This window comes from Megalops cyprinoides, chromosome 13 (assembly GCF_013368585.1).
Source record: "Megalops cyprinoides isolate fMegCyp1 chromosome 13, fMegCyp1.pri, whole genome shotgun sequence".
In the NCBI taxonomy this organism is placed as follows: Eukaryota; Metazoa; Chordata; class Actinopteri; order Elopiformes; family Megalopidae; genus Megalops; species Megalops cyprinoides.
This window is the reverse complement of record NC_050595.1, coordinates 9813490-9919294: the sequence shown is the minus strand read 5'-3', so window position 1 is coordinate 9919294 and position 105805 is coordinate 9813490. Positions and strand designations below refer to the sequence as shown.

The 105805-nt window shown below is 44.8% G+C and overlaps 2 protein-coding genes across 2 annotated transcripts; one reads left to right on the top strand and one right to left on the bottom strand.

Moving 5' to 3' along the window:
- Nucleotides 1-24088: 24088 nt before the first annotated feature.
- Nucleotides 24089-93965, bottom strand: zfpm1 (zinc finger protein, FOG family member 1). Its single transcript, XM_036543673.1, has 9 exons — nt 93566-93965; nt 60110-60253; nt 54338-54451; nt 40176-40309; nt 30975-31071; nt 30564-30785; nt 29080-29307; nt 28023-28265; nt 24089-27281 (listed from the first exon to the last, which is right to left on the bottom strand). Exons 1-9 carry the CDS (start codon nt 93603-93605, stop codon nt 24913-24915), a joined length of 3591 nt encoding a protein of 1196 aa, XP_036399566.1. The 5' UTR covers nt 93606-93965; the 3' UTR covers nt 24089-24912.
- A 2346-nt stretch (nt 93966-96311) lies between these two features.
- On the top strand, nt 96312-105456 carry ces3 (carboxylesterase 3). The gene is made up of 13 exons (XM_036543674.1): nt 96312-96419; nt 97242-97434; nt 97535-97673; nt 99076-99209; nt 99836-99989; nt 100441-100545; nt 100859-100960; nt 101766-101906; nt 102059-102139; nt 102501-102642; nt 103584-103730; nt 104368-104440; nt 104648-105456. The coding sequence occupies exons 1-13, from the start codon at nt 96350-96352 to the stop codon at nt 104811-104813; spliced, it is 1647 nt and encodes a 548-aa protein (XP_036399567.1). The 5' UTR covers nt 96312-96349; the 3' UTR covers nt 104814-105456.
- Nucleotides 105457-105805: the final 349 nt, after the last annotated feature.

Genomic DNA, 105805 nt, shown 5'->3' with positions numbered 1-105805 from the left:
GTACGCAACACCGTAAACAGCCTACACTTAATTCAAAGGCTGCCGTGAGTCGAGAGGAGAAATTTGAGAATGAAGGATTAAAATGGGCTCTGAAATCACATTGCATGGACAATTTCCTAAAGGATGAGTGGTTACCATGACGACTGCCCGTGTTGCCACGAGGGAGGGCAGAGGGCAGAATCATCCAGACACAGCCCCGATTTGTCCAATTTGAAGCCTACGGTCTTACCTGGTGGGGTGAAAAAAGACACACTCCCCACCAGGAGAGCTGGAGTTCAACACATCCCCCATCCATAATGTATCACACAGAGCAGCTGAGAGAATAATGTAGTAACAGTCACACCAACAGCGCGGGCCACTCTGTGTCATAACTGTGCACCATTTGGAGGCTGTCAATGGAGCAAGCGTGCATGTGTCTGTGTATGGCACTGAATTGGAATGTGTGTGTGTCCATCTGTGGTGTTGGAAGTTTGAGATTTCACGTGTACGTGTGAGTCAGGGTTGGGGAGGGGGTGGGTATACTGAATTGGAGGGTGCGTTTTTGGACCTTGTCAGACTGTGGACTGCAATGACACACGGAATAGTGCTTGAAAGGCACGGTGAGAGATTCAGCTGTGCTTGTGTGATTCTGACCTGCCATTAACCAGGCGCTCCTCTTTTTTTTCAAATCCACATGAAACAGTAGCATAAATACTGTAAGCAGTTTCACACTGACCGCACATTGGACTGGGGATGGTAAAAGTGCAAAAGGGGATGAAATGACAGATTAATTGCTCTTTGGAAAAAGGAAAAGGGCCTCCTTTGTGCTCTGTACATTAACAATCTTAAAGTGTGAAATGCATTTTCTGTTGCTTTTCACTCCATTGTATGTCATTTTCCACCTCATGAAGAAAAGGAATGCATTTTCATTTCAAGTGCAGATACTTTTTAGATACAAGGCTGTTTCACTTCTTGTGGTATCAGGCACTTAAATGGCAAAAACACATCAAGACACACTCACACACACATTCATGTATACAGTACACACACACACACACACACACACACACACAAATGTGCTCATCCCTCCCTTTCAAGTCACATAACACACACAAACACGAACACACAATTCTGTACATTTAGGATCCTCTGATAAATCTTTTGCAAAAAAGGATGCATCTGGGGAGCTTTCCACCAATTGGAGGCTTTACTGTTTAAATATCTAAAAAGTTGTTTAAAAATAGGTAATGCAAGTGTAATTACTTTGCTAATGCAATGTGAATTACTTGTTACGCTGTTCATCAATTAATAAAAAGCCTCAAAGGTGTTTGAAGACCTTATTTCAAACCAATGAACTAGTTCACTACCCCAGAGACACTTACCACTGGCTGCTCAGGCTTGTAACAGGGCTTAGCAAAATTTCACTGGCCCACACACCCACATACTCAAAGGGTTCACGCTCAAAGCATGATCTGGCTGCGATCCAGCTACTTTAGGGTTTTTGTGTTCGTACTTCTCATTAAGACCCGCAAGCTGATCACCCATAGGAATTTTGGAATTTGGAAATATATCCATGGTTTTTTGTGCATCAAAATGGCTTTTCTATTTTTCGACGGCTGCTATTCTGTTAAAATGGTGCCTGCCAACCAAGTAAGTTATTCCAAAAACACCCCTTTTTTGACTCGGGGAAACTAAAAGGCTGAGATTGTGTTTTCGGGGTGATATATTCTCCAGGCAGAAGTGCCTGAATGAATAAAACCACCACTAGCAGTTGATCGATACTACATGGGTCAGCAGGATAGGAAGGTAAATGTGTTAAGTTACCACTGATCGTGAATCAAGAGCTTCCCCAACATGCATGTGAAACATGCACCCTGTCACTCCCTAGGTGCCAATGTTTCATGCCCCATAAACATTACAGGGAGTTTAAAGGCCTGAATCCAATTCAAATGCCCTGATAACAGGCACAGTGGGAAACACAATTAGCATAAATCTGAAGCCAGAAGACATTGGTCCACTCAAATAGGTGGATTCAAGTGTGTCTACTCAAAAGTGGGTTCAACAAAAGAATCCGATGGTCAAAGATTGTGGCATACAGGATTTTGGTACTGGGGCAGCAGTGTAGCATAATGGTTAAGGAGCAGGACTTGTAACCAAAAGTTTGCTGGTTCATTTCCCCAAGGGGGCACTGCTGCTGGACCCATGGACAAGGTATTTAACCCCCAATTGCCTCAGTAAATATCCAGGTGCATGAATGGATAACACTGTAAAAATCTGTAATTGATGTAAAATTGTCTGCTAAATACCAATAATGTAGTGTAACGTACTATGACACATGGTAGCAAGAACTAGCTTTATTCTAGGTGTCCGGTTGATAGATGCTGTACATGTTTGACTATTCATTTGTGAAAATTCTATAGTTGACCATTGTCTTAAATTTCAAACATTTTTTTCTTTTCCTGTATTATAATTGGAACAGAAGGGGACGAGACAGACTGTGAATAAACTGTTGAGAACTTGGGATCAGGCTCTCACTGTGTTAATTTATTCGATTTGGTCATCAGGTGTTTTGATCTATATTTCCTTTGTTCAGCTTCCAGAGGTGACACGTCATGCCAGGCCAGAACTCTCTCAAGGTCGCCTGTAACTCGGGCTGCAGGAGTAGCTGTAAACGCTTGCAAATCCATTGTTTTGCGACCACGTTTGCGGCAGGTTTCACTGCAATCAGTTTGAACCTGTTTCAAGTGGCTCTAGAGTGAAGAGTGTCAGATACCCCATCTCATTACCACAACACAATGGCCTTCAACCCACAGAGATTCAATATTCCCTTTTATGAAGGGGAGGCAGAAGTGGATATTGACAAATGGGGTGGTTCCGGAAGTGATGTCATTGTGATGACATTTCCTTGATGACACTTCCTCATCAACTAGGCCCAAGAGGAACATGACATCCCCATACCTGCTGCTCCCCCTTACAGACACGTACAGGCACCTATACACTGATGAAGCCATACACATACAAAGGCCTCTCATGCTTGCACATATACAAACTCATCCACATGCAAACAGGCGCTAATGGCATCCTACAGGAGCACTATAACGGCTCTCACTCTGCAACACAACAGACCAACAAGAGGTCACCTGGATGGCAAGACTCAATAATTATTTTTTTAATTGACTCTGATTAAAGACCTCTACATCTCAGAAGATTACTTGAGTCAGGTTAAAAGAGAAAAAAAAAATCCTTCTCGCAGCAAATAACAAGGGTGCACTCCAACCTGAATAAACATGCTAACTGCTCCTCTCAAGTGCGGCAGGTCCCATTTTCCCTATCCGCGTGGAGTGGAGAAGGGTACACACAGCCAAATGAAATGGTGACGAGAGAAGCAGAGATGTCTCAAAGGATGGGCAGAACAGGAAGAGAGGAAGAGATGGAGAGAGGGAGACAGGAAAGACAGTGACAAAGAGGCTGTGGTTACTGTAATCATAGCCTTTCCGAGCATTAGGCCCAGACTGAATGCAAATGGGGCGTGTCAGGATATTGACCATTTTTAGAAGCCAGTCATCTTTGATACCAGTGTGCTGGCAGTATCTGCTCTGTATGGAAAGGGCATGTGTGTGTCTGTGTGTGTGTGTGTATGCGTGTGTGTGACTCTTGACATGCACTGAATGTAATATGAAAATCGCAGCTACCAAAAACAGACTTTCAGGAGGTTTGAGAGCCCAGTAAGTGCTGCTCTGACTCTAACAGAACACTCAAAATTTTGACTCAGCCCGGTGACTTTGGCATTTCGTTCGCCGCCTCGCGTCCCAAGCGACACGCTATTGGTGAAGGCACTTCTGACCACCTCTCTCAAACTATGCGGCAGTCCCAGCAGGTTGGGAGAGGAGACGAGCGCAAGCATTGATCGAGCTATCGAGCGGCGCGAACAGAAAAGAAAGGGGTGAAAGAGAAAAGAACATCCGGCATCCTAAATGCGAGCCGACCCCCGCGGGATCGATGCCGTCTGAGCCTGTGAGCTCCCCACGTCAAGGGACTGAGGGGGCGAGTGAGTGAGAGGGGACCACCTGGGACACCAGCTCTGTCGGCCAGAGCAAAAAGAGAAGCTGTGGGGGATCCCCCAGAAACAGGGCCATTGAAGAGAATTGGAAAATAAGACCACATTCCCCCTAAAACACACACACACAACATAAAGACACACTTTAGATCTCTAACTCTGGGGGTACATAAAGACATACCGCTGGTTCACTGACTTTGTAGCATCAGTCTTTTTGCAAAGAGAAAAGTGCATCCTTTTTGTTTCTCTTCTCATCTTTAACTGCGTGTTGCATATCTGTTGTGTACTGTGGGCCGTGTTGGTCATGGAACCCTGGCGCAAGTCCAGCTCTGATCATTCTGGTTGCAGTGAGCGCTTCTCTTTGTTGAAATAGTTGTGTTTACGAACATCTCTTTGGGTGAGAGATCCAGTGAAATACTACAACTGGATAAGTGATGAAAATATCTTTGGCATGATGGTTCTAGACAGGAGCACAAAGACCGAGATGATTACAGAGGCGGGGCTAGAGGTGGAGTCCACCTGCCCCCATCTCCACCTACAGTAACGGCCGCTGGAAGTTATGAAAGCCAAACTGTTGCTATGACGAGGGCTATGACTGACAGTTGCCAGGAGTAACTGCGAGATGATCACTCCAGCCAGAACAACACCTCCATCTGGTCTGAGATTACTGCTATACCAGACAAACGCCTCAATGGAGTGTGGGAGGGGGGCTCCAGGTGTTCCCGCCAGCTGTTCAGCCACTTCTTCCCTCTCATTAAAAGAGCTTTTGGAAGCAGTGGACACATTCTCACTTGAATCTCATCAGCCTGCCCTGAGCAGGGACCTAAAAGTGGGGGGGGGGGGTAGGGGGCTGATTATGTTAGAAGTGTCTGGCTTTCCCAAAAATGAGCCACATGGGTTGGGTCCTGAAGAAGTTTCTGTCACACTCCCCTCTTGGGCTGAAATGAGCCAGTCAATCATTATCACAGGCTGCTTGTAGAATAGAACTCTTCTCGCTTCTCGCTTACGGTAGCAAATTTCAGGAGGGACACATTAAAAAGAATCAATGACGGTGGGTACAACAAGATCGGCTCTTCACCTTATATCACCGGCCCCCTTTTTTCTGCTTTACAGATGTCGAGCTAACAGCAGTCAGGTCATCACACTCTTTACACAACATTTATAAGGTTTATAAGCCTCTCAAGGGAACCTACACTCCTGCTGCATCATCCTGTCTTTACAAAGCAACATGCTCAGTGATGTGCTTTCAAAATCCATTAAGATTCCATAATTCCTTAATTACCTAATTGCCTTTTAAATCATTACGGCTGACTCTTACTCCAAATTAGCTGCAGTGTTTGTTCTATCTGAGTCACAGTTGTGTCTTCACAGCATGCCTCCTAACATTCTGATATTAGCAAGGAAATGTGCTGATATTAGCAAGAAAGCTTCTTGACATTAGCAGGAAACCCCAATATTAGAATAAAAAAATTTTGATGTTTGTATGAAAAACAGTTATTACCAAGAAAACATTCAGGTCACAGATGACATTCTGAAAATGCTGAAAATGCTTAACAACAATGCGGATTGTTGTTAAAAAAAAATGCCTATCTTTGCATCATTACAGTAACACTATAGCCACCACAACAACACAATTATTGTAACCACACTGCACACAGCATGGCTGTATCTACAGTCGTACCTCCTCAATGGGAAAATGCAATGCAGTCTGCACTGCAATAATTGCACTTTGAGGGCAGGTTTCACTCAGAGAGCCTATTTGGAAAAAAAAAATCAAGAGTCACTTTTTTCTTGAATGCCTTTTATCTTTCAACAAGGCCATTTTAAATGAAATTCTCAATGAAATTCCTCTGCATATTTGAATAACCAGTGAAGGGAAAAACATAACTGAAAGACTGCTGCTAAGGTTTCTTTGTCTTTTTTCCCCTCTCTTTTCTGGGCTCTGCCGGTTTTGAAGGTCATTGTCTGAAGTGTGCTCTTCTCCCCCACTTCTGCTTCAAAAGCATATACAAATCAGGCCTCGCTTATTTTTCCACCACATTGTTTACGTACGGTTATGTAATGCAATCATTCACAAAATGGGCTGATCAATTCATTTGAAGGAGGGTACAAGAGCACCCTTAAGCAGTACAAACTTGTTGTGCTGATGTGCAACGGTGAGCAAAACATCCAAAAATATACCATACATACAATTAAAACCACAATCACGGGAGGACTGACATCTCTAGAGGGAACATTAAAATCAAATAATGCTTTTCAGATATAAAGAATGCTTTTTAAGAGGCTGTCTACTGGACAGTTAAATCTTATTACTTTCAGAAGCTACTGTTGTCAGGGTAACAATTATTGTATAAATGTTTTTTGGAGACACCAAAACAGAAAGTTGTGTTGTAATCAAATTGTCCTCTGACTAGAGCCTCAGTCTGTCTGCAAACACTTGGTTTTCCACTGATTATTTTCTCTGGGGGTCTTGGCTTAGTGTGAAGTAGTCTTTCAGGTCATGGACTCAAGACCTGAGGGTTGTGAGAGGAAGTTTGGAGTAGTAATTACAGTGTCAGACTACCTGAGTGTCATGGGTCAGTATGGAGTATTTGGTTAGAGAACTGGACTCTGGACCTGAGGTCATGAGGTGGGTGTGGAAGAGTGCTCAGAGTGAGTAATTACCAGGTAATGAGAATTAAACAAAGAGACGTGGCAGAACTGGGCTCCCCTACCTCTGTGTCACTCGGTCTAATCTGTACCTGGGGAATCAGAGCAGAAATGGCAATGACAGCCCAGGAGTCTGGCCAATGACAGATGCTGGAAGAGTATCTGAACTGCGACAAGCGTGAAGCTCGACCAATGGCAGGTGGAGAGTGATGTGGTGAGGTGTGACGAACATGGATGGCAGAACCCTTGGCAACGCAGCCCACTGGCTGTAGGAGCGAGGGTGGCACCCGATTCTGTGGAATGTGAACCGAAATGGAGAGATGACATTTATCATCTCCATTCTAGGAAAATCTTCTGTGTCACTGCCTTGTACTGTGAATGCCCTGCCAACTGAGGTATACAGTACCAGTCAAAAGTTTGGACACCTATATAATGGGAAACATGCATTCAAAGTGATTTTGATCTTTTGCATACACGCTTAAAATTAGTTTCTTAGGCAAACATAAATAGTGAAGCTGATGCCTACGTATGAATTTCTTTATAAAAAAATTTTAATTTAAAAAAATATTTTCGGATGCTTTGAAGAACCTAAAACATAAGAGTTTTGTCTGTGGCAAGTTTTAATTTGTTTAACACTTTTTGGTCACTGCATAATTCCATTTGTGTTATTTCATAGTTCTGATGTCTTTACTAATATTCTAAAATGTGGAAAATAGCGAATATAAAGAAAAACCCTTATACGAGTAGGTGTGTCCAAACTTTTGACCGGTATTGTACAACAACGTGAGGTTTAGTAGTGCCCTCTGTATTTTGGCTTCCAGAGAGATACACAGAGCTGCCTATAAACATACTATCCCTGTGACAAGCTGACAGACTGGCAAGCTGAACATGAAAACCGAAAAGAAGTAAAAATTTACGATAAAACAGAATGAGGTCTCATGCCCTGTGGTGGAAGAGCAGAGGTTCTGTCTGTGCAACTAAACAGTAGCACACAGAAATGAAACTGAAAAGGACGGTAAAATGAGTTTTTCCACTTCAACGAGCAGAATCCTTCACCGCGTAGCCGCACTGTTTAAAAATGGAGGGGAAAATAATTGCAGATTTCAGAAGGCTGTTCCTCAGTACATTCGTCTTTTGAAGGCACTATTTTTAACCTTGCTCTGAATGGCGGTGTTTGAACTCCGTGACCGTGGGGACAAACCAGCACAACACGGGCAGGCTGAACCTTCCCTCATCATTAACCACAATGGGGCTCTTTCTAGCCTTCATGGGATCAGCACAGACTTTGCCACCTTCATTGTAAATTTGCTGTACGTCTAAAAAAAGTCAGTGATGCACATGAAACACAATTTTCATTTCAAGATTAAGAAGAGGGGAGGAACGATCCGAGACATACAGTACAGTGCAGTGCACACCAAATCCATGTCCTGATGAATGTCTCTTTAGGGGTGGCAGTATAGCATAGTGGTAAGGAGCAGGGCCTGTAACCAAAAAGTTGCTGGTTCAGTTCACCACTGGGACACTGCTTCTGTACCCTTAGGCAAGGTACTTAATCCACAATTGCTTCAGTAAATATCCAGCTGTATAAATGGATAACATGTAAAAATCATAACCTGTGTAAGTCACTCTGGATAAGTGTCTGCTAAATGCCAATAATGTAATGTAATGATAAAGGCATAGACTCCTAAATCCCAGCCTCGCAATCTCTCTCCAGTCTACATCATAAGATCTTCAGTCATAGGGAGGGCAAGAACCTATGAGGAGACAGAGACCAGTCCCAACCGTTTGCCTATTTGAAGACAGACAGTTTTTCTAAACCACCATAAAAACACAGAGAAAACCAATAGAGCCTGAGCCGGAGAAATGGATTGACAACCGCAAGATGCACATTCTCTTAAAAATGCTAAAGAATTTAGTCATTTTAATGCTTCTGCTATTTTCTGAGTGTCGTTTTGAATGCTTTCCCCCTTTTTCACCCTGTTTGTTATTGCTAAATGTACATTAAACTCGTCTTACCATGGAAACCTCTGACCAGAGGCGCAGGGTGTAGCGAGCGTAATCCTCGGATACACACTCTGCATCTAGGGCACCCTGGCTGACCTGCCCAGCTCTATCCACTGATAGAGAACAAAGCCAATTTGTTCTACCGCTGTGGGCTCCCGGTCACTGTTGGCACAGGACATGCCTGGTTTTGAACTGGAGCTGCAGGTCTCAGCCTGGTCTCTGAGCAAACACTTTAACTGGGTCCTTGTGACTGGCTTTAATATTCTGCTAGTTTTAATAGTTGATGAATGTGACCCACTATGGGTGATTATTGTAAAATGCAGAATCAGCCTGTGCCATTAACCTGATTGCATTCACATTACGATACTCATTAAAACACATTAATCTCATCTGTCCACTGCCATCTATACTGTACATAATTTAAAGGACGGAAATTGGGACCAGTTCATTGATTTAATGAGCTTCAGCATTCTCAAGTGAGTGGTCAGGGAGTCAGGAGGTGACTAGCCAGCTGATTTTCTTTTTCTGTGCATAAGAGTCGCCCTGGGAAATCACACTGCCCACCGCCAGCAGTTAGATGTCAGTTAACAGAGAGATATATCAATTATCCAAATATCAAAATGTCACATGCCCTCACAAGAAACAAAATTGTGTCATAATTGCACAATCTTTTCAATCATTCTTTTTTTAAATTAATTTTAGAATGAGTCACACTTCTGTTCTTTTGTGCTGGAAGTCACTCTGGATAAGAGGGTCTGCTAAATGAATGTAACATAATGTAATGCAATGTAATGTAATGTATTTTTTCCCTTAATGGCATTCTGAACTCCCAAATCTCCTAGACTAGAAATGGTGACAGAGCAGAGATAAGTTTCTACTGGGAAGTCTCTACTGTACATTTGGAACATACACTTTCTACTTTTGGAACATAAAGCTTTTGGAATATACAGGTAAGAGTACTGCGTGAGACCTCCTCAGGAATAAGTTTAATATTAATGTGTCACTAGAGACACGGTTCTCTTACTTCAAAATGCAATGAAATCATAGCACCCAGTAAAAAACTGAATGCAGTGAAATGAGGCAGAGCCTCTCAGAGTATGTTGGCATGGTACATAAGGGAACTCAACATACACAGTACATCACTTTAACAACAAAACATACATGCCTGAAATTGGGTAAAATTGAATCTGATTGGAGATAATGAAATATATGCAGCTTGCACCCATTCCCTCACCCAATAAGGAATCCCTACTCTTTGTGAAGGCCTTTTCCCAACAAACAGAAATTAGTCATTTCCAAGCAAGCCATGCTAAACAGAAGCTCTTGCTTGGAACATTGGCACGATGAAACTAAAGCACAGAGCAAATTAGATCGCATTGATTAAAACATTAACCACAACCCACCCAAGTACCTCTTCAAAGATACAAAGCTGAGACAGATAGGACAACCGCAAGATGCATGTTCTCTTAAACTGTGGAAATATCTAAAACAAAAATTCAAAATTCAAAAACAAGAAATGGTTTAGCAAGAAAAACAGTCAGTGTTATTAGCACAGGGACACATGCAGATATTTAATGCCTGATATTAAATATCTGTATTGGTATCACTGTGTTGGGTGACAGCAAGTCAAAAACCTGAATATCATATTGTCCCTAAAATGAATAGTTATTACTATAGATGCCATTAGTGTTAATCTTATTCTTATTTATATAATGTGTTATGTATGTAGTATATATAATGATAGAGCAATTCTTTTCATTTTTATTATTTAAATTTGAGAGAGAAAAACAAAGACAGAGGGAGGGAGGGAGGGGTTAGAGACAGAGAGAGAGTAAGTGAGAGAAAGCACAGGGAGGGGGTTGTAATTAGTAAAACATTCCCAAGATTAAGACTCTTCAATACAAAGATGAATCAGAGAGACTGCGATGTCATGTAATTACGAGCGGCAAAATAATCTTTTATTTTTCGGGCCGCAGCTCTTTTAATTACGTCTCCAAGGAATACACCTGCTGGCTTAAAAACAGAAAGAGTGCGGGAGGAGGTTCTGTGAGTTCAGCTCAGAGGATCAGTCAGCCTTCACACTTTATCTCTCCGTTGTCTCTCCCCGGCAGCCCACTCGCTCCTCCTCCACCAGGAAATCAGAACAGGAGATTCACAGTGAATGAAAACCAGTTTTTATCTGGCGTGCGGCTCGCTGTTTTCTACACCCTTAATTAGGCATTCCGCGGCTAGGCAGGGGAGATGTCATTCTTAATGTTCTGCGTAAACGCAGGCGAGATATTACCCACGATTGAGAACTAATTAATACATCCCCACCGAAAGCCTTGGAATGGAACGAGAAAAATCCTCGTTCACTGTGTGATGGAAGGCAGGATATTTGAGAAATTAGACTGAAAAAAAAAATCCAAAGAATGGCTGACAACCATTTTTATTGGTCATTACTGACGGAAGAATCAGATGGTGGGGAAAAATATGCCATATTCTGTGCAGAAAGATCAGAAGGTGGTGCTTCTCTGAGCTGCTTGAATATGCTTTCCACCACAGGCAAATTCACAGTCCTTAACAAATCAAACAAAATATATGCAGTTTTAATCCAGCAGAGACTTGAAATAAAATGGTTACTTTGTAGACATTTTGCACAAAGGTATGAAAAGTCTGTACCTTCACCTAGCACAGAATCAACGGAATTTTTCCTTCAATCAATAGAGTTTTTACTTCAGTCAGCACAGTGTTACATGAAATTCAGTCAGCACAAGGACTTTACTTCAGACAGCACAGTCTCTTTACTTCATTCAGCACAGGCTTTTTACTTCAGTCAGCACAGGGTTTTTACATCAGTCCACGCAGAGTCTTTCCTTCGATCGGCACAGAGCCTTTACCTCAGTCCACACGGTCTTTACTTTAGTCAGCACAGGATTTTTACATCAGTCAGCTCAGAGTGTTTAGCTAAGATTCTGACAAATAAAAATATGTCAGCACAATGTCTTCTGGCAGCACAGAGTCTGTACTTCAGTTAGCACAGTCTTAACTTCAGTTAGTACTAAGTTTAAGCTTCCGTCAGCACTGTCTCTGCTTCCACTCTGGTGCTGAAACTGTTCTCAATAACCAAAAGTGGCAGAATGCTGAGCAAACGTCTGTGGCATGCTCTCATTTTGAAATATGGATTTTTTCAAAAATGAGCGTTCAAGGATTTTCTGCCAGAGCACAATAGTGCTGATGATCAGCTTTTAGTGCCTCGATCCATTTTTCAGCAATCCATTACTCCCCCGCGGGGCGGCGGGGGCCTAGCCCCGTCGCGGGGGTTGTAAGCTCAGGGGAAATATAATGACCAGCTGACCCTCTCGCTGGCATAATGATAGCCACACTGTCACATCCGCAGCCAAACCACAGACAGAGGGCGAGCAATATACGCCCACGTCGCTCACCGCACTGTTGATGTCACCTCGCCGCATCTGACATACACAAGGACAGAACGCACGCAATAAATAAAAGATATATAAAAACAGAGACCTATCCACACCGAGCTTCCAGAGAGGAGAGGAAGAATGAGGAGTTTCACAGTCTTCATCTGTCAGCCCTTGGACAGGAGCCCAGCTGGGGAGCAGCAGGTCACAGGCCTCATGTTACCCCAGAAAGCTGCTGAGGTTTATTACACCAGATGAACTGCATTTATGTCTGAAGAATGAATGCAAGAGTATATTTGATTTTACAACAGAATGAAACAGACAAATACTTTATTGCTGTTATGTGGAAATTGATTTGCCATATATTGCACAGTAACATGCAAACTTTGCAGGAGCACTGTGAGCAGTATAACACGTCAAGAAAACACTAAAAGTATAACGCATTTGCCTATTCCTTTTGGTTGGACTGCTAGTGTACTTTAATTTTAATATTAATTTAGTTTTAACATGCCCTGGGATATGAAGAGTCTTTTCTATAATATTACTTTATTGCATTGTGCTGCATCTACATAAATGTGCAATTGCATTTTCAGTATGGCCATCTGTTCTACAGTGACTAATATTACCATCATTATGTTATGAATACTAGCTTCTCTTATGGGGAATATTGTGATTATTTCTATCCATTATTGAAACAAACAGGAGAAAGAGAGAAAGCGTAAATGATTATATCACATATTCAAAACCCCTACACTCTTAATTCTTAAAAACACACAGTTCTTTTAATGTATATGGTAGATCTGATCCAGAGACAGTGGTTGGGAGCATATTGTACTGTACAGAGTCTACAGCACACCTAATCTACACAAATGCACATGGTATGTATGTATGTATGTTATAGTCTTACAAAAACTCTGTAAAGCCCTTATCACTTAGTATTGTACAGGATTGGGCCGATTTATCATTGTCTTTAGTTTAATAGGACACTAAGTGGCATAATTGCAATAGATGCAGTTAGATTTTAGGAAATACATCAAGGGAGAACTCCTTTCCTCAAGAGCTTGTTACACTCAAACCTCTTAAAGTTACAGTGTCTGGGCAAGAGTGCTTTCGCTCTTAACACCACATGATACATTTATGACCCGTAAGGAACCGTCTGTTTGAAACACATTTAACCTACAGAGAACACTCCAGAGCTTAAAACCATGTACAACTCGCAGAGAGCCAATTCATCATACCATCATCTACCACCAGTGTCATCTCTAACATCACCAAGTTCCTCTCTCCACCCACCCCAGGTTTAAAAATAGCCCCTCCTCCTCGTCCCCTCTGTGACCCCGTGTATCACCATACCTGTCATTCCTGTGCCTGGATCTTGTAAGCAAAGCTGAGAGAGTCACACTGTGAGTGGGTGCTATGGTAACAACAGCATCGGCGGCACGATGACCCGAGCCCACAGTGAAAAATGCACAATTCACATTAGCACAATAAATTTGTTCCTCTGCTTAAACTTTATTTTGCCATTCTGCTTATTGAACAGCTCTGTGTAATACAAGATTCATCTGTCACATACAATGTATGCTCACTAGGTGCTCAAGGTTTTTTCATTGTGCAAATTGGCTCTATACACAAGCCAAAATCAGCTAATTCTGAAACTTAATTAAAAATTCTCTCTGGAGGATTGGGAAAATGGGGGGAAAAGCTCTTGCAACTGCAATGAAGCCATAAAAAGCGACTAAACGTCTTTGCTGTTACATTGAAACAGGAGGCAGACCCTGACCAAGTACAGGTGCAGTGTTTACAACTACAACAGGCCACAAATGCCTTTTTTTCTGTTATGTTTGTCAAAATAATTTGAAATTATTGTTGTAAATTCAATTTTTTATTCATAATAATGGAAATGTCTTTCTAGCTTTGTTCAGAACTGCAGTGTAGACTGGTGGTCAGGGCAACCCTGTGAAGCTGTGGTCAGCGTAGCAGTTTAGAGCAGCGCTCAGAGTAGTACAGTGTATAATAAAACAAACAAAAGCTTAAACTCAATTTTCAAGGAGAGAATTATGCAGAAGAGCAAATAAATGACACACGGAACCAAACTGCCGAGGACAAAAGGTGGACCATAGGACAATAAGGCCAGAATTAGGTATCAGGAAAAACAAAATCAACCCCACACACGTAAGCGACCATTAAGTCGTTACCTCCTTGCTGCTTGAAATAAGAAAACTCCATTTAAAAATCTGAATTCTGCAGCTGTACACAGCCATGTGTAATAAAAGGGTCTACATTAATAATAATCACCATAATGTCAGCAATAAACAATAAGAGCAGATACCAGGTGGGCCAGAACCAGTGGTCGACAGTTTCAGATTGAGTTGACCTGTGACTGACTTCCTGACACACTGTTCTGGGAACAGCTCTTTGAGCCAGTCTTTTAGACCACAGAGCTTTTGAGAACACAAGTGGTCTGAGTAAAGTATGGTGAGTAATTTCACTAAAAAGGGACTTACTCACTTTTCACAGTACCCAGGGAACATGGGACTTCATGTTCCACAGTGATAACTTCCCAGTCAGAAAGCTGAAACAAAGCCATCAACCGTAAAGTAGCTCCCGGTTCCCTTAGCACAAGATGCTGACATCTTTGAGGGAAATAACGAAGGCTTTCAATACTTGTCTTACATGTTGAAAGTCACATTAAAAATAAGAAAATAAAAACAACAATTTGGCTATGGAAAAACCGCATACATACTAACAACAGTCCAGAAAGAGTGGAAAAGTCAGTTTTATCAATTCTTGCCTACTTTTTGTTTTGGGGCATGTAATGAAAATTGCCAGAGCCACTCACAGAACTTAATGAAGCATTAAAATGATAAATTACATTTTCCATTAGTTTTAGAAACTCATAATTTCACCACCTTGTGATGTAATTTTTTCCTGCGAGTTTTCAGTTTTAATTCAGGCTGCACCATGGTAAAACTGTATATTTATAACTCTCTTCTCCATTAAGGATGGAGAAACAGATCGTAATGGCAAATACAAATGAATCTGCTCTACATCAACTCTAATTCTGAATTTTTTGATCAAGTGAGATAAAATTACTTGCTTGATAGATGATGAATAAAGACCATTTCTTTGTGATCTGGAGAAAAAAAGATGGGCAATGATTTGAAACCTTTGTCCGTTTCAGGGAGTGGGGTTCAGCGTTTATTTTAATTTATGTTTGCAGTCTCCAAAACATGCATGGGTGTAGGCGTTCACTGTTCCTGCTGTTCCTAGGTTGGATAAGGTGATCCTGGATCAGGTACTAAGGAGCAGAAAGTACCCAGAGCCCTATACATTCTGCATATATCAGTTCATATGAAACATATGGCTGGTATATTAGTGTAAAAGTTGGACAGATTGCTCTGAGGAACATCGTGCTGCAGAACCACTCAACTCTGACAAGTCCCTCCCCAGTGCCACCACACTGACGCATATAGCTTAATAAACAACCTCATCTACGCTTACTATTTCTGGTTTGTTTCAGATTTTCTAATTAGATGGAATCGATTCTTTTCACTTTCTTGTTTTCTTTGCCCATGATACTTAACAAGGAAGGTCACAATCACGCAATGTCTCTGGTTTGATCTTTCTTTAAACAAGCGTTTACACCGAAAAACAGCAGAGATGTTCCGTTGCTGTGATTAACGGAACTGTGATCCCCCCCCCCCCCCCACCCCAAACGGCATGGCAGGTGACACCCTAGATTTGCTGTGGGAGTCTGTAAGAGGTGTCTTTGCGTTCTCTCTCATTTTCAGGCATATTGCTGCTTGGTGAGTCACATCCTGAACACAGACTGCGCTAGTGTGTGAAGCAGCCTTGATGCATCTCCCTGGTTCCTAAGCAGCTCTCTCCCATTTCCCCCCTGCATTCTGCTGGAAACCTTCCTCAGTTCTAATGGCTTTCACGTTTCAAAACATCTCTGCAGGGGGGCTTCACTCATGTCATGCCAGCACATGTTGATCTAACCCCATAGACTGCTTGTTCCCGTGCCCATCAAATGACTTTCCTCTAAGTTCCCCCCCCCCCTCTCGTAATGTCATGTTTCGGAAGCAAGGGGAAGGGGGAGAGATAATCACGGAGGGGAGGGGGACTCATTTGGAAGGCACGCCGATCATGATCCATCTCTGCGGCGCCTGCGTCTGTGTTTACTGTCTGCCACTCTCTGTGTGCAACCTCTAATTGCTCCGTCATCTGAGAGGTGCGCCCTGCGATCTTAACGAGGCCGCACTTTAACGAGGTTCCCGTTTTTTTTTTCCCAGAGACCTCGGCGGCCTTCTGATCATCCCGAGCGCCGCTCCAGAGATCCTCTCACCTCCTCGGTCCCCACGCAGCCCAATTAAATGCTTCTTTAACCCCTTCCCTCCCTTTGAACTTGCCACCACTCCTGATAACTGATGTGGACAGGCTGAGCTAAAGTTTCATGCGCACATACACACGCGCGCACACACACACACACACACACACACACACACACACACACACACACACACACACACACACACACACACACACACACACACACACACACACCAATCCTCTGTACCTTTAGTTTCCTCTAGCTGTGTCCACCTGTGTGCTTCAGGCATAATTCATTATTTTCTGAGCACCTTACAAAGGGCTATAATTGTATCTACTCTATATACCTGTAAATACCGCCTCATGTCCTGCCAGCCAATTACAGGTCGGATATTGAAGCTGTCCAACACTAACACATTAAGTTCCAAAACAGCCCATGGAATCTGATGACATCATTCTGATCAGCAGGATCAGATCACCAGTGTCAGTGGAATATGAACTCGCAGCCCTACTATATCCATCTCCCGCTTGTTAGTATAATTTGGGACCAGCACAAGGGGCAGAGAGGGAGGGTAGGCTTCAGCCAGGGTTCCATTTCTGTTCTATTCCACCCTGAATTCTACTCAGGATGAACAAGCAAAGCCAACAAACAGCGAAGTTTGTTGCTCAGAAGTTAAGGACAAGACTGTAGTTAAAGTCAGCATGCGCTTGATCCCCTACAACAGTCAAGTAACATCACCATGGGAACAGGAGCTATTTATAGGTAACATACAGATACTTTTTTTGTTGATTCTGTGGATAACTGGATTCATGCATGTCAGACGTGTGAAGCACATACTCATCACATGTTAATCACACACAATAACAGCAGGTTAAGACCGCGTGTGCACGCGTGCATTAGACAGCACAGGAGGCTGATCTTGTACGCGAGACCTGGCAGATTAAAGTCTCAGGTGCCATAATGCAGTGGCATGCACACACGCACACACGCACACACACACACACACTGACATACACGTGTGTGCGAACACACGCCTGAACCTTGACCCCCCGTATGGCTTTCTACCTCTTCATTCCCCCCATCTGTCTGGTCTAATTCAGTCTTCAATTCTGTTGTAATAATTGCCAGGCTCGCCTCGCAGGCACCATGAAATCGTTCATTTGGAGTGCGTTATTGGGAGCAAGGGGGCCTAGAGAGAACGATCCCCACCGACACGCCGCACGTCTCCGCGCGGGCAAGAAAGAAAACAGGTTAGAGAGGAAAGAGCGGGCTCAGTGCATTAGGGCCGTGAGATTTTTCACACAAGCAGGTGGGTCTCACACATAAAGCCGTCGTGGGGGGGGCAGGTTTGTGTGTGTGTCTGTTTGTGTTTCTTATCTTTAACCTCTGAACTCTGTTCAACCTGCCACCACTAATGGTGCATGCTGTGATCACACCGCTGTGCCCCGAAAATTCCGTGACTTGCCCGCCGTAGTCTGTGATGTGAACTGTGCATGACTGTGATAAAAAGTGACAGTACACGCTGGCGTATTGATAAAAAGCCCCGACCACCACTACCTTTGCTCCCCACCCCCATCCGCCCACCCGTCACCCCCTCCCCCCTTCACTCCTCCTGCAGGATCTGGTTATGACAACAGTCCACTGAACACCAAATCATGCCACACTGACCCTGACACACACCCTAGTTTCTCAAGTGCAGCCCTCCATCAGGAAACCAGATAGCAGTTTATGCTTATAATGAAGGAAGCTTTTTTTCCCCCATTGATGAAGCCCACTGGGTCAAAGGGACGCTTTTATTTTGGAACTGATCAAGAGACTACGTGTGCTGCAGCTGCTGTCCGGACGTGCCACACCACCTTGCCTTCCCAGGATTCCATGAGAGCAGCGACCCCATTCCTGCAAGCCCAGCGGTGTCACAGAAATGTTAACAGAGATCAGACACAAGCGCCCGCGTTTATGACTTTCTGATTTGAGTGAATGAGAGACCTAGGTAGTAGATTGAAAGGCACTTTAGCTCATCTGAATCTTACAGCTGTGGCTCAAAAAAAGCCATATGTGCTACGCTTTCAGACTGGGGGAATGTTCTACATTTCATATGGAATTGAATGAAAGTACCCACGCATTTTTGCACCTTATAAGAATTTTAATAAAAAGGGACCACATAATAATAAAAAATCCATTTTACTTAACGGGATTACTGTAGCTGTGGAGGTTTTTTTCTCTCAGGACAGCTGGGATCGTAAAACATTTCAACTCTAACTCTAACTGGCTTTGCATTCAATCTGGTGAATATACAGTACCAGTCAAAAGTTTGGATACACCTGATTAAGATAATGGGAAACATGCATTCAAAGACTGTGCTTAAATGCTTGAAATTTGTTTCTGATACAAATATAAATAGTGAATTTGATGCCTATGTATGAATTTCTTTCCCAAAAAAAATTAATTAAAAAAATTTTGAAGAATCTATAGAATAAAATATTTTTTAATTGTTTAACACTTTTTTGGTCACTGCATAATTTCATTTGTATTAATTCATAATTTTAATGTTTTTACTATTATTCTAAAATGTGGAAAATAGTAAAAATAAAGAAAAAACATGAGTCAGTGCGTCCAAACTTTTGATTGGTACTGTATGCATACACATATTGCTCAGCTGTGTACTTGTTTCAGCAGCCAATATAACATATAAAATGTGAGGTTCAGCATTTGACTTATTTGTCTTTTTTGCCTTGAGACAAGTCCCTCAGTTCATCCGATGGTGATCGTCTAGTCTGAAGAGAGAAAACATCCTTACCCAGCCAGCAGATGCACAAACTGTAAATGTTTACCAGCATGCATCGTTCACCTTCACCTCTGTCTACCCTACAAACCGGTCCAGTGACCTTATCAACATTCAACATACACACATCGCTGGCCACAACATTCATTGTGCTGACAGACTGGCCAGCCAACGAGCCACGATAAAGAAGTAAGACTGCACAGGAAGCGACCATGCGCTGTTTCAGGGTCATTGTGAGAAACATTTTCCAAACTGATGAATTTCCCGAATTGTAAGACTTAATACGTCACATAAAACTTTTGACCTAAAGTCTTTTGTTTTTTTATTTGAGAGGACATTTGGAACACAAAACAAAGAAAATAAAGTGGTGGGTTTGTAACGATAGGTTACCTGAAAGTATGTGGAAGTCCATGAAAAAGGACTGCTGACATCCAGATGTCTCACGTCCTTTCTACTTTGATGCCCTGTCTAAACAGAAAGAAGACTGAATGAGCTCAAGGTACAAGGAAGCAGGAAATTACGTGAAATGTGTTTCAAGGCTAACCCACACTGCACTCTTACTCCCACAGAACAAAAAAGAAATTGCACAGAAAACGCTACACTTGTAAAGGGGCACAGATGCGTCTCCTTGAATGTCAACAGCGCTGCCTGGACACAAAGCTTTCACTATAATGCAAATAAACCTGGGAATGTAGGCAAGCAGCAATACAGTACTAATGAACCAAATGGACTGCTGGTTTCAGATAAACACAAATACAATACAGGAAGCTAGGCAATCAGAAAAAATAAAAATGCATTTCTTCCATGTTCCATTTCCATTTCACATCGCAAATATTAATTAGTGGCAGAAATGGACGTTAATACATCAATAATATGTATTGGTCCATTATTGATCAGTGTCTCCTAAAGTTGCATGCCACTCGTCACATTCTCTGGTTAGCTTTATAAGACTAGGCACTCATGGAATTTCTGTGCCGTTTTTTTTTTTTTTTTTAAATATACCTGTCTAATGCACCAGTACAGCTGCATTTCACGCAACTGTTTAAATGGCAAACGGTGACATCTAGTGGTCAGTTGCAATATGCAGTTATTGTTGTGCGTATAATAATATGCCTTACAGAGCTCTTCGCAGTACTGAGCTACTGCAGCTTTTCAGGATCTAATTAGTAGAATCCAAGTACCCTAACATCTCTGTCCCTTTTATCATGTATTATGATATGATGATATGATATGATATGATTATGATAAGATTAGTATCATGATGATGATGATGATTATTATTATTATTATTATTATTATTATATTACATGAGATATGAATGAGAATATGAAGCTATAACTACCTATAACCTATATCACCATTAAACCTGGCCTCCCAGCTGACCTTGTGAAGATCAGAGAGATGACACTGACAGCACCGTTGGTATCCCAGGATTGACAGTGCTGTTGCTGTCTCAGACAGGGGGATTGATCTGGCTGCCCTTTGCCCTCTTGACTGGGATGAGCTCTTCACAGGTTTCACTTCATCACAAATCGCCTTTGGCAGGCAGTCACATACACAAAGCAAACAGGTATGCTTCACCCAGCTGCTGTCTGTCACCCTAGTCAGGAGTTTGGGAAAGGGGACTGCTCAGATTAGTTTGCGTCTTCTCCTGTGGCTTCGAGGGCATTTCGTCCACCACCACGTCACTGGTGAGGTTGTGAGGTTATAAGCATTTTGCCCTGTCCAGTCTATGAGGACTCACACACCATTTCAAATGCCGACCATCTTTTTACATTAAACACAGGGAAGAGGCATCAGGTCACACTGTGTAAACTATGCTTACCTCACTGGACTGAGAAGACAGTTTCATTGGCTTATAGCAGTTCAGGAAAGTACCCTCCTTCAGGGGTGTGGCCCACTCCACTAACAGAGTTGTGGCTAATGCCGCATCCACTTTATATTGGAGTAATCGTAAATACGAGTGCCCGGCTTGAAAAAACTGTCCCGTTTGTAATCAGGTCGGACATACAAGCTGGAAATTTGAGAATGATCTCTGAACCCCGACTTCTCTCACTTCGTAACCTCTGACATCATGTACCACGGAAATGGCAAGAAATAGCATGAAGCTGGCCACGATGACGGCTGTTATGGCTAACAACAAAACCATTATATACATACTTATTTGGCACTACATTATTTGCAAACGTCATATCTACTAGTACACTGATACTGTGCGATGTACGTTGCTATATGCACAGAATAACTGAACTGGATTTTGAAAACTCTTATGATTACTGCCATGAGCATCAACAGCAATTTATAAACTCTAATAATGGCTTTCAAAGTACTTCCTAAATTAAAATCACGTGAACCTTGGGGTGGCTGCTCGAAGTTGTCAAATCGCTTCGCAGATTACTACCATGAACGCAGCGTAATTCCTAGGTGCTGTGCTGGGATGCCCTGCTAGAGATCTTTTCTGTCTCAACAACCTAATGATATTCTACCACACATTCTATGTAGGGCGTCGATTTTATTGGTCACCTCTGTCATGGGAAGCCTTAATGTGGTCTATGCTCCTGCATCTGGTGCTTTACCTTAAGGTAGGTAATAGGCTTGATAGACTGCGATCTGCTTGTCCGAGCCTTGTCTGTTAATGGCCTCTCTCCCTCGGAGCCTTCAGTAGTGTTCAGCCGTGCCTCCATAATTAAATACCGATCACTTGGTATGGTGGCACACGTCACCCACAGTCGAACGGTTGTACATTTAATTACCGTTCGATGCCGTGATTTGCCGCGCTGTGTCCTTTTTTTTTTACCGTGTCAAGCTTCTCATTATTGGTTATTGACAAAACGATGCGGAGACACGATGGCATTGCAACAGCTGCTCACACCATGGACCCTTGACTGCATTCCTCCGTGGCAGGAGAGAGCACGCCGAGTCGGATTGTGCTCCGACGGAGAATGAGGGTCGTTCACGCCGCTGGACTATCGACTCTGGCAAGACAATCATCTGAGACGTCCATTGATCGTGGGTCCCACTCCCTGGCGGGTCATGACTCATTTGCTACACTGTTGATTTGCTACACACCTTGTGGGTGTGGCACGCTGACGAGCGAAGCGGTGCAAATGGTTGCCTGGGTAAGAGCAGCAGATGTAGCCCTTAAATTTCTCGCTCACCCAATGGAAATCCAAGTTGATGCTGCTAATCTCTTATTTTCTCAGCAATAAAGAACCCATTTGGCTACATCCCAGGACATGTTAATTGACTTTTCATCATCTCCAATCTGCTGTTGCCAGCCTGCTGAGCGAGACGAGGGAGAGAGAGCCCGCCATTATTTATGCTTCGAATAAAATATTACATTTTTTCCATTTCTTAATTTAAATTGAAACATTTGTCTGAGGTATATAGTGTGAATAAAGCCCTGCGAGAAGCATTGGTCAGGGCAGCAGGGGTAAGGCCTTTCACAACAAAAATTCATGTAACTGCTTATTCTAGACTTCCACATCAAACAGCAAAGGAAATGCAGCGGTAAGAAAATGAGACAGACTCTTGCACTTTAAAATGTCCCTTGGGACGTTTTATTTCCCCATGCATAGTTTGGACAAGTGTGTAGTGGAACTTCGTAGCAAATTAAAAAAAAAAAACAAGCCTTGCATTCACGGTTTTCTCCATTATCAACATTTTGAATTATTCACAAAAACATGTCTAGCTGATGTTCAACGTTTTAATTAATCATTAGTCCTTCATGGGGGTAAGTTCGGACAGGGGAAAGTGCTGTTCAAACATAAATACGCTACAAAAAGAGCTTCTAAAACTAAAACGTTCAGCAAAATTCTACAACACAGTGCAAAGGGGGGATTTAAAGATAGTTTCTCAGCTTTCGTTCCACCATTGTGATGCCCATGTTGAAACGTATCCGTCAAAAATAAAAAATAATAAAAAACAGCTACTGTAAACACTCCCATCTAAAATGTAAGTTCACGCAGAACTGTTAAAGAGAATGCAAGGATGCGAAAAAAAATCTAAAATTCTGGTTCTAGGAGATTAAACATTTTTAATGTTAATCGTGTTTCCAGTTTTAAACAGCAGATAACCTCTGCTTACACCTCTCATATCAGAATGAGAAACCTACAGTACCACTCAGCGGGGTAAAGCTTTGTCGAATTTATCGGATTCTGTGAAGATTGCATCACGCGGTTTCATCTATAAAAAAGAGCGTAATAATAAACGGTGAAGAAAATGCGCGATGCAAACTGTGGAATGTATTTTAAGGATTCCTTTAGATAGCATTCATATTTTACGTTCTGTGTTGGAGTTACATTGCCCTGTGTAAACCAAAATCGTGGAAATAGACCACGGAATCAAACTGGATATATTCATCAACGAATTCAACCAATATTTTGCCTGCTTTGGTTGTTTCTTTGAATTTCATTACATTTAATAGTGCCTTGATCTTTCTCTGACACTTCAAAAATAAACTAATGCAAGTGAATTTGTATCTCAGCTGAACCAACTCAAAACGCCAGAAGTTTCTGCTAAAAGTTACATCTCTCCTATCTCAGTCACGTAACGCAGTAGGTACTGAGCGATCTGCGGTAACGAGGGAGTGAAATGGGGTGGCACGAATGCCAGTCAAGTTACGGGATGGTGCGGCATAACCCATAGCGATATAAGACTGTGGTCAAACCCATTGTGCCGAGGCTGCTGTGAGCTTTTAATACTAGTGATTCTAATTCATTCTAAAACCATCAATCGGACTAAGCATGATAGAACATGTGACCGAACAGGTGAAAAAGAAACATTTCTATGTAACGTACTAAAAAACACGGAGCACAAGAAACGATAGAGATAACAACAAAAATAATTAATTACAGGGTTAATTAATTACAGGGATCAGTGTTGACAGTGTGGGTAGAAGTTGCTCGGCGTTGGTGGATACGCATTTAGCGTGCATGGTGGGAGGAAAGCAGGTAAACAATAAAATAAAAATACTACAAACAGCATCTTTTGATAGAAACTAGGTAGTTTATGTTCACATGAAATCAGTGAGGATTCAAAGATAAATATTTCACATTTTTTCCAACCCCCGCAAAAAAGTTTCATATTTTGCATGGATTTCAGCTATAAATGGTCTACTTATAACTGTTTCAGCATCATTACAGCAGTTCCACCGTTTCTCATTTCAGCGGAAGAGCCAGTGTTTGAACAACAATCATACAGTATATTTTCTTTTTAAACATCATTCAAATACACCTAAATCAACGCTGGCGTCCGATTTCTCCACTAGAGGGCAGAGTTTCATCACCAGTGACTAACTGTCAATGCTTAAGAAATTAATTTTTTTTAAAAACAAGGGCACATAATGCTCGAATGAATCATAATCTGCATTAATAAAACTTTAAAGAATACACCCAAAGCTAACCAAGCTAAATTAAAAGGATAAATGCAGGGTCCAAACTTTAATACATGACACGTCGGACATCGGAGTTCACACTAAGTGTGCAGGTATCAGATTTCATCTCTTAGTGTAATAACGACTTGACCCATGATGAATAATAAGTTACCATAGTAACAATACCCTGGAACATCGGGTGAGTTGCGGTGACCCCGATGCCTGGTGAGTAACAGTCTCTCGAGTCTCTCACGCGCCTTCAAGTCTAGGCTGGGCCAGTTCGCTTCTCGTAGAAAGTAGAGTCTGAGGGAGGTGGGGGAGGGAGGGGGTTCACTTGACGTGCTCGGCACTGTGGGAGGAGCAGTAGTACTTTTTGTGGGCTATAAAGGTGGAGAGGCTGCTGAACTTGATGTTGCAGAGCCGGCAGTAGCGACTGTTTCCGTTCTGGAGCGGGGAGACGAGGGTGCCTTTCGGGGCCGTGTGGAGTGGAGGCTTGTCCTGCAAGTTTAGCCCCACCTCCTTAAGGGTCTCAGGCACATGTGAGACAGGCAGGGGGGCGGCCCCCGGGGAGGTGGCGGAGGGCGAAATGGGCGGGGCCACGTAGGGGCTTCCGTTCAGCAGGTGGGGGGAGGGGAAGGCGCCGTCCCCCTTCACCCGGCCGTTCATGCTGTCTCTGCGGGGTTTGGAGCCTGGCTTGGGGGGCGTGGTGGGGGGCGCGTCCCTGGGGCTCAGGCTGGGGCTGACCCCCGCGGGCAGGACCTCCGGAGATGCGGCGCCGGGCTGGAGGGACAGGACCAACCCGTGAGCGGTTCTGAAATGCTCCATAAGGTCGCCAGCCACGGCCCCGCTCAGAGGGCAGTAGGGGCAGACCACAGGCACAGCGCCGGGGGAGACCGCCTGGACCTTCAGGGGCGTGACCAGGTGCGAAGAGGCCGCCTCGGGCCCCAGGGCCGGCGGGCTGGGGAGCGCGGGGGACTGCGTGCAGGCGGGACGGAGCGGCCCCAGAGGGGTCGCCATGGCAACTGATTCCGCCTTGACCCCCTTGGCCGCCGGCCGCTCAGGGTGGGGGTCGGCCCGCTCGGGGAGGCCGGGCCTGGGGGAGGTGGAGGCGGACCTCCTCAGCCTGGAGAGCTGCTCCAGGGGCCGCTGCTGGAGCGGGGTGGCAGGGCAGTAGTAGGCCTTGTGCGCCAGGTAGTTCTCTATGCTGTTGAAGCTGATGCTGCAGGCTGTGCACTTGTGGTAGTCAGTGAGGGGCAGCGCGGGGATGCCTGCCCTCTGGGGCTCGCGCAGGCGGGGTCTCTTGCTCAGGTCGATGGGGCCATCGCCCTCGGGACGCGGGCCGGGCGAGGGGGCGGACAGCAGCCCCAGGGGCGGGGTGGGCCTGGCGGGGGCCCCGATCTCCTGCTTGACGGCCAGCACGGGGGCGGGGGCGGAGCCAGCCAGGGCCTGGCTGCGGGCCATGTGGATCTCGTACATCTTCTTGCGCTTGCGCGTGCGGATGGGCTGGGGCAGGAAGGCTGCCTTGCCCGCGTGCGGCCGCTGGTTGTTGGGGTCGTGCCGCGAGGCGCAGTAGAAGCGCTTGTGCACCATGTAGTTGTCGTGCCGGCTGAAGCGGATGTTGCAGGCCTGGCAGAAGGTGGCGGTGGGGTCGTCGTCGGCGTCCTCGCCCGAGCCGCCGGGGCTCTGGCTGCCCTCGCTCGCCCGGCTGCCGCTCTCGCCCTCTGAGCATGAGGCCTCCCTCAGCCCCGCCTCCTCGCTCTTCACCTCCACCGGCTTGACGTCCGCCCCGGCGCCTCCCGGCTGCGGCTCCGAGTCACTGCGTATGGCAGCGGGTGCGTGGCTCCCCTCGGCCCCGGGGGAGGAGCTGAACGCCACGGGGGGCGTCGCCTCCTCCGCCCCGTCCTTCGCCTGCGGTGTGGCGGCAGGTGTGTCCGCATGCTGTCGCCGGCTGGAGCAGTACAGCCTCTTGTGGACGTAGAAGTTGTTGACGTTGTTGAAGGTGATGTCACACTCGAAGCAGGTCGCCCCCTTCTGGACGGGTGAGCCGGCCGCGTAGAAGGCCGACGGCCCTCCCGGGGTCTGGCCCTGCTTCAGCCGGCTGTGCACCATCTCGGACATCTTGGCCAGGATCTCGGAGGCCTGCGGCATGATGGTCTCAGGCCCGAACATGTACTGGGGCAAGATGACCGCGCCCCCCGGCAGCCCCGACCCCCCAGCGCCCAGGTGCACGGGGCTGGAGCCGGGCGTGGGGCTGGGAGGCTCCGCCTTCACCTGCGCTGGGGGTGGGACCCTCGGGGACGGGGTTCGGGAGGTGGCAGTCTTCCCCTGGCTCTCCCGGGCTGCCCCGCCCCCGACGCGGTCCTCTTCATCCTCATTCTCAGACTCGGACCGCGGCTCCTCTTTAATCTGCACAGCGGCGGGGGGCTGGCCCAGCGGGCTGCCCTCACGGGGGGTGGCGGAGCCCCCGTTGGCCCCCGGGGTGACGGAGTCTGGCGGGCGCACACACGCCGGCTCGGGGCTGTCGGACGAGGAGGAGGAGGAGGAAGAAGCCGGGCTGCGTCGGTGAGCGGGGCTCCTCTCCGCCGCGACCCGCACCTCCAGGTGGGTCCGCACATGCTGCTGCAGGTGTGCAGGTGAGTCTGCCGCGAAACCGCACACCTGGCACTTCAGCACAACCCCAGACTCCGCTGCACTTACACCTGCCAAGGCAGAGGGGAGAAGAACAGAGAGCAGCTCTGTTAGACACTACAGCCCTTTCAATGAGCCAGCAAATCAGAACATTTTCTCATTTTCACTTTCAACAAGGACAGAACTTTAAGTGTGAACGACGCCAACCTGACTGATCAATATATAGAAATTCTGTGCTGCTAAGGACACAATTACAGTACCCTGCGTGCTCTGGGCTCTGCAAAGACTGTTACCTAGTATGGTCTGGTCTCACAGAGGTCTGTTACCCAATGTGCTCTGGTGCGTTAAGACAGAACTGTCCTCTCAGACAAGAACCCTGTCTGTACAGGTCCCTCAGTAGTGGAGTGAACTCCCCATGGGGATCAGGATCACTGGCCATCTTCTGACACAGACTGAAGGCCCACCTTTTCAGGCTGCATCTCGTTTCTACCTCAGTCCCAACGCCCTAACACGCCCTAATTAGTAGTAATTGCTGTTTATTTTACATGTAGTACTGCCATGTGTTTTGGATTCTGTGATCTAGGGACTGATGTATGGCAGCATACTCGGCTTCCCTTGCCTACTCAGGTTACACAAGTTAACTCATGGTAGGGCTTGAATAGTGTTATGCTCACACTCACTGGTCTGGCAGTGTTGCTAGCCTGGTCTGACACTGTTGCTCGTTCATCTTAAATGGCTACACTTCTGTTCCTTTGTGCTGGAAGTCACTCAGGATAAGAGTGTCTGCTAAATGAATGTAATGCAACTGTTACCTGTTGCCAGCGTCAGAGGGGGCAGGCCGGGGCCGGGGGAGTACACCTCACTGCGGGACCCTGGCTGGCACGCCATGTGGCTGGTGACCAGGTGGCTGTAGAGGATGTCCCGTGTGGTGGAGATGAAGCCGCAGCCATGACACACGCCACTCAGCGTGTCCGTGTGCACCTTCAGGTGCCGCTCGCAGTTGGCCTTGGTGGTGAACGCCGACAGACAGATCAGGCACACAAAGGGCCGCTCACCTGAAACAGACACACACACAAGGCTCAAACCAGCTATTTTTTACTGTTTCACCATCATCTTACTCACCTGAAACAAACACACACAGGACTCAAACCAGCTGCTTTAAACTTTTCATATCCACTTATGTGACAAGCACATAAACAAGCACACATGGGACTCAAGCCTACTACCATCAGCTGCTTCACACTCATCTTACTCACTGCATGTCCCTCAGACGTTAAATGCACTGTTTTTCAATATGAAATTCTTCAAACGCTTAACCGTTTCATGCGTACGGTCACACCAGTGTGAATAGTGCTTTCGCGCGTACGGTCAAACTGGTGCGATTAGAACACTAGATTGGAAAGATTCCAGCTGACGTTAGCTCTGAGGAAACAGTGATTTAATGTTACAAAGTATAGCAAATGCAGCAGTGAAAATGATGAGAAGCTTAATAACGATAACGAAACCATAACAAACCATGTAACGTAACACAAGCACTACACAGCATAAAAATAAGTCACGTGTGAAAGGGTTAAAAGGGAAATAGAACTACTGAGTATGCAGTCGACCACTTGGTAATGGGCTTGAGTCCCAGGAGAAACACACCTGTCACCTTTGCGCAACAATATGAAAGGTACGAAGATGCAATGATATAATGATATAACAATATAATAATATAATAAATCACATACCATGGTGGCCTATTGACGCAATCATGTGATCTACTTATGCAAAGAAGCGCTGATTGTAACAATACAACCATTTGATGACATGACCACACAATTACGTGTTCACACTATGTGAGGATGCAACAGCCAGACGATGTCTCACCGCTGTGCGTGCGCATGTGGATCTCCAGGGAGCTGGCGCTGGGGCAGCTCTTGTTGCAGTGGGGGAAGGGGCAGATGCGCTCGTTGGGGTACGACTCCCTGGGCTTCTCCAGCGGCGGCGAGGCGGGCTCCTGCTTCTGACGGCTGGCGCAGTAGTACATCAGGTGAGCCTGGAGGTTCCGCTCGCTCCGGTACCAGATCCCGCAGTCCTTACACGGGAAGATGTCCTCTGGACCAATCACAGAACAACACCGAGGTGAGGAGACCAATCAAACCAGGGGCCACAAGGTGAGGAAATAAAAAGACCCCTCTCCTCTTTCCAAAACAACGTTCAGAGTATATGTTATCAGAAGCACGTGAGAATGACCATCATTATCATTATCGGCATCTGTTGTGTTCAGCAGTGTATCCTTGTTTTTGCTAAACACTGTCACCTGTATGCCGCTGTGATACTGTACCCATTATCAAGATTAATATCAGCTTTCATTTTACTAGCAATGTTTTTCAAATGGCCAATTTAATTCAAAGTGTATTTTGAGATTATAGCTGTTATTGTAACTACAGTTTCACGTTTCTTTCTGCGAATGTGCAGCACTTAAATTGATGATACCATAATATAATCAGTATTAGGACTGAACTTTCCAGGTCTTTTGACTAACGTGCAGTCTCATCCGCTGCTGCTGGACGTCATCATGCTACATGCTAAGATATGTGTGTTAATTTGATATCGGCAAGACAGCTCCTCTTTCGAAATCGCTCCATCATCTCCACAGTAACGGCAAGCGTGGAGGTTTCCGGGAGCGGGGGAGAGCAGGTAATCGCGCTGATCTGGTGTCAGGACTCATGTTCAGCGACTCTTTTGATAACAAGTTCTCAGGGATGTAATTGCTTGGTTCCACGCTGAGCGGTAATTTCAGCGGGAAGCTGGAACGCGGACGATGGTGTTTTATTCCTCAGGTTAATTTCTGGTGATTAATCATCCTGCCATCGCATCAGGGCCACTTTAATGAAGACTTTTATTCTGACAGGCCCCTGACTCATTGCGGCTGCTCGCTTGGAGTGTCTTTCTCAAGTGAGAACGTGTTTGCCGCCGCTTTAGGTGTTCCAGAGTGTTTCCAGTCATTCAGCACTGCATGAGGCAGCATATCTTTCATAATTCATAAACTTTAAATTCTGCACATTAAAAAATAACAGTGTTGCTGTAATGAAAACTTTTCATTTTCGACACTGACATGGCTGTGCAGTGTTTCTCTCTCTCACACACATACAAACACAAAAACTCACGCATACACACACACAAAATAGTTGCAGATATAGGGCTTGAATGGTGTTATGATCAAACTCACTGGTCTGACACCGTTTCTCTTTCAACTTGAATAGATACACTTCTGTTCTTTTGTGCTGGAAGTCACTCTGGGTAAGAACATCTGCTAAATGAATGTAATTTAATGTAAAATAGGGGCATCAGTGCATGCTGGGACTCACTGTTGACGACGGCCGTGGCCAGGATGGCGGCCATGCCAGCCTGCTGGGGGAGGAGCTGGATCTCGGAGCGTAGGGCAGCTGGGTAGGCGGGCTCCTCCTCCTTTATGGGTGCATTGTGGGTCTCCGTGGGCGTTGCCCGGTCCTCCTTGGGTCCAGAGAGGGCGGCCAGTAAACAGTCCTCCCTGTGGACCTCCTGGGTCACCTTACAGTACAGCTCTTCACCTGAGGAAGGACAGGATACAGTTGCAGTCAGAATTGTGTGTAGATTTAAGTAGTTGAGGTCAGGATGTGTGGCTTTGGAGGGTAATGGCCAATAGGTAAAAAGACATAGATGTAGCACTAAGAATTGTGGGTAAATTGTAGTCAGTGCGGATCACGACCAAGTGCCAGTGCCATGGTCAGTGGGCCTACCTCGGCTGTAGATAGTGCAGTTGGCGGCTGTTTGGCTGGAGGTGACCGGCAGCTTCTTCAGCCATGACTCTGTGCTAACCAGAGTCATACTCAGACCCTACAGACAGAGAGTGAGGGAGAGAAGGAAGGAAACAGGTTAGACATAACTACATAGTGTGTTACACAGACACACACACACACACACACACACACACACACATACATACATACATACAGTATATACCCACTCCCTCATCAGCAACCATGACCTAAGTGCTGTTTGTGTGTGTGTGTGTGTGTGTGTGTGTGTGTGTGTGTGTGTGTGTGTGTGTGTGTGTGTGTGTGTGTGGTGGTGGTGGGGGGGGGGGGGGGCTACAAAGGCATAAGGCAGGGAAGTAAAAGGAAGAGAACAAAGGAGAAATACCCCAGGAGAGGGGAAGACAGGAAAGACAGGGCCCCCTTTTAAACACACCTGCAACACAGTGCACACACTTCCTGTTTCTCAGCAGACAGGGGCTGACATGGACAAACAGTGGCAGAATACAGGAGGGAGAGACTGTGTGAAACCACTGAGCAGCAGTGATGTTGGGGCAGTGTAGGATCTGAGGTGGAGCGAACTGTGATTCCGACCCCCTCAAGTGCTTACGCTGTCATCTATAATACCAACTTAAGCCAGGTGTGAGGGGGTAAAGTCCACCCCCGGTGCACAGAGCACAGTGCTACCTGAAGGAGTAACGCCCACATTTCAATGAGACATAGGCATGTCTGACATTGTCTGGTGCAGTACGGATCACACAGGCTGATCTTCCACCGGGCTGCCATTTAATCAATCGGTCGTTGTTCTGTAATCAATGCACCGGTAATTGAATCAATGATTTTATCAATCACTCAATCAATCAGTAAAACTATATTGAGTTTCGTGCCCTTCACACTGGGACAGTTGCAGAGCACCATCAGTGAGGACACTCCTGACAAAGGAGCTGCTGTTTCATGTAGACATTTTAGGCCACTGCAATCACACCTTCAGTGAAACTATCTGACAAGAAACACCTGGATAAGGCTTTCACATTATTTTTATTTTCTTTCTGTCATTCATTTATATATGTGTATATATAAGATAACGTGGTGAAGGCATGATACACAAAACAGATGTCACCCTCCACATTACAGTTTACAGATGTTGTCTGGCTTGCACCTAACCCCTATCAGGCAAACAATGACGGCGTGAATTAAATGTCTTCTTGGTGCACTCCAAATTAAATTAACAACCACTGTATATGCTGTCTTAACCTGGAGTGTATGTCAGTCCTATGTCTGTGTGGTCTGCGCAACCCAAACTAGGCAACTGCTCCTCCCATCCTGTCCACTAGATGGCACCATTCAGTCACCTGAAACTCTGGTGAGCCCCCATTGGCGAGAACATGCGCGCAGTGCAGAATGCATTGCTGGGGGCAGGGGTTGGAAGGAGGGTAGCCACGATACCGCCGACATGCCGCGAAATTGATTTTACAGGCTCAAAAGAATGAAAGACATAAGTTCAAAACCTAAAACCGAAAAAAGATTAGACTGAGGGTGAGAGAACAGTTGGTCCAGAGAGGAGCCTGGAACGCTGAAAGGTTGATTTCTCATTATGTCTGTTCTTGCCTAAAGACGCTCCGTATTGTATTTCATGGGGGACACGCACTGATGGGGAGATATCTCTTCTTTTGTTTTAATTTGAAACTCAATCTCTCTCCTGTCCATTGCCATGAGCGCTGTGTGCAGACGCTAATCTGCCTCAGACTAATTTAACAAGACTCTGGTTTGTTATTTAGAAAAGGGCAGGTTGGCCTGAGAGGCTTTAGAACTGACACACAATGGGCAAACACACACACACACACACACACACACAAATGCACCTGTGCGCGCGCGCGCACACACACACACACACACACACACACACGTTCTTTAACATTCCTGTGTAAACAGGTAGATAAAGGGCTGTTTTTAGGGAGTTTTTACAGACTGGAATGTAATTTTTTTTTTTTTTGTTCCATATACTTTTTTCATTGACATATCATGAATTTGCTCATCCTAACACTGTCTGCTAATGGCATCTGCGGCAGCCAGAGACTGCAGCACTACCTTATTGTCACAACACATAGACCACATCCCATCCTCACTGTGACCACAAATAGATCAGTAACCTCACTGTGATCACACATAGAGACCGCAGCTCAGAGTGGGAAAGAATCGTAAGTCAGAGTAAAAACATTCTCTCTCTCTTCCTGATTGCATTGCCTGTGAATTTAGCAGGAGGTGCTAAGGGGCTGGAGTAACTATGAGTAACAGCCTGCCTTTCCTGCTCCAAGGGTACAGTGAGGCAAGTGGTGAGCTGTAAGTTTCCCTCATGGCCTCAGTCAAGCCCTGAGCAAAGTTGGTACCACAGCACAAAGGGCAGAGTTATCAGCCTGTGTGACACAAGGTTATCCACATTTTTTAACTAAATTGCCCCCAGTGAGTTAACTAGCTAGCAAGGGTGTGAGAAGTTGCACATACCTCAGGTAGCAAACATGAATGCACAGCTAACTCCAGCTCTGTCATGTTGTTAGAAGGGCAAGCTTCTGTGTTTTTTTTTTTTGAGCAGAAATTGTTCTACCTGGGTTATTGTACAGAGTTGAGCAAGCATGAATGTGGTGTCAGGGGCCAGGGTTCCCATTTTAGAAAGACAATGGAAAAACAGTATGGCTTCCCAGGGCTGCGCTGAGTTTCTACCTATGCTTCCTAGTACTATGGAACAAGGCAGAGAAGCAGGTGGAGTAAACCCAGCCCTGTTATAGTTACTGTGTGTCTGTCCCATGTGTGTGTAAGTGTGCATGTGTGTGCATGTGTGTGTGCGTGTGTGTAAATGCGTAAATGCATGTGTCTCGGCGCAGCTGTCTTCAGTATCAGCCTATCCACTCTATCCCAGAATGCACCATGTCAGACCCTATCTTCCCCCAGTGTCGTTGGCGCCTTTCATGGGAAATGGGGGGCGGGAGGGAGGGAGAGAGGCGAGTGTCTTTCAGCGCCAGCCTCAGTTTCACCTCCTTTCGCTCCTGGGACCAGGGGGCCTTTGAAAGCACTAAGCCCTGCATGTGACAGCGTGTGACAGTCTCTTTGAGCCCCGCGCTAAGCCCTCGCTCGGCCCCTCGTCCCCTCATGAATATTAATCATCAGAGCCGCGCTTTAATCTGCCAGATCCTCACGCTGCTGCCGCCGCGGCGATAGCCAATCTAATTATTGAGTCTGATATTAACCCCCCCCACCACCGTCGCCGCCGACACCGCCACCACCACCTTACGCGCACACCCCCCCACCCCCACCTCCCTCCGCCCCCCCCCCCCCCCCACCTCCCCACCCCCCAGCGCGGCCTGCGACACCCTCTGCCTTATCACTCCCAGAAACACCCTCTTCTCAGCCCGATAAAACCCGAATGCAAATGATGTAGACTGATTTCTCAGTCTTTCCTCTTTCTTCTGGGTAAAAAGACAGCGTACACCCGTTAACTCAGCCCCCCTGCATCCAGGATTCTGCCCAAGTGTGTGGTGTCTGTCCTGATGCACGGTCCACTTCTGTATTTAAAAAAAAAAGGACAGCGGGGTAAGAGAGGCCCTGTCCAACAGAGGGGCAGCTGTAACCCCACAGGCCTCATTCACCCCAGCTTCAGCAGTGGGACAACAGACTGACCTGAGAACAGTCTTTGCTTCTGCATTGCTGCCTCCTGCTGGGCACACAGTGCCCGTCCCTGAAAGCAGTGAGACAGGAGACTGTGCTGGGAACAGTTTCTGCTCCTGAAGCACATGGGACAGACACAGTTAGGGTCGAATCATGTCTGCATTCAAAGTCATCTCACGTCTGTTAGAAATTTCAAAGAAAACAAATGTATCTAAGTACAGTTTGTATGGCTCTGTTTATGGTGAATTCTTAAGATGTGAAATTCAATTCAGGTGTGCATGGGGGGATACACTGGATGTAACACACCCATGGTACTTTTGACTCTAGCAACTACTGGAGGGGTGAGAAACACCCCTGCCAATCTCCACCTGAGCCCCGCCTACCTGTCCATCTCTGAAAAACATGACCCTTGCCCCACCCACTTAACAATCCCTGCCAATCTCCAGCCCGGCTGAACACATCTGCACTCAGTATTACAGATCATAAACTCTTCGGTGCTCACTCACTCTCTAACAGGAAATGGCTCTTTGTGTTCTTGGCCAGTGAGGGGAGAATGTGCACTCTGTCCAGAACAAAGAGGTCAGTGTGTGGACCCTCCAAAAAAAATGGAAGAGAAAAGGAAGGGCGATAACATCACTCTCTCTCATCTCATCCGGCAGAGCAGGAGTTCTCTCAGAGAATGTATATACACACACACACACACACACACACACACACACACATGCAGGACAGCGCACACACACTCTATCTACACTTCTGTTCTCACTGTATGCCACATATACACAGTAGAAAGCGCTCCCTCACACAAACACACTCTCACATTGCCAAGAAAAGCCCATCATCCAGGTTTGATGATCTGCATGCAAATGACATGTAAAAATCTGAAAGATACTTAAAACTGGGAGATAAGAGACTGAAAATGAAGCACTCTTGGAAAGCAGCCTCCTGAACTGGTGCTGATGAGCCCTGGAGATACAGGAAGTCTTTCCCTCTCTTCTCCTCTCCCTTCTCTCCTCACCCTCTCTCCTCTCCTCTCTTCCTCAGTGTCACTCAGGTCACAGAGAGACACTGACTCAGGCCCCGTGTGTGAAGCTCCTCTGTCTGTCTTTCCCTATCTTTTTTCCATCATCCCTTTCCCATCGCTCTCTTTGTCACTCTATCTGCTTCTCCCCCGTTCCTCTGTTTCTCTTTCTCTATTTCTCCCCTTCCTTCTCTGCCTTTTCCTCTCTTTATTTCTTTCCCTCCTTCTCTCTCTTTTCCTGTGTTTCCTTTCCTGTCAGTCACAGGATGCTAAAGTATGCAGTGCAAATCACAGAAGAGCAGGGGGAGGGGTTTATGGGAGTTTTCTGGGGTGGGGGACCTGGTCGCCCAGTTGGCACCTGTCATTTTGGGAGTCTTGAGAAGGTACTGTAAAATGGAGGGCATTCTTTGATCCCAAATTAGAGAGGACAAATACCAGAAGCGTTCCTAATATGTCTCAGTGACTCCAGCCTCTTTATAGTGGTACTTGGAGATGTCAGAACATCAGCCTGCAGGTGACATTTACACCCTCACCACTGCATCTGCTGTCATTTACAATACCGCCTTAAGCCAATTCTGAGGAGCAAGTCCAAGTGCACCAAAGCACAATGCTCGCTGATGTAGTAAACCCCGAGCTGAGACAACACGTATTCTCATCTTCTGGCTGCTTCACTGCCATTACATTTAATTGATTAGAAAGACTATATTTACTACAGCACCTGTCACAGCATTACATTAAATTATTGTCATTTAACAGACGCCCTTATCCAGATTGACTTGCATAGGTTACAGTTCTTGGAAATGTCATTCATTTATATAGCTGGATATTTACTGAGTAAATTGTGGGGTAAGAGCTTTGCCCAAGGGTACAACAGCAGTACACCAGTGGAGAGTCAAACCGGCAAACTTTCAGTTATGAGCCCTGCTCCTTAACCACAATGCTACACAGCAGCAGAGAGTGTTGTTGAACTTGACATTGGGGGGGGGGGGGGGGGGGGGGGGGGGATTAGGGAACATGCATATGTAGGACTGTGTCATTCGACAGTTCTAGATGACACTGAGGAATACATCAGCAAGTAAGCAAACAAAAACAGGTTTCCATGTCACACAAAACTTCACACCTCCATTATGGGAGTTGGGGTGGGGGTGGGGGTGTTGGGGGGGGGGGGGGTAAGTGGCATGGGTGGCATACTGTAACCCTCCCGAGAAGAGCGTTTGAAAGCCGTAGGTGGCACGCCTTATCGAAGGAGTGCTCCTGGACAGATTATTGGGGATTAGCCAGCGCGCTTGTTTCTATAACATGATGAAAAGGCGTTTGGCGCATGATAACGCTTTGAACTCCGCGCTCCCGCTCCTTCTAGGATGTCGCCTCGGGCTTCAGTTCCACGACAGACGCGAGACAAAAAAAAAAAAGAAATTAAAAAAAGGAGTAATTCCTCAATTTGTGTTCAGCAGTCTTGGCAACAGACTTTTGGATCCCGACACAGAATACTTTGCAGAAACATTTTCCAATGAAAAGGTACACACACACATACACTTAAGCCAGTTTAACGTACTGTACCAATGAACTGATTTGAATGCTGAAACAGGTGCAATGATAAGCAGCCATGATCAGCCAAAGGATATAATGCTGTCCTACCCCTCTGGGTCCAAATGTGTCAGGCCAGAAATGGGCTGGTCTAGCTCTTAATCATAAAAAAAACATAACCACGACCCCACCAATATGAACAGCAACTTCCTGGAGAAACTTAAAAACTCTCACTGAGCATCATGGTTCACTTCCTTTTGGTCCAGTTGGGAATGGGTGGTGCCACTGTTTGCTCCAATCAAGCAAACTCAAGGAGGTGTCATTGTCTGATAACAAGCAGAGGGCTATAATGTTATTACCTGATGAAATTAAAGGACCAATCAGCTCCTCTGCATGGCAGTTACATATAGTGCATTTAAGTCCCACTTCCTCTCTTCATTTACACAGATAAGACACTGCAGGCTTCTTGCTGCAGTGATGCAAATATTGAGATTTCCATATGGACCTAACTGGGCCAAGAGCACTGATAATCTAGTGGGTAAGATCTTCTGGGAGGACAAACAAGTTACTGATGTCTACTGATGTTGAGCCACATCCTCTTTTCCTAAAAATAATTCACATAACTGCCTACACACACACACACACACACAAACACACAGGCATACTATATATGTAGACATATATCATACACAAACACTTGCACACAGGCATTTAATTTACATACACACACACACACAAGCACACATTTACACAGGTGTACACACATATACACAAGGACACCATACACATAAACACACACCATACATGCAAAAACACATGCATGCACACACGTGCGCATACGCACACACACACACACACACACACTCTCACATCTTCTTTTGAATATCAGTTAAAATTCTTGGCTTGGGAGAGCCTGTTTGCCGTCATAGGGAGGGTGTCCTGATGAGTTTTAGGGTAGGCCAGTGCTAGACCGATAGCTTATCTGACCAAACGAGGCAAATATGTTCTTTGGAGAACGCTCTGCAGAACTTGCAGGTGGCAAGATTCTGTGGCCTGCAGCAGAGAGGCACATCGCCCCCAAATGATCCCATCGTTAACGGCAACACAAGGCCACCAGGGACAGGGGGAATATGAGGGACAGTTGGGGGGGGGGGGGTATGTGGAAAGCACCCATGACAGTTTGTGAAAGGGGTGTTGTTAGCTATCTATCTAAGAGGGATGATGAGGTCAGTTAACTGTGAGAGAAAGATGTGGTCAACTGTGCTTATTTGGGGAGTGGGTGCGGGGGCATGGGGGGTGCTTGTGGTGATGGGGTCTGCTGTTTCTGTTGGAGGGTGGTATGATGTGATTGTGTGACCTCAGGGGCCTGGGACAGTAACTACATTGTAGATGAAGAATGGCAAACGGGGGGGGGGGGGGGGGGGGGGGGGGCATCACAGTAAAATTATAGAGGGATCATCCCTCTTGGGTTCTGCTTCCTGGTACACCACAATTCAATTCTTACTTTTAGGCTTCGACGGTGGACAACCATTGGCTGTCATGCATCCATCACCACAGTATTTTTGCAACTCATCTACAAGAAGAATATGCAGCTTTCCCATCCCACAGAGAAAAGGGAGGTGCCAGTGAAAGACCTGGATATATCAGAGACTATGTTCAAGGAAGACTACAGCAGCCTTGACCCCAGCTGACCCCAGGAAGAGGGAACTCTGGGAAGGCGGGTGGGGCTGACAGGATAGATGTGGCGGGTGGGGCTGACAGGAATGCAAGATTATACACACTATCCAACACAGGTACTGAGGGTCCATCTCTCTTCCATCAGTAAAGAGAAAGGGAGAGAGAGAGCAGGAAAGAAAGAGATAGAGAAGGAAAGTGGTAAAGAAGAAAAGAGGGAGAGAGAGAAAAGAAAGGGCAGGAGAGTTGGAGGAAGAGTGGGGCAGACAGAGGGAGAGGGAAAGGAGGGAGAGGGAGGGAGAGATGTAGTCCAGGCTGAAAATCATCAACAAAGCCAACTCTCGATAAGAACGTTTGAATGAACACGCGCACTGGAGGGAGTGGGGGTGGGGGTGGGGGGGGGGGGGGGGGGGACTTAGAAATTGTAATAAAAAAAAATGAAATCTTAGAAATGAGAGACTATCAACCAGAAATCAATCATTCCAGGCTTGTTGTCCAGGAGCACGGCGCCACAGGGAGATAAAAGAAAAAACGGACGTCTGGAGGGAGGGGGTGGGGGGGGGTGCAGGGGGATGCTGGGAAGGGGGGCAGATAAGGGTTAATCAGGCAGATAGATTAGTTTTTTAGCAGAATAGATGAGGTGGTGGAAGCAGAGGCAGTGAAGAACGCACCGATGGGGATTTGCATATTGTAATCTCTTGTGAAGGATTTCTTAATGGTGTAATATAACCTCGGATATAACCCCATTCATAGCGCTCTTTAAGAGGGACAGCAAAGCAGGCAGCATGGTTCCTTCTCCTGTCTGCAGCCCTCATCAGTCCTCTCTTACCACATCTATAGTGGTGACCCTCTCAGTCACACCTGACCTGAGCCTAAAGCACTGATCCTCTCAGGCACACCTGACCTGAGCCTAAAGCACTGATCACCCCTTTGTCTACACCACTGATCCTCTCAGGCACACCTGACCTGTGTCTACAGCACTGATCGTCATTGTCACACCTGACCTGAGCCTAAACCACTGATCCTTTCAGTAACACCTGACCTGAGTCTACTGCACTGATCAGCTCAGTAACAGCTGTCCTGACATCCACACATTTGGGTCACATTTTGTGTGTGTGTGTGTGTGTTTATTTGGTTTATCCCTGTGACGTTCTGTTCCGAGGAAGTCTCAGCATAGCACCACGTGATCAGAATGGCTTTCAGACCACAGCAAAGGCAAGCAATTGGATATAGGGGTGCGCACACACACCTCACTCACTGAGAACACGTCTCTCTCTCGAGCACACACACAGACACATCCTCACCTCTCCCTCCTGCCCCTCGCTCTGCTCCTCGGCCTGGACACGCCCACTGTAGGGTCCCCACACGGTGTCGGGCATCAGGTCCCTGCAGGCGCTGATCCTCATGACTTCACCCACATGGATCAGACGGAGATCATCTACAGAGAGAGACAGGGAAGAGACCGTGTGAGAGAGGGACACCATTAAGAACATCCACGTCCTGTCCCAGGTTTGTCTGTGCTCCCTCCTTCCACCACCACCCCTCCCACTAGCTGTGAGACAAACCATCACTCCCCCCAATACTTTCTGCAGAAAGCAGAGCACTACCCCATCTCCACCACTAGAGGGTGTTTGGTCTTTGCTGAGCGTGGACTGTAGACAGAGGATGAGCAGGCCAAAGCACATGGATAGTTTGCCCTTTCTCACACAGAGACCTCAGGAAAAGGGCAGGGAGTATGGGATATGCTCTGGCAGTGTGACAGGAAGCCAGCCGCCCGAGGAAGGAAGGGGCGGGGAGCCAGGTGGGATCCAAAACGTCACGTTCTCGCTGCCAACCATCTGTCCGGCATTTGCTGACATGATGCCTAGGGGGCAGGGACACTCACAGGCCATTCCCACCAGTACAGTTGCAGTAGCCAATCCTAAGGTAATTGGAAGTGCCTTTGGACTCTGTGTCCTACAGGCTGACCACATATTATAAAACCTCCTGGTAAAATATCACACTATTATATTTTTAGTATTTTAATACAATTTATCTTACATTGTACATGTTATCCACCTGCAGTATTTTACTAAAGTAATTCAGGCTAAGCACCTTGCTCAAGGGTACACCTACAGTGTCTTACCCAAGTTTTGAACCCATGTCCTTCTGGTTAAACTTCCCACTTCCCAAGCCAGTATTTCTCCCTGTCACCCATACTGTCACAGTGACGATCTGCCGCCCTGCTGGACTGTAATCGTGTAGTCGTGGTCCAAAGGGGTGTGGGTGGACAGGTGAAAGGTGTCTATGATTAAATCACTGCTGGGGAGACTTGAGACAGCTCTTGAGTGGGTTTGATTAATAGCAGTGTTCACCTCCCACACCCCCACCACTGTACAGTCTCTACACACAAACACACCCCCCCCCCACCACACCCCCCTTCGTCCTCCCCCATGGTTGAGCTCCTCTTTTGGGGGCCGGCTGAAGTGTCACGCTGATAACACTGTTTGTCCAACACTCTCCATGTCAAAACACTCATCTATCTTCTGTGTATCTATCCCCACCAGAGACCAACTCACAGCCTGAGATAACTGGATTTCCCACAGCCAAGGGTGAGGGAGAAGGGGAGGGGAGAGAGAGAGAGAGAGAGAGAGAAAGAGAGGTAGAGAGAGGAAGAGGGATTGAGGGGGGAGAGACAGAGGGAGGACAAGAGAGAGAGAGGGCAACGAGAGAGAAAGGAAGACCAAGGGGGGGGGGACAGAGAGGCAGAAGGGGAAGAGCAAGGGAGAGAAAAAGAAAGAAGGCAGGGAGGGAGGAACAGATGGCAGAGGACAGATAGGACAGGGCTTTAGAGGCAGAGAAGCTGAATTCACTGCACGTATGCCACTGCACACTGCATTAGGCTATAACGCGTTATATCAGGTTGTACGTCATCATATCGTGTTATAACATGTTGCCACAGACCAAACACCTCCAGGCCCCAGGGGAGCACATGGATGCAGCTCCTCGCACTACCAGCAGGCACATCTGCACTGTAATATGATGAACAGTGCTAGTCCGGCACCTGAGACAGGGGATGATACTGGTCTGTATTGAGCTATGGAATTGTACCGGCCTGTGCCAATACGAAGAACCATGCCAGTCTCCACTGAGATCGGAGCAAGTGCCAGTCACAGTGAGATGGGCATTAATGCCTGTCTGTAGTGAGATGAGTATTAGTGCCAGTCTGTACTGAGATGGGTATTAGTGCCAGTCTGTACTGAGATGGGTATTAGTGCCAGTCACAGTGAGATGGGTTTTAGTGCCAGTCATGGTGTGATGGGTATTGGTGCCAGTCTGTACTGAGATGGGAAGACAGTGCTGGTCTACAGGTACTTACGATGCCCCAGAGGGCTTATCAATACCACTCCACTACCAGCCACTGAGGTTTCTGCTATCGCTGTCCATTTTACAGCCTAAGACAATAAAACAATCATTCTATCATTAATGAAATGACTAATGTAATTACCAGTCAGGGAGATTAATGAGGGGAAAAAAAAAAATTATATATATATATATATATATATATATATATATATATATATATATATATACATACATAGACAGACAGAGAAAATGAAGTAGAGAGATATAGTGAGTGTGGGAGAGGGATTTGCAGTTTGAGTGTGTTGGATCCTGAACGTGCAATAAATTTAAAGCGTTTAATGGTCTTTGCCTCAGCCATTCTATTCTGCAAAACAGGCAGACATACAGTGAGGCACTTTGCACAGATCCAACACATGTCAGAGAGAACTGTCAAAGTGTAACCATCCACTTAACCCTTCACCCTGTGTGTGGAGATATCACATACCAAACACACCCCTCTGCACATTACTATAGGAAATGTCAGACAGTGAATACACCCGTCTATACTTCTCATCACACAGCAAACAGACAGCATTTACTGGTGCTGTTCAACTCTGTGCAGTTAGCTAACAGAGACAGAGGTCTTTGGCAAGGACGGTAAGGAATTCCAGCTGCTACAAGCCCCTATCAGAAAAAAAAACTGGCCTTTACTGCAACAAGCCGCCTCGATATGACACAAGGACACACTGAAATGAACTCATGACCGACGGGTTATGCCATAAAAAAAAAAAAAAAGTTCAACCATGTCGTGAAGTGTGAGTTCTGGTGTTAACCACAAGGTGTCATTATAAACAAAAAGCCCTCACTAACACATGCATGAACACACACAATCACTTTCACGCACACACACACTCACACACAGACACAACAACTCTGCACTGAATCACTGTCAGGACGCTGTGTGAAGTCTGCTCCGTTGGCAGATGTGTTTTACATACAGATGAGATGCTGTATAAACATTGTATTATCCGCTGTGAACCAGTCAACACTGAGACAGGACCATTGATCAGCACGCGAGACGCTACCCCGATTGACTGGAGACCTTCTGTATGCAAATGAGGGATACGAACACCAGCAGAGCCTCATGGGAAGAGGAAGGAGTCCTGTCCCCTGTTGTGCACCAGGAGTCACCGGATTGGCTCCTGACAGAACTTTCTTGTTACACAACGCCTCCCTTCCTCTCCGATCTCCACCTCCTCCTTCTCCTCCTCTCCCGTTTCCCGGCTCTGCCGCCTCCTCTATCTGGACTAATTGATTTTTAAGAAGACTATTGTTGATATCAGATGAGCAGATCACTGCGAGGGTATTGATTTTCAGACACAGTACAACAGGAAATCTTTATCAGAGCTGCACCCTGACCCTGCGCTAATAGGTGGGGTTTAACCTCGGCTGAATGACAAATCCTGCCATTTCTCCGCTTCGCCGTTCAGGCTCCACCGTTTCGCTTTAATTATCGCGCCCGCAACACGGTTCCAGCCGAGCTGGGAGGGAGACGCACTCGGGGCCCGCAGTTCCGCCAACACCTCGGCACGACCGGGATCACCTGGGCGCACCTGAGTGAGTGAGGTGGGGGCGGTCTGCGGCCCGCTCCTCTGACCGCTGCAATATGCGACAGTCTCGTCACCGCCTCACGTAACTCACCTGAAACACACCTGGAAATGTGAAGTGCAAGCAGCGTCATTCAGGCATGCGGACATTAAGGGTATCAGAGTGTGAAGCGAGTTGGTAGTGCGGCTGTGTTGCGGTTCGGCTGCAGCCACTGGGACAGCACATACTGCCGCTTCCTGAGTTTCTATCACTCAGAATGGGAGTTCGAAACCCAGTGAGCGCCGACCCATCCTACTGGGCAGATATTGACTCCACTCCTGCCAACACTACACTCTAATAAACATTAATTGCTCACCATAAAAAAAAACAATCAATCATTATAAAACGTCCACAGACAGCCACCACCAAGGCGCCTGTGACTATCAAGAGTTTCCACCATTATACGTGAGCGTGCACACGTGTGATTATGTGCGTTTGTGTGCGTGAGCATGAAATTGTGTATGTGTGTGTTTATGTGTGTGTGTTTATGTGTGTGTGTGTGTGTGTGTGTGTGTGTGTGTGTGAGAGAGAGAGAGAGAAAAAGAGTATGAAAATGTATGTGTGTGTGTACGCATGAGTGTGTAATCTCTCTCAGCTTCCCCTCACTCTGCTGTTTCTCTCTCACAAATTGAAAATGGGGACCTTCAAGAACCTCTCCCTGATAATCACAGAAATTAATTAGAAAATGTTTCTTGACATTCTCTCGGCATAGATGGGGAAAAGAGACTCCGGCGAAGCTGCAGAATTAATTGTACGGTATGTGACTTAGATAATTAATTCAATCATTATTTCTTTTCTACATTAGCTATCCCCTTCTGGCTCTATAAGGGGTATTTCAGTCACAGCTGCATGTGCTGGTGGACTGCCAGTGACCTGTGCTTTGTGTGGTTGTGAGGAAAGTGAAAGTTTTTATGGAGTTGCGCCACAGAGACTTTAATCCACGCAGCGGGACATCACAGGACCGTGACATCCAAGCTGGCGATATCACAGGACGGTGACATCACTGAATGGTGACATGAAATCATAGGTAGGGGATACCAGGCAGGATGGCGATATTGCAGGATAGGTGGGCCAAGCAAGTTTGCAACACATGCGGAAGTGCATTTTATTTTTCCTTTCACTAGTCCTGGTGATTATATTTGAAAGCCATCTCAGGGAGTGGCTAACTGGGCACATCAATGGTAGCAGTTCACCACTGACGCCGTGAACATAAACTGCGGCGTGTGTGCGTGCGTGTGTGTGCCTCAGCACTGAATACAAGAGCATTCAGAGAGAGAGCAGATAACAAGAAGTCCTGCGACATGGCATAAAGATCAACTAAACCGAGTTCTCTCCAGGACAAGAGACAGAGAAACGTGTGACCTTGATGTAACTTTCTTACTATGTAGGGCACATTCTCTTCTTAGAGAGGTCAGAAACTCCAGTTTTTGCCCTGCACACAATGCTGAAATACACCACCAAAGACACAGCAGAGATGCACCCATGAGAGTATCCCTGTCCTTCCTGCTGCATTTCCTCAAGTCACACTCCCCTTACCCGGCCCCCATTCAGTGCTGTCTGGATTTAATTCCCTCTTCAGAGATCTCTCTCTCTTTAGAGATCTCTCCCTGTTCTGAATGCTTTTCCTGTTTAGAAAAATCTTATCCCTCTTTACATACCTGTCCTTACTCAGAGATCTCTATGTGTTTAAAGATCTCTCCTTGTTTAGAGATCTCTTCCTCTTCTGAGATCTGTCCCTCTTCGGAAGAAAGCTCTACTCCACACTTGGCAAGACGCAGCAGACACCAAAGAGGGCACAAGTGCTGGCACTGCTGATTAGAATGCTAATTACATTAACGAGGCCGAACACACAGATCAAAACACCTGTTGCTTGCCTTTCATTTAGCCCTTCTTTAAATCCCAAAAGGAAAAGCTGTATGCTCTAGAGTCAGAAAGAAAGAGAGAGGGAACGCAAGAGAAGGAAAGAGAGAGATCCAGCGATACAGAACGACGCAGCAAAGAGAGACAATCATATTCTTTTGGATTGCCTTTCTTTCTTGAGTTTTTTGTTTTTTGAATTATTCTTTAATGGCTTTTGTTGTTCTGGAGCTCAATTTGTTCTGCCCTGCACTTTGTTCTGTATGGCAGTATGTGAATTATTGCCACCATTACTGTTATCGGTGTATAGCGTTGTATCATACGTTTCAGATTTGTAGCCCAGTTTCAGGAAAACTGTCTGTACTGTGAAGCCATGCCAGTAAAATGCAATTGTATTTGAATTTGAAACTGAAACTGAATTTGAAATTGAAGGGGACAGGTACATCCACAACAAAGACAGCTGATCAGAGTGCAAACAGGTCCAGTGTCATGAGGTCATGTTCTCTGTCACCCGATACCATGACAGTGCATGTGTTCTCACTGACCAGCTTTGCTGCAGCCGTGTCCGGCTGGCCGTTTCAGCCTTACCAGCTCTGCAGGCGGGAATGGACCAGCCCACACACCGAGCAGGCTGAACCAACATCTTTTTTCTGATGACGAAGGCGTCAAGTCAGTCGCTTAGTGCCGAGGATGACTGTTTACTGATGAACCAGCATTCTCGGGGTACAAAAAAAAAAAAGAAACACACACACACGTGACGGCCAATCTCAAGCTTAATTTGGGGAAACTCGGGCTGAGACCATAAGCCGCTTTGCTCGGCCCGCCTCCGTCCCTCCGTCCCTCCCTCTGTTCCGTACGATGTCGCGGCGAGCGTCTGATTTCTGACTGTCAGAGAAACGGACAGGAGACAGCGCAGAGAGGGAGTGGTGTGAGTGGTAGTGGTGGTGGTGGCGGGGGGGGGGGGGGGGGTCTGCTCTGGCTGGAGAGGAACAGAGGGGATGGGGGGGAAAAGAAGCAGAAACCCGGGGTGGTGTGGGTGGGGGGGGGGGCAGGATGTGGGTTTGTGCAGCGCTCGCCTCTGATAGCGCCATCACCGCTGCAGACTGCCCGGCAGCCCGAGCTACACGCCGGTGACAGGGCGGCCAGGGCGATAGCGCAGTGTTCCTCTAGATTACGCCCCATACCCATCAATCATCATGAGAGGGGCGCAGAGCAAGGGGGTGGGGGGGGGGGAGAGACAACTTCTGCAGTAACCACAGCTATTAATTAGCACACATAAAACAGGTCACCGAGAGACCTTCCTCACACGCACAAACTGCCACTTCTGTTGGTTTGTTTCTCCACGCACACTGCATACTAAACCCATTTTTTTCCAATAATATTTATCCTCACAGGACCTGTATTACTTTCAATTGTAAAAAACCGAATGCCAAATGTTAATAAAACTACTTGTGAGACACTATTCTCAGGAATATATAAAATAAACCAAAACAGGCAGATTACAAAATCAAAAGAAGCCTCATCTCTCTGTCTGGTCACCCCGCCCCCCCCGCCCCCTCTCTGTTCTGTGATGGACGGCATAAAAAACAGACAGAAAATGTCAGGAGAGAGGGAGAGAGTGACGGAGAGAGGGGGAGAGAGAGAGGACAAAACCAGCCTGCATTCCTGACCTGAGCCCAGGGGGTGAAACACGCCCCACCACCCTCTCGCCCGTCAGGAGAGGCGGCCGGGTCTTAGACGGGTGAGACGCAGGGAGTAACGGTCTCGCGGCAGACGGCTCTGTTCTCCCCCTGATAACAGCCCTCCCGTCTGTCTTCATACAACAATTTATAAGAACCGTCACTGGCAGAGACAGCAAGGAGAAATAAAGGAAGATAAAAAAAAATACAAGTCGATAAAATAACTCCTAACGGAAAATCATTTACATTAGAATTACGATACTAAGAACTTCAGCGATGTCATTAAAACACCACAAAACACACACGCACGCATACATGCACACACACACGCACACACACATGCATACACCTCCTGGAGTGTAAAACGGAAAATGGATACCACATTTCCACATACCAGAGAAGTTTCACTTGAGTCTCTTTTCACACTCCCTTCATCTCCTGATTTCTCATTGCTGCTTTCATTATAGCTCAGAGCAGAGACTAATCGGGTTTCAACCTTATTGATAAAAAATACCACACGGCAACTAGGTATCACCATTTCTGGTTGGTAACAGGCTTGAGACATCACAGATTGCATGTGATACCCTGGTTATTTGTCACCGATTCTTGGTAGCAGCTGAAGGAGACATCGGAGATACTGAGCGGTAACTAGCTGACATCACAAATTCTGGGTAGGAACATGCTCTAGCTGGTAACTAGGTTGGTTGTCAGAGAGTGTGGGTGGCAATTCATTTGGAGCTGCTGAGCACCAAACTGGTGGAGTGGGGTCTAAGAAGCTTTAGTATATCTAGAACTTCAAAACAAAAACACCTTAAGATTCATTTGACTACAGCTAAAAGACAAGGCCAAAAGGCATTTGTGGCACACTGCTTTCTAATGGCTTCTTATAACATTTGGATACATAATATGTTAGGGATCCAATTGGAACCATCTTTGCAATATTCTACCACAGACAAGTAGCCCAAAAATTGGTATTTTGGTCTCCAGAAATATGAGTGGATGTGACAAGAGCTGTATCATTTTTTTGGGGTGTTGTCTGATCAAAAATTCAGTGTAATGGTAGTTTCATCTGAGTGCAATGGTTATTTGTGCCAGGAAAAAATAAATAGTTGTACAGTTTGTCCCAGTAATACTCTTGACCCATGCCGATTGTTAACAAAAAGAAATACTAATTGACTATATAGGACAGGCAACCACAGATACTACCACATAAATAATAAAATATGTAAATATATTAGTAAGTAAAAGTAAGTAAAACTAGCCTAATATATTTGTTCCATGACTATTTTGTTTGATGTTAAATCTGGGCTAAAATGATAATGATTGTCCACATTGTTAGGCAACTGCACATAGTCTTTGCCAGATGTGTTAACACCATAAATTCAGGCTCTGTCTAATTGTAAATGTATACAATATGTGTGTATGCTTTATACGTTTAGTGTTGGTATTTGCAAGCAGGCATAAACAAAGAGTGATGAAGTCACCGTTCATTTTGTGTTTCATCACGCCCATAATGTATAATAATGTATTATGATACTCACACTACAGAGGTGTTATGATCACTTTTACTAGTGATCTATATTGAGTACTAGTGAGTATTAGCTGCAGGTGCTCCACAGAAACAGGTTTTTTTTTCCCAGATAATCTGACCACTGTCTGCACAGAAACTACGCAACATCAAACCAACGACCGAGATATTGTTAACTGGTTTAATTAATATTAATGATCATGTCAATATTTTATCAATTTCACAACTCAGATAACAGACATCGGAATTTGCATAAATCGTTATAACAAAAGGGGTGCATTTGACTGAACTCCTGAGGCTGTTCTTTCCAAGAATAAACTTCAGCTCAGCAAGCCTGACATCTTAACAGCATTTTGTCCAAAGACAATAACTTTTCTGAAGCAAAACTCTTGCTTACTTATTTTTAAAAATATATCTAATTCCCCAGTTTGGAGCTAGATCATGAGGGAGAACAGACACAAATATCTGAAATAGTGGAGCAGAGAAGTGTATTCAAAAATGAAAGTGTCGAATTGTGTGAAATCATTCAAGATCTTTAAGCAATTTGCATATTGACAGTTGTCGAGATTAGACAAAAATGTACAAGAGTAAAAAAATGTAACATTAATTTAATGTAATTTTTTCAACATGACACGTGTAAAAGTGCAGTGCAGTTATACCTGGCCTCCAAATTTTCTCAATAATCAAAATGGCTTTTTCAAAACAACATGTAAATACTTCACGTGCGCAGGAAGAAATGGAACGAAGTAAGGACCTACGGAATGAGCAGTTAGATGCCGCTATCTGATGAAAAGAGAGATTTGAATAACGCTCTTTCAAACAAACGCCTTCCTCCCACTCTCAACCAAACAATGCCGCACACAGCTGTGGAGCTACATTAATTGTTCTAGAACCACACCTGTAGAACCAGCTGGCTCACTTGTTCTGACCCAGAACGCTGCAGTGTTACTGAATGGCTGGAAAGTTCCAGAGCACAGTGGTAGAACCGGCTGACTCACATGCTCTGGAACACTTCTTAAAAACCAGCCGGCTCACAGTCTACAGCATGAATAAACATTCACAGTTCAGGCTTGTTGCAATCTGAGCTAAAGAATGGTTTTATTGTCTGTGAGATCTCTTTAATGATCATGATAATCAAACCACTCAAGCCCATAGATTCAATCTGTACAGGTTCCACAGACACACTGTTTAGTTTGACATATGTATATTCAAAATGTTTGCGCTATTTAATCATTTATTCTATTTAATATTTCCTGATTTAGATGAAAAATGGTCCTTCGTGGACTGATTGAATAGGGCAGTTATTTATTATTGCAACATAATTATAAATACAACTGGGCTTTCAGTTCCTACCAATTTATGTGAAGTAGTCCATAACCCTTTCATTGAAAAATGCATTACAGAAATACAGTTTGAGGGCCAAACATTCTTTCAGCTCTTTTCAGGGAATTTGCTGCTTCTTTCATTCATGTGGTCATAACTGAAAGCCAGTGTTGCCCCTCCTGTGGGCCTTTTCTGTTCGGCAATAACAAAGTGTTCATCAATACATTAACACGTAAAGTGTTCCCAAAAATACGTATGTAAAGATAATTCAGAAATTAATGATATCTGTATCCTGACAGGATACTGCTCACAGATACACACACAAAAACACACACACATAAATAATTATTACATTACATACATAATTATACATAATATGTATTTCTATACATATAACAAGTATTAAGTACACTCATATATACATACATACATATATATATATATATATATACATATTTTGTGTGTGTGTGTGTGCACAACACTGTTGTTAATAGAAACATTATTATCATAAAATAAATAGTAAGCAACTTATCTCCGCATCACCCAGCTGTTTGGGGCACTAGTATAATCATATTTTCTTTTCACTCCCCTGCAGAACACACATCTATATTCCACACATAGTAAACATCCAAGCCACCTCCCGCCAGCCGTCCACCCTTAATCCAGCTGGTTCCTGTTCTCTACAGATACACTTTTAATTTCCAACTGTGGAACTACCCCCCCCCCCCCCCCCCCCCCCCCCCCCAGAGAGACCTGCCTATTTCATCACCATAACGCTGACGTCGGGAAAACCGCAGACACCTGAAACCCTCACTCAGCTCGGTCGTGAGCACCCCGATTCTCTCCGAAACGAGCGACACTAATTCAAATAATTTAATATGCATGTGTTGCTTCTCAATCCTCCGTAATTAAATACGATAAAAAAAACCGTGGCCAGTAAATGATAATAACTTATTATTACCTTCTTATTATGTTTGTTATTATGGTAGTGTTAATAACTTCAGCGGATTAGAGCGGGAAAGTGCTGGGGAGGCAGGATCCGCGCACGGTCGGCCGCGTTCCTGCGCTTATCCCGGGAGAAACCGGCGGGATGCTTGATCGTCGGTCCGGGCGCTCGAGGGATTACTGTGACGGCCATTTGCATATCAGAATTTTAAGCGGAGAGAATATATCAAACCCTCCAGCCAGCAAGGTCATTTTGAAGATAATTTTTTTTTTCTTCATAATTTATTTTGCATATCATGCAGCAGGACACCGTGCAGATTAAAAGCTGCTTCGCCGTATCAAACCGTTCCTGACACCAGCACCCTGCCCCCGCCTCCCTCCTCACTCACACACACACACACAGACACACACACACACGCACACACACACATCATTATCAAAATATTATACAGAAATATTAAAGGCATTCATGTGGTCAGGATGCAGCCGAACATTCTAGTCATTTACAATTTTACAATTACAAAGTAACATATACAATCTACAAATCCTGGTCTGTCTCTTAACATAGACTGCCTTTATAACAATCAATCACAATTAACAGCACGAAGATGTCACAAACAATTCTGCCTCATACAAATGAGATACAGTTTAAAACACACTTTTCTTGTATACACTTTCAGACTAACACTTCAATAACGGGAGGAAAAAAAACAAACTGGCACACCAACCAGATACACTGCATGCTGAATAAAATAGTCGGTAATGTCTTCGTTTCTTGTGAAATTTGTGGGGAAAAAAAGACAGACAACTTTTTCCAGTCTTCATTCCTATGCCTTTCTAACAGAAAATGAATATTGTACTAACATACACTGTGCCAGTGAGTTACTTCTCACATACAAATGAAACCATTTAAAAGCACATCAACTGAAGATAGTTTAATCATTGTTTATGTCATTATTATCATTATTATTATAATAATCTTTGAAAATCTAGTACAGATCATCAGAGCTAAAATCAACAGACAATTATCATCTAAAAAGGTTTTAATGATTGATAAATAAATGAATACACATGCACAACCAACCGAAAGCCATTTATGTCATTATGAAATACACAGATGGCACACGTGAAATCTGAGGATGGTCAAATTTTTCTTGAAGTGGAAAGAAAAATGAATAGGAACAACTATATGAATATATGTTAATCTATTTTAATAGGTAAAATAACACCCCTCCTTTCAAGTGTGTGTGTGGTTAAAACTGGTCCCATAAAATGTAGCCAGCTGACCAGACAGAGGGTAAGGGGGGCAAGGGAGATGGGGACAGGATTAGAACAGTCCCGTCGAGAGCCCTTTCCCTCGGTCCAACAGGGCCAACCTCCCCCCCGCCCCCCTGGACCCCCAAACACATACACACACGCGCACGCACACACATGCACGTTTTGTGTGGACGGGTCCAGAAATGATGTTGTTGTTGTGCAGGCCAACTCGGTAAATAAGGAGAGGCAAAAAATAATTCAGCAGAAGACTAAATGAAATGACTGGGAGAAATATGCACACAAAAGAACGAAAGGAATCGATAAAATCCCTTTCCATACAAGCAAATGTTCCCCCTCCCCGGGGCTTGTGGGAAATAGCTGATAGGGAAGAGGATTACTAAACCAATGTATGAACAAGAGCACGTCCACCACGACTCTACTCCTGACACTCAGAGAAAACAAGGGGAAGATTGTGTGTGTGTGTGTGTGTGTGTGTGTGTGTTAGGACTGATGGAGAGACAGAGAGATGGGGAGTGGGGGGGAAGGGGGGGGGGGGTCTTGACGATAACAGAAAAATTCAGACCGGTCAAAGTTTCCCTTTTGCCAATCACACTCCTGATAAAGGCAGAGCCTGCTCTAGTACTGATAGAGGGGCTATCTCCCTCTCTCCCTCACTCCCTCCCTCTCTCTCTTTCTCCATCTCTCTCACCCCCCTTCTCTCTCGCTCTTTCTCTCTCTCCTCCTACCCTCTCTCTCTCTCTCTCTCTCTCTCACTCTTTCTCCCTCTTTCCTCAGCAGTTAGTTTGCAAGGAAAAGTCCATCACAGCACTGTCATCACCCACCAGCCAAACAGCAGTTAACATTAATATCACTCTGTTCCAGCTGAGACACTAAAATACTGAAAAAATCCAATGCATACACAACACATGCAAGCACATGCACACGAGCATGACCATGAACGCACACACACACACACACACACACACACACGCACACACACACACACACACGTGCGCACATACATATGCGCACACAGACAGAATTCCTTTTCACAATTACAAAAGAAATTGAGGCAGCAATGTGTCATCTGCTGCTTTGCTTATTCCAGATAACAAACAGACAAATAAATATAAGTACAAACGTAATGCGGAGGAACACAGGGCAGCCGAGGCCATCCCTTTATCTCTTTATCTGCTCCCTACAATGTTCGTTGAATCTGACTGGAACTGTAACGTCTCAAAGGCTCACTTTTAATGCAAATAACAGATGTCTACAGCCAATCACACTCCCTGCTGCCTGTTACAAAAGAATGGCACAAGAGGAACAGCACATTGGACATGTGACATGACACGCAACATTCAGAAACAGTCCACATAAACAGGAACGCATGCCACCCAATCATACACTACAGAGCCAACGATAGTATACACGCACTGCACAACCAAAACTATGATATACATGGTGTACTACCACAAAAGTTACACAACAAAACAAGGAGTCACCCCACCACAAACTCCCCCCTCCCAAATCCCCAGTAAAAAATATCAAGATGTTTGGTGTCTCAGTGTTTGGTGAAAAAAGCTGATCTGATGTATTGTTTTGTTTGCTTTTTTTTTTTTTTTTTGCTGAAGCTTCCCTGCAGTCTCACTGAAACCAGAGTCACCCCACAGACTGTGAAACAGGAACCTGCCTTTCTTTTTCACACTCTGTACTGAGAGCGCTGCAAAGGTCATGACCCCCACCACAGACCACAGCTCGGCTCACACCCTGTTAATGTCTGGCCCTCAAAGAGCCACTTTAACCAAACACAGCATCCGTTTCCCAGGTTCTGTCAGAAGCTACTTCAGACCGCGTGTCTTGAACAGGTGGGAGAGGCGCAACGAGGAAGGCAGACGGGTGTGCTCACCTGGGCCGTCCCACTGGGGGTCCGCCTCTCTCTCCTCTTCCTCGCCGCTGTGTGTCAGTCCCTTCTCCTCCTCGTCATCGTCAGGTAAGCCAGGTGAGTCATCTGTCCTTGGCTCTGTAAGTGCAAGCCATCAAAACAATGTGAGCTTGAACAACTATATGGGGTTTACACTATGATATGTCCCTCAAACCAAAGTCCACCTGCGGCCACTCATTTAAGATGGCAGTGATTGTCACATTGTGTTTTCATACTACAATCACACAGCACATGTGCAGGTGTGGAACTACGTGTTATTGATCAATTTCTACCATGCAAAGGGAACAATCGCGTAGGGGTGGTGTAGAAAACATCATTTAACATGATTGGATGGTACATTTTTTTTTTTTTTTTTTAGAATCAAGTGATTTGCCAATTACTGCAGGATGGTACACATGTGACTGATGGCTTTCATCTGAGACACGACTCTCACTCTGCGCTTAACACAGACACTGATAAAATATTATGAATTATGAATTATGAACTATTATGAAATTATGTCATTTATTTGTATTTGTCATTTCTCTAAAATCAAAACCATGCCTGTTTGCGTGTGTGTATGCATGTATATGTGTGTGCCGTATACGTGTGCCAGCGTGTTTGGGTGTGTGTACGCGTGTTTGCACATGTATATGTGCGGTTGTGCCAGCTGTCTTCTTCTAACGAGACAACAGAAGAACATGGAACGACTCAACTGTCAGATGTCAGAGGAGACCCTCACTACGAGACAATAGCACCATTCACACAAGTTTGCCTGAGATCCCAAGGGAGGTTCACCTGATACCACAGGCTTGGAAACCTCCCACACCTGGATTAACTGTTAACCCACCTGGGTATTTCTTTGGTTAAGGTGCAGGGTTTATCCATGCTACTTTCATCATGTAACATTCTAGCTATTTACAGACCTTTATTTTTTGAGTAGCAAGTTAACAAAACTCCATTCTTCGTATTTTATCAATTATGATTAAAGATTTAGTTGTGTTCTAAACACAAAGATATTGTCAAATTCCATTACCAGAGGTACACACACCTGTGTTGTATTTTAAGCAAGGCACTTTGACTGTTTACATTTCAAATTTGGATTCAGTTCTTTCGACAAGTGCTTCTACTTTTGTTCTACTGCAGTTTTGAAGTTGTTTTTTCAAGCAAACGGCTAAAAAATGGACATTCTTCAGCGCATCGTTACAAATGAATGAGAGTACACTAAAAGCCCTAGAGGGTCTGCCCTCGGGCGCTACAAAACAGTAGCTGAAAACCCACGAAAAAAGAAGCTGAAAAGCCATGATTCTTGAGTGGGCAACACTGACAGCACCACCCTTACTGACACAAGAGAAAAACTTTGGGAATGTCCCCCAGCCCCTGAGGGAAAACTCGTCCCGTGAGAAGAATAAATATGTGCCTCAATTTGTCTCCATCAAGCGCTGGAGGTTAGCGCGGGCTGTTCTCCCTCAGGCATTAATTGAACAGGCTTACTGATTACCCCTCCTCACTGTTTGCCCAGAAGATTGCAGTTGAGGAGTTACGCAGTGGTGCGTTGGGGAGAGCGGCTGTGACCTGCCACACGTGCACTGTGCGCTTTTGTTTGTCATGGTTTCCTCTGACGCCTCGGAATAAATGCGTTGTGGTGTGATAATGTGGCGAAGAGTGTAATTCCAAGCCGGTACAGAGGTGATTAGCACCCTTCGAGCCTTCGCTTGATTACAGTGGCCCACTCTCCTTCGCTTCCCCAGGCGGTGTTTCCGTGGTACCGGCGCGCTCCTAAAATACCCCCCTGTCTCCTTCCCTAAATCCCTCCCCATTATCCCACATAACACCTTAGCTGTGCGCACAAAGGGCATGTTTACCCTTGTGTCCTCGCCCCGATAAACAGCGATAGCTGGCGATCGATACCCACCATAAAGGCCCATCCACGTGACACTGTTAGTGTTTGCGTTATTAATGTCACCAACGGAGATCAGATCAGCATTGTCAAATAATGCCCACCCCAACATCTCCCCCCCCCCCGCCCGCGCTAACACCACCACCAGCACCCGACAGCACACGCCCCATTCCAACCCCACCCCCCCACCCCCCCCACACACACACACACACACACACACCCTCCCCCTGGTTGACTGAGCAGTCCCATTATTTCAGCTATAAATCACAGTGAATGGCACATTGATTTTATCCTGTGGAGCAGGGATGAGGGAGGGAGGTGGAACAGCAGTTATTGCATTTAATATTATCAGCGGTATCTCCCCTATCATCTCTGCGGAGATGGAAGGTATCAGGATGGGTCGACAGAGACTTTCTGCAAACCCCCCCCCCCCAGACCTCCCCCCCCACCTCCGAACAGTCACCCCCTATCTGATAACTGCTCAGAACTTCCCCTGTCACACCTGAAGGGCAAAGTCTCCCAACAAGCTCAACCTTACGACATGCAGATCCACTGTTCACACACCAAATTCACACTTCCCCCTGACCCCCCACTTTGATCAAATGGATTAATCCAAGCCCTGTGGGGATCATGCCCCCCGGGCTGAAACAAGCACCAGTGAGGGGTTGCTCTTTGACTAAGCTGCTAAACCCAGCCTCACAGAGGTTGTGCTCCTGCAAAAATGCTTTGTCTTCCTCTTGTCACGCTTGCAACTTCGTCCTCTTACCACTGAGCAACACTGCCTTCAGCAATCATGTCACCGGAGACAGACATACGAGTTCCGTGATCGAGGCGTGTGCTTCTGTCAAAGGATCATGGGATCAGTGTTTGACCTATTCAGAGGAGGTCGAAAACACTTTAGCCACCCTGCCCTGGAGTAAATACAGCTCCTGAGTTGGAGAGATATGCCTCGATCGGTCTCCATCGGGTCAGGGGGCCAGTCCCACAGTGTGGAGACAGAGTGGAGCGTTCTTCCCTCACACCGACTCTACAAGGGGGACTCAGGTCACAAGGTCATAGGTCAGGCAGACAAGCAGCAAGAGGATAACTGGTTTTCAACTATGGGGATCATGGCGTGTGTGTGTGTGTGTGCGTGTATGTAACGTGTGTGTGAGCGAGTGCATTGCGAGATGAGCCTGGTTGCTGCTCCTTTGAGGGGCAGAATGGGCGTTCCTCTGTATTATCAGTTATGGCTTGTGTTTCTCTCTACCAGATGGTGGATAAGAGCCCTGCCTGTATTAGCCAGCAGTGGCCTGATAAAGACCTTGGTATTGATCCCAGGCTGAGAGAGCAGGTTCCTCAAACAGTGCTGATTTATGGAGCTCTGATAACAGCAGCACAGAGCCACCAAGGAGCCCCGGAGAGGGCGAAAAACAGCACAGTGACGTGTCACTTTCCTCCTCACGGTAATGGGGAAGAAGAGTAAAAAAAAAAGGGGGAGAACACAAGCAAACACACTCTGTCCCTTACACACACATACAGATACACACATGCACTCACTCCCTCTCCCACTGTCTTTCGTTTTCTCTCTCTCTCTCACACACACACACACACACACACACACACACACACACACACTCCGTCTTGCTCTCTTACACACACAGAGAGACACACACACACGGAAGCCTAATCTCTAATCTGGTCCCGATTAGCACCTGACAGAATTTCCATGCGTTTATCAAACCCAGCCGACGAACAGACGCTTATCACCCCAGCCCCCAAATTTCACAAGAGCTGGAATTTTCAAGATTAAAAAAGAAAAACAGAAATCTGAAATAACTCCACAGAAACGACTCAAAGCCAGCGGACCTGGCGGGGCTGGGAGACAGATTGGGACGAAAACAGGCAGGCCGGGTGGGGTGGGGGGGGGGGTCAAGTCATTAATCAAGGATCCTTGGAGCAGGGTGAACAAAGTGCCTATTTCCTCATCAAAACAGGCTACACACTTTAAAACGGGGGTTCCCGCTCTGGCTATTTTTAAACGACAAACTCCCTCAGAACTGGAGAGGAGAGGCCGAACTGGTTCGATTGAAGAAGTAATTAATTGAATGAAGTGCTTAATTGCTCAGGTGGAAACAAACGGTTCTACGCTGTGGCCCACGGGGAGCAGGGCTTAGCATCCCCAATTTAAACATTACAGCAAAAATAAAGCAGCAACCACCCTGAGATTAGAGGCAAAGACTGGCAAAAAGGAGACCTCTTTATTTGTGGTCAGTTTAAAAAATAAACCACATCCAAGATATCCAATCTGTTTGGTATGTGCTTATCAACCATGAGTCACAATTTCCAGTAACAAAGAACATTTGTCTTTTTTCTAAAGCGATATCTTTCTATGCCTTCTCCCCTTTATGCAAACCTGTTTGGAATTGCGAAATGTACATTAGGTTTGTCTCACTGCGACAACCTGTGCAGTCACACAGGAGTTACATTTACATTTATTTGCTTAGCAGACGCTCCAGAGCAATTTACATAAATTACAATTTTCGCATGTAATCCATCTACACAGCTGGATATTTACTGAGGTAATTCTGGGTTAAACACCTTGTTCAAGGCTACAACAGCAGTGCCCCGGTGGGTATTCGAAGCAGCAACTTTTGGGCCCTCTGATACACCTGTATCCAGCTAGTTTTTTTTTTTTTTTTTTTGCAACATGAGACACACAGTACACCGAAATGAAGTGAGCACCATTTGAAGGGCAAGCTCTGCTCCGCTAATGTCAATTGAGCAATTGGCCAGTACCAGACCAATCACTGGGTGCCTGATGACAGTGAAACAAGTAAACCCCCCGGCTGACCTACCCACCCCTATCCTCAGTGGAACAATGCTACTTATCCCACCGCTGCTGAACCTAGGCTGTTGGACTCAACCTGCACTCAAGATGAGCATCTTACTGGCTGAGCCAGTCAGGAGACCCCAGATACCAATTTTAAAGATGGCGGCACGGTGACTATATTTATCTGACCAACTGTTTTAGCATCTACATTTCATTTAATCAAGTGTGGGCAGTGATATAAAATGATTTCTGAATACTGTACCTTGTGTGCCTGGCACTACTGCAACTCATCAGCAGAAAGACAATAAATGACTTTAATATGAAACTGACAAACAGGCAATATCAGTGTCAACGATTTAGTATTGTCATTGGCGTAAAATGACAATGACCATATTGCGTGGCAAGAATGCTTGTATAATCAGAGACAATACGTTTGTTTTTTTTTTGTTTTTTTTTTTTTTTACAAATGGGGTCAGCTAACCATGTAGTTGTTTGTGTGTATGGGTGAAATACATATGTACTTGAATCACATTTCCTAATGTATTGAAAGCATCTTCAAATGCAAATGCAATGCTAGAAAAATGTGTTCTGTATGATAGTATTATTAACATTAATATTTTAATAAGATGAAAAGCATGATAAATATTTTCATCAGATATTTTTCAAAAATGTAAATTCTATTTCAAATAATTGTTTCAAAGGTTAGATTCCAAACAAGTAACAAGCAGTTGATATTTTACATGCAGCAGTCACGCTAATAATTCACACAATCTGACTGCATCATCAGCACAATGAAATTCAATATATTTGAAAATACTGTGTCAAATACCTTTAAGAAAACATGTGAATTTAATTTATTCTCAAATACATTCTAAAATTTTCAAAATGGATTTTCAGATATATTTCTCACCTTAAATACTGCATTTCAGTTAAATTTATAAAATGCTTTTGGGGAAAAAAAAGCATTTGAAAATACTATAAGTATCTACTGGACTAAGCAAATAAACATGGGATCTATCACAGCTCCCCCTAGCAGCAGACTCACCTTCACTATATAGCGGTGCACATGCTGGGCTGGAGTCATCACACTCTGCCGAGTCTTCCTGCTCCGAGGCTCCGCCCTCATCCCCTGATAGGCTGATGTCATCAGGTGGATTGTCTTCGCCTTCCTCCAGGTCTCCAAGGGATCCTTCAGACAACAAGAGGGGGAAACAGGTTTTTAAACAAGTCGCACAGCAACGTGGTTGACTGGCAACCAGGTCGTGCAGCATTTCCAACACCTCAGAGAGGTACGGTGCCAAGCTGCATGGGTTAGAGCTTGCAAGAGGCTTAGTGGATCTGTGATGCTGAGGGTGAGGGCCAGGGGGCGGTTATGTAAAGATGTGGATGCAGGAGGGCAGTGCCAACAGCCCAGCTGTCACCCATGAGCACCTTCCAGAAAACGACCCAGCTACAGCCCCACACACAGGAAAACTGATCCTGGGTCAGCAGGCTGCCGGTTATAAGGGCTTTTATACCACACATCAAGCCCATGCTTGGGTCATCATGACCTGACTGGTCATTGTATTAAGGTAGATGTAAGTGAATGTGAGACAACAGCACTAATCTTGCAAAGATTATACGTGCGGAATCCTTAATATAAGGTGGGCATTCCTGAGCCAATAGGGGATGCACGGAACATGTGGAGTACCAATGACATATATATTTGAAGGAAGGAGTACCAGGACATAAACAGACGCAGAGCACACAGCAGTGTTTTGGTTTGGCATCCAACTGTGTAAACCCTCAGTTTGTCTCCATGTTTATTTTGTTGGAAAAAAAAAAAAAAAAAAAGGACAGATGATATGACACAGACCTGATCGTGGAAAACCCCACGTTATACAAGACCGGACAAAAACGTTATTCAGGCATAATCGCAGAGCCTTACACTTGGCAAGAGACTGAAGAATGCCTGGGAATTAGAGGTAATTACATTTGTGTTTTTTTTCTCTCTACGGTTCGAAAACGAAAGGAAGCAACCGTGAACTAATTTTAAACATCAACCCTACTGTTCTGGAGTGTTGATTTTGATTGTCTGGCGCAGACTCAGTGGGAGGAAGCATCTGGACTGCTTGGGTAGGTGTAATATGGTGCTCCTAAGTTACATCCCTCGATACTTGACGTTATAGAGCCTGAGGCTTTAATGCAAACAAAAGCCAAACTCGGCCTCTATGCTGGTTCTGATCTGAGAAACTGTCTGAGTGCATCTTTGCCACTGCTGACGGAGGATCGGCAAGGATTCTATCCAACCACCTATTTCTGCTCCACATAATGTTCATACAGCCTTGTTACAGTTGGCCATACAGCAAAAGTGGTGAAACATTTTAAGAATGCCATCTTAAGGCCACCCCCCACATCTTACACAATACAGTATAAAAACAATCAAAATCAAATATCCAGTAATGCAAACCAAGTATTAAAAATTCTGCAGAGAACAAAACACAAATAATGCTAAACACAATGTAAGCTGTTTTATATCACCTCTGCCAAGCAGAACAAATGTGTAATATTAAGAAGGGTGTGACTTAACAGGGTTCCAATATTATCCATCCAAAGGCACTGATACATCAGAGCAGCAGCAGCAGTAGCAGATGTATCAACAAAGAATGGTATTTTAGACCATGCATATTAAGACATCTTACAGTTAAATAAAGAAATGAAATTACATTTTCAACATATTTTATTGCCATACTGTACTACAGTATTACCTAATAATTCATTGCTTGAGCACCGTGGTTTCAATAATCATATAGTGTGACTGACCACAATGTTGTCATCAATTATTAACATACACTTTACCACTTTAAGAGAATATCAACTGTTATAAGGTGTTTCTCAAAATAACATTAAACTTTTTTGGCCTAGCAAGTTAGAGCATCAAATATTCTAGCACCATATTTGAGGCTACTGTATATTCACTCATTAAAAGGTCGCTCATAAGAAACAGGCTACCATGCTTTAAAATAATGAGGCACTATTTGGCTATGTTGAATGCAATTTTAAAAAATAAAGCTAAAAACTAGCAAGCCAAATTTAGCCAAAGCTCCCCAAAAACTCTCTATTCTTGCAGGTAGTTAAAATGTTTTAAAGAAAGCTGAAAAAACTGCTAGGCAAAGCTATAATCAACACTCTGAATGTCTAAGGGGAGCAGAAATTAAGAACTTACACCTTTCACAGTTTCAGCTGAGCATGTCACAGCCTTTTAACACATCTACTCAAGACTTGATTCCAGGGACCTCTGAGACATAGCCAGTGATGCAGCCAGCAGGTCATGTGAACAACAGCATGTTGCTGGCTGGTGATGGTTTAGACGGCTGATCCGCAAAATCAGAAGTGCGGATTATCTGAACTTTAACCTTATATCTGAAAAGGTGTGCATTGTTGACTGCTTTGAACTGAGCGGGTTTACAGACATCAGTGCAGCTATGTGGAGCTCGCAAACCTGTGTTCTACTGATTACATCACTTGCAACACCGTTCCCCCAACCTCAATTACCCGTTCACAATATTTTTAGGGCTAAGCATAGTATCATTGGTTACACCGACTATTTTAAAACTATACATCTAAAGCCAGGATTGGCTATTCTGAAGGGGACAATGAATGGGTTTTCTGATACTGAAAGAACCCATTAAACATTTAAACTAATAGTGTAATAGTGTAAGGTAAGTGGTTTTAAAAAAAAATGACACAAAGAGGACTGTGATGTTGAGGGCATAAAGAGGAAAAGAAGATCATAAGAGAAGAGCATAATTAAGAAAACGGAGAATAAAACGTGGTGTAAAACACTGTATAAAATCCAGTGTAATTACAAAAATAATCTTCACAAATACATTATGGTCCGACTTGAATTGGTGAGAATTGAAAAGTGTCTTGAACAGTTGTTAGAGGATTGACAAAATCTAGCATGGTGCAGAGAAAGATTTTTATGAAGTATATCTTTATACCTGCATTATTAAAATAAATCCTGAAAATGCACACCTACACATATGTCTAGTCCATTACGACAATGTGTTTGATTTAATGAGATGCAAATCTTTTAGCTTACAATATCGCAGGTGAAAATAAGAGTAGAAATATGGTATTATGTGCTCAATAAGCAAATGTATAATCAGTTTACAAGTCTAACATTATACTTCCATAATCTCTGCAAACTTTACACTGTTGGATTAAACATTTTTCTTACTTCACTATTTATACATCCACATGAAATCCATAGTAAAATATGGATCATTCCAGTTGGTCATTTGTAGATGGTCTGTATTTTACAGAACCAGTGAGCTCAGATTTAAAAGTATTTTAAAAATTATGATTAACTTTAATTGTGCATTGGATGTCTGATGTACAGCTAATAAATAGACTAACAAGACAAAAGAATTCTCTTTTTTTCAGTAATTTACCATTTCAAGCATTTTTACAAAAAAAAATAAATATAGCCTATGTGGTTTTTTACTTTAGATTTGTGATAATCTGTTAATTATGAACATTTCCCAATGGACAAAATGAAAGATAACCTTTATGAAACTGCATCAGCTGTTCGAAGAATCCTTTCACTGAAAAAGAATCTCACAATTCTCAGGGAAAGAAAGGGAGAACAAAAAAAATCAAACGACCACCAAAATAAGAGAAGGGTGCCCATTCATTTGCGCTAAAAATCCTGTCACTTGCGCACCGCAATATACACATACGCACATGAAAGCTCATAAGCTCGCCTGTTTTAATGCCATGCGTGAAATATTCTGCGCACTTCAGGCACAGAGGCGCGAGGAATAGCGGAAAAAAGGGAAGAAAAAACTGGTGTTAATCATGTGACCATACAAACAAAAATAAATAAAACAGATTTATTCCATAAAACACTAGAAATAAATAATTTCTATAGAGAGCAAAATCTGAGAGAAATTAACACAGGCTGAAACTGTATTTTTCTCCGGCTTTTATAAATTAATTTTCATTAAGTTGTGATGAATGAGAAGGGATTGTTCTAAGCTAAAGCCGTGACTGGAGGCGTATATATTTACACTCCCAGAACAAAGAGACCTGTAATCTATACAAAGCACACAACAATACGCGTGAATAAAGAGCTTTGTAGAAAAAGGAAAGGCAATTTTTCTAATTCTGTTAATTTCACTTCCAAAGCAATTAAAAACGAGGCGGAGATAATGCTTCGAAACAATCGCCGCCTGACAAAGTGTTTCTGTCTTTGTAAATGAAACATCTTTAGGCTAATTTCGACTTCCACGCCTGCATGGTTCACTGTAATTTCAGATAAAATTAACACAGTTTGATTTGGAACTTAATAAAAAAGAGAAAAGGAAAAAAAAGAGATCCCGTTCAGAAATATTTTTAGAATTATAGCGCTCGAGCACTGGTAGATCTAATTTTCAGTATCTGTGAAGACATTTTCATACAATTAATTTTCCTTTAATCATAACTGTACAAAGGGACCTCTGTTTAAAATTCCAATTATATTTCATGTTTAAAATGTAAGTTTGAATTATGATTTTCTCTCCCATTAGTGTTCTCATTTAATGAATCAATCGCTGCATTACTGTTCCCCAACATCAAATGGCGCGGAAAAAAACGATCCCCCTCTTTCACCAACGGAGAATAATTCTCTTTCACCCCCAGGAAAGTCGTCCGAGGGGAAAAAACTGCGTTCGAGTACAATATGGTCAAGTCAGTCCAATCTTTACAGGATTCTGCAAGAAAGAGACTCATCACTTTGCTGCAAAGGGTGTAAAACAAGTACAATGAAGTCAAGCACAAAACGCCAACAATGTTCACCACAATCCCATAAAAATTGGGGTGACTTTTCTGGGATCTGGTCTCTAGCATCTTAATAGCTGCCCAGCAGATACAAGGTTACGTCCTAAAATGCCATATGTTTGTTCACACCTAGCCCACGGCTACTGATCAGTCTCATTAAGAACTGAGTGCTAACTGAAACAACAAGTGACCAATAACAATCCTGGCCCCATTCACCCTCAATGGTCATGACCAATCATACACTGGGTGGCACTGGTCCATGCTGCAACATCACAAACCTTCCCATAAGCCATTTCCACTGGTAACCTATGAAAGAAATAGCATCCCTGTTTGTCTAGTCCATTACATTGTCCAGTGTAATGGCTCCTCCACATTTACACCCGAATTCACCTGAACCACAGCCTCAGTTCACTTAACTCTGAGAGATCTAATTAAGCAAGTGTTACAATTTCTTCTTGATTGATTCTGTCACAACATTTGACGCTAATGACCACAACTATGGTGATGTGTAAGGATTAAAATAAAGCATTTTACACAATGCAAATTCACATATTTTTTTTACACAATGTTAAAGCCAAATTTAAGGTCAACAAAAGCTCAATGTTTAAGGAAACTGTGTATGGTGATTAGAATCAGGTGCTTATTCTGCCCTTATTCAAATGTTCACTGTCTGAAACACCACATGCACAAGAGAGGTATAGTTGATAAGCCTGCACATACACACACACACACACACACACACACACACACACTGAATATACATACAAGTACTGTCACCAACAGTTTGGTATTAAAATACTGGGGACTTAAAAAAAAAAACTAAAGAGAGACTTTGAATCTAAACTGCTCCTCCACACAGAGAGCACAGCACTGCGCTGATGAAGACGAGAAAGATAAAGATTTATTAACTCTGCATCCACATCAAACCTGTGTGATTAAACGCGGCGACGACGCCGAGTCATCCCCCCCCACCCCCCAAAACTAATGACTAAACCGCGTTAGGAAACGTTAAAGAATTACCAATCAAAGGGAGATCAGTGTTAACAGCGGACGCGTGAGAGAGCGTCTGCGGCTCGAACGGGAGCCGTGAGAGGCCACATCACAGGGAGGCACTTTACCGTCTCCTTCAGAAGAACAAAAAACCAACTACCTTTTACAACGTGGCACGCGTGTGAGCGCAAAGGAGCCCCCAGCAAGACGTGATATTCCACTGACAGAAACGCAATGTTTGAACTGAAAGGTTCACTCGCGCTTAGAAATCACCCAACGTGGAGGTCAACTAAGGGAGGCACTAGAAGCTGCAAAGGAACAACCATTTTGTTGAAATGTGCACATGCCTATGTTCTTAGTTTATCAGGACACTGAATAAGTAATTATGTGTACATGGCATCCCCTACATTTTCAATATAAATATGGCCAGCAGCTATGAAGAGCTTATTGTGTAGTGAAAATGAGCTCTGAAGTGATGTCATTGTCTAGAGTGGGGGGCAGACACAGTGAGCTTTAAAAAAAAGAAGAGAATAAGGTATGTGCAATTTTTAACAAGGTTCCCTCTGAAATCAGCAAGAATACACAAGTTCATACCTTCATTGATGGCAATAATGGTATTTTTTTCCTCATTCAGGGACTCACCAAATAGCCAGCCCTCTCTTAAATTTTATCTTCAGAAATAAACGGCTGTTCCTCAAGATGAATGAGTCAGACACAGATCCTGGCTACTTTTCCACAAGGGTCATGACTATTTTGGCATCGCACACAATGTGCACAACCCCTGTTGATTCATGACCATAAAGTGATTCACAGCCACAGAATGATTCACACAGTCAACAGCACTGAGTGCACTTTCCAGAATGTTGGAGGAATTACCATATTTGTCCAGCTGCTGCAACTCTGCACAGGAAAATGCAGGCTGTGAAATTCCAAACACAAAAAAATTAACACCTGCTTTCACCAGGGGTTAATATATGAATGCAATAACATCTCCAGCAATTGCCATCAGCCTTGATAAACGGAACTGGAATTTAGAAATTCTCATGCATTTATGTGTACTCTCTTCTCCCAATTTTTTTTGTAGTCTTACACCAGAACTCCAAAAAATGCATGTGCATTACAACTAACCTACAAAAGCCCCATGCTTTTAATTTAATGTGTGCTCGTGCCAGTGTACCAGTATCGGAGATATGGTGAGGCACTTTATTGCAAGAGGTGGTGGTTTTGCGGGTGTTAAACCCCATAAATGTTTAGTAGAACCGCCTCTGGTGTGGTGCTCTGAGAAAATAAAACTGAGAGTGAGTGTTTTGGTCTAAACAACCACCGTAGTTCAAGGCCAACCTTGCAAAGGCTGTCATTTTCAGAGAACAGTCCCGGGTGCCCTTTAAGCCACTCCTAACAATCAATATGCAAATTATTCACCACTCGCCACATCTGAAATCCAGGTGGAAAAAACTAGAGACCATCAAAAAACCACAGGCTAGCTGACCGCAACATGGACATGAAAGGTGGGCTTCACATATGAAACAGCCAAATTCAGGACTGCAGCAAAGAGGTCAAGATGGAGTTCAGAAAGATATTTCTCACATTTCTCCCCCTTTACTTCTCTCTCTCTCACCCCTCCTTCTCTCTCTCCCTCTCTCTTTCCTAGTCTCTCCCTCTATTCTTTTCGCTCCTCATCTATCTCTCTCTCTCTCTCTCTCTCTCTCTCTCTCTCTCTCTCTCTCTCTCTCTCTCTCTCTCTCTCTCTCTCTCTCTCTCTCTCTCTCTCCGTCTCTCTCTCCCTCTCCCTCTCTCTCTCTCTCTCCGTCTCTCTCTCTCCGTCTCCCTCTCCCTCTCCCTCTCTCTCTAAAAACGATGTGACTGGCTGTGTCACTCGGTGCGGATAGCTGCGAGCTGTTCTCGGTTATCGGCTGCTGCAGACTCTCTTTGCCGGTCTGATCTGTCTCCTCTTCATTAAGCAAATACGCCGACGTGGAAATGAAAACATAATAGCTATTTGATTTCCAGCGAGATATTTTGCATATTGGTTCGGCGCTGATAGTGGAATTTCATCAAGTCTTTTTTTTTCATGCTTTAAAAACTGAATTACGGAGCTGAGCTGCGGCTGGATTTTTTTACATTGCTGGGAAGAGGGGAAAAAAAATGCAGTTCCCCAGGAAGACTACTTAAACGATTAAATATCCCCCTTTTCCTTTTTCTCTTTTGATAAGGAGGGAGAAATGTAAAGAATTCACAGTGATTTAGGTTGACTATATTAATCAGAGATAGGCCGGAGAAAATTAACTCCTTAATGAGCAGGACTCAGATAATGGGCTGGGGGAGATGGTACTGTGGAGAAAAGAAGGAGAGAAAGAGCGAGAGAGGGTAAGAAAGAGAGAAGAACGTAGAGAAAAGCAGGAAGGCTTGGTGATTCAGGTGTCTGATTTTTTTTTTTTTCCCTCCTTGTGGGACTCCTACCTTGTGTCCCGAGATGGCAGGTGTGAGGGGAGGTTGTGATAGCGCCGTGGCAACCAGCCGTCCACCATCACCGTGGTGATTAATTGCCCCGTGCGAGGGTATTTCTCATGGCTCTTGGGAGCTAACCCAGCAAGCAAAGATCAACGCACCACTTCAGACTAATCCAAAGATACCCCCCCTCCATCACACAAAGGAAGGTCACTATGGCCAAAATAAATCTGCTTTGTTTTTTGGGTACCTTTGAACATGTAGTGTCTTTGTCTAAGAGTTCAACTACCCTACACCCTCTCACTCACCTACCTTCACACTCATTCCTCCTCAGAGACTCCCTCACTCTGCCCATTCCTCACTCTCCATCACCCTGTCACCCTCTCACTCTCCCGCTCCCTCACTCTAATTCCCTCACCCTGTCACTACAGCGCAGGGTCACTTCCTCACTCTCTCACCCTGTCACCCTCATCCTCTCACTACGTCATCCTGTCACTCTTTTCCTCTCACTTTTGAGACATAGTCCCTCCTTTTCATCTGTTTCCGTAACAGATGTATCAGAGTACAACGCTGTCTGACGGTAAACAAATTAATCTCCATTCATTTATTGTAGGTTCTGTCTCGGTGCAGTCTGCTCCAGGTCAGTGTGAAAAGTACAGTCCTAGACAACACTTTTCCCCCACTGTTGGAATGGTAAGGTGGAGCCAGGTGTTACCCTCAATCTGTTTTCTTTGAAGCTCTTCAGCTGTTCCCCATTCTCACTGTTCTTTGTTCTGTTTTTCTGCTGTTCCTCCCTTTCTTTCACTCCTCCTACTGGCACCACATCAAACACTGGCCTCGTGAAAGATGGTCACTCTCCTCAAGGCCGCAACTCAATCCCACACTGATTACACGGGGGGTTGCAGTCTTCCATGTGCGGCTGAGGGTCTGACTGTCTGTCTGTGTCTGCGTGTACGTGAGTATTTGTGGTTTGTGTATGTGTGCGTGTGTGTGTGTGCATGTGTGTGTGCACATGTGTGTATTTATGGTGCTTATGATTACACTGCTTGTGTCAGCAGACAGAAACACTGGTGTTGCCTCTCTGCACCAGCTATCTGACCTATTCTCCCCAGCCAGCAGGACATGAAGTCAGGCGCTGGAGAGGAACAATCATCCCTCTCTCTCTCCCCCCCCTGGTTACTTGGTTGGTGAGCAGAGAATGCGAAGAGTAACAGAGGGGGGGAAAACAGCGAAGTTGCCAGGCAGCCGAAGCGAGACCCTAGACTACGGAAGACAGGCATGCAATGCAGAGCCAAGCGATAAGCAGCCTGATACAAGATAGAAAACAGGAGCAGATTTCAACTTTCCCACCATTCCTACTGCTGCTGCATCCCTCGCTGTCTCTCCCTTACAACCAGCAAGGACATCGAGAGGAGCTCTGTGTGTGTGTGTGTGTCTCTCTCTCTCTCTCTCTCTCACACAGGCACACACACAAATACATCCTACATACAAACACATAAAACATACCTAAAATATATATGTATATATATACACACGTTATATATATATATATATATATATATATATATATACACACATATACACACATATACACACACACACACACACACACACGGTCAAACAGACATACACAATACACACACCACAGACATACACAAACACACCCAAAGATGAGGTTTTGGATCTTCAGGAGTGCGATTATGAATGGAAAAAACACTGTCTGATAAACATGGGCTCGGACATCCAAACTCATCCTGTTTTTTCGCCACAGTCGTTCTGCTGTTATCTGCTATCAGCGCCGAGGATAAAATTTGACCTCTTTGTTTTCAGGAAATCTCAAGATGATTTTGTGCCGCAGCCAAAAGTGTCCTACCCCGCTGCCACAATTAGTGGCCAAGGGTTCCTCGAACTCTGTGAAGGGGATTTTCTTTCTTACTTCACAGTAAAGCCAGACATAAAAAGCAGTATCATTGGCAGATCTCTCCCCCTTCATTGTCTTGAGTCATTATCACTATGTAAGGGAGGACTTCACAGACACTGTGGAATCTGTGAGAGCAAACACTCACTCTAGGGGAAAGATGTCCTTGACTACACAAAGGAACTTGTACACACACATTCGAATAGAGCTGGAACTTTTTCAGGCTGTCTACAGAAATCCCACTCCTACTTCAGGTCAGTGTTCTGTGTGTGTGTGTGTGTGTGTGTGTGTGTGTGTGTGTGTGTGTGTGTGTGTGTGTGTGAGAGAGAGAGAGAGAGAGAGAGAGAGAGAGAGAGAGAGAGGGAGAGAGAGAGAATGGCCTGCCCTACACTGTGTGTGATTCTCGTCCCTCTCTCATTTCTCTGCCTTCACCTTGACAATGAGCAAGTAGGAGGAGTGAAGGTACACCAAAGACAAGCTTTAAAGCAAAAAGTGTTGGAGCTCTATGACGAACCAGGAGCGCCTGCCCCTCCCACCCTCTTCCTCTGACTCCTCCTCCTTTGTCTCAGCCTCCATGGCCTTCACTTTGCCTTCTTATCCAGCACTGACCCTGTGGCCCTGAAAAGCCCCAACACTGCGGGCCTGCAGCCCCCCCGGCCCCCTGCCCCCTTTACCCTGCCCCAATCCCACCTCACTCACCTCCCCTCTCTCTAACAAACACATAACTCACCAACATACACAGACACACATAAACACGCACGCACATACATACACATACTGCACATACACTCTCTCACTCTCCCTCTCACACACACATAAAACAGTGGGATCCTTGGGTGCAGGGGCCATGTTTTGACTGCAGAGAGAGAACAGTGTGATATGGAAAGCAGCAGAGGTCAGACAGAGCTCCCGTCCCGGGGGCAAACCCTTTAGCTACTCAAGTCTATTTTTCATTCTTCTCTTCGTACGACGGAGACGAGCGTCACATCGTCCCTAAGGCCACAGGTGCAGAACAATGCCCGCCCCAGTAAACCTCACACACACCTTTCTCTGAGGAACAAATCAGAACCACATGGAACTGCTGCAAACCCCGCCCCCAAATCCCGCTGCCGGAAAAAAAAAAAACACTTCACACATCTGAGATTTGAATGACCCAGGTATTGTACACCACAACCTTATTACAATAGAAATTTAATTGTATTTTACACTGGGCGAGCAAAGTTTACCTACAGTGGCAATTTCTAATGAAAACATGTTTCTATCCCAATTTGGAGCAAGTTTCACCCCCAGATAAGTGTGGTGTTATCCTTTATCTACATCTCCTGTGTGTGAACGTTTATCTCTCCTGTGTTCATATGTACGTACTGTGTGTGTCTGTACACCCACCTGTATTACCTATTCCTAACGCGTCTAACGACCGGCCTGCTTTATGACTCCCGTAAACATTACGACTTAATGACGCATTCCTGTAATGCAAACACATTTGCGGCTACCGCTCCGAATCCGGCCTCCGGGATCCATGCGTCTCCCACCATGTCCTCTCTCTTTCTGGCCCGCGGTTACACCTGCCAGTAACACTCTCCCCTCCCCGTCTCTCACCGTTAAACAGAGCATCTGTTTTGTGTTATACCTACATAAACCTGCCCTCCGCACAGGCACAGGCATACAGCGGAGACATAGTGTGCTGATGATGAAAGTTTGTCTGTTAGGAAATACAGCTTTGCCTTTGGGTTAGTCGGTGCCCTTATCTAGGGTGACATAGACAGCACACCATTTTTGTTACGTTTTACCGCCTTATGCAACTCGACGGTTGCAGAGTTCGACGCTAAACGTCTGAGGGTAGCGAGAGCAGCAGCGTACGGCGTGTCTTCACGGTGCGTTCTTCGGTTACCGCCCGCAGGATCGCAAAAGGGAGACCAGGGACACAAAGGTCACGTCCGCGCGTATAAATCCGAGGTCATCTTCTGATTCTGAGGTTAACACCCGAGTGCTGTCTTCCCACCTCATCCTGTTCGCGAGCTTTTGTAATGGCTGTTTCACTGGAAGGCAGTCCCCGTGACCGATGCTTTGTCTTCCTGTGGAAGTCAACAAAAGGAAGTACAGCAGAACCACTGCCTAATGCAACTGTAAAATAACCCTACCACAAGCTGTCGTGTTTGGACGCCATTACTTTCCTTATATTTCTGATTATATGACAAGCTCGTGGCAAAAAAAGAAGACTCACTCAAGGAGCCATGTGCACACAAGTAATGGGGAACACTTTCTGGCCAGCAGACAGAAAGCAGAGTCCAAATGGAAAAAACTACTTTCCCAATCAAACTGTGTTCCGCATTTGGATTCATGCGGAAATACGTTTTGACATTCTCAGATCTGCTTGATTTAAAGGCGGGAGAGTGCTTGGAATGTTATTTCAATTCTAGGTACACATGTGGAGGCAGCGTAGGCGGCCAACTGTTGTCACCTCTCCCCAAACCTGGATGTAAGGTGTGTTTCTTCCTTTAAAGATTCACAAAAGAAACACACAGACAACACACACAAACGTACGCGCACATGCAAATCCTCCTGTGAAAGTGTTCTGGAATCTTCTGTTACCCCCCCTTTACTCCCACCAGCACCACCCCCTCCCAACCGGAGCGTGAGAGAGGGGTGAGGAGTGGATAACGGTTTAAACCTTATCTATCGCTCGTGTCACATGGCCTAAAATAAAGAATAAAAAGATGCTCGGCAGCACTGGCGAGATAGCTGTGAGGAGCATGGTGGAAGGGGGGTGGGGGGGGGGGGGGGGGGACGTGGGAGAGAGACGGTGAGGGGTCGCTTGTTAAATATAACCCACTGTATGGCTGGCATGCGCGAAAGAAAGGGGGTGTTTATGAGAGGCAGGGCATCGCTGCAGATAACATCCATCTCCGGAGAGACGCACAAGCGCGGCCCAGGAAAAAAAAAAAAAACTGCTCACATCTCTGCATCTCGCCGCTGCCAAAGCAGGCATCAGACCCCCCCCCCCACCACCCCCCCACCACTCCCCCCCCTCTTAGGACCCACCCCCACCATGGGATTTCTGATGGGAAAAATGTGCTCTTTTCAGATGGGGGAAGAGATTGGGAAGCAGAACCAAATGTCAATGATGATAAATGGAAGAGCGCAGAGAAACGCAAACACTAACTTCTGATTTTCCCGACAGCCGGCACTCCGCTCATACGCTCGCATGCCCACTCACAACCTCCAGGTCTCTCATTACTGTAAAGTGCCATTCTCTACATTAATAAAGGTATTTTTATTAGTAAAGCACAGATCAGTTATTCCTATTAAGTGCCACACGGCACTAATGAAGGTAGGTTTTTCAAATTTTTATGCTTTTATAGTATTTTGGATTTGGCAAGCACATTAGGCTTATTTCACCTCAACAACTTCACAGTTGATCAAGCAATTGTTCAAAGGCACTGGTGCAAAGTAATTTTCTACAATCCTCTGATACACTCACACACAGCTATCAACTATTTTTTCACACTACAACTCCCACAGTGCACCACAGTGGAAAGGGCACCAACTGGAGGATAGGAGCTACTCCACTGACGTCATCTGAGCAACTCACACAGAACCTGAGAGCAGTGAGACAAGACCCTGCCAACATACCAACCCCAACCCTGGCAGAACAAAGCCAATTTAATCTGCTGCAATGGCCTTCGAGCCAATGAATAAAGGTAGTTTTATTAGTAAACTGTGAGTTTATTAATAAACCATGCTGCATAAATAAAGGAAGGTCTGTTATCATGGTAAAGTGACATATTGCACTAAAATAGGCAGCTCTCGCATTAAGATACAGTGGCACACTGCAAATTGCCACACTGCACTAATAAAAGGCAGGTTCATTATTATGGTAAAGTGCCACATTGTACTAATAAAGGCAGGTCTGGGCCTGTTTGGGTCCTCAGTGCAGTGCCAGAGACAGGCGTTTTCTGTGTGGCTGACTGCAGATAATTTTAATATCAGGCCAGTGTGGATTGCTGATAGTGTTTAAGGCAGGGCCCATTGGACGGAGTGCTGGTAGTACCTATCTGTAATTAGTAACCACGCTCTATCACTGATAAGATAAACTCACCCTGACCTTTCCATTGGGTCTCCATGGCAACGGGGCCTTCTCCCCCTGATATTATTTTAGTGATTAAACAGCAAATAGCAGGGAGATGTGAGGAGCTGATAAAGATGATTAATAATGCTGTTTGGATGAGGGGAGGGGAGGGGGGGTGGGGGGGGGTGTGGGGGAGAGTGGGAGGGGCTAGCAGTGTCATGGAGTGGTGTGAATAGGCTTGGCTTGGCTTTGCTGTGAATAATGGAAATTTAAGATGAGCTGAAAGGGAAAAGAACAAGCAGGAAGATGGGAGCGATAGACGTCTTTTTTTTTACTGAGAGGCACTCAAAGAAAGAAGTATATTAATGCCCCCCTCCCAACCCTTTAGACCACCCCCCCCCTCCATATTCAATTCAAAGGCTGCTGCCATTCCCATGAATAAACATACATATCCAGTACTTTGTTTGATGTGATTTAAACTGTATAGGTTTTAGGCCCTTCAGATAAACAGCCTCTTCTGGAAAAATACACAGAGTGCTAAAAAAAGCTCAGGGTTTTTTTTTTGTTTCATTTTCAGCAGTGGTGTGCTTTTCCCTCGTCAATTGGGAGACTTTCGTCTAATAGCATTTTACCAGCTGAGTTGGAGAAAACTCTGTCAGTTGTCATAACAGAGAAATGTGACTTTGGAGGTGGAACAGATGTGCCAGGGGTCTACGCTTCTGGTCCTGGTCCAAAGGCCTTCTGTGAGAGGGAACTGTACACTTTGCTATTTCCTCAGGGGGGGGGGGAGTGCAACACAGAAACCTGTCCTCTGGAAACATGACAGCCCACAGCAGAGCCATGACTAATCCCCTCTTGAGCCCCTAAATACCACACTGCCCTCGCCCCCCCCCCCCCCCCCATCCACGCAGTCCCAGACACCAAGCCACTTCTGGTTCCAACAACAGAAGCAAGGGGGCTATTTTGGTTGGCATGGTTACATTACTATTTATGATTTGGGTATGAATTATGTTATCTTTTTGCAAATAAATCATGTCATTTTCATAAATCTCGTCATAGTAGCTTTCAATTCCACATTGGCTACATAAATCTAGTATCACCACCCCCCCCCCAACCCTCTACCTCAATACAACTGTGCAATTCCACTGCGCACCTTAAGTAGTTTTTAAAAGGCCATATTGTTGCACAAGTTTTTCTTCATATTTCTTTATATTTACAATGTGTCTTATTTTTAAATATGTATTTTATTGTATATTATTTCTATACCCAATGTTGTGTGCCTTATTTGTCTATACCCAATGTCGTGTGCCTTATTTGTATTATGTTTATATAAATGTTCCACAGTGTGCTGTTGTTGCAGACCACCCACAATTTCGTTGTACCCCCACCATGCAATGACAATAAAGTCTATTTCGATTCTGATTCTGATCCTAGACAGTTTCAAGGAGCAAGAAGGAGCACGGTAAATAAAGACAAATGAACAAAAGAACTCCAGTCAAAACAAAACTGTCCCCAGTCTGATCTAATATTGTCTTGTCTCTATGTAAATATATACACTATATGTAGCATAGGTTTTTCTTTTTTTGCAAAGAATCAGAATATGCTAAAATAAATAACTTTGCAGACTACAGAAACCTGTGTGTTTGTCTCCTTGTATATGCAAAGATAACAGCCACATGCTAGGGGTGGGTTGGTAACAGGTGCTTGAATATCATCTGTCCAGTTATTACCTAAAGCACCAGACCAAAGTAGTTGCACCGGATCTGATGTGTTCCTTCCTGCCCTGGGACACAGCTTCCACTGTCCTGTCCCCCCTCCCCGCCGAGGGCTGGTGACCCCCTGTGACGTGCATCACGCAGGGCTGCCCCGCCCCAGGTCCTCCCGCGTCCGCATTTGCATGGAGAGGAAGCAGCAGGAGGAACATGCAAAGTGTGCTTGTCCGCCGAAAGGTCACCGCGAGTTTGAAAAGCGTGAGAGCAAACACGACCCGGTGGCGACCGCGAGCGCGAAGTGAGATCGGCGGCGTCGATACCGGGAGGGATGCCCCGCCCCACCCCCCCTACGAAGCCGGGGCGGGGGGGCGGATCTCTGCCCATCTCCGCACTGCTGTTACACCGCACTGCAGCGTTCACAGTGTTTGACCAGAGAGAATCACTCCTTACACACAGAATCCGTGGAGGCAAAGGGCTCCAAGATAAAGGGCAAGTCGGTGCCCTGCTCAAGTGGGAATGCATCCATCCTCCCTGATCAAAGTATTACCTGGTTTTACAGCTGTGTGTACGCATGCATGTTCCTGAGTGTGCATTTGCACCTGTGTGTTGCATGCACACAGTTTTATATATGTGCATCTGTGAATGTGCATGTGGCAGTGAGAGTTGAGAGCGCACACAGACAGACTTTTGGGGGGGTTTCTGTGACCAAGATGGGATCCAGTGATCAATGAGGTCATTGCTGGATGTCACTGCAATCAAATGTAAACAGACATTGTACACACACACACACACACACACACACACACACACAAATGCAAACATGCACCTGTGCACACACACGGAAATACACTCATACACACACACACACAAACATGCATGCACGAACATACACAGACACATGCACACACTCGCAGGCATACACACACACACACACACGCACATGCACATGCACATGCAGACATGCACCCACACACACATACACGCATGCATGCACACGCGCGCCTTGGATTAGCACAAACACACAGGGTGTGCACTATTGCTTGGGTAAGCAAATCAACCCCAGCAATGGCTGTGGAGGCTGAGCAGAGACAGAAAAAGAGAGGATAATCTTTTATCTCCCTCCCTCCCAAATGATCTTTAAAAGTCCGTATCACTTCTCTGACAGTTGATGTTCCACTTTCTATTCATTATTTATTTATCTATTTTTGCTTTGTGTGAATTCAGCTAAAATACTTCTAAAGTGCTTAATGGAGCTATCGAGAGCCCAGATCTGCTGCCACATGCTGCCTGGCGCTTTCATTTAGATATCTGCGGCTGGCCCCCAGAACTTCAGTATTATCAAATGTCTGACGAGGCTGACACGGCCAATTATTGACAAATGACTCTTTTAGAGCTCGGAAATCTCTCGATGAGCCGTATGGAGAGCGGAGGCCACATCAGGGATGGAGTCTGAGCAAACACTCCACACTGCACCTCCGCGTATCGGCGTTCCTTTATCTGATCACTCGCCATTAGATCAAAACAGCCAAGATGGTCAAAACAGCCCAAATAGTCATAATAATCGCAACAGTCATAATAGTCAAAATAATCCAATGTCATTTTCACGTCTTCACCAGCTAATGGTTTTTTTTTTTTTTTTTTTTAAAGTGCCACTTGTTATAGAGAAACAACCAAAAAAAGTGAAAGATTCCTACACAGAGAGACGGGAATTAAATAACTGCCCCTGCAATGGAAATAACAGAGAGCAATTCCATCAATATAAATAATTAGAGTAATTACAAAGAAGAGTTTCCTTATCAAACCTATTTCACTCCGTATCTCTGCGCATTTCTACGGGCAACAAACACTGACACGCATCCGGAAGAAAACATCCGTCAAGGAAATAATGTTTGACTTGATCATCTGTATTTGCCCCATGCCATTTGCGAGAGCGGCCTCCTTATCGAGGGCTCTGCCGTCAGCGGCGTGTTGATGGTGCGTCCGTTAATGCGGCGGCTGTGGACGGGAGAGATACAGCGGGGGGGGACAAAAATACCCTTTCCTGAGAGATGGAGGGACAGAGGGAGACAGGAAACCGAGCAAGCGATACCACACGCGCGCACATATGTGTACGCACACACACATACACTTGAAGATGGTTTCCAACGACAGGGCATTGTTTGACATGGAGTTCTAACTGCTGCCCATGTCAACGGCATTGATTCTGACACAGAAAGTGTGAGTGAGTGTCAGACACAAAAAGAGAATGACAGGAAAAACACAATGAAAAGAAAAGAACAAGCAAAGATTTCTAAGGCATCAAAAGAAGTTTTCATTAAATAAATATTGGTATTAGGGCTTGGTCTGAAATGTTATGCAGCCTATTGTTGGATATAAAGGCATGGGATCTGACTGTTGAGTTAGTCAGGTAGTGTCAGGAGCATGCCCCGATTATCTGACGCTGTTTGCCTCCTGGTGCACTGTGGGACTTGTAGTGTGAAAAACGGTCATGGCAGACTGCATGTGTACCAGCGGATTGCATGTGCCTCGCCCCCTGCTCTTCAGCGGGTTCAGTGTTTGCGGTGGTGAGAAGCTTAAATGGCAATTTGCTGACAACTAAAAGAGGGGGAAAGGGGGAAACACGCAAACCCATGAATAAGAAAAAAGAAAACCTGTGATCCACTCAAACAGGATTAAACTGAATTTCTGCATGCAAAATCCTATAAAATATACTGTAAGTGTAGAGGAACACAGTACACACTGAATGGTAGATGAGCAGTGCCTATCCACATGCAAAGAAGAGCTGTACACTTTTTTAAATATCTTAGATTAATTTCAGGCACTCCATAGTACGAGGCCCTGCAAACTCAGAATCACAGCCCAGAAGTGTCCGCCCAGGCAGCTGAGTGTATAACACCATCACTTGCACACACTAACACGTGCTACAGGTCAGCGCTGCTTCACAAATGGAAATTAGAATCAACCAATTTTCACAAAAAAAAAAAAAAAAATTCTGATTCAAAACGGCTTGAAGAGTAAAACTAAATCCTCATAAACCTGACACTTTTGGGCCCTACGCACAGAATACACATTGGCCAAGTATCTACATGTGATGAGTTGAGTGCAGGAAAAAAAGAAAAACAAAAAAAAAAAAAATTGCCCGGCTATAGGAGATTGTATATCATCACAGTGAGGCATGAGAAGGGAATACACTTCCTTGTTTGCTGTAATAAATAATCCAACGCAACATGGCATTCTGTAAAAGGATAACCAATTCTTGCCCCCATTTTGCAAACATGACTGACAGGAAGGATGTCAGCCATGCTAGGGCAGGGGGCCAGTACAGCCACCTGGCTCGGTCTGACAGACATACAGTGCACAGGAGTGGGGGTATGACGGATTAGTTCAGTGTACTTACTGTTACAGTACACCTTGTTGACATTATTTATTGTATTTATTGCATTACATAATATTATTTATTCTATTACTCACTTATTACTTATTTTTCTTTGTTTATTTCATGTGACTATGCATATGTATACCCACATAGGTACAGAGCAACGCACACTGGCTACATGCAACCACAGTTGACAGTTAATAACAGTTACTGCGGTTACTAACAGTTGACATTTTTTGTCTAATAAAGCACCTTTGAATTTGAATTTCGCTTGGGGAGACGGGTGGAAAGACGAGAGGGCAGAGTGCCCAGGGGAGCGAGGGTGTCTGGTGAAAACCGCCCCGGTGTCTGGCGGTGGCGTCGGGTTTGAGGCGGCCCGGGCCCACATCCCACCCCCCCCGGATCTCATGTCCAAAAAGGGCGCAGCTCCTTAACATTCATCATCGCTGAACTCTGAAACTTTATCAGCGGCGGAGCGCGGCGCCACCGCCGGCCCGGGCATTCTCAGCTCACAGATAGGCCAGATAACACACTGATAGATTACAGCAGATTGTTTTACTTCAGGGGACACTGCTGCTAATACTAATACTCAGACAAGACTGCCGCTGATAGAGAGAGAGGGGGAGAGAGGGAGAGAGAGAGAGAAAGGAAGAGAGGAGGGGGGGAGAGAGAGTGGAGGGGAGCTGGATTGACTCTGAAAGGTTAAAAGCCAGATTGTGTTTTCAGACCATTTGCCTCCTGCCTCATCTGAAAGTGAAGGGTTTTTTTTCTCGTGGTGGCTTTGATTCTTCTAGAGACATCATTTACACAGAGACAATCGCGGGTGGACGCATCCCAAACATTTGCCACAGGGGCGGCGCCATCTCTCTTCCCGTCATCACATTGAAATCAGCTCCCGGCGTATAAACGCATCAAGGCCCCGGGAGCACAAAGAGTGGGCGAAAGACGAGCCGGCGGAGGTGGGGGGGGCGGGGCGGGGGCGTCAGGTGACCCGCAGCTGGAAACAGGGTCAAGTGTGAAACACAAGTCCTGAACTCAGCACAAAGGGCTGCAGTCTAGGGTAACGATCTGCATCGCATCGGAGAGAAAGAGAGAGAGCGAGAAAGAAAGGAAAAACAGAAAGGGGGGGGGGGTTGGGGGGGGGCAGAGAGAGTGAAACAGCAACTGCAGGTCCTCCTGTTCCAAGAAAACCTGGGGACCTGACAGCATCTCCAGTGATGTGCTGAAACACAGAGCCGCTAACTGGAGAGGGTGCTGCTAAAATATTCAATCTGGTGCTGAGTGCAAGCTACTTCCCTGACATCTAGAATCAAGGGCAAACAACACGCATCTTTAACAGTGGAAACAAATCTGACCTCAGAAGCTCGTGAGGCACCTTGCGTGCGGTAATCTGGGGAGGATTCTTTGTCGTCTAATTAACCTTAGAGTTCTACACTTCCTCAAGAAGCACAATGTCTTGGTTGTCACAAATTCAGATTGCCTTTTTTTCCTTTAAACATAAAACAATTCATACACTCTAATGGAGAAAAAAAAACATAGAAATAACTATTTTTGTTTTATGTCAATAGGTTTACTTTAGGGACATATTTTAAAGGAATATTCTTAAAATTGCTCAATATTAATTAAGTATACCACAGTGGTTGATAAGCGGATATTAAATGCTCATTAACTTTTTTTATGTAAAATAAGTTAGCAATCTTTGTTAATGTACTGTGTATATTCTGGTTTGTTCTTTTGTATTAATGTAAGTTTTCAACATTGATATTTACAGTTATATACAATTTAGTTGCTTAGTTACAAAGGTGGCCTAGCAGCAACTAAAATGGACATTGTATTACATGTTTACTACCTGCTTACTAACTGTTTATTAACTGCTTCACAAACAACTTGCACTTAACAAGAAGTAGCATGTTTATTAAATGTGTTCCATCAGTCTCCAATAAAACTGACCACATTTTAAATGATTCAAAATGTCTTTTTGTTAAGTTCGAAAAGCTGCCTGTTCATCAAACATGTCCACAGTGGTGTATGTTGCAACATGTATGATATATATGAAAAGCCAAAAATTCATTATATACATGAATCAAATGAAAACTTAAAATTCTGTGGTAAGGAGAAAGACAGAGCTGAAGTAGCTTAAAAAGGACTGACTCGAGCATGTTTCTATCCTCAATCTCTGTGATACAGAAGACAGAAAGAGACAAATTTCTGCTGTCAACCAGGGCAATGAATATTGTAAATATTAGGTGAACAAAAATGTATTTAAAAAAGATGCAGATGAAGGAAAATATACAAATTCACACAATTTAAAGACAGCATATGACATGTTTCCAATACAAAAAAGGCTCAGCACTGAGCCTCAACTTGGCAGAGAATTCAATGAAAGGGAGGTACAAGAGAGGAATACACAAATCCCATGATCCACACATGGCTGAAAAAAAAATTAATCGCCCTGTCAGCCAGCTGCACTATATTTACAGTAATGAAATGTGAATTTTTCCAAAAAAAAAAATCTCCTCCACGGATGAAGGAAAGGAATAGGCCAGTACTTATTAGACCCCAGTTTAAGGGAGACACCAGACCAGAGACCACATGGGACATCGAAGACTAGGAGACCCCAGACCAGTGACTGCAGATCGTAATACTATAGCCACGTTATAAATACAGCCATGATTAGCAATAGATGCGAGGAAGGGTCAATAAGATGGAACCATGCTCTTTGTTGTGGGGGGGTGGAGAGCTCCTCAGCTCCTGAGCATCGACTCCATGTCCTAGCAACACAACAATCACCGCGCTGCTGTCGTCTACGGCAACGGCAGCCTGTCCACCTCGTTTCTGGTTCTTTATTTGTGTCAGACTGAGGTCATGCTTATCTGAACCAGCCAGAGAGCTGTGCTGAAAACCAGTGTGGATCTTTTTTTTTTTTTTTTTTTTGAGGGGGCGCCGGGTGAGGGGGGGGGGGGGGGGGTGATATCTGCAGAGAGAGTGAGGGGGAAGAGAAAGGGTTAAACAAGGTTCACCGATTCTCCGAAACAGAGGAGGGGAAACACTGCGTGAAGTGAGCTGACACACACCTCGTACGTACTCAAATAAAAACAATCGCCACAGAAAAAAAAATATCCTCATACTCTTTTTAATTTCGTGTCAACATTTTATCGGCAGCCCATGAATAATTGGAGCGGTAATTTCTTTCTTTCGTTCTTTTTGTTCCTGGCATTTTGGTGGAGTGAGATAAGAGTAAAAACAACGGAAGGGCCAGGAGAGAGAAAAAGAGAGATAGATAACATTGATATCAACTCCTACACAACACAGTCACTCGCTTATCTTAGCTTTTTATCAAAGTTTCGTTTTTTTTTTTTTTCTTCCACTCCCAGTTCTTTGCAGCCCAACTGAAAGGGACCACTGCCCTTAAAATGAAGTCCTGCCTTTTGGTATCAAATTAACCTTATGCACGGCTTTTAGCAGCCTGTTAATGTGAATAATTCAGTGCACTGACAGCTTTGTGAGGGGTTACAGGACAATTTAGGAAAAACGCCATATCTAAACCCGAGGATGGGAACAAGGCAGGGGGAAAATGTATGCTGCAAAGTAAAAAGAAAATGATTCCACGCAAGCTAATTATTTTCCTCTCCCTCATACAGACGCATGCATACACGAACCCCTCTAATCTATCAAGGTCAGTTTCTGTGCCTTAGATAAACGACACGTTGTTCTCGAAGGCTGCATTCCCAAGAACACTCCCTGAGGTGAAGTCAGCCTGATGGCTAGCACTCCAACTGATGGAAGAACTTCAGAGACAGTTTTTCCTTTCCTGCTTTTCTTTATGCAGGAGACTGTAAACGCATTTGCAACTGTTCTATCTAATAGGTTCCAAAGAAGGTTCCGACTGTTCTACCTGACAGAGATTCTGCAGGGCAAGCTACAACAACTGGCCCGACGGACTCTGAGGTGACAGAGGCAGAAATTACACGGGTCATTCCTGTTCTGCAGGTACTAAAGAACATTCCTACGGTTGTACTCAACAGAAATGCTAAAGATAAAACAGTGGGAATTATCTCATGGAGAGGGTTCTGGAGATAGTTCTAACCACTCCTCCTGGGGTAGCACTGGGGAAGGGTTCTTTTCCGTCACATTGGCATACACTCCCATTCCTGTGTGATTATAGTACCTATACACTTGTACTGTCTGGACAGGCCCCACAAATACACACCCTTCCACACAAAGAGAGGACACCAGACGGGGTGGTAGAGAGGATCCTAGAGGGCAGTGAAGGCTGGAGAGGTCGGGGGCTCTCGAACTGAACAATGCATTTGCAGCTGGCAGATCTGCAAGCCTGATTATCAGAACAGAGGCATCAGTAATACAACCTGCCCCGGAAATGCTCGTCACTCTGAATGGCGCTCATCAGCACACAGATAGGGCTACCCACGGGCCACACAACTTCCTGTGGTCACCGTGGTAATGGAGGGGTGTCTTCATTTCCCCTTCCCTAATCTTGAGGTACAGCCCTGTATTGTTACTGTAATCTAATAAGGAAGCCATTTTATATAGAATTTCTTTGTTACACAGTTATGGATACAGATAATAAGTACAAGACCGAACGTAAATGTACAACATTAATCTTCAGTGATCTATGCTTTCCTAAGCAATATCTGTATCTGCTCAAACTATGTATATGTAAGTGAGCCTGTTTTGTGTGTGTGTGTGTGTGTGTGTGTGTGTAAATGCATGCGTGTGTGTTTGTGCTTGAGAGAGAGGGATAGAAATCGTATGTGTGTTAGTGAGCATTAGGGAATGTGTAGTTCAGTGTTTGTGTGTGTGTGAGAGGAAGAGGGAGACTGCGAACTGTGCACACACACAAGCCCTCTGTGAGATTCTCTTTTAGACAGCGCTCACCTGGATTCACTATCCAACAATCAAACTCCACATTCTCCAGCACCGCTGCTCATTACAAACTATTTCAAACTATTCCCCCTCGTTTCTCTCTCCCGGTCTCACTCTCTCCCACTCAAATAAATCAACAAGAGAAGAGAAATTACCACAGCACAGGTTTTTCTCTCCTCTGTCCCTCCCCTCCTTTTTAGACAGAGAGAGAGAGGGAGAGAGAGAGAGAAAAAAAACATAATTTATCTGTGTATTATCAAGAAAGGCAGACACTTTAATCAGTCAGCTATGAAGTCAGTATTTCCATTCTTATCTGTCGGAGGAGTGGAAATGGAGAGCTGATAGAGCTGGAAGCCCGTCGGTGGGCAGGAATGATAATGGGGAAAGAGGGCTGGCTATTGGGCCCCGCGTCTGCGCTATCTCCACCCATTATCAACCCCCTTATCACTGCTCCCATCACCCGAGCTGTAATGGGGCCAGTTCAACTTTCCACATTATCATACCGCTAAGACCTGGCTCACAGAGGGCAGAGGTCTGACTGGAGACAGAGGGAGCGAGAGAGAGAGGGAGAGAGAGGAGTGTGGGGGGGGTTGGGGGGCACAAGCTGGGGAAAGGGGGGGGAAGAGATAGAGAACAAGAGAAAGGGATGAGGGGCAAAAGAGGGCTCTGCAGAGAGGGGGAGAGGAGGAGTGACAGAGAGGAAGTAATAAATGGGACAGAGGGAGAGAGGGAATGGAAGGGAGAGAAAGAAGATGAAGTGATGAAGAGAGGAGAGAGAGGAGGAAGGGGGGGGTGCCAGCCATCATTGGGGTATTGTTAACGCACAAAGAGCTCACAGACAGAGAGGGAGAGAGGAAGAAAGTGCAGAAGCGCACAGAGGTAAGGGATTAAAGGAGGGCCAGCCAGGAGAGAGAAAAAAGCCAGATTACTGGAAAATGAATATAAAGATTCCATGGGCAGTCTTTTGAAATGTCAGATTCTGAAAAAAGACAGCAGGAGGGACGAGGGGTGGGGGTTGGGGGTGGGTGAAGAACTTCTCTGGAGAGATGAGACCAACATGAGCAGCTCCACTGCTCCGACACAGCACAAACCCAGTTCCAGTCAGGACAATTTAACCACACTGCAAAAACCTGTTTAATACTGTGTAACCATATCACCACACAGCACAAGGTGGAGAAAAACTAGGTAAGGCTACAACAAAGATATAGGAGTATTGTTTGCATTTAGATCAAGACCCGAGATACAAATACAGAACTTACCCTTACACTGATAATGGTCCTCAACTTGTTTTTATGATTAATCAGCTTGCCAGGTTTAGCAAGAATCACCTATCATGGTACTGGTGAAGACTGGGTCACATTTATGATTCTTATTTAAACTGGCGTGCTTGCTTAATCACGTCAGACAATCATTAGGTTAAGGAGCATTTTTATCATGAAGGTGTGCTCTCTGCTCGCCCCATTTCCAGCTCACCACCTGGCACTGGTCGTGACTCAAAGTGAGAGCAGCCATGCTTGCTTCTGTGTGTTGACTGCAGCTGCGCAGTTCAGCGCGGGACCACTCTGCAAACTGCGCAGACGACAGCGGCCAGCAGAAAGATGGCGATCCCCGTTCCCAACTTCTGCCGCACGTGGACAGTCAAGGGAGAGCTTCCCTGCTCCTAGGCACCATTGCACACCATACGCATGCTTATGTTACATACTACAACATATAGTATTATATGAAATTATATAAATTTATATAATACGTTATTATATTATGGGGTGGCAGTGTAGCACAGTGATAAGGAGCAGAACTTGTAACCCAAAGGTTGCCGGTTCAATTCCCCGCTGGGGTGCTGCTGTTGTACCCTTGGGCAAGGTACTTAACCCAGAAAATTGTAACCTATGTAAGTCACTCTGGATAAAAGCATCTGCTAAATGCCAATAATATAATGTAATATTATATTACAGTCATACATACACAATGACACATATCAACAGTGATTGAAAAACTGAGAAAGAGACATCCAGTCCTTGACTTTTTAAACAACCAGTCAGATTGTTTTTCATAAAGACCGTCTCTTTAAAGTTAATTACCGCTGGGTGCTAGCTGCTGCTCTCAGTCAGGTATCTGCCCTCGTCTGGGCGAGGACGATCAGACTGAGGGGGGTCGGGCCAGAGCAGGGTCGCAGAAGCAGCCGTTTGTCAGAGAGGGCCTGGGTGATAAACGAGCTGCGTGCAGAACGCAGGAGGCCCCCCTCAGAGGGAGGACAGGGGCTCCCACTGTCAAATCACTGCCTTTCCTCAGCCGCTGTCCCACACACACCCTGCACTCAGCAAAAAAAAAAAACACAAAAGCACAGTGACCTTTGACCCGGAAGGAAACCAGCACACCCATGCTCAGAACACCTGGGAGGTGACTGTCCTATGCCACTCCCTGACTCAATTCTGAAGGGTTTACCAAGCCTTCCCGGTCAGTCCCCCACCACCACACACACACGCACACATACACACACACACACAGTCTCTCTGACGGCAGGTTACTTATCAGCCAAAGAACACACACTTGCATAGTTTACACAAGCACAAAGCAAACCAGTCTGAGATCTCCAACAACATCATAACAGAGCCCTCAATGACTCACACTGAACAAGGGGACAGGGAGGGAGGGAGCGAGAGAGAGGGGGAAAAAGAAAGGAAGAGAACAAGAGAAAGGGAAAGAGTGGGGAGAGAGACTGAGAAACAGAAAGTGAGGGGGTTAAGAGGGAAGAGGGGCGATGAGAGAAAGGGAGAAGGAGCAAGAAAAGGAGAGTGAAAGTAAGAAAGAGGATGAGACAGAGACAGTGTCCCCAATAAGACAGAGGAACCAGATTGACCCACCTCCCCTCTTCTGCCTGTATGTCTCCAGCCCTCTCCCGCTCTAAGCAGTCACTTAATAAGAGCAGCAAATCTCAATAATCACATGCAAGAGTGGAGTAAACTGGGAATTAGAGACTAGGAGTTAGTGCAGAATGACATCCAATCAGAAAGCCCCCCCCCCCCCCGCAGACCCCTGCAAAGGCTGTGTCTCGATCGGGAAATAGAAAGTTTTAAAACTAAACACGCTTCCACACAGATTCCACCTAACGGCAGCAAGAGAGGTGGGGGGGAGCCTTTCCCCGACCTGTGCGTTCCTGCGTCTCGGCTCTGCTCTGCCTGCAGGTCGTAAAACCTTGTCAGCTCGGATGTTTGTCGAGGAACCGTTCCACCCCAGGAGAAAAGGCTGAAGTCGGCAGGAGTAGGCTAATGCTTCTCTTATCGCCAGCACTGGAGGCCTTGTCATAACATTAGTGTTACATACTGTCCCCGCACTGGCTGACTCCTACCCCGCCTGGCTTCAGAATGCTCGCCTCTCCTTCTCCCTGACCTCCGCTCCACTGCCCTCTCGTCTCTCCTTTCGCTCTACCTCTCCTCCATCTCCTCCACTCTTCCCCCATCTCCCTACCCTCTCCCCTCCTTAGACCTCCCTACATTGACCTTAGGCCAGATCCCTATGTATTCAGTTCAGACACTCCCGCTCATCTGTAACTGGATGCAATTCTGTAAGCTCTGTAATCTGAAAGACAGATGCACTCACCTGACCAGAACCATTCTGATATCAAATATTAAAAATAATAGTAGGATGGACAAAGACACTCAATGCTGAATCCATCTCTGAGCTTAAACTCGAGTACTCTATCAAAAAAAAAAAAAATAACCTGTACAAATGTGTAAGGTATAAAATTGCACAGCGAGCTTTGTAAGGCTGCTAATAAAAAAAAAATGCATTTCACGCTTGACTTTCTGAGCAAACAGCACACTCACTGAACAAGAAATATCTGGGTTTCCCATGCCTTTCCCCTTGGATTTGTAGTGGCATCAGAGCTGAATGCGGTCACAACAGCAGAGAGGACACAGTCATGTTGAGAAGTGACATAATGATAGGAGGGAGGACACAGTCACGACAGGAGAGCAAGCAATGTCACGACATGAAGGAAGACACTATCCCAACAGGAAAGAGGGATATGACTGACAAATAACCACTTTTTTTAAAAAAAAGTTTTCTTTAAAAAGAAAATAAACTCCTTTGATGATGCTTGATTAAATTTCTTTGCAATCATTTTATGTTTATCAAAGGCCCTCAGTATTATCGGGAATGTTGTACTCTATAACTATACTATGCCCACACTGTGAGGTGCACCATTTTCCCCTATCCTGCTGTTTGGTGGCTGAGAAAACCTGTGGGCCTTTGCCTTCTCCAAAACGCCAATTGCAGGACCTACACACTCATCTCCAAACCAGTATCACCTTGTGCACCTCGACTCCTTGCAAAAACACATCTACCCTCCCTCACCCTCCCACGCTTCCTTATGCTTCGAGAAAAAATGCGAAAGTTGGAAAAGCACCCCGAATCCACAACAGATACATTCCGAAAACAGGAAGGAGTGGCAGTTACACATGACGAACGGAGGCCGCCTGAATCTATCTTTCACCATCTAATATCTCAGGACATAATCAGCACAACAGCTCTGCTTCTGGCACGGCATGTTTCTTTTATTTCCTTCACATGGGCGTGCACAAAGTTTTTGTCTTATTTTTCACGATAAAAACCACAATCTGTAGATAAACATCAAGGGGAAAAAAAGGCCCTGAATCTCATAATTATCTGACATGGAATCTACAGTAAGTAATATGTGCTATTAGTTTTAATTTAATTAATTGACTTACAATGGTTGTTAGGGAGAAAACACAGGCGAAAGAGAGACAAAAAATGCATTCACACCTATCATCTAATTATACAACAACATTAATCACATTAACAGTAGAACTAATTGCCAGAGTAGGCCTGCTGTTCCTCAGTACTACTTTGTTATTGCAGTGGAGTCTCGCTCCTGCCTGCTACACTCAGATAAGAACTCTTATCACATTTGGCGATCTCTATCTGTACCCAGATCGGCCCTGAGGGCTTATCTTAAGTTCACATCGAGCTAAAAGCAGAACAGAGAGGGAAAAACACACACAGGCAAAGCCACCAAGCAGCTGAGAGGTTTTTCCTGTTTTCTCATAAAATTTGGAAAATAAAAAAGGAAAATCCTGACTTCAGATTGCAAAGGCCTAACTGTCCAACTGCCAAAAACAAAAGTGAGACTGAGGGCTGGTGGAACAAAGCAGAAAATTTTGGTCAAAAGCGCCGGAGAGACTAAAGAACTTTTTTCTTATCTTTGAAGAATGTAAATCAAAAAGATGGCTGAAATGCTGATCTCAGAACTTCTACATGACAGGGGAGGGGAGGGGTGGGCAAGTGGTTACTGATAATTCAAACTCCACAATCTAGTTGATAATGCATCCGGATGTCACACATATGCAAAAAAAAAAAAAATCCACACAATACTCTCTGCCCTTTGACTTTGTTTGCCTGTTGTGTGACATCATGAAGTCGGGACAGTCCCCATCTCCTTGGGGCTGGCTTATCAGCTGTGACAATCTCATAGAGGGGGGCGCTTTGGAGCCCTGTGTTCTGCGCTCTATCCCCTGTCTGTTATCATGTCTGTCTGTCCTTCTTTCGGCTTTACTCAACAGGACACATGGACCAGCCAGTCCAAAACAACAACACAGAGATCGCAGAGATGAGATCGGAGGAGCTGGGCATAATTAGCATGCGCATTCCATGCCGATGGCCTCCGTCTGTCTCGCACGCCCTTATCAGCACAGCGATCTCCACCCTCCCTATCCTGTCTCCCATCTCAACCGCCGGAGTATAAACCCCAGAGCAGGAAGTTTGGGAGAAAAAAAAAAAATTGCATTACTATATCAGGGAGGGCCGTCTTATCTGCGGGAGAGATCTGGCCATCAGGAGAGCGAAGCGCGTCGGACATGCACAAACGCGGGCGCGCACAAACACACCTCCCGAATACGGGGTTCAAGCAAAACATGACACGGGCCGCCATCAACCGGCAATCACAAAAACCCTGCCACGTGAGGCGTGTCGCCGGCATCAGAGTAACTGCCGGTCACCGGACTCTCTCCTCAGCGGAAAAGACAGGGCGACGTAGTGACAGACAGTAAAGGTCAAGCCCAGCTCCAACCCGTTATTCCTTACAGAGGTATCTGTGAAGGCACAAAGGATCATGGGACCGGAGAGAGGCTGCCTATCAGGCGGGTCACGGGGCTGGGGAAATATCTGGGCTGCAGAGCCTGATAAAGAAGGCCAACCCCGAGCGCCCAGGAGAGAGATGCAGTCCAGCTCTGTACGCTCCAGCAGGGTGTCTGGGTTTCCTCCCGGTAGATTAGCCTGCTGCATGTCACAGTCAGTCACCAACCACCGACGGCGCATGGCATGCACTGACTGACAGGCAAAAAAATGCCCCACCCTTACCCAGCTTCTAACCAAAGTTGGCCGCTACGGTTTATTATGATAGTTGTGGGTGCCTTATCGTGTTTCCATACTATAATCCAATAATTTCCATACTATAATATAAAAGCGATTTTGAAGGCAGTTTGGCCCACAAGTGATGCATTCCTATCCAGAACGAACAGAAATAGGTTAGCAACGTGACAGAAGTAAAACTAGGCAATAGCCTGGCAGGGGGAGAAAGAGTCATGTGGTGGCAGCGAGGGGTCAGTGTTGAAGGGGGTGCTGATGACGACAATGGAATGCAGCTTCGCTTTTTCAAATCCACTGAAAATCACCCGCTGATCTGGAAGGCATGTAAAAAACTGAACAGTAAGATGAAAACAGGGACATCTGGATTGTAATACACAGATTGCGTTTGGTTGTGGACGAATGGGGGGGTGATTTCTGCTGCTGATTTCCAGACACATCTGACCCTCTCAGCTGTGGCAGAAGCTCCAGTCAGGGCTATCTCTTAGTTTAGGGCATGCGCTGCTCCCCATTGCCATGACATCATCACCTTGCCGTGCTCCCTGTAGGGATTGGACTAGTGTCCCATGCAGCTGCAGTTTCCTGCTTCCTGCTGGGGGTTTTGCCACTCTCAGCTTGTTCAAAGAGAAGCTGGATGTGGAACGCTACACTGGAAGTTGTGGAGCAGGGAAGAGAGGGAGACACTGCTTCCATTTACCCTGACATAATTTCCTGTTCCACGCGTCATGTCCAGGACGTACACTTATTTCTTATACATCGGACAGTGATGTGTGGTATATAAACATAAACGGCTCAGGACAGCAGTGTGCAGTAGTGAAATGGCCTCCAGAGAGTGGTGGGTGATAGTGGGCAGGCCTCAGGATACAGGTGGGCGGTGGGTAGGCCTCACGCCAGGTGTTTGGTAGCATCTGAGCCATAAATATTCCTGGTAACTCTGACAGCCAGTCCATGTGACAGCACATCTCCTCTCTCCCTCGACTTCAGATCAAAGGGCGTCTGCACCCGGCCAATGGAGTCCCAAATAGCCAAACAGCTATTGGGAGAGCAGCTTGAGAAATGTACAGAGACACTTTTAAACACTGCTGCTTCTCAACCATCAGATAAACACACTCAAATAAACCACACATAACCACCTGTAGCCTCAAGAAAAAAAAAAATTCTGCTTCTATGCAGAATGCCAGGTGTTGTTCATAAACAGAAAATATGAGGCTGCAGATACCCATTTGTAGACTTACGTATTCGTGGAGCAACATATAAGAAAAGCAACATTTTGCTGCTATAATAACTTTAGAACTTCCTCAAATATGACATCAGCCGTAATTCCCTATCTCTCCAGACAACCACTTTAAAGTATCGTTTCGGGCCAGCACCAGACTTGTGCCATAGGAGCGTCTTTCAGCCCTCAGAGGCGCTTAAACAAACCTCGATACCGCCTTTACACACAGCAGAGTATGCTAATGTTACCTTATCAGGAGATTTCTCTTTCCTCTCTAAGAGTCGCTTTCTCCCTTTGACTCGCATTAATATTTATTTTTGAACAGCCCTTTCAAATTCAACCTCCAAGATATTGCTACTGTCCTTATCGCGCCGTGGCATCGTTTCTGGAGGCAGAACTGAAACACTGCCTGGCACCAGAGCAAAACGACTTTTCAGCACTGCTGCTCATTTTAACTGAGAGAGAGACCAATTTTATTTTTAATTTTATCAACTGTGAGATCACAGACTTGAGATAAAACTTAGCACATTTTATAAACAGGAAGGACTTGTCAAACACAGAGACCCAGTCACCCAACTGTAAAAAGCTTCACAGAGTGCGAGAGAGTGGTGGCCGTGCTTTGGAGAGTTAAAGGAAGGCATAGATAAAATATCCAATTGTAATCCCAATCGGCGGGTGAGATCAGCTCGCGCGCTATCTGAAGTCCCGATCTCTGCAAACAGGACTGAAAAGCCGGGGAAAATGCAACGCCAGCCTCCAAGCAGCCACCGACAGAAAACAAATAAAAAGATCCAATTTTAATCCTTATCTAGACTGAGATCAGATCGCTGTTTATCTGAGCGCACATCGCCTTTTTCAGAGAACAGTGACGTTTTCAAACTAGAATTAAACAGGAAACCATGGCTACAGTTCATCTGCGTACGGACCACGCTTATTTTTAAAGGGAGAATAAAACAAAAAGGGTATACAGCGAGTCGGCACAGCACACAAATGACATGACCGAGGTGACGACCGAGCAAAAATCCCCGTTCAATTCCATGTAATTATAAGGACGTGTTTATCAGATTATTTTTTTCACTATCTGGTGGAATATATTCGAATATGCTATGGAAACAGCAGTAGGATACTTAAAATTATTTGTGTTCTGTCTTTCGCCCAATTCATAACAGTAACCACAACGGACAAAGCAGTTAATGCTTCGAAACTTATTGCAAAACAGCCAGCCTATCACTGTGACTATGAGAGTATGATGACTGTGCCTCTACGAAACTGACGCGTTTATCGCACCAACGCTACGGGCCATGTGTGCACGCATAGCTTGATATCGGTTGATTGCACTCACACCTCGCAACAAATTTACCTCCTCGCAAAATATGTATCATTTAAGATGTGAAACATCTTGATTACGCTCAAAGACACAATCGGGCGCATCACAAGCTCTAAACAGCTAGCTAACATTCTCTTCATATTGAATACACTATAATTCCGTTGAGCAGGCTACCTGAACGTGATTCACACGGTGTTTATTGGCATTGTGAGAATAAAGGCAAGAATAATCGCTGGGAATTCAGAAATCGTAGTCGGCTTGACAGTAGCTGTGAACGTAGCTGGTTTTGACTACAACTTTTCCAAACAACTAATGGGCGACATGCAATGGATCAATCTTGGTGAATATTAAATGAAACATAACTTTATGGATACTCACGTTTGATCTGTCTGGGCTTACTCTGCTTTCTTCGGGACATGGCTTTCCCCCCCTTTCAGCTGCTGTTAAGCGATCTGTTCAAAAGGAACTAACTAATACACCCCGGCTGTGTCCCAAGCCGGAGAAATCCGCATGTCCTGCACTTTGAGATTGTCCGCGAGGCTCGCTGTCTCGTGCCACGGCGAGCAGATGCGCGAGGTTTAGTTACTTTTCTACTGACCTCCCAGGTGTGAACGATCTCTCGCCTTTCACGTCTTCTCCGCGATTTCCCGTATTTGCTAAAAACGCGGGGGGAGCGGTATCCACAGCCTGTCGCTCTAGCTGCAGTTAGAATGGCCTTTGCGCTCGTATTATTGTTTCGCTTTGCTCCAGTTCCATTCCCCGCTGTACTACAAGCTTGTGGTTGTGAATGGAGACCGAAGTCATCAAACAGTGCAGCCGATGTGCGATCCGGCCACGCCCTCGTAACGCCCCATGCGTGTGATGCAACGCAGCACGCTCTTCCAGTGGAGCGACGTTTACGCTCCGTGCCCGAGCGCTCTTACTCTTTCAGATAAAGAAATTTAATAAGTATTGTAGTTCTCAGATTATTGTCGGAAGCAGGCGGCTAACAATAACAACAGCGGAAATAACAACAATCGTAATCATCGCCATCATCATCATCGTTATCATCATTTCGGTTGCACTGAGGAAATATTATTCCGTCAACGTTTGCAGAAAAAAATTCACAAGGATAGGTGGTACTTTATTTAATTGAAGACTATTTGATGTTATTTTAACTTTATTTTGTAAGTGACATTTAAAGAGTTATGCTGCCAATGACATTTCTGATGGAAGTGTCCTGTTAGTATTTTCGAATAATAATGTTATTAAGAAAATCCAGTAGATGCATTTTTGAAGATTTATCACGTAGTAACTGTTGAACTGTTGATACTGCACAGGTAAACTGGACGACTGAGCGTCAACCCTGCCAAATATGCTATGTGCACGCTGCCCCCTGGTGGAAATTTTGAACACTTGAATAATTTCTACAAAAGCAGAAACACACAAAATTAGAAAATAATAGAATGCCGTCGACAACTTTTTTTCGACTATATTATCCATATTTTGAGACATTATGATTTTGTCTCTTAATAGTGTGTTTTTCCTTAAATGTTGTGCTTGAGGATGAAATTTCATTTATTTCTTTGGAAAATAATATATTCCTTTGGAATCTATACCTTTTTAACACACTCAATGTATACATATTTTTGCACTTCAAACAGACCTGAATTCTGTCCACCTTTGTGTTGTGGTCAGACTGAGGCAATATTGTGGCCTTGTGGTAGCTAAACCGGAGGTTTTATTTTAACTTCCCAGGTGTGGCCCTGTTTCTTCCTTGAAACATGGTTATTAACTTTGTTTGCATCACTAAATGTCCAAACTGGTGATATGCAAAGCTATATGAGTTATCCTGAATAAGGGCGGTTGCAAGGCAAATAAATAATCATAACTATCAACCACATTCTTTACATCCTGGCCACTGTTATTGCCTTATTTCACAGTGCCTCCTAGTGGCCACTGTGCTAATCAGAACTGCTCTGCCCTACATATGCAGTCGAGAGGCCCTTCACGAGTCAGACCAATTGTGAATGGTAGGACTTTGATTTAGTCACGTAGCATATGGAGAACGTGACATCATTATTGTAGGGAATATGTAGACCAGCCAATAAAAATCCCAAAAGGAGGCCAAGGTGGCTTTGAGACAAGCTCTTTTGTGTGCTTTTCAGGGTGGTGTGTGCAGGTTTCTGCACCTCTTAAGTCACAGTCCTTACATAACCCCAACAGGATGTGGATTCATAATTTTCAACCTGGTGATTTTACAACATTCCTGTCATGGCAGTTCCTGTCACAACTGCCATCACACTGGCAGGTAGCACCTCAAGGTGTGAATATGAGCCTGGTCCGGCGGGACTCCGGTCGCCATCCATTTCCTTCCATGAGACCACTACAAACACTCTTAAAACCTCCTCCTGACCGAGGGATGACACCCAGCTGTTTCTTTACTTGCTGAATGTCTACCGGTATTGTTTTGAGAAAGACCGGTAATTGCAGAACGTTCATTCTTTGTCAATATTTCTGTGGACAGTAAAATGCTCGCTCGAACTTCATTGTCTTTTCTTCAATCCGCTCCAGTCTTGAGAGACAGAAAGAGAGAGAGACTGAGAGAGAGAGAGAGAGAGAGAGAGAGAGAGAGAGTTTACATTTGGTTTGAGAGCTAGCTCCAGCGCAGCTAGAGGCTTTGATAGGGGCACGTCTCACAAACAGAAAGGGGGTTTTCAGGGTTTTTCTGGTGTTGGTGGTGGGTTGGTATTTCCGTGTGTTGAAAGGTAGCAACCCAATCCAGACCAGGCAGAGGGACACAGGATGACAGAGCTGCTACATCGGTGGTTAAGAGTTCATTTTGCACGATGTGGTGTTTGCTGGTCCAAAGGCGGAGTTTTGCATGGGTCATGGGGGGTACCGGTTGATGTCATAAATTTGGGATCTGTGGAGGTTCAGTGCATGTACATAAGTGGAAGCAGTCAGCTTTTATTTGCACAAAGCTCATAGCCTGCGTGACGGATCAAAGGGCAAGATTTGTATGTGTGCCTCTGTGTGTGTGAACTAGAGAGAGACTGGTAGATAGAGTGGCTGTGTGTGTGTGTGTGGATGTGTGTGTGTGTGTGTGTGTGTGTGCGTGTGTGTGCTGGGAAAGGATGTAGATATATAGAGGCATTGTGAGTGTCTCGGTGCAGTGTAGCAATGGAGCTGGTAAGAAGTGTCCTGCTCAGCACCTGTATGTTGACAGCCTGCTTCAGGACAGCACAAGCAGGTAAGTAGGCTAACACTCATTTTTCATTTCATACTCAGGTGCTATAATAGGCTGGCGCATTGGCCGGCCATACCGGAGCCTGGCAACACATCTGCACTGCATTCATTTTGAAATATTCTAATTCTCTGTCTGTGAGGGTATATGTAAGCCTGTGGAAGTTAAGCTTGTCGCTCGATGGACGGACACATCGATCGTTTTTATCGTTTTGACATCACAGAACAACCCTCAAAGCACCTTTTAGCATGTTTAAAAAGAAAATGATTCAGGAATACTTTTTATTAGCCGAGCAGCAAGTACACTTTAAAAATTGTTGTCAAATGTTTTTGTAAGGTCCCATTTATACTGGGATTAAAAAATACAACTTAATTAATAAATACAATTCTAAGCAGTAGGCAAATTCATAGTAAGCAGTTAATAACTGAGTAGCAAAACTTCAGTTTTACAGTTTGAAATCATTATAAAATTTAATGTTTCTCACATGAGGTACATTTGATGCTTTAAATTAATGTCAGGTCCTAACATTGATATTTACAGTAAAATATAATTTAGTCAAAGGTGGCATACCAACAGCCAAAGCTTACTTCTTAATTCTTACTTTCTTATTATTAATTCCTTCACTATTAAAAAAAACAAATATTTAATAAATAAGTAACATACAAGTCAAATGTTTACAGAAATTCCAATATTGTGAACAATAAATTGTGAGTGATGTGTTGATCACACGTGAGTATAGGTTATGTGGATAAGCTTTGCATGCCTGTTGTATAGGTAATCTCTAGCATAGTCCTATAAAGGGTGAGGTGTTTGCCGTGTTTCCTGTAGAGGGTCCTGTGGTGTCAGTGCGGAGCGGCAGTCTGCTGGGAGATCATGTCCGGGTGAAAGGCACAGACCAGGTTGTGGAGAGGTACCTAGGTGTTCCATACGCCCGCCCCCCTGTGGGCAACCTACGGCTAGCTGCCCCCCAGCCCGCCCTGCCATGGGAGGGCGTGCGAGACGCCAGGACCCAGCCCAAAATGTGAGTATGCTCAGGAGCAAGAATATGGCTATAGCATTGTTGCAACATTGCACGAACATTTGATTTTATAGGGGATTTTTTACCTGGGCTTGCATTGCAGGTGTATTCAGAACCCTGATTTTCTTACCCACACATCGGAACTTCTGGCCATTAATTACACAATACCAGATCTCTCGGAGGACTGTCTGTATCTCAACATATATGCTCCATCAAAGCCCTCAGGTGGAGAAAAAGCAGCGGTGAGCACTGAGATCACACACACGCACACAGACACGCAAAGACAGGCGCACACGCACACACACACACACACGCACACACACACACACGCACACAAACACACACACACACACACATTAACACACATGCACCTGTGGTAACTTGTGAGCCGTAAATAGACGAGGCAGAAAACTTGACTTTATTTGATAATCATCCTGAACCTTTTTCTGATTGTTGTGCATGATTAACAAGCATGGCAATTTAAACAAGGATCACACATTAGCAACTCATGTCTTTTTACATGATTGCATCTGTAATAGTGCCTTTGTGTGCCTCACATGAAATCAGTGTAGTTATAATGAAAAAATTACTGCTTTTAAGTTAAAAGATTTATAATCTCTTTGTCACAATCAAAATTATTTTAATGTAACCCAGTCTGTTTCTTTCACAATTGCAATTATGTAATGTGAAGTGTTTAAAGATACCATAATGCTACAAGAGTCACTTAAGCAAAAAGGAACCAGTTGCTGATTCGTAATCTCTACATAACGGACAGCTTGTCAATCATTAAAAAAGGGTTAAGATGATAAGCAGGTAAAAGGTCATTTTTCTGCAACCTCTACTCATGCCCACTGGCCATCAGGACACACACACATGCACAGAGAGAGAGGTAACAGTACCACTGGATGTACACATTTTCAGCAGTGAGATGAACTCCTGGTCAGTGCACCAGACTCTTGACCAGAGCAATGTTACATTAATTAAACCAACATTTGAGTGGAGATCCAGGTCTGACAAGTGGCAGCATTGTTTTTAATCTGTCTGCATGAAGATAACAGTGTTTAACTCTCAAGTTTGTGAGAATCTAGTATCACTGTCTTGCAAAAAGGAATTAGCAGCAAAAGCGTAGTAACACACTTGATGACAAAGTGCTTTTTTGTCATGAAGATGAATTTAAAACACAAACAACACTGCCACTTGTCAGAGCCATATTTAAAGCTGGGGATGAACACATCTGACCATTGGTCAAGCTACTCCAACGGTACAGTTGGCCAGGATGTGCCAACCATCTCTGATAAATACTCTCAGTGGCAGCTGAATCTCAAATCAAATGTTAAATTGAGAGTGACAGCCATCAACAGCAGGCAACTACAGGTCACATATAGGACACACCACAGTGACTACAGGTGATGGTTGGGCATAAACCTTTTTGACTGACCATCAGTGTGTGTCCACAGCTTTGGACAAATATTGACTTATTTACTACAACAATACTCTGTTCCAGAGTCCGGTGCACTGACCATGAGTTTAACTGACCACTTAGCGTGTGCGCACTTACCAGTACTGTTCTCTGTCATCGTGTGGGGGAGTCAGCACTGATTTTGGGTGTCAGAGTGGACTCTGCTCTTTGATTTTGTCGCTTAGGTGATGGTGTGGATTCATGGGGGTGGTCTGGTAATGGGCGGGGCAGCCCAGTATGATGGATCATCTCTGGCAGCCTATCAGGGTGTGGTCGTTGTCATCATTCAATATCGCTTGGGAATTCTCGGATTCTTAAGGTATGGCAACAATAAAGCATCTTCGGTTTGTATTTTCTTTCTTTTTCTGGATGGGTTCTTGATTCTTGGTCACACTCCAGTTTCATTGTCTCAGTGATACAGAATTACTCAACTGGTTGCTGCAGTCTTTTGGGATTCCCCACATCCTGTGATGAGACCAGACTCTATCGTTGATAAAGAAGTGCATTACAGTAAATACAGAACAGCATTCCATTGGACACAATATACCCAGCAAAATGTGTTCGCTCGCATTCAACAGTTTGCACCAGGCTCGGAATTCTATACCTCTGGCAGGAAAGATGAATTTTCCAGGACACAGTGGCTCTGTTCAGAGTGCCACCTGAGTCTGGTGTTGAAAAGCTGCTTCCTCTATCCCCCTGCCCTTATGGCCCTCTTCTACTGCAAGGTTAATCAGATGGGCAAGGGTGACTCGAATTGTGCTCTGAAAATATTCTTTCCAGGAAGAAGTATTTAGTTACTCCAAGCATTTATCAAATCAGTTTTTTTTGAGGGCCATCAGCTCAGTGAAAAAAAAAAAACAATAGAAAGGTTACGTTGCCTACAGTTGCTCAGAGAAAAACCCTCAGGTGCTGTGGGTGTGTCTCAAATGCTGTTGTTTTCCGCAGCACTGGAGATGAACACGCCAAGGGGAACTGGGGCTTCCTGGACCAGATCGCTGCCCTCCAGTGGGTGCAGGAGAACATTGAGAGTTTTGGAGGGGATCCCAAGTCAGTCACCATCTTTGGTGAATCGGCCGGGGGGATCAGCGTCTCCATGCTCGTGAGTCTCACCTCTGTTTCATCGGGGCTGTCAGGTGGGAGTTGACAAAGCAGAAGCTGCAAGCCCTGTCACTGCCTTGTTCTGTTGAACTGTCTTTCTTTACCTCTCCCTCCCCCCCCCCCCCCCCCCCCCCATCTGTCTCTCCCCCTCTCTCTCTCTCAAATTCAAACTGAAATTCAAATATGCCTTATTTGCGTGTGTGACATGAGAACTCGTTTGTTTACAACAGTTATACATGGATTATGGATAACAGAATTACACATAAAAGCACACAATTCTTAACCCTACCTGTACAAACCAAATTCTCAGTCCCAGCCCTGAATGCCTGAATGAGTAGACTAATGTGTGTGTGTGTGTGTGTGTGTCTGTGTGTGTCTGTGTCTGTGTCTGTGTGTGTGTGTGTGTGTGTGTGTGTGTGTGCGTGTGTGTGCGCGACTCCGTTTCTTGATAGGTTCTGTCTCCACTGACAGCTGGGCTGTTTCATAAGATGATCCCTCAGAGTGGAGTGGCCACACTGAGCTCCTACTCCACCAGCAACCCCCTGCCACAGATGAAGGTACATGACTACTTCAGGCTCTTCTACCTAATACCCATCCGTACCACCCTCCAACCCCTTTCACCTGATAGCTGCTCATAAAGTCCTGCAGTCCTCTTCACCTGGTACCTATATGTCAGATCCCTGCTTGTGGACAATGTCTGCTATCAGAAATGCATGAAAGTTTATAATTAATGAAAGCACAGATTGATGCTAAACGGATAAAGCTAAAGGGCAGGGAGGGGTGGGGGGAGTGAGGGAGAGAAAGCAAAAAAGAGTTTCCACAGTAGCTGATTAATAAACGTGTGCTTATTTAACCTCTTTATGGTGACAGATACTCGCAAACCTGACCGACTGTGATCGAAGCACCACAGAGGAGCTAGTTCAGTGCATGAGGCAGAGGACGGAGGAGGATTTAATCAATGCCACAGTGAGGGTGAGAGCAATCACTTACAAACCCATGATAAGGCTCCGCAGGACGTGAATGAGACCAAGAACCATGTCCTGAACCCATGATGACTTGGAAGTCAGAGAGACTGTGCAAAGCCTCATGATCTGTTAGCGAAAGTAATACATTGTCAAATGTATGAAAGGAATAAAAGGGGCATATAGGCAGAGTAAATTTCAAAATATGCATTGAATTTTCTTTAATTCAATTCATAATCATGTCTGATTATCAGTACATACTGTTCAATGCAAGTGTATATATATATATATATATATATATATATATATAAATATATATATATAGTGGCACTAGGGACACTCACAGCCCCTGGAGAGAGTGCCAGTCCATCAACAGACTGTCTTCACAAGACTGAATGCTGGAGCAGTCTTCTGCATGACTTGCTCAGGGCTTGAATTCATAACCCACAAATGCTGCCTCACAGAACCACTCAGCTGTTATTTGGTTGCAGTGTGTGTGTGTGTGCGCGCAGTGGAATAGTTGTGTCCTGGCTGTTTTGTGTGTCCATTGCAATAGCAATGATTGTATTGCAAGATTTTATTGTAGTTTGCCTGCTGTTCAATGGCTGTGACTTTTCTGCTGTGTATGTGAAGCGTAAAAGTGGTGGTCCCATTGCTGTGCATGTAATCAGCAGACAGATGTTGAGTGAATGCATCACCATGTGCTCTGTTGCACTGGGGTCACTGTCAACAATTAAAGCAGTTCCTGAGGGTGCCCAAGTGGGTGTGTGAGATTCCCTTCATGGGAGCATGTCTATGTCATTCTGGCATTCCAGATGAAGATCTTTCCTGGAGCAGTTGTGGATGGAGTGTTTCTGAAAAGGCCAGTCGAAGATATTTTTAAAAGCAAGGATTTCCTCAAGGTCCCAGTGCTTCTAGGAATGACTAACCATGAGTTTGGCTGGATTCTCCCTCGGGTAGGTCTACTGAGAGTTAACATGATATATATACACAGAGACACATAGACACATGCGCACACACACACAAACACACACACTCAGTTTCACACATGCTTTGTTTTTACGCTGTCATCGCACATCATGTTGTGCTGTCATTGCGCTTTCCTCAGAGTTTTGTTCCTGCTGGGTGGGAAAAAGGCATGGACAAGCAGACAGTGATGTCCGTGATGGAGATGTATTTCCCTACTTTGGTGAGATCCTCTCTCCCACTTCTTCCTTCTCCGAGTGGAATTAGTGCCAATATATGCTGTGTAATGGTTTACCACAACTGGTTATGATGAGCAAACATAGCTTTGTGATTTAATTGCACAGGTTTTAAAATAATCAACTGACTCTAACCAATCAAATCCCTTCTCTGTCCTCAACAAAGTGCTCGAGTTGGTTCAAATAAATCAATGGTGAATGAAACGATTTGCCAAAAAAGGTTGGATTAAGTGCTTTGTAAAGCACTGCTTGCTCATCGCCACAGTTGGATGCGGAGTGAGAGAAGATTAGCCTTTAATTAGCGTTTTGCAAGATCATCACTCTGAAAGAGCTCCGTGCGTTTTTCAGGCACCAGGTACGAACGAACTGATTGCGGAAGAATACCTCCGCGATGCACAGACCCCACAAGCTATCCGAGACGCATTCACAGAAATGATGGGGGATCTGTTCATGGCTCTTCCCATCATGCGTGCAGCTGGATACCATAGAGGTTGGTCCAAAGGGTCCCAACCTTTAGTTCAAGTGTGGGAGAATGGGGCTTTGTGAATCCCATAGAGGAAGGAGTTATCACGCACTGTCAATCACTGACTTGTATGAACCAAAAAAAAAAAAATTCTGTTCTCCACAGAACACTGTGATTGGTGTCATAATACTAATATACTACCAATACATAAAGGCTTACTCAATCCTCATTCTCCCAGTACTAGCTAGAGAAACTCCTACTCATGCAGTGTCTCAAAGGTCATTGACAGTCAGGCTCAGTCTATCAAATATCAAGGTCAAGCTTAGAATCACAGATAAGAGCACCACCCCTGTGCAAACAGAGGCCCCATGTTACCTTTGTGCATTTTTTTTTTTTATCAAACATCTCTCAAACATCTGTGTAGCACTGATTAGACTGTAAGCAATGAAGCAATGACCAGATTCAAAGAAATGTTTGTCATTCAGTGCACTTTGCAAATGTGTACATTTAAAGTAATTATTTTTTCTTATCGTGGTTTTTACTCTGTCTCATCTCGCTCTTTTTTGTATTTTATTCCTTCCCTGTCACTCTCTTTCTCTTCTTCTCTCTGTCTCTCTTTCTCTATTGGTCTGTATCAGTTTGTCTTTCAGTTCAATTCATTATGCTTCATTAGCACAAAATGCATTCCAGAAATAATGCCAAAAATATAATACAAATATGCACTACAGTACAAATGAAAACAAATACAGTACAATACAGTACAAAAAATACAGTTCAAATATAAAGAATCAAATGCACATTTAAACCAATAAACATATAAGAATACTAAACATTACCATCATCATGCTAGTAATATAATGTTGGACAGGCTTTGATGATTACATGAAAAGTATTTGTCTATCCAATTCTTTTGTAATTAGTTTGTACCTGGTGGTCACTCTCTCTCCCTCCCTCTCACCTTCTCACAGATGCAGACGTGCCAGTCTACCTGTATGAGTACCAGCACAGGCCACTGGTGCATCAAAACAAGCCTGACTTTGTCAAGGCTGACCATGCTGATGAAGTAGGCTTTGTGTTCGGGGCATGTTTCTGGGATGGCCACATTAAGGTTACAGGTATTGAGATTACAGGTATTATTACAGGCAGAATCTGACACAGTCAGTATTCCAGGTATTGTGTAATGGTTACAGGTAGGCATGAACAAATCATGACCGCATGTGACAATAGCTGGGAACAATTACATTGACATGACCAATGCCATATGAAGTAAAGAAGAGGGACTGTCCATAGGCGTACAATTATCTTTCTGGTCTAGTGTCCTAATTAATGTGTCTTAGATCGATTTACCCAATATGGTGCCCTGGATGGACACACATATATAGAACACTTGCCATATGTTCTCACCTTAATGAAGCTCAAATCACAGATATCCGTTTTTCATAAAGATTGTCCAGGTGGAACATCAAACATCTCCAAAAGGGCCAATGCTATCTGATTTTCTTTTGATCATTAGTCACAACGGACACACATCATTACATTGCAATTTCATCCGTTTATACAGCTGAATATTTACAGAGGCATTTGTGGGTGAAGTACCTTGCACAGGGGTATGACAGCAGTGGCCCAGCAGTGAACTTAACCGGAAATCTTTCAGTTACAAGCCCTGCCCCCATACCACTACACCACACTGCTGGCTACGCTCTCTCTGCTGCAATACATAGTAATTCCATATCTATGAATGTGTTGCCTTAGGTCCCATCAGCAAAGAGGAGGATGAGCTGTGCAAAACAATGATGGCATACTGGGCGAACTTCGCTCGGACTGGGTAACAGTGTGCTCTTGATTTATCACAATGCATTGATACTTACACTTATTCAGGCTAATGTACGTTTGAGGGACGTTATCTGAACCCTAATGCAAGTTTGAGGGTTACCTAAGCGCAAATATAGATTTGAGGGGATGTTACCTGAACTTGTGTAGAACGGGAGGGGATGCTACCTGGGCCCTGATCCTGATGTCATTTGACTCTCAGCTCACCCAATGGAGCAGGGTTGGTGAAGTGGCCACTCTACGGGGAGACTGAGGAGTACCTAAAACTGAACCTGCAACAGACAGTGGGCCAAAAGCTGAAGCAGGACAGGGTGCACTTCATGACCGTCACCCTTCCCGAGAAGCTTGCTGCTCACCAGACCCCCTGATGCCTCCTGTAACACTAAGTGTGGATTCTACTGCACAGCTTCTCATTCCAAACACCTCCTACGATATTCAGCCTGTGTCCTGCATCATCACACATACCCAATGGAGCCTGAAATATTCCCAGAGAGTCAGAGGGATCCATCCCATCCTCTTATGTTACATTTATGTTGAAATTTAGACATTTAGCAGATGCTCTTATCCAGAGCGACTTACAAAGTCCATATAAGAAGATTAGGTTAAGAGCAGAGATGATACTAAATCATAAGTGTCACAATCCAATAATAGGAGTCATTACATAACATGCCAAATTCCATTAAGTGCCATAGTAGGTGCAAGAGGAAGGAATTGTGTTTGAGAATATAGTATGAATGTTCAGCCCTCAGTGTTACCAAGATGCAAGACTGTTTTGTGACATGCTGACATGTGACGTACTGACAAACCTGTTCCAGCAGTGTGACCATGTTGTGGGGGTGAATGTGGCAGCGAGATGTTCCTGCATGCAATGATGTGTTATGAGAACTGTTTGGGACCTTTCTATTCAGTGGCAATCCTGTATTTTTGTCTAGTCCCTCAGATTTGAAATGAAACTGAGAGACTATATTAATTGTTCAAATAAAACAAAGCTGTAAACCTGTTCCACTGTATCTTCATATTATACAGTATGTGGATTAATGAAGTGATAAAACAGCAACAATAATTAATGTATAAATTACTTTTACAAACCCGAATGTGATATGGTACCTAAACATGTGATATGACATAGTTCAGTGCACATTATAGTAAGAGTATGACGATACACAACTAACAGCAAGATATGAGTACTTCATAAATCATAGTAATGCGAAAAATATTATTTACTTTATGTGTTATATATGACCTGAGTCAGATATGACCAAAATGGCTCAAAAACAGACCAATTAAAGCGGATATTTGCGTTGTTTCCATCCTTATGTTTTTAATCTATACTTTTATCTATACTAAGGGGACGCTTTTT

What these genes read in the sequence shown, in the direction of transcription:
- zfpm1 (XM_036543673.1), bottom strand. Translation starts at nt 93,605, where the DNA reads ATGTCCCGAAGAAAGCAGAGTAAGCCCAGACAGATCAAAC. An exon ending in GCGAGGGGCAGGAGGGAGAG is followed by an intron (nt 31,072 to 40,175) that starts GTGAGGATGTGT and finishes CTCTGTCTGTAG; the next exon opens with GGTCTGAGTATGACTCTGGT. An exon ending in CTGCACTATCTACAGCCGAG is followed by an intron (nt 30,786 to 30,974) that starts GTAGGCCCACTG and finishes GTCCTTCCTCAG; the next exon opens with GTGAAGAGCTGTACTGTAAG.
- ces3 (XM_036543674.1), top strand. Translation starts at nt 96,350, where the DNA reads ATGGAGCTGGTAAGAAGTGTCCTGCTCAGCACCTGTATGTTGACAGCC. An exon ending in GGATCAGCGTCTCCATGCTC is followed by an intron (nt 99,990 to 100,440) that starts GTGAGTCTCACC and finishes GTTTCTTGATAG; the next exon opens with GTTCTGTCTCCACTGACAGC. An exon ending in AGATGTATTTCCCTACTTTG is followed by an intron (nt 102,140 to 102,500) that starts GTGAGATCCTCT and finishes TGCGTTTTTCAG; the next exon opens with GCACCAGGTACGAACGAACT.